This window comes from Cetorhinus maximus, chromosome 1 (assembly GCF_964194155.1).
Source record: "Cetorhinus maximus chromosome 1, sCetMax3.hap1.1, whole genome shotgun sequence".
NCBI classification, from domain to species: domain Eukaryota; kingdom Metazoa; phylum Chordata; class Chondrichthyes; order Lamniformes; family Cetorhinidae; genus Cetorhinus; species Cetorhinus maximus.
The window spans coordinates 146,488,821-146,632,999 of record NC_135879.1 but is presented as its reverse complement, the minus strand read 5'-3'; the positions used below and the strand labels follow the sequence as shown (position 1 = coordinate 146,632,999).

Here is a 144,179-nt window from a genome sequence, read left to right as displayed (position 1 = left end):
GGGCAAGTGGATGCACTTCTCCAAGTTGCGTGCCACTCTTTTGAGGGCTTCCAACAGCTCTGAGTGATGTTTCCCCGCCTTCTGCTGACTCTCCATGATGAGTTGGAAGGCCGAATCCAGAGGCTTGTCACATGACTCGGACCTCACAGATGTCTGATCCCCAGCTGTCCCCAAAGTGCAGGGGAGCTGGCTGAATCTGCCTCCTCCTGCAGCAGACCTGTATCCGTGTGGTGAACACCAGATTGTGAACCTGAGCTTGCTCTAGATCTAGGTCCCACCAAGGTGTGTGTCTCTGCACTGCTGGGGGATGTGGGTAAGTGCTGTGATGAGTCATCTAGACTGCTTATTTCTGGCTCTTCAATGGAGGAGGTGTTGAATTTGCTGGCAGTGAGGATGAAGCAGAGGGATTGGCTGGCTAAGGATGTCAGTCACTTGGCAGAGCTCCCTGTGAACCAAAGTAGAGATAATTAGTGCATGGCAGCAGAGTCAAAAGCAGGAGAGAGAGCACTTATGGTTGCATTGGGAGAGGGATGATGTGGTGCAGGATCCTCACATTGGTATTTGCCACCGACCTCACCATCGCAGCAGGCACGGTCCACGTCCTCACCAGTCAGCGCAATGATACACTCCTCAAAGTGAGTGAGGAGCCTAACGTGGGCCACTCCACCCCTGGTATGGGACCTCTCCCTGCTGATGTGAGCCAGCTTCTCCTGCATGAAAACAAATGGAGAGAGTGTGAGCAGGATACATAGCACTGCATGGAATGTTTGTGTGGTGAGCAGAGCCATGGACAGGATGAGGACACGAGCTCCAGAGGATATGAGTCTGATGGAGATGTGAGGGTGTGTGTGAGAGTTAGTGGTGTTGTCCTTTGAGGTGTGAGATCCCTGTGGATGTGTGATGGGTTTGGGAATGTGTGAGTTGAGAGTGATGAGGTGATTGACTTACGCTGGTGAAACGCATGAGAGCATTCATCCTTTTCATGCACTGGATGGCTGACTTCCTCTGTGCTCCAGTAGCTCTGACCACCGCTGCCACCACCTCCCAGGCCAGAATGGTGACTCTGGTGGGCCTCATGCAGCCACAGTGGGGGTAGAGGACATTGCGCTGGTCTTCCACTGCGTCCAGCATGTGCTCCAGAGAGGCGTCACTAAATTTTGGAACTGCTGCCTTCTTTGCTTTTGGGGCCATCTGTCACCTGGAGCAGTTCTGGTCTGCCGACATAAAATAGTGCTCTGGTGCACTTTACATATGGTACTCAGAGTGAGGAAGCACTAAGGCCAAGACATGGAGGGCAAACCCAAGCCTGCCCACCAGCGGTCTGGAGTTCCTGTGAATGCGGGAAAATACAGCGTGAAAATCCACCATTGCAGCCGGCAGGTATAGCGGCTTTTTTCACGCCTGCTACCAGACTTTGCGCGAATCTGGGATGATTCTGCCCAAAGTGTCATGTTATTAAGCTTACCTTCCAAAATATCAAGCTGTGAAATTAATATATATAACAAAAATTCAATTCTGTTGCAAGTCATTGTCCTCAGTTTAGCAAAAAGAAAGAAAAGTATTGATTCAATACAAATTTTGTTTTTAACTGACTGTGGGCAAAAATTGTGGGATGTTTCATAAAAGGGATAACATCATTTTGCTGTTACATTTTCCATAAGTTGGTCAGTGCATCAAATTAAGGAGTTAGCAGAAGTGACAATTTCTATTGTTAATAGGAAACAGTGTGGATTAACAATTTAGATGTTATTCTGTCTATCAAAATGTGACTGATGAAAAAATTCTGTGGAGCTTAACTATCTTGAATAACATGTGGGTGGATCACATGTCAGCATTTAAATTGGGTTTGGCTTTGATGCTGACCAATTTAAGAGCCAGCTACAGTAATTATTTAAGCTCAGGAAAGGTGTGGTAATTAGGCAAGGAGATGGACGTTATGGAGCTATAGTCCATCTTGAGTTAGCAATTTCAGAAGAAGAAAGGAAAACCTTTGGAGAGGGAATATACTTGTAACTTCATACGTAAACCATGAAGTGCATATTCCATTCGTAACAACAAGGTAATATTGATGTACTTGTACCATAGATTGTCCAACATAGTCACATCATGTTTAAATTATAGGACTGGATTGTACCCTAAGGGCGGGCTCCCTACATCCCAGTGCAAATGTCAGAGGTGAGCTCAGCCGGTTTGCCCACTTGGGCAACGGGCCTTCAATTGTTATGAGGCGGGACTTCTGCCACTCTCTAGTAGGAAGTCCCATCTCTTAAAGTTGCTGACCAATCAGAGACTGGCAGCTCTGCAGTACTCGCAGCACTACCAAGAGTGTTGGCCATTGTCGGTACTGCAGGAGATGCGGGAGGAAGAGCAACCATGGATGTTTCAAATCCCAGGTAAGTCTGGGATCTCACGTATATTATACTCCACCTGCCAAATTTTTGCCCACTCACTTAACCCCACTCATTTGTTGGCCCCACTTGCCGCTGGGATCGTCCAGTTCCGCCGACAGTCAATGGACTTTTGGCTGGGCTGCCGAATCTCCCATAGCGAAAATCGTGACCTTTGTATCAACCTCACAACTTGCTTTCTTTGCATTATCAGCAAATTTGGCTTCAATACAGCCGGCCCTTCATTCAAGTCATTGATTAGATCATAAGTCGTTGAGGTCCTAGCATTGATCCCTGCGGCATTCCACTAGTTAGAGTTTGCCTATCTGAAAATGATTCATTTGTTCCAGCTCTTTTATTAGTTTACCAGTCCTCTATCCATGCCACCTTTTATGTGGCATCCTATCAAATGTCTTTTTGGACAGGAAGTAGAGGTAACAGTGGCATCAGGGAAGGTAATGGTGACCATGGGGGAGCAGTGATTGTGGGGAGGGGGCATGTGGTGGAAGCATTGGCCAGCAACAGCCAGCTCCTTACATCTCCACATTCAGTTAAGTGTATTTTAAGATCTTACCTTGTGATAACAGACAGTACTTTTAAGGACTACATGCTAGGTCAAGTATAGACCTGGTTTTCCTGAGTTCAGCTGGCGTTCGCTAACTCAGGGCAAATCAGTCTTGCAGAGAGGATCTCAAGCAGGTATTAAGGCCTGTATTTGCATATGCAAAGGCCTAATGCCCATTTCAGGTGTGGGAACTGTGTGCTGATTTTTTGAGCTTTATATGGTGGGTGATGCACTTTCAGCACATAAATCGGGCACCGTGCTGTTGTCAGCACAGAATGGAAAAGCGGATGTTGAGGCTTAACTTGTCCGTGATGGAGCTTGCCTGATTTTCTTTCCATTTGGTATTTATTATGGGCTTGCGACCCGTCCCTACTTCCTACTGACAATTATTTACATCCAGACATAAATCAGTACCCAAAACACATGAATATATGGAATGTTCAAAGCGGTCCATCAATAATCACAAATGGAAACAAATAGTTACGTTGAGTTTTGTACATACAAGAACAACATTGATATAATTTTTTTTGTTTTGTGAATTAGTAGAATTGCTGCATTTAATTTTTAAAAATTCATTCTCAGGATGTGGGTGTTGCTGGCTAAGCCTGCAGTTATTGCCCATCCCTAATTGCCCTTGAAGGTGGTGGTGAGCTGCCTTCTTGAATTGCTGCCGTCCCTCTGGTGTAGGTACATCCACAGTGCTGTTAGGGAGGGAGTTCCAGGATTTTGACTCAGTGACAGTGAATGAATGGCGATATATTTCCAAGTCAGGGTGGTAAGTAAATTGGAGGGGATCTTCCAGGTGGTGGTGTTCCCATCTGTCTGCTGCCTTGTCCTTCAAGATGGTAGCGGTTGTGGGTTTGTGAGATGCTGTCGAAGAAGGCTTGGTGAGTTCTTGCAGTGCATCCTGCTCTTATAACCACAGTATTTATGTGGCTGGTCAATGTTAACCCCAAGGATGTTGACAGTGGAGGATTCAGTGGTTGTCTCTTGTTGGAGATGGTCACTGCCTGGCATGAATGTTACTTGCCAAGCCTAGATGTTGTTCAGGTTTTGCTACATCTGGATATGGACTGCTTCAGTATCTGAGGAGCCACAAATGATTGAGCAATCATCCCCACTTCTGACCGAGGTCATTGATGAAGTAGTTGAAGATGGTTGGGCATGGGGCACTACTCTGAGGAACTCCTGCAGATGCCCTAGAACTGAGATGATTGACCTCCAACAAACACAATCAGAGTATGACTTCAACCAGCAGAGAGTTTTCCCCCGATTCCCATTTTACTAGATGCCACACTCGGTCAAACTCTGCCTTGTGCTACCTCACAATATTACTGTCGGTAGGAAAGCTTGAAGCTGATTTTTTTTTCACCTGCACAGGCAGTGAAGTGGGCTTTGCTGGAAGATTCAGGTCCACCTTTTCATTCAGGGGATGCAGGCATCACTGATTAGGTCAGCATTTATTGCCCATGTTCAGTGGTTCCTCAGGGTAGTGCCCAGGCATCTTCAACTGCTTTAAGGTGGACCTAAAACTTGCAACAAAGCACCACCATTATTGTCGGTCTGGTGTCACATGTAGGTGAGACCAGGTAAGGACAGCAGTTTTCCTTCCTAAAGGGGCATTAGTGAACCAGATGGTTTCATGGTTACCATTAGACTTTTAATTCCAGATTTTTATTGAATTCAAATCCCACCATGGATTTGAACCCAGGTCTCCTGAGTATTACTCTGGGTCTCTGGATTACTAGTCTAGCAACAATACCAGTACACCATTGCCTCCTCAGGGATTTTTTGCAGTGTTGGTTACTCCCATGAACTGTCCGAGAACCTTACATTCATGAGCATCACATTAATGCCCAATATCTGATTCTACAAAGACGTAATCCTAGGTGTATCAACGACTCCACTGTGAACTGACATAGATATGATGTGTTTCATCCACACTTTCATATGCGGTTATCCAATCTTTCATTAGACGAATTGATAAACACTTTAGTAGGATGAGATCTAATGTGAACCATTAATCTGCTTTATTTTACAGACAGTAACAGAACATACAGATAGTGATACTTAAAATAAATCTTAATTCTTCACTCAATCCCTTGTCTCTTCAAAAAGTGAAAAAGAAATCAGTGGTGACATTTGCTGCTATGGAACTATAGAGTGACCCTGTAACATCCAGAGTGTGATGCACACAATCGTGTGCTAATCCCAAAGTTGCAGTCAGACAACCAAAGTTCAAATAGCAAGTACAGAATCAGCACTGATGCTGAATTAATTACACTTATAAATTTTACACCTGTAGTTTCAGGCATAAGGCCAGACTCCTCTCAATTCACAAATACTTAATGAGGAGGGCCGCACATTTTAAAAGTTAAATTGTATTGATATTTTTAACATAGCTTAACATGAACCTTTAAAAATCTGACCAATCTATGGCTTTTTAGCATGATTTATCAGGCTTTTTAAAGCTCACTTTTTTGAATGATTTAGAGTCATAGGGCAGATTTGTCCCAGATTTGGGCTAAGTGCGGTAGCGGGTGTGAAAAAAATAATCTAACCTGCTGGCTGCAATGGCGGGTTTTCACGCTGTATTGTCCCCTTCCTGACGCATACTGCCTCATTAATGATGCATTCATGGGAAACATGCCAGATTGCTAGAGGGCAGGCTCCAATTTGTATGCCATGCCATAACCTCAGCAGTTCCTCACTCTGGGTGTCATATGTAAAGCGCACCAGAGTGCAGCCTGCTTCCTGACTACAGACCAAGGCTGCTCCAGACAATAGATGGCCCCAAAAGCAAAGAAAATGGAAAGCCTCCAAATTTAGTGATGCCTCTCTGGGGCACCTGCTGGATGGAGTGGAAGGCCACTGCAATGTCCTCTACCCCCACTCTGGCCAAAGGAGAGCCACCAAAGTCACCAATCTGGCCTGGGAGGCTGTGGCGGCAGCAGTCAGTGCCACTGGGGCACAAAGGAGGTCGGCCATCCAGTGCAGGTAGAGGATGAATGTTCTCATCTGTTCCGCCAGCGTAAGTCAACTACCTCATCACTCTCAGCACATACTCTCAAACTCATGACACATCCACAAGGATTTCACACCTCGAGGGACAACACCACTAACTCACACACACACCCTTACATCTCCATCAAGCTCATATCCTCTGGAGCTTGTGTCCTCATCCCATCCATGGCTCCACTCACCACACAAACATTCCACTCAGAGCCATGCATCCTGCTCACACTCTCTCCATGTGTTGTCATGCAGGAGAAGTTGGCTCATATTAGCTGGGAGAGGCCCCAGACCGGGGGTGGAGTGGCCCACATTAGGCCCCTCACTCACTTTGAGGAACATGCCATCGCGCTGACTGGTGAGGACGTGGACTGTGCCTGTGGCAACGGTGAGGTCGGCGGTGAATACTCACGTAAGGATCCTGCACCACATCATCCCTCTCTCACCGCAGCTGTGAGTGATCTCTCCCCTGCTTTTGACTCTGCTGCCATGCACCAATTATCTCTACTTCGGTTCACAGGGAGCTCTGCCAAGCGACCAACACCCTCAGCCAGCCAGTCCCTCAGCTCCATCCATGTCCTCACCTCCAGCCAAGAAGACACCTCCTCCATTGAAGAGCTGGAAATAAGCAGCCAGGAAGACCTGTACATTCTTACGCAAACCCTGCACCAGCACAGAGACACACACCTCGGTGGGACCTCGATCAAGAGCAGGCTCGGGTTCACAACCTGGTGGTCATCACACTGACACTTGTCCGAAGCAGGAGAAGGCAGGTTTAGCCAAGCTCCCCAGCACTTGGAGGATTGCTGGGGATCAGGCATCTGTGAGGTCTGATGATGAGCCTTTGGATTCAGCCTTCTAACTCATTGTAGAGAGTCAGCAGAAGGTGGAGGAACATCACACAGAGCTGTTGGAGACCTTCAGCAGAGTGGCTCGCGACTCGGAGGAGTGCATCCACTTGCTCTCTGATGAAGTGGTGCCCATATGTGTGTGTATGGAGGTCTCCATGGGAAGGATGGCGGATGCCATGAAGACGTGGTCCAGCAGAAGGTGGATATGTGCGCAGACCTGCACTCCATCGCGGTAGCCATTGATGAGTTCCTGTGGTGGAAATGTGAGGGGAAAATGGGGCACCTCAACACCCCTCCAGGTGCTCCTTCCCCTCAAGGAGTCAGGCCGGGGCCCTTAGACACCCAAAGGGAGGAGAAGCAGCAGCTGAGCAACCCTTGGTAATCTAATTAGGGATCTCAGAGGCTGTCCATTCCCTCTGAGTCCCCTTTGCCTGTGACTCCCTCAGCCTCATCCTCTGACACCACAAAGGGAGCAGCTGGCCCAAAGGAGGACAGCCAGAGCAAGCTGGGGCCCCCAAAGCCTCGGCTCTCCAGAGGAGGCATGCTGAAGTCACCAGAGGTAACAGGGCCAACCATTGCACAGGCTGTCTCCACCTCTGCTGCAGATGTGAGGGCAGCACCTAGAAGAAGTGGTAGGCCTAGAAAAGTTAAGAAATTCTGATCACAAGTGATTGCACAGGTGAACACATTTTGTCACTTTACAATCTGAAAATATGTTCACTTTCACTGAATAATGTGTAATGTTGTCTTTTAGATTCATTGACAGACTTCATGCATCCTCGCACTGCATCCCCCTCACTAGCAGTTCAGATACACACAGCCGGGCCACGAGTGATTCTGGAGGGAGAAGTGTGTGTGTGGCAGGACCTTCCGGAGCCTCGTGCAAGCACTCTCCCACGCATGTGGAGCCTTCATCCAGCACACACATCTCACTGTCAGTGCTGCCTGCTGGGGTTCTCTTTCAGTTGTCCATCTGAGCTGAGCTGCATCTCCGCCCACCCACTGACTACATTCCCATGCTGCACCTGTGCCCGTCCAACACGAGGCTCACTTTCGATTTCGACAACCATGGTAGCAGTGAAGTATACTATCAGCTCCCCTGTCCCTTCCCCTCCCCCCAGTCACCAATGTCCTTTCTCCTATCACTGTCAACCTCCCAGCATCACCTTCCACCTCCCCACTGTCACCTACCAACCCGAACCTTTGTCTTTTCAGGATGTCCAGGCGAACATAAATGTTCCCTACTTTCCTGAAAATCCCACCTCCATCCACGTTGACCTCCCTGACCTCCTTCCTCCCACCTTCAGGGTCCGTGTCTGTCTCTGAGTCACCAACAGCCACCCTCGTCATCCCTTCTACTGCTACTGACGCACCCTCACCCTCCCACCCACTGGCTCCCCACCCCATCTCATACTCACCATTCCCTCCTACCACGTCCACCCTCAGTTTGCCCCCCAGGAGGCAGTCATTGACTACACAGACACCTCCCTTGCACATTCACCTGGACAACCCCTCCCCCGGACACCTTCCCCCCTCCGAACTCCCTCCTCCCTCCGGACATTTTCCCCTCCTCTGAACTCCCTCCTCCTCCGGGACACCTTCTCCCCTCTGAACTCCCTCCTCCCTCCGGACACCTTCCCCTCTCCGAACTCCCACTTCCCCCAGACACTTTCCCTCCTTCGAACTTCTTCCTTCCCCTGGACACATTCCCCTTCTCCAACTCCCTCCCTCACACCTTTTTCCCTGCTCACACCAACCTCCCCACTTGCTGCATTCTCCCCCGTTACACCCTCCTCTCCCCGTACTCCCCCCCCACAACCTCACCCCCACCCCCCAATCCCCAGTACACCTTCCTCTCTCTCTCTCTCTCTCTCTCTCAACTGGACCTCCCTCTCCCCCGTTACCCTCGCTGATAATCCATAGCAGCCCATGGCGAAGACCATGATGTTCTGAAGCAGACCCAAAGCATCAACGGAGACCTCCCATTTTCTGTGAGCTGCTCCGCGGCAGAGCCATGCATATGAAAATCCATCCAGCATGTGATGCACGTGTTCCTCCAAGGAATGGTAGCTGTAGGCCTCCGGCATCATCTTCTCCTTGGACTTCCACGATCTGAGCAAGGCCCTAACGATAGTCAGGGGCTCTGACCCAAATTTTTAATTCCTCTCTGGCCACGGGGGAGGTGCCAGAGAAATGGAGAACAGCTAATGTGGTTTTGCTATTTAAGAAGGGTTGTAGAGATAAGCCAGGGAACTACAGGCCAGTGAGTCTCACATCAGTGGTAGGGAAACTATTGGAGAAAGTTCTGAAAGAGAGTATCTATCTCCACTTGGAGAGGCAAGGTTTGATCAGGGATAGTCAGTATGGCTTTGCCAGAGGGAGGTCATGCCAAACAAATTTGAATGAATTTTTTGAGGAGGTGACCAGGTGTGTAGATGAGGGTGGTGCAGTCGATGTAGTTTATATGGATTTCAGCAAAGCCTTTGACAAGGTCCCACATGGGAGGCTTATAAAGAAGGCAAAGGCACATGGGATACAGGGTAATTTGATAAGGTGGATTCAAAATTAGCTTAGTTGTAGGAGGCAGAGGGTGATGACAGAAGGCTGCTTTAGTGACTGGAAGCCAGTGTCCAGTGGTATACCACAGGAATCTGTGCTGGGTCTCCTATTATTTGTCATTTATATAAACGACATAGATGACTATGTGGAGGTAGGATTAGTAAGATTGCGGATGACACAAAGAATGGCCGGGTGGTTAACAGTGAGGTTGAGTGTCTTGGGCTACAGGAAGATATAGACGGGATGGTCAAATGGGCAGATAAGTAGCAGATTGAATTTAATCCTGAAAAGTGTGAGGTGATACATTTTGGAAGGAGTAATTTGACAAGGAAGTATTCAATGAACGGCATGGCACTAGGAAGTTCTGAGGAACAAAGGGACCTTGGTGTGTGTGTCCATAGATCTCTGAAGGCAGAGGGGCATGTTAGTGGAGTGGTGAAAAAGGCATATGGGACACTTGCCTTTATCAATCAAGGCATAGATTACAAAAGTAGGGAGGTCATGTTGGAGTTGTATAGAACCTTGGTGAGGCCACAGCTGGAGTACTGTGTGCAGTTCTGGTTGCCACATTATAGGAAGGATGTGATTGCACTGGAGGGGGTGCAGAGGCGATTCACCAGGATGTTGCCTGGGATGAAACATTTAAGTTATGAAGAGAGGTTGGATAGACTTGGGTTGTTTTTGTTGGAGCAGAGAAGACTGAGGAGCGACCTGATCGAGGTGTACAAGATTATGAGGGGCATGGACAGGGTGGATAGGGAGCAGCTGTTCCCGTTAGTTGAAGGGTCAGTCACAAGGGGGCATAAGTTCAAGGTGAGGGGCAGGAGGTTTAGAGGGGATGTGAGGAAAAACTTTTTTACCCAGTGGGTGGTGACGGTCTGGAATGCACTGCCTGGGAGGGTGGTGGAGGTGGGTTGCCTCACATCCTTTAAAAAGTACCTGGATGAGCACTTGGCATGTCATAACATTCAAGGCTATGGGCCAAGTGCTGGTAAATGGGATTAGGTAGGTAGGTCAGGTGTTTCTCATGTGTTGGTGCAGACTTGATCGGCCGAAGGGCCTCTTCTGCACTGTGATTTTGTGATTTTGTGTGATTCTGTGATTAGTGGGATGCAAATCGGGTTCACGCTGGCCTCCAGTGGGATTCGTGTTCCACCATGCCGGACACCATCGAATGATCCCGCTGTGCTTTCACGCCAGTGTGAAACTGACTTCTGCCTCTCCCGCTGAATTTTGCCCCCCACCCCCCGCCTGCCATGACGGCCACGCCAATGGGACTGGACAATTTCGGCCATAGTGTCATAGCATCATTTACAGCACAGAAGAATGCCATTCGGCTCTCTTAATTACATCTTAACAATCCAGTGAGTCCCATTCCCCGGTAGCACTGCAAATTTATTTCCTTCAAATGTCCATCCAGTTTCCTTTTGCATAATTGATCATCACTGCTTCCACCACCCTCATGGGCAGCGATTTCCAGGTCATTACCGCTCACTGCATTAAAAAGTTTCCCCCCACATCCATCCCCCTGCAGCTTTTACCCAAAACCTTAAATCTATGCCCCCTTTAGCCCTGGTACCATCAGCTACTGGGAACAGCTTTTCCTTGTCTACCTTATTGATGTACTCACTCAAAATTATTTCACTTTTAAAAAATATTTTTACACTTTTAATTTTATAGAATTAAAATCTACTGAAAATACAATTTTCCAATGCCTTTTTATTGTGGCAGTCATTTTTTTTCAGATTTTGTGGTGCAGTGAGCCACAGCTGCATACTGTTTTTGCCCAACCCAGCTCTGCTGCTGGGTCTCACTGCAACCCACAGGGGAGGGAATCCTCCCTCAAAGCAGCTGAAATTATTGCTATCAGGATCGTACTATGTTTGTGGGGAGGTTTATTTGATGTCAATGGTGGGCACTGCCACAGCATTGCTGATCACAAAATCTGGGCCATTTATAAATCAAGGGCCCTGTGCCCTGTAAGGGCTAACTTACTTGTTTTTGGTATTCTTTCTAGCTCCAGGCATGCAACCTAGATCTTGCCACCTCCAGTTTTAAAATCTGAGTGCTGATATTTCTCTTTTCCAAATGCTTTGAGTAAAAAGGAATGACTTGTCTCTGCATAATACCTTTTATGAGCTCAGGATCTCCCAAAGCACTTCACAACTATTTAAGTAATTTTTGAAATGTAGTCACTGCACTAACGTAGGAAGCAGAGCTGCCAATTGGTGCACAACAAGACCCCACAAGCAGTAATGAGATAATGACCAGATAATCAGCTTTACTGATGTTGATAGCAGCAGAACTCTCTAATTGGCACTGTTTTAAAATTAGGGCTCACCCTTTTAGGACAGAGATGAGGAGAATTTTTTTCTCTCAGGTGGTTGTGTGACTTTGGAACTCTCAGCCTCAGAAGGTGGTAGAGGTAGTGTCATTGAATATTTTTAAGGCAGAGGTAGATAGATTTTTGTCAGGCAAGGGAATCAAAGGTTATCGGGGGTAGATGGCAATGTGAAACTCGAAACACAAGAAGATCAGCCATGATCTTATTGAATGGCGGAGCAGGCTCGAGGAGCTGGATGGTCTACTCCCGCTCCTGTTTCTTATGTTCTTCTTCAAAACAGTTCTATGGGACCTTTTACATCCACCTGAGCGGGCAGACCTGGTCTCATCCAAAAGATGCACTTCCAACAGTGCTGCACTAAGGTGCCAGCCTAGATTTTGTGTTCAAGTCTCTGGAGTGGGCCTTCAGCCTACAAACTTCTGATTCCAAAGTCAGCTACCTACCACTAAGTCACAACAAGTAGAAGTAAAAAGCTGCATTCAACTTAATGGTTGCATTTTTAACTTAAGTTACACTGAAATCCTTCTGTGGTGATACAACCATAATGGCAAAATGTGACGTGCTTCTACCTCTACCATAGCTGTGATCAGCTAACTGAAAACCAACAACCCAAGTTCAAACACCTTTAATTATGAAAGACATTTCTTAAAATGCACTTTTTGTCTATTGTGGAACAGCAAAAAAATTGGTCAGAGGCAATTAGAACAATGCCAGATATCACACAAAATATTTTCTGGTGGTTGCTGAGAGAATCCTCCTGGAATATTAGCTGCGCCCAACCATTATTGAAATTTTATTGCTGCAGGCTACAGAAAAATGACTGAACTAAAGTAAGCCACCATCCCAATGATACAAATAATAAAGACCCATCAGTTCAAGAAAGTTATAAATTAAATAATAGGAAACAAAACACAAACATAATAAAACCTGAAAATTCAGTGATCCAAACGGTTTGGGAGCAGCTGCAGCCATAACAATTAAAAAGCAGATGATGTATTAGGAATTAAACAACTTATTTAAATAAAGGATTCTTTGCTTAACTTCCAAACACTAAACCACTAGCTTCTTTATATATATGAATTTGATAATTTCATCATGTTCTACTTCTTAAAACAAGTTCTTTTGTGATTGTATTAAATTAGCATTTATTTCCTTGTAGTTTGCTCAAAATATATTTACAGTTTTCAGAGATAATGAGAATAATATGGTATGGTACATAAGTACTGAAGTTACCTGAACTGCAAAGGTAATACCTTTCATCTTCCTGGATAGCTGTCATTACTTCAATCACAGCAAATAAACGATCTCCATTTGGATGAAATATCTCCTTCTTTAGTGCTTTTCTGAGTAATGCTGCCATTTCCTTTACCAGACTTTCAGATGTGCAAATTTGGCAAACTTACTTCACTCACTGTACCTGAACACAAATCAGAAGCTATCATTGTATACAATCTGCATAACAAGAACAAAGTGATGTTTCTATGGATTTAAACACTATGACACACAAAACATGATTGGATTGCAGTTTCAATCAATATTCCAGCTGGATTGTTCCCCAGAGAAATGTCTAGTAGTCATTTGCAATCCATATAGATTCCATTATAGTCATTAGTTGAGACATTGATTTAATGTTATTTTCCATTAGGAAACTCGCTGTATAAGACAGAAATAAAATATATTTCAAAGTTAAAGTAGTGTCACAGTTCATGAAATTTGTCTTTGTCATTAGATTTGCTGTAACAATCATATGAAATATTAAATTTTTCTTGCACACTAATTTCTCTAATAAAGCAGCTTCAATGCTGAGTGACAAGTTTATTTTTTCTCCATTGTAGTAGCCATATCACTGATTCTTCAATTAGTGGGCCATGATGACATCGCTTTCAATATCTAGCCTCTTACTGCTTTTATGTAAATTTATGTTTTTATTTATGTGTCTAAACACCAATCAACCTATGTTCATGGTCAAATACCATCTATCCTGACAATGTTTTTTGAAAACTCTGCTGTTTTTTACATGTTGCTGGTTTAGGTCATGTGCAATTTATATTCACGTCTGTGAGTTTTATAATAAGTAAATTGAGAATTTATATACATGTACGAGAGAACTATTCTTTCTCTAGATTTCTCCCTTTCTGTACTAAAATTACTGACGTGCAGGGTGTATAGTTCCATACCAGCTGGTAATGATAAAGTACGTCCCGAAGTGGCCATTGTTCATGTGTGATATACATTAAATGTCAGTAGGCTATTTAATTATGGGGTGGGGGAAAGTATCTCAGCTAAATCCATCTTATTTTCACCTATCATGAGCACACACACACAGATACACACCCACACTACGGTAGATGGACTAAAAGGATAGAGAACCAACTAAAATAAGCACAGATGGTTTCTATCAGATATGGTAAGAAAGCAGGTAAATGGAACTGTATAAAGTCAGATTCCAAGGTGGCCCTAAATTTAATGCAGGTAAAATTATGTTGAGATGCCATTTCTAAACTCTGTTCAAGGTTTATTGTTACAATGTGACATTAGTTAAATTAAGACAAACTCAGAAAGGTATCATGTTATTCAATGTGTAGAATAAATGGTCCACTTAAAAGTTTTTGAGTTTTTCCGGGCTGAGAGAAGATCAATTGGCAGAACAAAACAGGGTAATGAAATCAGTAACACGAGTAACCAGCAGCTCACTTCTACCAGAGTAAAACGTAAAGGTTCGAAAGAAGTTCAGCATAACTTCCCTATTTTTCAATTCTATCACTCTAGAAATAACACCCAGCCTTTTTTATGGTCTTGTTAACCTGTGGTGCTAATTTTAGTGATTGATGTACTTGTACTCCGAGATCCCTTTGTTTCTGTAATTCAGTTAAATTCACACTTTCCAAATAATATGTTACCTACCTATTCTTCCTGCCAAAACGTACTACCTCACATTTATCTGTATTGAACTTCATTTGACAATTATTTTCCCATTCTGTAAGCTTATTAATGTCCTCCTCTAATTTGTTCTGTTTGGGGGTGAGATGAGTGGGTCTAAGGCTAGTGTTTTAAACTTAAATAAGGGCAATTATAAGGGTGGGAAGACAGAGCTGGCTAAAGTGAACTGGAAAATTAGGTTAAGGAATAGGTCAGTAGAAATACAGTGGCAGACATTTAAGGAGATATTTCGTAACACTCAGCAAAGATACATTCCAGTGAAAAAGAAAGATTTTAAGGGAAGGATGCACCATCCATGGCTAATTAAGGAAGTTAAAAATTGTAGTATCAGGGTCAGGCACATATAGGGTTAACATGGGACTGATTATGGTACCGCCCACACAGTGAGGCAAGAGAACACATGACCTGTACCTAGGGGTCAGTCTAATGTTGGACAGAGCTGTGTGCACAAGTAAGCATAGAAACAGTTCCTAGCTTGAACCCATTATGGTATATATGTACATAGTTCCTGTAGTTAATAAATACATACAGTTAAGCTACTTAAGACTATGAAAGCTTCATTAAGAACTACCGAATGGTATCCAAAACTCTATAACAAAAATAGTATCAAAATGAAAGAAAAAGCATACAATTCTGCGAAGATTAGTAGCAGGTCAGAAGATTGGATAGGAGATAAAAAAACAGCATAGAATGACTGAAAGAATAATGAGAGAGAAATTAGAGTATGAGCAAAAGCTAGCTAGCAATAAAAGTCAGATATTAAGAGTTTCTACAGGTACTTAAAGAGGAAAAGAATAGCTCAAGAAGCATTGGTCCTTTAGAGAGTGAGTCAGGGGAATTAAGAATGGAGAATAAAGAAATTGCAAATAAACTGAACATATATTTTGCATCTGTCTTCACTGTGGAGGATACAAATAACATACTATAAATAATTATGAATCACAAGGTGAAAGGTAGGGTGGAATTTAAAACAATTTAAATCAGCAGGGAAAGGGTACTGAGAAAATTATTAGAACTCAAAGCTGACAATTCCCCAGGTACTGATGGACTTCATCCTTGGGTCTTAAAAGAAATGCATTGGTTTTGATTTTCAAAATTCCCCAGATTCTGGAAAGGTCCCATCAAATTGGAAAATAGCAAATGTAACTCCTCTATTCGAAAGAAGGGAAACAGAAACCAGGGGTGGAATCATCCCAGATTCGCACAAAGTCAGGAGCAGGCGAGAAAAAGGACGTTTTATCCGCAGGCTGCAATGGCAGGTTTTCGCGCCGTGTTGTCCCATTTCCAGCGCGTCCCGCCTCATTAAGGATGCATTCCCAGGAAACACGCTGGATCGCTGATGGGTTGGCCTCTGATTCACCCGCCCAGCCATCACCTCAGGCCTTCAGTAATCCAAGCACCATATTTAAAGGGTGCTCCTGCATAGAGCTACCTCTCTCTAAGGGATTGGAAGCTGCTGCAAGGTCATGGCTGCCAAAGGGAGAAAACATGTTGCCTACAAATTTAGCAACACCACCCTTTGGTGCCCACTGGATGCAGTGGAGGCCTGCTGTGAAGTCGTCTATCCCCAGCCTGGGTGAAGACCAGCAAGCAAGGTAACCAATCTAGCATGGGAGGTGGTGGCAGAGGTGGTCAGCGCCAACACCCCACAAAAGAGAACAGCCACTCAGTGCTGAAAGATGATTAATGATCTCCTCTGTTCCGTCAGGGTAAGTCACTCTTCTCATCACTTTCAACTCACACACTCACAAACCCACCACACATCCACAGGGATCTCACTCACTGCCAGTTCAAGGGACATCACCATTCACTCTTTCACACATACCTTCATCTGCCCTCTGGATCATGTCCTCATCCCATCCATAGCACCACTCACCACCCTCACAAGCCAGGAATCCTTCTCATTTGGCCTGGCAGGCATCCTGCCTACACTCTTTCCATCTGTCTTCATGCAGGACAAGCTGGCACACAACAAAAGGGAGAGGTCTCAGACTGGTGGAGGAATGACTGAAATCAAGGCCCTCATGGACTTTGAAAATAGAGTCATCCAGCTGGCTGGCGAGGATCTGGACCGTTCCTGTGCTGACGGTGAGGTTAGCGCTGCTCAACCAAGTGAGGCTCCAGCAATGCAACATCCATCAGACACCATACTGTGAGCCGGAGCTGCAAAAGCAAGCTCGGGAACATCAGGAAGGGATGTCTGCTGCACTCCTCAAATTGCATGATGAAGGAGTCCGTCTGCCTTCAGTCTGAGGTGATAGCGCCGGCATGCCAATGCACCAAGGTCAACGCTGGTAGGATGGCAGCCGCCATAGAGACCTTGGCCCAGGACATCGATCCTGCACTGCTGCGCAGGCTGAACTCCATCGCTGATGCCATAATTGGCCTCCAACAATGTGTACGTGAGAGGGTTGCGGGGCAGCTCGATCTCACCAGCTTTCCCTTCTCCTTAAGGAGTCAGCCAGGGGCCCTCAGGCACCCGTAGGAAGGAGGATCAGTAGGTGCTCACCCTGGGGCCATCCACCCAGGTGACTCCGGGAGTGTCTGGCCCATCCGAATCCTGTCTTTCTCTGAACCCAGAAGCTCAAGCTCCACAGATCGAGGAGTATGCCACTGCCACACAGCAGGACCCCCGAAAGCAGGCAGGCGCCCTCCAGGTCTCAGCCCTACAGAAGACGCACACCAAGGTCATCATAGACCTTGCGGAGACAGTCAGCAGGCTGCCTCCACCTCCACTGTGGATGTCAAGGGGAGCACCAAGATGTAGCAGCAGGTTTAGGAAAGTTAAGAAGATGCAGTTTCACAGCCTGGCCATGGGTGTTAATCACTTATGCTTAATGTTCACTAATGTAAATAAACTCCCAAGAATGTCTCCTTGCCTATGGCTCCTTGTTCTGATGAGCAGTGTTCATGTCACTCAGATGTGAAACCTTGGTTCCTGCACAAGATAAAGGCAGGTGTCTCAGCCCAGGGCCTCTTCCCTGTGCAGTGTGTAAACTTCAGACCAATGTCTTCACACTCACTGGACACGTTACTGAGGCCTGCACCTCGATGGTGCTTGTCATTGCTGCCAGAACGTTGTAGGCAGGCGTCACAGAGTTCCGTCATTCTCTCTGTGTGCTCTCAGCACCTTTGAGTTGGGGCTGTCCCCCGATCTCTTCAGCATCTGTGACCGGTGACGCTGTGTTCCTGAAGGGGTCAGGTGCTGAAGGCTGACAAAGGATCAGCTGCAGTGGAAGTTTCATGGCTGCGTCTCCATGATATAACTCTGATCACAAAGCGCAAGTGATCTGACCTCAGCCAGACAGGAGTCAGACATTCACAGAGGCTATGTGATGATCTATGCAGTGTCCTCACTGCATGTCCTCATCATCTTCCTGGAATCTAGTGACTATTAGGGACTCCACTGTGTCTCCATGACTTGATCCTGAGCACTGAAGATATGTGCACTGCCATCAGCCACACAGGAGTCAAACATTCACAGATGCAAGATGAGGATGTCAGGAGTGCCCTCACTGCATTTCATCACCATCCTCCTCAAATCTTGCGGCTATGAGGGCCTCCCGTGAGCATTTGCCTCGTCCGGCCAGTGCAATGCATCGCTGGCATCATTGCCTTCGAGAATTGTATCACCGTCAAACCCTTTGACATCCTCCTCATCAGAGGATACATGCAACTCTTCCATCTCCTCTTCAGCCAGATCCACCTCCATTTGGAGTGCCGGGTTGCCGAGCATACAGCAAGCGTCGATGATGTGCAACACCCTCTGGGCACTATACTGCAGTGCTCCACCATACCTGCTGAGGCACCAGAACCTCATTTTCAAAATGCCTATCATTTGGTCCACCAAAGTCTGAGTTGTGACATGAGTCTCGACTGCTCTGCTGCTAGGGGCTATAGACGACTCCCACCCGTGACTTCTTCCCCTTGCTATTCCTTATTTCCACCCAAACTGATTCCACATCATTATCTATTGCACCTATATCACTACTCACCACCACACTGATACCTTCCTTTATTAACAAAGCCACCCCACCTCCTTTGCCTTTTTGCATGTTTTTCCGGAATGTCGAATACCCTTGAATATTGAGTTTCCAGTCTCGGTTACCCCGCAACCATGTCCCTGTAATAGCTATCAAGTCATATTCATTTATTTCTATTTGAGCCGTCAATTCATCTATCTTTTACAAATGCTGCGTGCATTCAGGTAAAGAGCCTTAAGCTTTGACATTTTACCAATATTATTCATTCTGGTTCTAATTTCTGCTGCACTCTTCTGCTTTTATTTTGTCCCTTCCTCTCACGCTTTGATTGTCATTCAACCTCTTCACTACCCCGCACATCTGCTCTCTTGTTTCTTTTTGATTTTCTAAACTTCCCTTCAATTGAACCCTCCCCTAACTAATTAGTTTAAAGCCCTATCTACAACCCTAGTTATACAATTCGCCAGGACACTGGTCCCAGCATGTTTCAAATGAAGCCCATCCCAACGGAACAGCTCTCTCCTTCCCCAGCACTGGTGCCAGTGCCCCATGAATCGGAACCCATTTCCCCCACACCAATCTTTGAGCCCCGCAATTACCTCTCGAATTTTTTTCACCCTACGCCAATTTGCACATGGCTTAGGTAGTCCAGAAATGATTACCTTTGTCATTCTGCTTTATAATTTAGCCCCGAGCTGCTCGTAGTCCCTCAGCAGAACATCTTTCCTAGTCCTACCTATGTCATTGGTACCTACGTGGACCATGGCAACTGGATCCTTTCCCTCCCACTCCAAGTTCCTCTCCAGCCCAGAAGAGATGCCCTTAACCTTGGCACCAGGTAGGCAACACAGCCTTCGGGACTCTCTGTCTTTGCTGCAGAGAACAGTATCTAACCTAACTCTTCTCCTAACTATGCTATCCCCATTACTACTACATTTCTCTTTTCTCTTCCAACTTGAATGGTGCTCTGTACCATGGTGCTGTGGTCAGCTCGCTCATCCTCCTTGCAGTCTGTGCCCTCGTCCACACCGGAAGCAAGAACCTCGTACCTATTGGACAAGGGCGCTGGCTGAGGCTCCTCCATCGCTAAATTCTGGGTCCCCATACCTGCCTCGCTCACAGTCACACCCTCCTGTCCCTGACCATGGACCAAATTTGATGTAATTAATCTAAGGGGTGTAACTGCCTCCTGAAACACAGCATCCAGGTAACTCTCCCCCTCCCTGATGTGTCACAGTGTCCACAGCTTGGACTCCAGCTCATTAACTCTGAGCCGAAGTTCTAGCAGTCAACATTTGCTGTAGATGTGGTTACCATGGATCACACCGGCATCCACCAGCTCCCACATATTACAGCTGTAATACATCGCCTGCCCCACCATCTCTATTCTATTTAATTAGTTAATTTGGATGTTAAATATTTTAAAAGTGAATTTCTTAACTGCACTCTTCAGCTGTAATAATGTCTCCTGATTTAAACCACTTGGCCAATGGAAGAGATACCCACCAATCACCTACCTGGTTTCGTTTGCCATCACACTTAGGCTCTCACAGGTAGAAACAGGCTGAAGGGGCTCTCTGCTGCTGATTTTTATCTCCCGCTGCTGCTGCCCTTCTCAGGCAGATCTGCTCTCTGTGTGCTCATGGCTCTCCTCTCACTGTTTTAAATTGTAAAACTCCCGGCTCTCCTCTCATTGTCTTAAACTGTAAAAATCTTGGCTCTCCTCCCGCTGTTATAAACTGTGAAAATCCTGGCTCTCCTCTCGCTGTTTTAAATTGTAAAAACCCCGGCTCTCCTCTCGCTGTTTTAAACTGTAAAACTCCCAGCTCTCCTCTTGCTGTCTTAAACTGTAAAAATCCTGGCTCTCCTCTTGTTGTTTTAAACTGTGAAAATCTGGCTCTCCTCTCGTTGTTTTAAACTGTGAAAATCCTGGCTCTCCTCTTGTTGTTTTAAACTGTGAAAATCCTGGCTCTCCTCTTGTTGTTTTAAACTGTGAAAATCTGGCTCTCCTCTCGTTGTTTTAAACTGTAAAAATCCCGGCTCTCCTCTTGCTGTTTTAAACTATAAAAATCCCGGCTCTCCTCTTGCTGTTTTAAAGGGATGTGGATAGGTTAAGTGGGTGTGGAAATATTTGGCAGATGGAGTATAATGTGGGAAAACGTGAACTTGTCCACTTTGGCAGGAAGAATAGAAAAGCAGCACATTATGCAAATGAAGAGCCATTGCAGAATTCTGAGGTGCAGAGGGATCTGGGTGTTCTGGTACATGAATCACAAAAGGTCGGTATGCAGGTACAACAAGTGATTAGGAATGCAAATGGAATGTTGTCATTTATTGCAAGGAGAATGGAATATTAAAGTAGGGATGTTTTGCAACAGTTGTACTGGACATTGGTGAGTCCACATCTAGAGTACTGAGGGCAGTTTTGATCACCTTATTTAAGAAAGGACATAATTGCATCAGGAGCAGTTCAGAGAATGTTCACTCAGCTGATTCCTGGGATGAGGGGGTTATCTTATAAGGAACAGTTAGACAGGTTGGGCCTATGTCCATTGGAATTTAGAAGCATGAGAGACAATCTTATAATTTACGAATTTAAGATCCTGAGGGGACTTAGAGTGGATGCTGGAAGGATGTTTCTCCTTGTGGGAGCGACCCAGTACTAGGGACAATTTAAGAATAAAGCATCTCCCATTTAAGACAGAGATGACAAGAATTTTTTCTCTCAAAGGGTCATGTGTCTGTGGAACTCTTCCCCAGAGAGTGGCAGAGGCAGGATCATTGAATATTTTTAAGGCACTCCACCCTGCTCTCATGCCCACATGTCCGTCCTTGGCCTGCTGCAATGTTCCAGTGAAGCTCAACGCAAACTGGATGAACAGCACCTCATCTTCCGACTAGGCACTTCACAGCCTTCCGGACTTATAATTGTGTTCAACAACTTCAGACCATGAACTCTCTCCTCCATCCGCACCCCCTTTCCGATCCCCCTTTTTTTCCCAATAATTTATATAGTTTTTTCTTTTCCCAACTATTTCCATTATTTTAAAATGTATTTCCATCCATTGTTTTATCTCTACCTTTTAGCCTAATTCGATCCCTTCCCCCCACCCCATCCCCACTAGGGCTATCTGTACCTTGCTTTCTACCCTTAATGTCACCTATTAGCACATTCCTTAGATAATATCACCACCGTCAACACCTCTTTGTCCTTTTGTCTATGACATCTTTTGGCAATCTCCACCTATCACTGGCCCTCTATCCAGCTCTACTTGTCCCACCCACCACTCCCCTTAAACCAGTTTATATTTCACCTCTCTTCTATTTTTCCTTAGTTCTATTGAAGAGTCATACGGACTCGAAATGTTAACTGTGTTCCTCTCCACAGATGCTGTCAGACCAGCTGAGTTTTTCCAGGTATTTTTATTTTTGTTTTTGTTTTGGATTTCCAGTATCCGCAGTTTTTTGCTTTTATCGTAGATAGATTCTTGACTAACAAAGGAGTAAAAGGGTGTTAGACGATAAGACCATAAGACATAGGAGCAGAAATTAGGCCATTCGGCCCCTCAAGTCTGCTCCGCCATTCAATCATGGCTGATAAGTTTCTCAACCCCATTCTCCCGCCTTCTCCCCGTAACCTTTGATCCCCTTACCAATCAAGAACCTATCTATCTCCGTCTTAAATACACTCTATGACCTGGCCTCCACAGCCTTCTGTGGCAATGAATTCCATTGATTCACCACTCTCTGGCTAAAGAAGTTTCTCCTCATCTAAAAGGTCTTCCTTTTACTCTGAGGCTGTGCCCTCGGGTCCTAGTCTCTCTTACTAATGGAAACATCTTCCCCACGTCCACTCTATCCAGGCCTTTCAGTAGTCTGTAAGTTTCAATCAGATCCCCCTCATCCTTCTAAACTCCATCGAGTATAGGCCCAGAGTCCTCAAATGTTCCTCATATGTTAAGCCTTTCATTCCTGGGATCGTTCTCGTGAACCTCCTCTGGACCCTCTCCAGGGCCAGAACATCCTTCTTGAGATATGGGGCCCAAAATTGCTCACAATATTCTAAATGTGGTCTGACCAGCGCCTTATAAAGCCTCAGCAGCACATCCCTGTTTTTATATTCTAGTCCTCTCGAAATAAATGCCAACATTGCATTTGCCTTCCTAACTACCGACTCAACCTGCAAGTTAACCTTAAGAGAATCCTGGACGAGGACTCCCAAGTCCCTTTGCACTCCAGATTTCTGAATTCTCTCCCCATTTGTTGGAGGTAGGTGGGCACATGGCATTGATTCCACAATTAGATCAGCTATGATCTTATTGAACAGTGGTGCTGAATGACCTACAGCTGCTCCCAGGTTTGTATGTTGCAGTCCTCCTCAGTATTGACTATTCCACCCCCCTCCAATTTGGTGTCATCTACAAATTTAGAAATCGTGTTTTTGATTCAAATTGTTAATGTAAATTGTGAACAGCAGTAGTTTATAAAAATTCATTCACGGGATGTGGGCTTCGCTGGCTAGGCCAGCATTTATTGCCATCCCTAGTTGCCCTTGGGAAGGTGGTGGGGAGCTGCCTTCCTGAACTGCTGTGCTCTATGTGGTGTAGGTACACCCACAGTGCTGTTAGGTAGGGAGTTCCAGGATTTTGACCCAGTGACAGTGAAGGAATGGTGATATATTTCCAAGTCAGGATGATGAGTGACTTGGAGGGGACTTCCAGGTGGTGTTCCCATCTATCTGCTGCCTTTGTCCTTCTAAGTAGTAGCGGCCGTGGGTTTGGAAGGTGCTGTCTAAGGAGCCTTGGTGAATTCCCGCAGTGCATCTTATAGATAGTACACACTGCTGCTATTGTGCGTCGGTGGTGGAGGGAGTGAATGTTTGTGGATGTGGTGCCAATCAATCAGACTGCTTTGCCCTGGATGGTATCCAGCTTCTTCAGTGTTGTAGGAGCTGCACTCATCCAGGCAAGTACTCCATCACATTCCTGACTTGTGCCTTGTAGATGGTGGACAGGCTTTGAGGAGTCAGGAGGTAAGTTACTCATTGCACGATTCCTAGCCTCTGACTTGCTGTTGTAGCCATAGTATTTATATGGCTAGTCCAATTCAGTTTCTGGTCAATGGTAACCCCCAGGATGTTGATAGTGGGGGGGTTCAGTGATGGTAATGTCATTGAACATCATGATTCTCATGAGAATCAATTGGGTTCTCTCTTGTTGGAACATTCCCACTTCTGACCTTATGATGGAAGAAAGGTCATTGATGAAGCAGCTGAAGATGGTTGTGTCTAGGACACTACCCTGAGGAACTCCTGCAGTGATGTCCTGGAGCTGAACGTCAGTGGGCAGGTTATTGCTATGCAAGTGCCACTTGATAGCATTGTTGATGACCCCTTCCATTACTTTACTGATGATCAAGAGTAGACTGATGGGGACGGTAATTGGCCAGGCTGGATTTGTCCTGCTTTTTGTGTACAGGACATACCTGGGCAATTTTCCACATAGCTGGGTAGATGCCAGTGTTGTAGCTGTACTGAAAAAGCTTGGCTAGGGGTGCTGTAAGCTCCAGAGCACAAGTCTTCAGTACTGTTGCTGGAATATTGTCAGGGCCAATAGCCTTTGCAGTATCCAGTGCCTTCAGCCATTTCTCGATATCACGTGGAGTGAATTGAATTGGCTAAAGACTGGCATCTGTGATGCTGGGCACCTCTGGAGGAGGCCGAGATGGATCATCCACTCGGCATTTCTGGCTGAAGATTGTTGCGAATGCTTCAGCCTTATCTTTTGCACTGCTGTGCTGGGATCCTCCATCATTGAGGATGGGGATATTTCTGGAGCCTCCTCCTCCAGTGAGTTGTTTAATTGTCCACCACCATTCACGACTTGATGTGGCAGAACTGCAGAGCTTAGATCTGATCCGTTGGTTGTGGGATCACTTAGCTCTGTCTATCACTTGCTGCTTATGCTGTTTGGCACGCAAGTTTTATAGCTTCACCAGGTAGACATCTCATTTTTAGGTATGCCTGGTGCTGCTCCTGGCATGCCCTCCTGCACTCTTCATTGAACCAGGGTTGATCCCCTTGCTTTATGATAATGGTAGTGTGGGGGATATGCTGGGCCATGAGGTTTCAGTTTGTGTTCGAGTACAATTTTGCTGCTGCTGATGGCCCACAGCGCCTCATGGATGTCCAGTCTTGAGTTGCTAGATCTGTTTGAAATCTATCCTATTTAGCATGGTGGTAGTGCCACATAACACAATGGAGGATATCCTCAATGTGAAGGTGGGACCTCATCTCCAAAATGACTGTGTGGTGGTCACTCCTACTGATACTGTCATGGACAGATGCATCTGTGGCAGGCAGGTTGGTGAGGATGAGCATTGATCCCTGCGGAACATCACTTCCCACCTTCTGCCATTCCGAATAACTACCCTTTACTACCACTTTCTTCTTTCTGGCTTGAAGGCAGCTGGAAATCTATTCTGCCACTTGTCCCCTGATTCTGCATTCTCTGACAATCATTAGTCTATTATGACACCAGATTAATTACATCTACTCCATTACCATTGACTAGTTTCTCAGTTACCTGTTCAAAAAGTTCAATAAGGTTAGTTAAGCAAGACTTTCCCTTTTGAAATCCATGCTGACTATTCATTATTGTATTTTTCTTTTCTGAATGTTCTTCTATTCTGTCCTTGAGTAGGGATTTCATTTTTTTCCTACCACTGATGTTAAGATGATTTATAATCCCATGGCCATGTTTTGTCCTCCTTCTTAAATATAGGAATTACATTTGCTATCTGCCAGTCCTCTGGCACTACACATTTTTCTAACAAATTATTAAAAATGAGTAGCAATGCCTCTGCCACCTCTTCATTAACTTCTCTCATTATTCATCTCATCATTCAATGTCATGTCCACCTGTTCTGTCTCCCTGGTAAATACTGAAGCAAAATAATTAATTAATATTTATGTCATCTCTCTATCATTACCTGTGGTGCTATCTTGTCTATCCCTTACTGGTCCTTCCAGTTCCTTCAGCTCCTCAACCTTGCCTTAGGCTTGCTTCACAGAGTATCCCTGTTCATCCAAACTGAAAGCTGTTTTAATTCTTTGTGTGCTGATCCCACAAAGAGCCCAAGACATTGCGAAACATGGCCAGCATGGGCTCACATTCCTGCACCCTCTACTCAACCTTGTCTCATGAAGGCAGCATCCCGTAGAAGTAACCTTTATAAAATGCTGTGCTGCTCTCTAACTAGTGTGACAAGCGTCACCAGATACTGCCTGGATGGATCTAGTTGCAAAAAATACGTGAATGAGGTGACTTTGATTGGTGCAAATAGCACTGTTCTCCTGGTGGAAGTGGGATGTAGATCAACAGCCTGTAGTTCACATATTTCCCTATTCACCTCCAGGAAGTCTTTGAAGCCTTGCATATCCTTTTGTAACATTTATGATGCATTTTGGAAGCAAAAATGAGGAGAAGCAATATAAAATAAATGCGGCAGGCCTAAATGGGGTTCAGGAACAGAGAGATGTGGGAATTCACATATATAAATATTATATTTATATATAGTTGATAAGTCCGTTAAAACAGCTTAGAGGATGCTTGGTTTTAGAGATAAAGGTATATAGTACAAAAGCAAGAGAGTTATGGTAAACCTTTATATATCATCGGTTAGGCTGTATCTAGAGTATTGTGTTCTATTCTAGGCACCATAGATTTAGAAGGTAATCAAGAAAGTAAAGTGCTGGAAGGAGTAATCAACAGTGCTATCAAGTGGCACTTGCATAGTGATAAATTGCCCCCTGACGTTCAGCTTGGGTTCTGCCAGGGCCACTCAGCTTCTGTCCTAATTACAGCCTTGGTTCAAACATGGACAAAAGAGCTAAACTCCAGAAGTGAGGTGAGAGTGACTGCCCTTGACATCAAGGCAGCATTTGACCGAGTGTGACACAAGGAGCCCTAGCAAAACTGGGGTCAATGGGAATCAGGGGGAAAACTCTCTGCTGTTTGGAGTCATATCTAGTACAAAGGAAGATGGTTGTAGGTGTTGGAGGTCAATCATCTCAGTTCCAGAACATCACTGCAGGAGTTCCTCAGTGTAGTGTCCTCGGCCCAACCGTCTTCAGCTGCTTCATCAATGACCATCCCTCCATCATAAGGTTAGAAGTGGAAATGTTTGCTGGTGATTGCTCAATATTCAGCACCATTCATGACTTCTCAGATACTGAAGCAGTTCATGTCCAAATGTAGCAAGACCTGGACAATAACGGGGCTTGGGGTCACAACTGACAAATAACATTTGCGCCACACAAGTGCCAGGCAATGACCATCTCCAACAAGAGAGAATCTAACTATTGCCCTTTGACATTCAATGATATTACCATTGCTGAATCACCCACTATCAACATCCTGGGGGTTACCATTGACCAGAAACTGAACTGGACTAGCCATATAAATATTATGGCTACAAGAGCAGGTCAGAGGCTAGCAATCTCATGACAAGTAACTCATCTCCTGACTCCCAAAGCCTGTCCACCATCTACAAGGCACAAGTCAGGAGTGTGATGGAATGCTCTCCACTTGCCTGGATGAGTGCAGCTCCCACAACGCTCAAGAATCTCAACACTATCCAGGACAAAACAGCCCACTTGATTGGCACCCCATCCACAAACATTCACTCCCTTCATCACCGATGAACAGTGGCAGTAGTGTGTATCATCTTCAAGATGCACTGCAGAAACTCAGCAAGGCTTCTTTGACAGCACCTTCCAAGCCCACGACCTCTACCATCTTGAAGGACAAGGGCAGCAGACACATGGGAACACCACCACTTCCAAATCATTCACCATCCTGACTTGGAATTATATTGTGGTTCCTTCACTATCGCTGAGTGAAAATCTTGGAACTTCCTCCCTTATAGGGAATAAGAGGGAAAACTCTCCACTAGTTGGAGTCATAGGTGCACAAAGGGAGATGATTATGGTTGTTGGAGGTCACTCATCTCAGCGCCAGGACATTGCTGCAGGAGTTCCTCAGGATAGTGTCCTAGGCCCAACCATCTTTAGCTGCTTCATTAATGACCTTCTTTCCATCATGAGGTCAGAAGTGGCGATGTTCGCTGATGATTGTGCAATGCTCAGCACCATTCATAATTCCTCAGATACTGAAGCCGTCTGTGATCATATGCAGCAAGACCTGGATGATATTCAGGTTTGGGCTGATAAATGGCAAGCAATATTAGCGCCACTCAAGTGCCAGGCAAAGACCATCTTCAACAAGAGAAAAGCTAACCATCTTGCTTAGACATTCAATGGCATTACCATCGCTAAATCCCCCACTATCAACATCCTGGGGGTTACCATTGACCAGAAACTGAGCTGGACCAGCCAGATAAATACTGTGGATACAAGAGCAGTTCAGAAGCTGGGAATTCTGTGAAGAGTAGCTCTTAATCTCCACTTACCTGGATGAATGCTGCTCCAAAACACTCAAAAACTCAACACCATCCAGGATAAAGCAGCCATTTGAGTCACACCCCTCCACCACAATAAACAATCATTCCCTCCACCACTGATGCATAGTGGCAACGGTATGTACTATTTACAAGATGCATTGCAGCAACTCATCAAGTCTCCTTCGAAAGCACCTTCCAAGCCTGGGGCCTCCACCACCTAGAAGGACAATGGCAGCAGATGCATGGGAACAATTCCACATGCAAGTTCACCTCCAAGTAACACACCATCCTGACTTGGAACTATATTGCTGTTTCTTCACTGTCGCTGGGTCAAAATCCTGGAACTCCCTTCCAAACTACACTGTGGGTGTTCCTACACCACAGGGACTGCAGTGGCTTAAGAAAGCAGCTCACCACCACCTTCTCAAGGGTAATTAGGGATGGGCAATAAATGCTGGCCTAGCCAGAAATACCCACATCACATGAATGAATAAAAAAAGGGTGTTAAGTCCTTAGAGGGTTAGAGGATTCACTGGAGAATCTGGGATTGTTTTCCTTAGAGCCAAGAAGGTTAGAGTAGATTTAATAGAGATATTCAAAATTATGAAAAATTTGATAGAGTAGATAGGGAGAAACTGTTTCCACTGGCTGGAGGGCTTACAACCAGAAGAGACAGGTTTATAAGGTCATTGGTTAAAAAAAGCCAGCTGGGAAATGAGTTTTTTTTTAAACACAGCGAGTTATTATGATCTGGAATACACTGGAGTGGAGGGTTTCACATTGGAAAGTCCATGTCTCCAGTCCAAAACTGTACTTTATTCAAAGTTGAATAAAAATAGCAGTAAAGGTGCCGACAGAATCTCTCCAGGGAAATAAAAATATAGTGGCAATATTAATTTGGGACAGGTTTAGGATGGCAACTGAAGACAAATATTGAGAGACAAAGACATAGGACAACAGAGAATTAAACCAGAGATCAATAGAATTCAGGATAAATATAACTCACTAAAAATAATAAGAAATTTGCCAAATGTGAGATGACATGGATAAATGAAGAGGTGAGGATAAAACTGAACTGAAAAGGGCATATGCAAAGTACACAAGCAACAAAACTGAGGTTGACACAGGGAGATACAATGAGCTTAGGAAGTAAATTAAAAAGACAAATAGGAAGGTAAAAAGAAAACAAGAAATGAAAATATCAAAGAATATAAAAAGAAACAGTATTGTATTCTATAGGCAGATAAGTATCAAAAGAAAGGTTATCATAGGGTTGGAGCCATTAAGGGATGAACAAGATTATTTTAGGAGATGACACTGAAATGGCAAGGATATTGAATAGAGACTTTGCTTCAGTTTGCACTGAAGAGAATAATAAAGAGTAAATTATGCCAATCGAAGATGTGAGAGGGATATTACATTAGTTATGGTAGAAAGAGAGGAGATAGTTGACAAACTAACAATACCTCAGGATGATAAAACACTGCACCTGGATGGATTGCACCCCTGGATACCAAAAGAAACTAGGGAGGAAATCACAGAGGCACTTGTGTATATATCTATCTATATATCGCCAGAAAAAGAATAGTGCCAGAGGACTAGTTCACAGCAAATGTGATTCTTGCTTTCAAAAAGCAGAATAAACTAAACCAGGGGATGATAGTTTAACAAAAATAAAAATACCTGGAAAAACTCAGCAGGCCTGGCAGCATCTGCGGAGAGGAACACAGTTAATGTTTCGAGTCCGTATGACTCTTCAACAGAACTAAGTAAAAATAGAAAAGAGGTGAAATATAAGCTGGTTTAGCCGGGGGTGGGGGGGGGGGGGGTGGTGGTCAGGTAGAGCTGGATAGAGGGCCAGTGATAGGTGGAGATAGCCAAAAGATGTCATAGACAAAGGAACAAAGAGGTGTTGAAGGTGTTTACTTAGTTCTGTTGAAGCGTCATATGGACTCGAAACGTTAACTGTGTTCCTCTCCGCAGATGCTGCCAGACCTGCTGAGTTTTTCCAGGTATTTTTCTTTTTATTTTGGATTTCCAGCATCCACAGTTTTTTGCTTTTATCTTTGATGATAGTTTAACATCAGTGGAAGGAAATATGCTATAATGTTTGCCAAGAGATGAAATACTAAAACATCTAGATTGGGAGAATCTAATAGTCAGTATGGATTTCTCAGAAGGCCACCTTATTGAATTCTTAAAAAAAATAACAGGACGAGCAATACGGACAACATAGTAGACCTGGTATACAGAAGGTCTTTGATAAGCTGCCATATATTTAACAGGCTTGTGACCAAGGTCAGGGCATATTGAATTGGGGCCAGGGCCAGTTAGCAGAATGGAGAGAAAATGGCTACAAAACGGAGAACTGAGAATAGTAGATAAGGAAAGTTTCTTGGGCGGAAAGCAATTGGGAAGCGATGACCTACAGGTTTTTGTGCTGGGGCCACTGTTGCCCGTCATACACAACATTATTTGGTTTAGAAATTTGTGGATGATACCTCAGAAGTTACCCATGAAAGATTGATGGAATCCAAACTCTGTGATCAAGGCAATATAAACAGGAAGTGCTGGGGAATAAAAAACTCAGCAGGTCTGGCAGCATCTGTGGAGAGAGAAATAGAGTTAACGTTTCGAGTCCGTATGACCCTTTCTCAGGACCCTATAGTGTATAACCCTGTTTCTGTCTGCGGGTGCTGCCAAACCTGCTGAGCTTTTCCAGCACTTTGTTTTTATTTCAGATTTTCAGCATCGACAGTATTTTGCTTTTACTTCCATGATCACGGTTGTCATCTTGGATCCAACTTGGGAACAAAGGCTTATCTTCTCCCTCCACAGGAAGGACAGTCACTAGCAAGTCACTGAGCTGACAAGTGGGTGTTAAAACCCTTGGTATTTGGATAACAGTTTGCTGCCTGGTTTTGCACTCCTGGGCAATTGTACTAACGGCTGTAAGATGGACGCACATCATGTCTTATACGGTTGGAGCAAGCAGCTGTTTGATATCAGAAATACGGCTATGGAAATGTTTTAAACAGAAGTTGAGAATTTACAATCCTAATGCTCTAGAATTCAAGCAGAAAATGCTGGAAATATACGGTTTGGCCAGCAATCGAGGGGAAATAAAATGAAGCGTTGGGGCTTGAATGCCTTATCAGAACTTGCAGTTTTCGTTTTAACTCTAGATGCCATGTATTGCTGTCAAATATCTGAAAGAATGCTCGTAAAATGAGTGAGCAAGCAGTTAAATGGGGCAAAAATAAAAACAAAAAGCTAAAAGCTACTGCGGATGCTGGAAATCCAAAACAAAAACAGAATTACCTGGAAAAACTCAGCAGGTTTGGCAGCATCGGTGGAGAAGAAATCAGTTAACGTTTCGAGCCTTCATGGCCCTTCGGCAGAACTGAAGCATAGTTAGGAGAAAGGAGAAATATAAGCTGGTTTAAGGTGGGGGGGGGGTGGAAGAGAGAAGTTGAGGGTGTGGTGATTGTGGAGATAAGCAAGCCGTTAAATGGGGCATGTGGTTAGTTGGCATTTGGCGAGATTCGAGTGTTCCAGCTCCCTCAGAAGCAGGCGCACCTTATGTTGTAACTGGCTTGGTCAGGCTGACATTGTTCCAAATGATACGCGCTGGAACACACGGCAGCATTTGAGAAACCGGACTCGTTAGATTGAATTACCCCAGCTTGAATGGTTTAAAATTATTAGACAGACGGTCGCACCAAAGGACTATTGTATTTCCACTTGCATGAAAAATGCGGAAGGGATGGATAGCAGCATATTCCACACCTTACTGACCGAGATTTGAGGAAAGTTGGTCTCCCAGGTCTTTGAAACATGTACCTGGACAGGAGTAAGGTTAGAACTGAATATCCGTCTTCTTCACACACTTAAATGCACTGCAGCGTTCGAGAAGTCAAACATTTGTTATAATTAATTCCGTGCCGTTTTGTTGCTTATAGCGAGGATACCAGGAGTTCCAACGAGTTGCCAAGATTGTGAAAACTATTTGCGGGATCAACCTGGTTTTAAAAGGGTGAGTCAGAAACGTTACTGATATATCCAACACCGAATAAAACTCCGTCTCCTGCTGTACTTAGCACCGACCGATGAAAACTGAAGGCTCCTCTGCAAATTAGAAATGGTGCTTCCCGATCCCACTGATCATTGGAGAAAACCAGCAGAATGTGATAGTTCCTGTGAAATATCCATGACATTATATAGTGGTTGGGGCAGAGTACATAGGATACCAAACGAAATGTAGATTAACGGAATGGCCTGGAGGGAGTGCCCTATCCCTGCGGCGAGTGAAGACTGGCTGACTAACTGTTGCCGTGTGTAAACGGAAAATACAGGAAGGCTATTTCGGAGCAAGGCGAACAGCAGTGCCTCTGTTAGCCCTTGTGTTTGAACCTGTGCAGGTAGATGTGAGCTTGTGTGTGCGGGAACTTGTGTGTCAGCGTGTGTGGGTTGATGTGAACTGGTATATTGATAGATGTGAGCTGCGTGTGGGTAGACGTGAGCCGGTAATTGATGAGCTTTTGTGTCTGTGTGTAAGCTTGTGAATGCGTGTGGGTGCACTTCTGTGTGTTGGTGAGAGTTTGGGTTTACGGATGAGGCTATCTGTATACACACACACACACACACACACAGAGGAATGTCAAAGTCAAAGCAAAATACTGCAGATGTTGGAGATCTGAAATAAAAACAAAGGGGGAGGGGGACTGTAAAGAACAAAAGGGGGCTGTAAAGAGCGAGACTTCGGTGAGCAGAGCAGGTCTTAAATTTAATGAAATAGCCTTTTAATTAAAAACAAACAAAAAGTATGGCAGGGGAGTTCAGTCCCGTGTGTAATTCTTAGACACTCCTTGTGGTCTGGATGACCACATGTGCAGGAAGTGCCACCGGCTTGACCAGCTTGAGCAATGGGTTCCGGAGCTTGAACATCAGCTGGAGACACAGCGGTGCATCCGCGAGGCTGAGCGTTACGTGGATAGTGCGTTTTTAGATGTGGTCACTCCGCAGCATAAGGAAATGCAGTCAGAGAGGGAATGGGTGGCCGAAGAAGGGAGGCAGGCAGGTAATCAGGAAAGCCCCAGAGTGTACCTCACTCAAGAACTGTTTCTCTGTGTTGGAAAATGGTGAGGGTGAATGTTCCTCTGGAGTGTGCAGCCAGAGCCAAGTTCATGGCACTGTGGGTGACTCAGCTGCACAAGGTGGGAGGCGTAAGAGTGCAAGAGCAATAGTGGTAGGAGTCTCAAAAGTGAGGGGTGCAGACAGTGCTTCTGAGGCTGTAGGCCTGACCCCAGGATGCTGTGTTGCCTCCCTGGTGCCAGGGCCAACAATGTCACAGAACAGCTGTAGGGCATTCTGAAAGGGGATGGCAAACAGTCAGAGGCCGTGGTTCGCATTGGTACCAACAACATAGGTAGAAAGAGGGATGAGGTCCTGCAATGAGAATTTAGGGAGCTAGGTAGCAGATTAAAAAGCAGGACCTCAAAGATGTAATCTCTGGATTACTCCCTGTGCCACGTGCTTGTGAGTATAGGAATAGGAGGATAGAGAGGGTGAATGTGTGGCTGAAGAGATGATGCAGGGGGGAGGGCTTTAGTTTCCTGGATCACTGGGTCTGTTTCTGGCAAAGGTGGGGCCTGTACAAGTTGGGCTGCACCTGAACCGGAATGGAACCAACATCCTTGTGGGGAGGTTTGCTAATGCTGTTGGCGGGGGAGGGGGTTTAAACTACTTTGGCAGGGGGATGGGATACAGTGGAGGTACAGTAAGGGGTGATGCACAACCAAATATAGAAGAGAAACTAAGTCAGTCTGGAAGGCAGAGCAAATATAGACCTGTTAAAGCACAAGGGAATAATGCAAGGCTGGATTGCATCTATTTTAACGCAAGGAGTCATACAAGTAAGGCAGATGAATTGAGGGCCTTGATTAACACATGGGAATATGATATTATTGCTATTACAGAGACATGGTTGAGGGAAGGGCAGGACTGGCAGCTAAATATTCCAGGGTACAGAATCTTCAGGTGTGACCAGGGGGGTTGGGGTTGGTGGTGTAAAACAGGAGGTGGCATTGCACTATTGATCAAGGAATCAATTACTGCAGTAAGGAGGGATGGTATCTTAGAACATTCCTCAAATGAGGTCATATGGGTAGAACTTAAAAACAAAAAGGGGGCAATCACTTTGCTGGGAGTGTACTATAGGCCTCCAATCAGGGGATTAATCAGGGATAGTCAGCATGGCTTTGTGAGGGGGAGATCATGTCTAACAAATCTGATTGAATTTTTCAAGGAGGTGACTAGTTGTGTACATGAGGGTAGTGCAGTTGATGTAAGCTACCTGGACTTCAGTAACGCTTTTGACATGGTCCCACATGGAAGAATGGTCAAGAGGGTAAGAGGCCATGGGATACAGGGCAATTTGGCAAATAGATTCAAAATTGGCTTAGTGGCAGGAGGCAGAGGGTGATGGTTTAAGATTGTTTTTGTGATTGGAAGCCTGTGACGAGTGGTGTACTGCAGGGATCAGTGCTGAGGCCCTTGGTGTTTGTAGTGTATATTAATGATTTAAATCTGAATATAGGAGGTATGATCAGTAGGTTGGCAGATGACACGAAAAGTGAGGAGGAAAGCCTTAGAATACAGGATGATATAGATGGGCTGGCAAGATGGGTAGAACAGTGGCAAATGGAATTTAATCCTGAGAAGTGTAAGGTGATGCATTTTGGGAGGACTAACACGGCAAGGGAAGACACAATGAATGGTAGGACCCTAGAAAGTACAGAGGTTCAGAGGGACCTTGGTGTACATGTCCATAAGTCCCTGAAGGCAGCAACACAGGTGGTTAAGAAGGCATATGGGATACTTGCTTTTATTAGCCAAGGCATGGAATATAAGAGCAAGGAGGTTATGTTGAAGCTGTATAAAATGCTAGTTAGGCCACAACTGGAGTACTGTATGCAGTTCTGGTCACCACATTATGGGAAGGATGTGATTGCACTGGAGAGGGTGCAGAGGAGATTCACCAGGATGTTGCCTGGGCTGGAGTGTTTCAGCTATGAAGCGAGACTGGATAGGCTAGGGTTCTTTTCCTTAGAGCAGAGAAGGCTGAGGGGGGACCTGATGGAGGTATACAAAATTATGTGGGGCATGGATAGGGTAGATAGGAAGAAACTTTTCTTCTTAGTGGAAGTGTCAATAACCAGGGGGCATAGATTTAAGGTAAGGGGCAGGAGGTTTAGAGGGGATTTGAGGAAAATTGTTTTCATCCAGAGGGTGGTTGGAATCTGGAACACACTGCTTGAGGGGATTGTAGAGGCAGGAACCCTCACAATATTTAAGAAGTATTTAGATGAGCACTTGAAATGCCATAGCATACATGGCTACAGGCCAAGTGCTGGAAAATGGGATGAGAATAGATGGGTGCTTGATGAATGGCATGGAAACAATGGGCCGAAGGGCCTGTTTCTGTGCTGTATAACTCTATGACTCAAAGTGCTGGAAAAACTCAGCAGGTCTGGCGGCATCTGTGGAGAGAGAAACAGAGTTAATCCTTTGTGTCCAATGTATGACTCTACTACAGGCTCCGAAATCTTTGTTTGTAAACCTGTGTGCATTTTTGAATCTCCACCGCTCCAAAAACTGTCACATTTTTCAGGAACATTTTCAATGACATCTCAAGACTATCCCTCTATTCTATTCTCTCTTATGTGCTTATCTAGTTTTCCCTTAAATGCATTTAAGCTATTTGCCTCAACTATTTTTTTTCCTTTATTCTTGCACGAGATGTGGGCATCACTGGCAAGACCAGCATTTGTTGCCCATCTAAATGCCCTTGAACTGAATGGCTTGCTAGGCCATTTCAAAGAGTTAAGAGTCAACTACATCGCTGCGGATCCGGAGTCATAAGTAGGCCAGACCAGGTAAGGGCAGCAGATTTTCTTCCCTAAAACTCAACAATTGATGTTTGGTAACCATGACTGAGCAAGCTTCAAATTCCAGATTTAGTAATCATGTTTAAATTCCACCAGTTCATGGTGGGATTTGAGCCCAAGCATCCAGAAGAATTAGCCTGGGCTACTGGATTACTAAGCCAGTAACATTACTACTACACCACTACCTCACTTGTGATAGCAAGTTCCACATTCTTACCTCTCTTTTGGTTAAGAAGTTTCTCCTAGCTTCGCTATTAGATTTATTGACCTGGTTTTGAATTCTCTCACTTGCACACATTAGTTCCTCATTTACTTTTTCAAATCACTTTATAATTTCAGGGACTGTCATTATGTTATCCCTCAACCTTCATTTTTCTGGAGAAAAGTGGCCCAACCTGTTCTGTCTTAATAGTTGCACCCGTTCAGTACTGGTAACGTTCTTATAAATCCTTTATGCACTTTCTCCAGTGCTAATAAATTATTTTTGTAATATGGAGACCAGGTCTGCATATAGTAGTCTAAGGTTTGATATGGATTTAATGTTACCATCCTACTTTTGGATTCCATTCCTCTCAAAATAAGCTGCAATAATTTGTTTCTGTGCAATGACATTTATTGGTGAGTTTTTTACATTTGTTCATGGGATGTGTGCATTGCTGGCCAGCCCAGCATTTATTCCCCATTGCTAGTTGCTCTTGAGAAAATGGTGGTGAGCCACATTCTTGCTGCAGTCCATGTCGTGTACGTACACCCTCAGTACTTTTGGGGAGGAATTATGATGCAGTGATTGAAGGAATGGTGAGATATTTCCAAGTCTCAGAGTAAAGGATCCCCTAGGAAACAGTGACCTAGTATGGTAAAATTTAGCGTTCAGTTTGAGAGTGAGAAACTTGGGTCAGAAAGAACTGTGCTAAACTTAAATAAGGGTAATTACAATGGAATGAGGGCAGAGTTGGCTGGAGTGCACTGAGAAAACAGTTTAGCAGAAAAGACAGTTGATGAACAATGGCAGACATTTAAGAAAATAGTTCATGACTCTCAATAAAGATATATCCCAATGAGGAAGAAGGCTTCAAGGAAGGGGATAAACAAACTCTGGTTAACCAAGTAAGTTAAGGATAGTATCAAATTGAGAGAAAAAACATACAATGTGGCAAAGATTAGTGGTAAGCTAGAGGATTGGGAAAGTTTTAAAAACCAATAGAAGATGACCAAAAAAATCATAAAGAGGGAGAAAATAAATGAACAGTAAGAGCTTCTTTAAATATATTAAAAGGAAGAGAGAGGCCAAAGTGAACATAAGCCCCTTAGATAATGAGGCAGGGGAAATAATATTGGGGAACCGGGAAATGGCAAAGGAGTTGAATAAATACTTTGCTTCAGTCTTCACAGTAGAAGATACTAACAGCATTCCAAAAATACGAAATAATCAAGGGGCAAAAGGTTGGGGGGGAGGAAATAAATACAATAGCTATCACTAGAGAAAAAGTACTAGGGAAACTAATGGGGCTAAAGGCCGATGGGTTGCATTCTAGGATATGAAAGGAAGTAGCTACAGAGATAGTGGACGCACAGGTAGTAAACTTCCAAGAATCCTTAGATTCTGGAAAAGTCCCAGAGGATTGGAGAAAGGCCAATGTAACCCCCTTATTCAAAAATGGAGAGAGACAAAAAACAGGTAACCAAAGGTCAGTTAGCTTAATATCTGTCATTGGGAAAATGTTGGAGTCTATTATAAAGGATGTAATAGCAGAGCATTTAGAAATGCATAATCTAATCAAGCAGAGTCAGCATGGCTTCATGAAGGGGAAATCATGCTCAACAAATTTATTAGAACTCTTTGAGGAGATAACAAGCAGGATAGATAAAGGGGAACCAGACTATGTAATATATTTGTATTTCCAAAAGACATTCAATAAAGTACCGCACATTAGGCTACTTAATAAGATAAGAGCCCATTGTGTTGGGGGTAGTATATTAGCATGGATAGAGGATTGGCTAACCAATAGAAGACAGAGATTAGGGATAAAGGGGGAATTTTTGTTTTTGGAATGGCAACCTGTAACTAGTGGAGTGCCACAGGGAACAGTGCTGGTGCCTCAATTGTTTACAATATATATAAATGACTTGGATGAGGGGAGTGAATGCACTATTGCCGAGTTGCGGATGACACAAAAATAGGTGGGAAGGCAAGTGGTGAGGATGACAAAAACAGCCTACAGGGGGAAATAGACAGGTTAAATGAATGGGCAAAAACTTGGCAGATGGAATATAATGTGGGAAAATGTGAGGTTATGCACTTTGGCAGGAAGAATAGAGGAGCCGAACATTATTTAAATGGAGAAAGACTGCAGAAGTCTGCAGCACAGAGGGATTTGGGATTCCTTCTGCATGAATCCCAAAAAGCTAACATCCAAGTTCAACAGGTAATAGGGAAGGCAAATGCAATGTTGGCCTTCATTTCAAAGAGAATGGAGTATAAAAATAGGGAAAGAAAGCAAAATACTGTGGATGCTGGAAATCTGAAACAAAAACAGGAAATGCTGGAAAAATTCAGCAGGTCTAACAGCATTTGTGGAGAGAAAAACGGAGTTAACGTTTTGAGTCCATATAACTCCTCTTTGGAGCTAAAGAGAAGTAAAATTGTGATGAAATTTATACTGTTTAAGCCGGGGGGAGCAGGTGAAGCTGGATAGAAGGCCAGTGATAGGTAGGGACAAAGGAGAGATTGACAAAGATGTCATGAACAAAAGGACAAAGTGGATGTTAATGGTAGTGGCATGGGCTAAAGGAGGTGCTGATAGTGGCATTAAGGTCAGAAAGCAGAACGTGATAATATCAGGACAAGGGTAAGCACTCTGGAAAGAACAACATGAACAAGTAACAGATGAGATGGTGCTTGTGGGGGCGGGGTAGGGGGAGGGGACGGTGGTGGGGAAAAAAGATCGAAAATAGGATAAAAGGTGGGGATAAAACAGTGAATAAAAATGAAAATAAATAGAAATACAAATAACTGGATAAAAAATAAAAAAATATAAATTAGTATGGAAAAAGGGATAAAAAAGGGGTGAGGATAGAATAAAGAGTTCATGATCTGAAGTTGTTGAACTCGATATTAAGTCCAGAAGACTGTAAAGTGCCTAATCGGAAGATGAGGTGCTGTTCCTCCAGTTTGCGTTGGACTTCACTGGAACATTGCAACAGGCTAAGGATGGACATGTGGGCATGAGAGCAGGATGGTGTGTTGGAATGGCAAGCGACAGGAAGTCTGGGTCATGCTTGCGGGCAGACCAAAGGTGTTCTGCAAAGTGATCACCCAGTCTGCGTTTGGTCTCTCCAATGTAGAGGAGACCGCATTGGGAGCAGCGAATGCAGTAGACCAAATTGAAGGAGGTGCAAGTGAAACACTGCTTCATCTGAAAAGAGTGTTTGGGCCCTTGGATGGTGAGGAGGGAGGAGGTAAAGGGGCAGGTGTTGCATCTTCTGCGATTGCATTGGAAGGTGGGAAGGGGATGAGGTGTTGGGGATGATGGAGGAGTGAACCATGGTGTCCTGGAGGGAACAGAGCCTGCAGAATGCCGACAGGGGGGTCAGGGGAAGATGTGTTTGGTGGTGGCATCATGCTGGAGTTGGCAGAAATGGCGGAGGATGATCCTTTGAATGCGGAGACTGGTGGGGTGAAAAGTGAGGACCTATCATGGTTCTGGGAGGGAGAGGAAGGTGTGAGGACAGAGGCGCGGGAGATGGGTTGGACAGGGTGGAGGGCCCTGTCAACTACAGTGGGTGGGAAACTTCGGTTAAGGAAGAAGGAAGACATGTCAGAAGCACTGTTTTGGAAAGTGGCATCATCGGAACAGATGCGACGGAGGCGAAGGAACTGAGAGAATGGGATGGAGTCCTTAGAGGAAGCAGGGTGTGAGGAGCTGTAGTCGAGGTAGCTGTGGGAGTCGGTGGGTTTGTAATGAATATTGGTGGACAGTCTATCACCAGAAATTGAGACAGAGAGGTCAAGGAAGGGAAGGGAATTGTTGGAGGTGGACCATGTAAAGGTGATGGAAGGGTGGAAATTGGAAGCAAAATTGATAAATTTTTCCAGGTCCAGATAAGAGCAAGAGGCGGTACTGAAACAGTCATTGATGTACTGAGAAAAGAATTGTGGGAAGGGGCTTGAGTAGGACTGGAACAAGGAATGTTCCACATACCCCATAAAGGGACAGGCATAACTGGGGCCCATGCGGGTACCCATAGCCACACCTTGGCCTCTCTGTCTCAATTTCTGGTGGTAGACTGTCCATCAATATTCATTACAAGCCCACTGACTCCCGCAGCTACCTTGGCTACAGCTCCTCACACCCCGCTTCCTGTAAGCACTCCATCCCTTTCTCTCAGTTTCTTTGCCTCCGTTGCATCTGTTCCGATGATGCTACTTTCCCAAATGGCACTTCTGACATATCTTCCTCCTTCCTTAACCGAGGTTTCCCACCCACTGTAGTTAACAGGGCCCTCAACTGTGTCCATCTCCCACGCCTCTGCCCTCACACCTTCCTCTCCCTCCCAGAACCATGATAGGGTCCCCCTTGTCCTCACATTGCACCTCACCAGCCTCTGTGTTCAAAGGATCATTGTCCGCCATTTCCATCAGCTCCAGCATGATGCCACCACCAAACACATCTTCCCCTCTCCCCCCTATCGGCATTACATAGGGACCATTTCCTCCGGGACACCCTGGCCCATTCCTCCATCACCCCCAACACCTCACCCCCCTCCCACCTTCCCATGCAATCACAGAAGGTGAAACAACTGCCCCTTTACTTCCTCCCTCCTCACTGTTTAAGGGCTCAAACACTCTTTTCAGGTAAAACAGTGCTTCATTTGCACCTCCTTCAATTGGTCTACTGCATTCGCTGCTCCCAATACAGTCTCCTCTACATTGGAGACACCAAACGCAGAATGGGTGGCCGCTTTGCAGAACACCTTCGGTCTGTCCGCAAGCATGACCCAGACCTCCCTGTCTCTTGCCATTTCAACACACCACCCTGCTCTCATGCCCACATGTCAGCCCTTGGCCTGCTGCAATGTTCCAGTGAAGCTCAACGCAAACTGGAGGAACAGCACCTCATCTTCTGATTAGGCACTTTACAGCCTTCCAGACTTAACATCGAGTTCAACAACTTCAGACCATCAACTCTCTCCTCTACTGCACCCCTTTTTTTAATCCCTTTTTCCATCTTCATTTTTATTTTTATTTTTTATCTGCTTATTTTTATTTTTATTTATTTTCATTTTTATTCATTTATTCATTGTTTTATCCCTGCCTTTTATCCCGTTTTCGATTCTTTTTCCCCACCACCGTCCCCTCCCCCTACCCCACCCCACAAGGGCCATCTCATCTGTCACTTGTTCATGTTGTTCTTTTCAGAGTGCTTACCCTTGTCCTGATATTATCACGTTCTGCTTTCTCACCTTAATGCCACTGTCAGCACCTCCTTTAGCCCTTACCATTACCAAGCCCCCTTTATGCTTTTGCTCATGACATCTTTGTCAATCTCTCCTTAGCCCCCACTTATTGCTGGCCTTCTATCCAGTTTCACCTGTTCCACCCCCCTTAAACAGTAAATACTTCATTACATTTTTACTCCTCTTTAGCTCTGAAAAAGAGCTCGAAGCGTTAACTCTGTTTTTCTCTCTACAGATGCTGTTAGACCTACTGAGTTTTTCCAGCATTTTCTGTTTTTGTTTGTGATAAAAATAGGAAAGTCTTCCTAATACTACACAAGGCACTAGTTAGACCACACCTAGAATACTGTGAACAGTTTTGGCCCCCTTATCTAAGGAAAGATATACTGGCATTGGAAGAATTCCAGAGAAGGTTCGCTAGGTTGATCCTGGGTATGGAGGGATTTTCTTATGAGGAGAGGTTGAGTAGGTTGGGCCTGTATTCATTGGAGTTTAGAGGAATGAGAGGCATCCTTACTGAAATATATAAGATTCTTAGGGGGCTTAACAGGGTAGATACTGAGAGATTGTTTCTCCTTGTGGGAGAGTCTAGGACCGGGGGCATAATCTCCGAATAAGGAGGCACCCATTTATAACAGAGATGAGGAGGAATTTCTTCTCTCAGAGGGTAGTTAATCTGTGGAATTCTTTACTGCAGAGGCCAGTAGAAGCTGGGTTGTTAATTATACTTAAGGCTGAGATAGACACATTTTTAATCAGTAAGGGAATCAAAGGTTATGGGGAAAAGGCAGGAAAGTGGAGTTGAGGATTATCAGATCAGCCATGATTTCATCGAATGGCGGAGCAGACTTGGTGGGTTGAATAGCCTACTTCTGCTCCTACGTCTTATAGTCTTATGGTGTCTCAGAGGGTGTTGGTGTTAACATGCATCTGCTGTCCTTGTCATTCTAGGTGGTAGAGGTTGTGGGTTTGGAAGGTGCTGTAGAAAGAACCATGGTGAGTTGCTGAAGTGGATCATGTATATGATACACACTGCAGTCACTGATGAAGAGAGTGAATGTTTAAGAGGTAAATGGGGTCGCAATCATGAAGGTTGATTTGTCCTGGATGGCATTGGGCTTCTTGAGTGTTGTTGGAGCTGCACATATCCAGGCAAGTGGAGAATATTCCATCACACACCTGACTTGTGCCTTTTAGATGGTGGACAGGCTTTGGGGAGTCAGGAGGTGAATTACTTGCCACAGATTTCCCAGTCCCTGACTTGCTGCTGTAGCCACAGTATTTATGTGCCTGCTCCAGTTAAGTTTCTGGTCAATGGTAACCCCCCACAGGATGCAGATGGTGGGGTTTTCCACATTGGCAATGTTGTTGAATGTCATGGGGAGATGTGTAGATTCTCACTTGTTGGAGATAGTCACGTGGCATGAATGTTACTTACCACTTATCAGCCCAAGCCTAAATGTTGTCCAGGTCTTGCTGCATGTGGTTACAGAATGCTTCAGTATCTGAAAAGTTGAGAATAGAAGTGAACATTGTACAATCATCAGGGAACATCCCCACTTCTGATCGTATGGTGGAGGGAATGTCATTGATAAAACTGTTCAAGATGATTGGACCTAGGGCACTACCTTGAGAAACTCTTGCCGTGATCTCCTGGGGCTGAGATAATTGGCCTCTAACAACCACAAGCATCTTCCTTTTGCTAGATATGACTCTAGCCAGTGAAGATTTTTTCACCTTATTTTCATTGACTTCAATTTTGCAAGTGCTCCTTGAGGCCACTGTCAGACAAATACTGCCTCGATGTCAAGGGCAGTCAGTCTCAGCTTCTCTCTGTAATTCAGCTCTTTTGTCCATGTTTGGACCAAGGCTGTAATATGGCCTGGAGCTGAGTGCTCCCGATGGAACACAAACTGAGCATCGATGAACAGGTTTTTGGTGAGTAGGTGTGGCATGATAGCATTGCTGAAGTTCTCTTCCATCACTTTGTTGATGAGAGAAGGCTTGTGTGGTGATAAGTTGCCAGCTTGGATTTGTCTTGCATATTTTGGACAGAACATACTGTTTTCCACAATGTCAGTTAGATGCCACCATTTTATTACTGACTGAAAGTACTTTTTATTAAAATATAAAATGAGTTTGAAGTTCAGAATATGATGTGACGGTGCTGGGCATGACACTGACTCAGAGGCTCCTTACTAGCATCTTATATGTTCCTATCCTTCTTTATAGCATAAGAATATAGGGATTCCCTTTGGAAATTCCTTTTTTCCAATACAATATAATACTTTACAACTGATATAAATGTGGCAAAATTACTTGGGAATGAGGTCAGCAATCTGACTCCTCAGTGCATTCAAACAAAACCAGTGAGACTCCTCACACCATTTAAACTTTACATTACTCATAGTATAACTCCAGCCAGTGCAAAGCAGAATTTTAAAAATGGCTGTTTGTTGGACCTCCTTGGCCTTTCTTAAGCTCACTTTTGACTCCTTCTAATGCTGTGTATTGTCTCTGCTCATACACTTTTAAAATTAAAAATAAGCTACCCAAGGAGTCTGTAAGTGTCCAAGCATGCCTTTACATGCCCTTTTGTTACTGAACTCAGTGTGATCCGGAACAAAGTGCAGTCAGCAGTATTACTCGAGTGTGCCAGCTGTGTTATATAGTATTCAGTTCCTGAATGAGACCAATATCTGTGGTATAGCCACAAAGTTCCTGTTGAGAAGCTAGAACAGGAGGACAGAATTTTTGTTAAGGATGTAGAGTCTTCTACCTCAATGACTACAAAATTCTTACCAGCCCAACAACACAGAGGTTGAATAAAATCCAACAAGCACAAAAAGCAGATTAAAAAATGTGTTAAAATTAGACAATACTGCCAATATGAATGGCCAGAATATATTCCAGTCTCATCTTGAAACAATACTTCGGGCAATGCAAACATCTCAGTGTCATGGATGACTTCCTAATTTATGATGAGAGGTTGTTCACACTAAGAGTCCTGACTTGAGATCCTTCAGGGCTGGGGTGGGTGCGGGGTGATGTAGGAGAATATAAACAATGTATTTATGGGAGTCAAAGACTTAGGGGGGGATGTAGTACAAAGGGTTAATGTTATATATGTAAATATATAGTCTACATCATCAGTGATGTAAGATCACATGACAACAGAGCATGGAGAGAGATTATTCTATGTGGAGCCTCGCGCTGTGTCTATATTGCATATAATTTGTATAATGTTCAATAAAAGGTGTTTACCAACAGTCTTGCCTCCAGCGTTATCTGCAAGTCTGGATGATGAACAACCCCATCTAAGACCCACAATGATGATCACAGATCAACTCAAGAAAACCTACAGATAATCTTCACCTTCAGGATGACACTGCTAGTGACAGTCACAGAATCACAGAATTTTAATGGCACAGAAGGAGGCCATTTGGCCCATCTTGTCTACACCAGCTCTCCAAATGAGCATTATGACCTAGTGCCATTGCTCTGCCTTTTCCTAATACCACTGCACATTGTTTCTATTCAAACAATCATCTAATGCCCCCTTGAATGCTCCAATTGAACCTGCCTTCACTACACTTCCAGGCAGTGTATTCCAGACCCAAACCACTTGTTATTTGAATAAGTTTTTTCTCATGTCACATTTGCTTCTTTTTCAAATCACTTTAAATCTGTGCCCTATCTTTCTTGATCCTTTTAAGAGCGGGAACAACTCCTCCCTACCTACTCTGTCCAGCTTCCTCATGATTTTGAACATCTCTATCAAATCTCTCAGCCCCCTTCTCTCCATGGAAACAGTCCCAACCTCTCCAATCTATCTTTGTAACTGAAGTTTCTTATCTCTGGAACCATTCTTGTAAATGTCTTCTGCACTCTCTCCAATGTGTTCACATCCTTCCTATAATGTGGTGTCCAGAACTGTACACAATACTCCAGCTGAGGTCTAACGAGTGTCTTATATAAATTCAGCAAAACCTCCTTGCTCTTGTACTCTATGCCCCTATTAATAATGCCCAGGATACTATATGCTTCATTAACTGCTCTCTGCACCTGGCCTGCGACCTTCAATGATCTATACACATATACACCCAGGGGCAGAATTTTGTCCTTGTTGGGCAGGCTCGGTGGGAGCAGGCGGGGACGATTGGGAAGCCGACCGCCACCTGCAATTGAGGCCGGAAGGCGATTTCATGCTGGTGGGCCAATTAAGGCCCGCCCAGCATGAAACAGAGCTGCCTGTGTGATTGGGGGGAAGAGGGCGAGCGGGACGAGTGCGAACTTTGTGCATCCGCATGAGTGCACGCTTAATAATCTCCCTGAGGCACAGAGTTGCCTCAGGGAGTTGAAGAGTTTTTAAAAAAAATAAAGAAATGAAAAATGTTATAAAATATGTCCCCGCTCATGTCCATGTTCTTCCTACCAGGATGCATCACTTCACACTTCTCCGCATTGAACTTCATCTGCCACCTATCTGCCCACTCCACCAACTTGTCTATGTCCTTTTGAAGTTCTACACTGTCCTCCTTGCAGTTTACAACATTCCCAAGCTTTGTAACATCCACAAACTTTGAAATTTTCCCCTGCACACCAAGATCTAGGTCATTAATATATATCAGGAAAAGCAAGGGTCCCAATACCGACCCCTGGGGAACTCCACTACATACCTTTCTGCAGCCCGAAAAATATCCATTGACCATTACTCTCTGCTTCCTATTTTTCAGCCAATTTTGTATGCACGTTGCTACTATCCCTTTTATTCCACGAGTAATAACTTTTCTCACAAGTCTGTTGTGTGGCACTGTGTCAAATACCTTTACTAAGTCCATGTACACCACATCAACAACATTACCCTCATCGACCTTTTCTGTTACCTCTTCAAAAAACTCCAGCAAGTTAGTTAATCATGATTTCCCCTTTAGATATCCATGCTGGCTCTTCCTTATCAACCCATATTTTTCCATGTGACTACTAATTTTATCCCGAATAATTGTTTGCAGAATCTTGTCCACTACTGAAGTGGCCCTCCAGCCAAGGGCACAACTTTTAAACCTCATTATCTTTCCAGGCTACTTAGCGAACATCGGCAATATTCTCAAACCTTTCTGTCCACAGATTTACTGAAAAGGTGTCTGATGCATTATTCAGGAAGATCAACGTTGTTTTTTCCTTTCTCATTCAATAGCAATGGCACAAAGAGAGACTGTCCAATTTTACCAAACAGCATGATAATCCTGACATTCATGTAGCCATCTAAGTCGCTAGGCACTAACCAGTGGCCACCACAAATAGAAAGGGATGTAACTTCATCATTATACAACTGCCAATAAATACAATCACACAAATCAATGGCAGTTTCTTAGGAAGGAGTCGCAATATTTTCATTTGAAGACAAGTATCTCTGTCAGGCTTACCTGAAGGCAATGGAGATTGGAAAGCAATGGAAGCAATCATCTTCAGCCTTGGATAATGATACTATTACAATATCCATAGATACAAAAAAAGCAGAGATAAAACCAGGCCAATGAAGCTATAAAGGAGCATCAGAGGTCCTATAGTTAGCATCTTCAACCAGCACTTCAGATGTCTCAAAGAAAATCAAGGATTTCTTACAATACATCACTGTTAGGATGTCAAAATTATCACTTGCTCTTTTCTCTTATTTAGAGTGACAAATGATCAAGCAGGATCACTGACCAAGAGGATGTAACTGCAGAAACATCAGTAATGGACATGTAGCCATCAAGATCCCATTCTGTGCAAATGGACATTCAACATGTAATGAGGTTGTCTTAGATGGATTTGCTTTATGAAACCCCTTTAAGAAATCAATATGGCAACAAATTCAAATATAAGATACAGTTTGTGTTGTGTTGCAATATGCATGGCGTAAGGTTTATAAATGCTTAGGATGCAGTAGCAGAAAAAGGAACGGATTATGAGGAAACACTTTACAACATGTATAGTTGGGGAAACTACTTGGCATAGAAAATGTTTCAGTAGCTTTACCGTGCTAGCTTTCTTCAGCTTTGACATCTTCTGCTTTTGGGCACTGCTGGCAGCATTCACCTGGCCACTATGTTAGTCTTGTTGCATTAGTTGTTTCTGCGCTCCTAAGTGTGAAAACGACCCCCTTCTCCTTCCTTCCTGCAGCTTGAGTTGCAGTGCACTATCACTAAATCCGCTGAAATGTAGTCAGGAATCCTCCAATGGTACAGGAATTTTCCAGCAAAACCGTTTCTCTTGTGTTGCAGGTGAGAATGTAAGAATAGTTTCTGGAGTCTTTTAAAATGAGCCTCAACTTTATACCTTGTGTATATAGGGATGAGGTACCTGCTGTGTGGATGGGAGATTACACTGAACAAACTAAATATGCTAATTCTGAATTATGAGGTAAATGGCCATATGAGTACTGTTTTGAGAAATAGTTACAACACACCATTTAGTCAACTTGCGCACAAATTTCCAGACTCTGGTATATTTGAGATTTTACATTTTCTTTGTGGTTTTTATAGATATTTAGCAACGAAGAGTTAACAAAGTGAGCGGTGGCCCTGTAGAAAGTGAGTCTGGGGAATTAATAATGGAAAATAAGAAGGCAGATGAATTGAACAGGTATTTTGCATTGGTCTTCACTATAGAGGACACAAGTAACATCCCAGAAATAGCTGTAAATCAGGAAATGGAAGGGAGGGAGGAGATCAGGAAAATTACAATCACCAGAGAGGCGGTACTGAGTAAATTGTTGGAGCTGTGGGCTGACAAGTCTCTAGATCCTGATGTACTTCATCCTAGGGTCTTAAAAGAAGTGGCTAGTGAGATAGTTGATGCATTGGTTTTAATTTTCTAAAATTCCCTAGATTCAGAGAAGGTTCCATTAGTTTGGAAAATAGTTAATGTAACTCCTTTATTCAAAAAGGAGGGAGACAGAAATCAGGAAACTACAGGCCAGTTAGCTTAACATTTGCCATAGGGAAAATATTAGAAGCTATTATTAAAAATGTTATGGCAGGGCGCTTGGAAAAATTCAAGGTAACCAAGCAGACGTGATTTTGTGAAAGGGTGATCATGTTTAACCAATTTATTTGAAGAAGTAACATATGTTGTGAATAAAGGGGAACCAGTGGATATACTGTATTTAAATTTCCAGCAGGCATTTAATAAGGTGCCACATCAAAGGTTATTAGAAAAATAAAAGCTCATGGTATAGGGGGTAACATATTGACATCAATAGAAGATTGGCTAGCTAACAGGAAACAGAAGGTAGGCATAAATGAGTCATTTTCTGGTTGGTAAGATGTAACAAGTGGTGTGCCACAGGGATCTCAACTCTTTACGATTTATATAAATGATTTGAATGAAGGGACTGAAGGCCTGGTTGCTAAATTTGCTGATGACATAAAGATAGGTAGGATAGTAAGATGTGAAGAGGACACATGGAGGCTACAAAGGGATATAGATAGGTTAAGTGAGTGGGCAAAGACCTGACAAATGGAATATAATGTGGGAAAGTGTGAAATTGTCCATTTTGGCAGGAAAAATAAAAAAGAAGCATATTATCTAAATGGTGAAAGATTGCAGAGCTCTGAGATTCAGAGGGATCTGGGTGTCCTAGTGCATGAATCACAGAAGGTTAGTAGGCAGGTACAGCAGGTAATTAGGAAAGCTAATAGAATGTTATCACTTATTGTGAGGGGAATTGAATACAAAAGTAGGGAGGTTATGTTTCAGTTGTACAGGGCATTGGTGAGACCACATCTGGAATACTATGTACAGTATTGGTCTCCTTATTTTTGGAACGATGTAAATGCATTGGAAGCACTTCAAAGAATGTTTACTAAACTAATGACACTTCTGCTTCTGAGGAAGAGTCATACGTACTTGAAACGTTAACTCTGTCTTTCTCTCCACAGATGCTGCCAGACCTGCTGAGTTTTTCCAGCAATTTTTGTTTTTGTTTACTAAACTAATGCCTGATTGGGTGGGGTGTCTTAGAAGAAAGGTTGGACAGGCTAGGCTTATATCCGTTGGAGTTTAGAAGAGTACGAGGAGACTTGTTTGAAACATAGAAGATCCTGAGGATCCTTGACAGGGTCGATGTGGAGAGGATGTTTCCTCTTGTGGGAGAATCTAGTATTGGGGCCACTGTTTAAAAATAAGGGGTCGCTCAATTAGGACAGAGATGAGGAGAAATTTTTCCTCTCAGGGTGTTGTGAGGCTTTGGAACTCTCTTCCTTAATGGTGGTGGAAGCAGAGTCTTTGAATATTTTTAAGGCAGAGGTAGATTTTTGATAAGCAAGGGGTGAAAGGTTATTGGGGGTAGGCGCGAATGTGGAGTTGAGGTTATAATCAGATCGGCCATGAACCTATTGAATGGCGGAGCAGGTTCAAAGGGCCGAGTGGCCTACTCCTACTCCTAATTAATATGTTTGTATGATAGTTCCCATAAATGGAACTTAAAACCCAGAAGTTGAACCTCCTTTGTAAAGGTGCTTGCATATGTGCACAACCGATAGGATTAAAAACACGACTATTTGCAGCAATCTGTATACTGGCTTGGCATTTCTTCAGTCAGAAGTGCAAATTATTAAGCGTTATATTCCAGAAAACAAGTTTGTGAAGGATACAACTGAAGCCAATCTTTACGCATTTTCATAAGCATTCATTTATATGGTTACAGATTACAAGCAAGCACCTTCTAACCCACCAACCACAGTTTAAGTCAATGCCTCTGACTAGGGGCACAAATGAATCCACAATTAATGCCCAGTACCTGTGTACAATTAAACACAATTATAAAATTAACAAATTGGAGGCACAAACTTGATATAAAAAGAACAGAAGCTGTATAGATCAATGTTAAAATTGACAGTTCTTCACCATTTACTTCAACTAAAACCAGAGGACCTAACTTTGCCTGTGCACATTCTGTCAAGCTGTTTAATTGCTTTTACACATTTCCAGTGAACTTGTTTTTTTGATTCTGTCACAGGATGTAGGCATCGCTGGCTAGACTATTATTTTTAATACCCATCCCTAATTGCTCTTTGGAAGATGTTGGTGAGCCATCTTCTTGAACTGCTGCAGTCCATGTGGTGCAGGTACACCCACAGTTCTGTTAGGGGGTTGGCTTAGGATTTTGACCCAGCCGCAGGAATGGCGATATATTTCCAAGTTAGGATGGTGAGTGGCTTGAAGGGGAATTTGCAGGTGGTGGGGTTCCCAAGCATTTGCTGCCCTTGTCCTTCAATGTGGTAGAGTTTGCGGGTTTGGAAGGAGCTGTCAAAGGAGCCTTGGTGAGTTGCTACAGTGCATCTTGTAGATGGTACACACTGCTGTCACTTTGCATCGGTGGTGGAGGGAATGAATGTTTAAGGTTGTGGGTGGGGTGCCAATCAAGCGGGCTGCTTTGCCCTGGGTGGTGTCAAGCTTCTTGTGTGTTGTTGGAGTTGCACTCATCCGGGCAAATGAAGAGTGTTCCATCACTCTCCTAACTTGAGCCTTGTAGATGGTGGAATCAGGCTTTGGGGAATCAAGACGTGAGTTACTTTCTGCAGGATTCTCAGCCTCTGATATGCTCTTATAGCCTCTGATATGCTCTTATAGCCACTGTATTTATATGGATGGTCCAGTTTAGCTTCTGGTGAATGATAATCCCCAGGATGTTGATTGTTCGGGATTCAGTGATGGTAATGCCATTGAATGCCGAGGGGAGATGGTTGATTCTTTCATGTTGAAGATGGTCATTGCATGTTACTTGCCACTTATCAGTCCAAGCCTGAATGTTGTCCAGGTCTTGCTGCATTTTCACATGGACTGCTGCAGTATCTGAGGAGTCATGAATGGTGCTGAACATTGTGCAATCATCAGCGAACATCCCCACTTATGACCTTATGATGAAGGGAAGGTAATTGATGAAACAGATGATGGCTGGGCCTAGGACATTACCCTGAGGAACTCCTACAGCGATGTCCCGGGGCTGAGACCTCCAACAACCACAACCATCTTCCTTTGTGCTAGGTATGACTCCAGCCAATGTAAAGTTTCCCTCCTGATTCCCATTGACTCCAGTTTTGCCACGGTTCCTTGATGCCACATTCAGTCAAATGCTGCCTTGAAGTCAAGGGCAGTCACTCTCACCTCACCTCTGGAGTTCAGCTTGTTTGTCCATGATTGGACTAAGGCTGTAATAACGTCAAGACTTGAGTGGCCCTGGTGGACCCCAAACTGAGCATTAGTGAGCATATTTTTGCTGAGTAAGTGCCGCTTGATAGCACTGTTGACAACCTCTTCCATCACTTCACTGACCATTGAGAGTAGACTGATGGGACGGTGATTGGCCAGGTTGGATTTCTCTGGCATTTTTTATCATGGACAGGACATACCTGGGCAATTTTCCACATTGCCGGGTAGATGCCAGTGTTGTAACTGGAAGAGCTTGGCTAGGAGAACGCCTAGTTATGGAGCATCATTTTAAAAATAATGTATTAGTAATCCATTAGAAATGGTAATCAGAATAGGTCTTTTTATTAGTCTTAGCAGTGGCTTAGTGGGTTTGTTCTTGTTTCCAAGTCAGAAAGTTGTGGGCTGCAGTCCCTCTCCAGCGACTTGAGCACATCATTCAGGCTGACTTTCAAGTGCATTACTGAGGGAGTTGCTGCATTGTCTGAGCTGCTGTCTTTTAGAAAGACTCCGACAACACAGAAGTAGGTAATTCATTCCAACATGACTGTGCCAGCCCTTTGTCAGAGTTATCCAATTTAGCTGGGGATGGTGTAGCATTTTCAAAGAGCTGGCACAGGTATGATGGGCTCCTTCTGTGCTGTATAATTCCAGGATTCCTATGTATAGTGTTGCTAACACACATCAGTCAGTGAAAAGATTTCCTCATGATGTATTTTTAAAGATTGAGGGATACAATTTCTGTCATAACTTTGGCGTATGATTAGTGGAAATCCTCCAGAAACAGCGTAAACGACTGATTTAACTATTTTTGTTGGGTTTACACCAACCTTCTGCTGAAGTTACAGTGAGATATTGTGAGATAAGTTGCAGAAATTCCGGTCAGTCATTGTAAAATACTTTGCCAACTTATGGAATGTTTTGTGAAATTGGATACAATTCTTAATCATGAACAGTTTGACCTTTTTTCACTGAAAATAATCTCTGATCATATCTGACGAAATGCAATCTTCTGTTTAACGAATGCTAATTTTTGGTGTGATCAGTGATTGTTTGCTATGCAGCCATTAATTTCTCCGAAGTGTTAACGTATGCTGGCACCATTAGTATTACAAGCCTTGGAGATATGTCCTGGTCATACCGCTAAATAATCCACATGTGCTGCTGACCGGATAACTTGTAAATATCCAAGCTGCTGAACAAGACAAAAATGTTAATATACACTTCAAATATTATTTTAACACTTCAACGATCAGAAGGTTCAGGGAAATTCCTATTTCTGTATGTTGACCTATTGGGGAGAATTTTGAATCAATCATGTCAGCTGAATTGGTGGGACTTTCTGTGGGTTGGGAACCCATTGGAATCTGCAGCAGGCTCTGTATCCTGAACATTTTAACAGCATCCCGCTTCTGGACTTCCCAACCAATCAGAGCACAGGCAGGATGACAGACCAAAACTGTCAAAAAAAGGATTTCTAGTCACTCCAACCTGGAGATAGTGCACCAAGAGGATCCAGGGCACAGGAGGCCAAGGCGGTGCTAATCCCAAATTCTGCCTTTCCCAGTGTTCTCCTGTACAGCATTCGTAAGGTCAACACCCCTTGCAGTCCTACTCATTCCTCTCTCCCCATCTGGACAGCCAAAACTTACCCTCATCCTTTTGCTCCCTAACATTCATGTCTCACAGTTACCCTTCACAAATATTGGGGGATGAGGGTGGCACTCCAGTGATGACTGCTGTAAATACATGCCCACCTAGTCCACTGGGAAGGAGGCCTCTGTTCCAGAGGCTGAAGATATCAGCAACAATCTGCCTTGAAAGCTAAAAACTTTTGAGACTCTGGTGCTCAAACATGTCAAGAGAGCTGATCCTCTGCCTGTAGACCATGTGTTGGGGGTGGGTGGGGGAGGGGAGGGGAGGGTCCTACCTCCTTGGAGCAGAATCACTGTGCCCCATCTTCTCTGCCCTGTGGAGCGGCATGTGAGTGAGGAGAAGGCAGCTGGTGCCACTGATTTTCGTGCTGCTGCTGGTGATGTTGGTGTTACTGTTCCTTTCGTTCCTTATCAGAGGTGTACGATGGAGTTGCATGAATTGCTCCCGTGCCACATCGAATGCTGGTGTCAGGGAAGTGCAGCTCAAGATAGCAATATAGAAGCATGGAAAATAGGAGCCGGAGTAGGCCATTTGGCCCTTTGAGCCTGCTCCGCCTTTCAATATGATCATGGCTGATTCTCTATCTTAATGCCATACTCCTGCTCTCTCCCCATAACTCTTGACACCTTAAGAGTCTAGAAATCTATTTTCTTCTTAAATATATTCAGTGATTTGGCATCCATAGCCCTCTGTAATGGAGAATTCCATAGGTTCACCACCCTCTGAGCAAAGAAATTTCTCCTCATCTCAGTCCTAAATGATGAGGGAGCCCAGCACATCAGTGCGAAAGATAAGGCTGAAGCACTTGCTAAAATCTTCAGCCAGAAATGCCAGAGGTCCCCAGCATCACAGATGCCTGTCTTCAGTCAATTCAATTCACTCCACGTGATACCAAGAAATGGCTGAAGGCACTGGATATTGCAAAGGCTGTGGGCCCTGACAATATTTTGGCAAGAGTACTGAAGGCTTGTGCTCCAGAACTTGCCACGCCCCTAGCCAAGCTGTTCCAGTACAGCTACAACACTGGCATCTACCTGGCTATGTGGAAAATTGCCCAGGTATGTCCTATACACAAAAAGCAGGACAAATCCAACCCAGCCAATTACCACCCCATCAGTAAAACTCTCCATCATCAGTAAAGTGACCAAAGTACTCATCAATAGTGCTATCTAGTGGCACTTGCTTAGCAATAACCTGCTCACCGACGCTCAGCTTGTGTTCGGCCAGGGCCACTCAGCTCCTGGCCTCATTACAGCCTTGGTTCAAACATGGACAAAGGAGCTGAGCTCCAGAGGTGAGGTGAGAGTGACTGCTCTTGACATCAAGGCCGCACTTGACCGAGTGTGGCATCAAGGAGCCCTAGTAAAATTGGAGTAAATGGGAATCAGGGGGAAAACACTCTGCTGGTTGGAGTCATACCTAGTACAAAGGAAGATGGTTGTGTTTGTTGAAGGTTGGTCATCTCAGCTCCAGGACATCACTGCTGGAGTTTGTCAAGGTAATGTCCTAGGCCCAACAATCTACAGCTGCTTCATCAATGACCTTCCTTCCATCATAAGGTCAGAAGGGGGGATATTTGCTGATGATTGCACAATGTTCAGCACAATTTGCAACTCCTCAGATACTGGAGCAGTCCATGTCCAAATGCAGCAAGACCTGAACAACATCCAGACTTGGGCTGACAAGTGGCAAGTAATATTCGCGCCACACAAGTGTGAGGCAATGACCTTCTCCAACAAGAGAAAATCTAACCATCGCCCCTTGGTGTTCAATGGCATTACCATCACTGAATCCCCCACTATCAACATCCTGGGGGTGACCATTGACTAGAAACTGAACTGGACTAGCCATATAAATGCTGTGGCTACAAGAGCAGTTCAGATGCTAGGATTCTTGCCGTGAGTAACTCGCCTCCTGATTCTCCAAAGCCTAACCACCATCTACAAGGCACAAATCAGGAGTGTGATGGAGAATGCTTCACTTGCCTGGATGAGTGCAGCTTCAACAGCACTGAAGAAGCCCGATACCATCCAGGACAAAGCAGCCTGCTTGATTGGCACCCCATCCACAAACATTCACTCCCTCTGCCACCAACACACAGTAGCAGCAGTGTGTACAATCTACAAGATGCATTGCAGGAATTCACCAAGGTTCCTGAGACAGCACCATCCAAACCCATGACCACTACCATCTAGAAGACAAGGGCAGCAGACACATGGGAACACCACCACCTGGAAGTTCCCCTCCAAGCCACTCACCATCCTGACTTGGAAATATATCGCCATTCCTTCACTGTTGCTGGGTCAAAATCCTGAACTTCTTCCTTAACAGCACTGTGGGTGTACCTACACCACATGGACTGTAGTGGTTCAAGAAGGCAGCTCACTACCACCTTCTCGAGAGCAATTAGGGATGGGCAATAAATGCTGGCCTAGCCAGAGAAGCCCGCATCCCATGAATGAATAATTTTTTAAAAATGGCCTACCCTGTATCCTGAGACTGTGACCCCTTTTCTAGACCCCCAGCCAGAGGAAACATCATCCCTGCACCCAGTCTGTCCAGCCCTATCACAATTTTATATGTTTCGATTGTAGGGGGTGGTGGTGTGTGTGTCAGCTTCACCTCTGACTTCTGAGCGGTTTGAATCGCTCCCACTCCCTGGGTTCTAGACCTTGAACTTATTTGAGGGTTGTGACAAAATGCAGCAGACAACTGGTTTTGGTGCAAAAAAAGGGCTGTGTTTATTGAAGTCACAAATGAACTTATAACATTAGGATTACACTGAGATTATACAGACCTGCAAAGTATACCTAGTTAAGAATGGGGAACACATGGCATAATAAAGGAAAATCACGCTACTAATCCCCTTACTCTTGTCCCACCCCCAAAACCTAACTAAATTGAACTAGGAGAGGTCAGGGATCATGCTCACCAACCAGGGTTCCTTGACAGTTCGAAATCCAGCCAGGTAAGCCGGTTGCAGTTTTGGAGTACGCTCTTTGTGTCCTCTGGGGCCTGCCGTCCCCACATGGTCCTGGTATGTGGAATCTGCAAAGCTTCTTCAGTTGGGTGGAGGGTGCGGTTGTGGGTGGTTGATCTTCGAGGAGGGCTGTGGTTGCGGCCTTGTTGTCTTCGGTTGAGTCTGCCACCCCGCCCCCACGCCGTGATGTTGCCTGCGGGCCTGAAAACTTCCAAATCTCCTTCCTCCGCTTGGCTCAGCTCCCTGCTTAAACTCGGCTTCAACCATTTCCAACTGCTCACTGCTCTGTGTCAGCTTTCAAAACTGCTCACTGCCCAAAAACTGCTCACTTCAGATCTCCTGGCCCAGTTATACTGTTTTTTTTTCGAATTTCTTATCTCAATCCAAATCAAGGTTAGTTCTTTGTTTGATTTTGGTGAGATTCCCAAGGTGATTGTTGTCTCATTGTTTTTAATGGGCTCGCATGATGTTCATCATTGTCTTTCTGCCCCCGTAACTAGTCCTGAACTGAAAGCCATTGTATGTGTGGAGTATTGATGGGTTCGCATAATTGCATTGAATGTGGTCTTCCTGCCCCCATAGTTAGTAGCGATTATTTATGCAAGATTTTGATGGGCTTTAGTTTTGTGTTGATTGTTTTAAAGGGAAGAATGCGTATTCTGTCTCCTCTCGTTGTCTGGTTTCAGGTAAAAGTCCAAAAGTCATATCCTTGTTGATGATATGAAAAATGTGGGAATTTTGAGAACCATCAGATGAGATCCCTGCTCATTCTTCTAAACTCCAGTGAATACAGGCCTAGTCGGCCCAATCTCTCTTCATGTGACAATCCTGCCATCCCAGGAATCAGTCGCTGCACTCCCCCTGTGGCAAGTATATCCTTTCTTAGGTAAGGAGACGAAAACTGGACACGATAGATGAGTGAAGTGCAAGACAGAACAGCTGGAAATCACCTGTTAAGCAGTGAAGGCATACACTCAGAAGAAGTGCCGTGAACAGCTATTCAGTTTCACCTACAAAGGCTTCCCAACCTGTCAGTTTCACTGAAGAAGCTCTTCTTGCTGCGTACTCGCCTGGTTGATATCGGTGGGTTACTGACAGCTCAGGAGTTGGTGTAAACCCAGAATGGTCCGTTAAAACAGCAGTCAATGACCTAGTTACATATTACAATTACTAACTTGACAGTTCTACTGGTAGGTTGGGATCCCCGCTCATTCGCAAACCTGCCCCAATGAAACACGGAAGTGTGCATGATAATTGTGACCCAATGTCACTTTCAGGGGATTTAAGTCCCTGCACATAACCAAACTCACCTTCCCTTGGCAATTAAGGTCCTCACCATTGTGTTTGTTTTGAGCTTATGGCCTAAATTTTTTGGATGGTGGGGTTTCCCTTCCAAGAGTGCCCTGCAGCCATTTCACGCTTGAATGAGCATCAAATGACTGCAGGTGGGACTTCCGCCCCTCACTCAGAAGGAAGCCCCATGTTAGAGAGCTACCGGTCAATCTGATTGGCCAGCAGCTCTCCAGCCCCTGCATCAACAAGAGCTGCATTGGGACTGAAAAGGAACTTCAGCAAGATGCCTGAACCTAGTTGAAAGTTCAGGGTAATGTGGCAAACTGGATGAAAGGTTGGCTTTGTAACAGGAAACAAAGGGTAATGGTCGATGGATGCCCTTGCAAATAGAAAGTTGTCTCAAATGGTGTTCCACAGGGCTCGGTGTTGGGACCCTTGCCGTTTGTGTTATATATTAATGATTTGGACGTGAACGGCGGGGGGACACGATTCGGAAATTTGCAGACGACTTAAAGATTGGCCGAGTAGTGGATAGTGTAGAGGATAGCCATAATCTCCAAAATGATATAGATGGGCTGGTGGAGTGGGCGGTAAAGTGGCAGATGGATTTTAAAATAGAGAAGTGTGAGGTCGTACATTTAGGGAGGTCAAACAGTTACAGGGATTACACAATAAATGGGAATATACTAAGAGGGGTAGCTGAATTGAGAGATCTTGGCGTACAAGTACACAGGTCCCTGAAGGCAGCAGTTCAAGTAGACAAGGGTGTAAAGAAGACATATGGAATGCTTTCCCTCGTTGGCAGAGGTATAGAATATAAAAGTAAGGATATAATGTTGGAATTGTATAAAACACTGATGAGGCCACAGCTGGAGTATTGTGTGCAGTTCTGGTCACCACATTACGGGAAGGATGTATTAGCTCTGGAGAGAGTGCAGAGGAGGTTTACAAGAATGTTGCCAGGGTTAGAAAAGTGTAGCCAAGAGGAGAGATTGGATAGGTTGGGGATATTTTCCTTAGAACAAAGAAGGCTGAGAGGTGACTTGGTTGAGGTGTACAAAATTATGAGGGGAATAGATATGGTGGACAAGATAAAATTGTTTCCCTTGGTGGAGAATTCTAGAACCAGGGGATATAGATTCAAGATAAGTGGCAGAAGGTGTAGGGGGGACATGAGGAAGAACTTTCTTACGCAGAGGGTAGTGGGTGTCTGGAATTTGCTGTCCAAGTTGGTGGTAGAGGCAGAAACTCTAAACTCTTTTAAAAAGTACCTGGATCTATACCTTAAGTGCTGTAAGCTGCAGGGCTATGGGCCAGGCGCAGGAAGGCAGGATTAGAAAGGGCACCTGGGTGTCCTTGGGCTGGCATGGACAAGATGGGCCGAATGATCTCCTTCTGTGCTGTAACTTTTCTATGGTTCTAAGTCCCGGGACCAGAGGTGAAGGTAGGTTTAAGGGGTCCCAGGGCGGGGAATGTAGGGAAGGCTTGGGGGGAGCGCAAAGGGGGCGATTGAGGTGTCGGGGGAGAGGTCAGGGAGTGGGAGTTGAAGGGAGGTCCAGCAGCCACTGGACCTTAAAGGGGTGGGTGCCCACTGTCAAACAGCCACTAAAAGGCCTCAATTGGGGCAAAGGCGGCTGTCCCGTCTGAGGCCTTGCTTGCCCCAGCGTAGAATCACTGTGAGGCCGGGGCAGGCGGGAACCCAGAGGGAATCCCGTTCCTTCAATTTCACACTCCGCCCCATGCCTAAAAACCTGCCCGTGGTGGGGAGTGTGAAATTCAGGCCTATGTACAGTGGCACTATAGTAAACATTGATATTACAACAATGGAGTTATTCAAAGATTAGCAATGGACCTAACACTGTAGCTATAACTGTAACCTGCTGCAACAAGAACTTCAAACTCAATTTTGTACAAAAATTTTAAAATACTTCACTTATACTCACTCTACTGAATTATTTTTTTGTTTTTCAGGTACGTTCAAAAAGCCAAGGTGATACGATGGGTGGCATATCACCTGACAAGACAATTAGATCTCAACAAGGAACTGTTGTTCAACATTCACAACTTTACAAAGAACAAAAATGTTAGTGGTATCATTTGTTTAACCTGCTCTTCAATACGATGTTTAAGTACAGATTACATGGTACAGGCTGAGACTTGCTAGGCAGAATTTTAACCCTCTCAGCTCAGTGGAAACCAGGTAACCAGAAACCAGGAAACAAGAGGTAAAATCCAATTTTAATGCCTCTGTGTTCTAGGATGCCTAACTCAATCAGGATGTTCATGAACAAATATAAATACTTGCACTGTAACACCATTAGGATGGCAATACAATTTTAACTATCTACTCAGTGGAACACCTGTCACAGTAAAACCTGGTGGACACCCAGCGGACGCCCTGCAAATTCAAAACCTATTTTTGTGGGGTCATGTGGAGCAGTGGCGCTCCTCTGGAACCCACAAGGAATATTTGGGCTGCTGCGCTGGTTGCACCACCATTATCACCCCAACCTTTGCCTCATTAAACCTTAAGGACAATCCTCATTGGAAATTTGTGTGTCCGGCAGGTTGATGTGATGCGTCTGGTGTGAGGGTGAAGAGAGTTAGCATGCTTTCTGCTTCTGTGTGCTAGCTTGCTTCTATTTTCAGTAGACAGCCTCTGCATTGGCAGGTCCTCAGCTGTGTCTCCTTGTGGCAATGCACAGAAACTGGATCCCTTGTGGCCCCAGGATAAAGCTTCAGAGGAACTCGGAGGAGGTTTGGTCCCCATACATGCAGCGTGCAGGCCCACGGGAATGAATGTGGACATGCTCCAGCACTCATCAAACTTCCAGCTATGGACGGATAGCTCCACTGCCTTATGATTACTGCAGGAGAGTTGAAGTTCTCAGGGAGTAAACCCTGGCGAGAAATTCTGGAGTGGATCCTAAAGGCAGACTGATGTCTAAAGATGTCATCTTTCCATCAACTTCCTCTGCAACCAAGCTGGTGCTAAACGTAATGCCTTGTATTCCTTAGTACTCAATCGGGGAGGTCAAGAGGGGGACCCTGATATTTTTGCAGCCCTGGGTCTCCTTAAACTTTGCTCAGACTTGTGCCTGAGAACATTCGGGTTTTGTTGCAGAGTGCTAACACAAATGGGAAACAGCAGTTACTGGTGATAAGCCTAACTCAATTGGCGTAAAGAACAGGTGTTACAGACTGTTTCTGATGGAGAGAGGGACCATTGTGTCCCACTGGTCAGCCACTGCCCACTTCAGGTTGGGCAGTGCCGGGCTAGTAAGATGCTGACCCACCATGGTCTATCTGCTTCAGTGGGTGCTTGGAACTTAGAGTGTATGCTCAACAAGTGGACTGAATCTATTGCACCGGTGAACAAACAAAGCAAAAGAAGGAAGATGCCAACTCTTGGATTGGCAAGCTAGAACATCAGGACCATGTCTATGTGATTGATAGATGACTTGCAGCTGGCCGATAAGGCATGTAAGACCGCTGTGATCAACGTGGATCTTGATAGGCTGAACATTGACATTGCTTCCCTACAGGAGACCAGGCTTGTCGAGAGCAGATCACTGAAAGGAAAACATTATGTATTCATCTTGCAGGGGAAGAGTTCAGAGGAAACACGTGAGCGAGGTGTGGGCTTCAGTGCTCTTGATGATAGAACTGCCCCACCTCCCACAAATGCTTCAGAATGTGTCCTCTCCATCTACTCATCAACTCAAACCAGTTAACCTCATGAGTATCTATGCTCCAATGCTGTACTCAACTAGAGAGCCAGAAGATCAACTTTATGTGGATCTCACCAAAGGCATTTGACCATGTGAACAGAGGTGGTCTCTTTAAGCTGCTGGACAAAGTTGGCTGTCTGCCAAAGCTGCTTCATGTGCTCTCCTTTACCATGACAATATGATGAGTAAGGTCAGCTATGACTGGGTAACATTGGAACCCGTTGAGATCCATAGTGGGCTCAAAAAGCTTGCATTTTGCGTCAACACTATTTGGCTTATTCTTCTCCTTGCTGCTGTCATATGCCTTCAAGCCATCTACAGAGAGTATCTATTACATACTGGAACTGATGGAAAGTTGTTCAACCTAAGATCCAAGACAAAGGTGCATTAAGTCCTCATCAGACATTGCTTTAAGCTGACAATGCCGCACCAGCATTCCATACTGAGGAACATCTTCAGTGACAAATGGAAAGACTCTCTCACACTTGTAAAGAGTTTGGTTTGAACTTCAGCATGAGGAAGACAAATGTCATGGTCCAGGATGTTGCCATACTGCCATCCATCAGCATGGATAATGTGGCTGTGAAGGTTGTTGATAGCTTCACAAATTTAGGCTCCAAAATCACCAGCAATTGTCACTTGATGCTGAAATCAACACATGCATCGCAAAAGCTGCAGCTGTTATATCCAAGCTGGGTAAGAGAGTGTAGAACAACAACAACCTGACTGAGAACACCAAACTGCAAGTCTACCAGGCCTGCATCATCAGTGCACTCCTCGGCAGTGGTGAGACCTGGACAACCTATGCTAGGCAGGAGAAAAGGTTAAACACTTTCCATCTTCGCTGTCTCAGATGTATCCTCGGCATCTCTTGTCAGGACAAGATCACCAACTCAGAGTGTGCTAACTCCATCATCGCTAAGCCAACAACGTATGGGCTGGCTAGACCTTGTTAATTGGATAAATGATGGCTGCATACCTAAGACCTTCCGTACGGTGAGCTGGTTACTGGGTCATGATCTCATGGACGTTCAAATTTCCGCTACAAGAACACATGCAAGTAGGATATGAAGATGCCAGACATTGACACTGACTATTGGGAGGCAGTCGCTGACGGCTGTGACCTCTGGAGGCTGACTGTTTTGAAGGGCTTTGGAAGAGGTGAGCAGAAATGAAAAGCTCAGCTGGTCAGGGAGAAGGCCCAGAGAAAACAGAGGCCAGTGAATCCTGCCCCTCCTCAGTCCACTGTCTTGCTATGCAGCAAATGCGGCAGAGAGTGATATTCCAGAGTGGGGCCCCTGAGCCACATCGGGTGATGCTTAACATAGAGTTGACCACCTTAGTGCAACTATCATCTTATGAGATGGAAGCCTGCCACTGCATTGGAAACTTGCCTGAATGCCAAGCAGGTATATTCTGGATGCCTTTATCTTCACAGGCTGGTGAGCTGGACTTTGTTGGCTGCTGGCTAGTAAATCACCAGGTATGATAGTGTAGTTGTTATGTTAGTATACTAAGAACCCAATTTGTGGACATGTAGACCCTGGTCTTTCTGTTCTTGCATCCACTTGAGAATTATACCCTGTATTTTATATTGCCTCTTCCTGTTCTTCCTTCCAAAATGAATCACTTCACATTTCTCTGCATTAAATTTTACCTGTCACTTGTCTGCACATTCCACCAGCCTATCTATGTCTTCTTGAAGTCTATCACTAGCCTCCTCAGTTTCCAAGTTTTGAAATTGTGCCTTGTACACACCCATTTAGGTAATTTTATTTTTATTATTCATTCATTGGATGTTAGCCTTTCTGGTTAGGCCAGCATTTATTGCCCATCCCTAGTTGTCCTTGAGAAGGTGGTGGTGAGTTGCCTTCTTGAACTGCTGCAGTCCATGTGGTATAGGTACACCCACAGTGCTGTTAGGAAGGGAGTTCCAGGATTTTGACCCAGCAACAGTGAAGGAACGGCGATATATTTCCAAGTCAGGATGGTAAGTGACTTGGAGGGGAACTTCTCGGTGATGGTGTTCCCATCTGTCTGCTGCCCTTGTCCTTCTAGATGGCAGTGGTTGTGGGTATGGAAGGTGCTATCTAAGGAGCCTTGGTGAATTCCTGCAGTGCATCTTGTAGATGGTATACACTGCTGCCACTGTGCATTGGTGGTGGAGGGAGTGAATGTTAGTGGATGTGGTGCTAATCAAGCGGGCTGCTTTGTTCTGGTCAGTATCAATCCTTTTGAGTATTGTGGGAGCTGCACTCATCCAGGGAAGTGGGGAGTATTCTATCACACTCCTGACTTGTGCCTTATAGTTGGTGGATAGGCTTTGGGGAGGTCAAGAGGTGAGTTACTCACCGCAGGATTCCTAGCTTCTGACCTGCTCTTGTGGCCACAGTAGTTATATGGCTAGTCCAGTTCAGTTTCTGGTCAATGGTAATCCCCAGGATGTTGATAGTGGGGAATTCAGTGATGGTAAAATCATTGAACATCAAGGGGCAATGGTTAGATTCTCTCTTGTTGGAGATGGTCATTGCCTGGCACTTGTGTGGCACGAATGTTACTTGCCACTTGTCATCCCAAGCCTGGATATTGTCCAGGTCTTGCTGCATTTGGACATGGGCTGCTTTAGTATCTGAGGAGTCGTGAATGGTACTGAACGTTGTGCAATTATCAGCGAACATCCCCACTTCTGACCTTATGATGGAAGGAAGATCATTGATGAAGCAGCTGAAGATGGTTGTGCCGAGGATGCTACCCTGAGGAACTCCTGTGGTGATGTCTTGGAGCTGAGATGACTGACCTCCAACAACCACAACCATCTTCCTTTGTGCTCGGTATGACTCCAACCAATGGAGAGTTTTGCCCTTATTCCCATTGATGCCAGTTTTGCTGGGGCTCCTTGATGTCACACTCGATCAAATGTGGCCTTGATGTCAAGGGCAGTCACTTTCACCTCACCTCAGGAAATCAGCCCTTTTGTCCATGTTTGAACCAAGGCTGTAATGAGGTCAGGAGCTGAGTGGCCTTGGCAAAACCCAAACTGGGCATCAGTGAGCAGGTTATTGCTAAGCAAGTGCCACTTGATAGCACTATTGATGAGCCCTTCCATTATTTTTGCGATGATCGAGAGTAGACTGTTCAGGTGGTACCAGTGTTGTAGCTGTACTGGAACACCTTGGCTAGGGGCGCAGCAAGTTCTGAAGCACATGTCTTCAGTACTATTGCTGGAATATTGTCAGGGCCCATAGCCTTTGCACTATTCAGTGCCTTCAGCCGTTTCTTGATATCATGTGGAATGAATTGAATTGGCTGAAAGACTGGCATCTTTGATGCTGGGGACCTCTGGAGGAGGCTGAGATGGATGATCCACTCGGCGCTTCTGGCTGAAGATTGTAACAAATGCTTCAGCCTTATATTTTGCGCTGATGTGCTGGGCTCCTCCGTCATTGAGGATGGGGATATATATACAATATAACATATCTAAAGAAAAATAGTGGTCCCAGTGTCAGCCTCTGGGGAACCCCACTGTATACCATCCTCCAGTCTGAGAAACAAACATTCACCACCATGTTCTGTTTCCTGTCATTCAGCCAATTTCGTATCCATGGTGCCACTTTCACTTTTGTTCCATGGGCTTCAACTTTGCTAACAAACCCATTATATGACTCTTAATCAAATGCCTTTTGGAAGTCCATGTACACCACATCAAATATGGTGGTGACTCTCATCAGCCTTCCCTACCTCATCAAAAAATTCAATCAAGCAGGTTGCCTTTAACAAATCCATTACGGTTTTCCTTAATTAACCACGTGTTTTCCAAGTGATTGTAATTTTGTCCCAGCTTATCGTTCGTAAAATATTTCCCACCATCAAATTTAAATTGATTGACATGTAATTGAGGGGTTTATCCTTACACTCTTTTTTTCAACAAGGTGCCATTTGTAATTATTCTCCAAAGAGGATTAGAAGTTTATGGTCAGTGCCTCTGCAATTTCCATCATTACTTCCCTGAGCATCCTCAGATGCATTCCATCTGGCCCTGGTCACTTATCAAATTTAAGTACAGACATCTTTCTAATACCTCCTCTTTATCAATTGCCAACTATCCAGTATCTTACCTCCTTCCTCTTTACTATGAATTTGATAGTATTTTTATCTCTGGTAAAGACAGATGCAAACTGTACATTTAATGCCTCAACCTGCATGCATCTGTTCCATTTTTAGTCCCTACTTGGCCCCAGTCCTCTTCTTACTACTCTTTTAGTATTTGTATGCCTATAGAAGACTTTTGGATTCTCTTTCATGTTAGCTCTCATGGTCTTCTCATACTTACTCTTTGCCTCTTTTATTTTCTTCTTCATTTTCCCCCTGACCTGCCTATATTCAGTCTGGTCCTCTTTAGTATTATCAACCTGACATCTATCATATGCCTCTGAGCTGTTAACTTAAAATAAAAAACAAACAATTCTTTGGGTCTCTAGGCTATAATCCTGCCCTGATCCTCCAGATGAGAGGCCCACTGCTCCCATTTGGTGACCTCCTACACCAGGCCCTCCTAGACATAACATCTTCTGAGCCTGCTCCTGTGACTGCAAGTTCAGAAAGGCAAGCATTTCCAATGAGAGTGGTCCCTGTCCCTGGACAAGGATGGGCTGAAATAAAAGCAAAATATTGCAGATACTGGAGATCTGAAATAAAAACAGAAAGTGTTGGAAAAACTCAGCCGGTCTGTCAGCATCTGTGGAGAGAGAAACGGAGTTAATATTTCAAGTCAAATATGAATCTTCTTCAGAATGGAACATTCATTTCCAATGGATAATTTTCTAAAACAAAAATCCTAAAATAATCAGGTAATGGGAAAAAATCTGATCAGTTGGGAAAAACAGTCACCAACATGCCCAGAGCTGCAGAGGCATTTGCATGTGTACAGAAATAAAAACAAGGGTTGTGTCTCAATAACTAACACGGGGCCCTTCTGTAGGTACAAAAATAGGTTTTGGTTTTTTTTTATTTGTTCTTTAACAGGATGTGAGCATCACTGGCCAGCCCAGCATTTATTGTCCACCCCTAGTTGCCCTTGAGAAGGTGGTGGTGAGCTGCATTCTTGAACCGCTGCAGTCCATGTGGTGTACCTATGTAGGTGCACCCACAGTGCTGTTAGGAAGGGAGTTCCAGGATTTTGACCCAGCAACAGTGAAGGAACGGCAATATATTTCCAAGTCAGGATAGTGTGTGACTTGGAGGGAAACTTCCAGGTGGTGGTCTTCCCATGCATCTGCTGCCGTTGTCCTTCTTGGTGGTCGAGGCCATAGGTTTGGAAGGTGCTGTTGAAGGAGCCTTGGTGAGTTGCTGCAATGCATCTTGTAGATGGTACATACTTTGCCATTGTGCATCCGTGGTGGTGGGAGTCAAGGTTTATTGTGGTGGGTGGGGTGCCAATCAAAATGAGCTACTTTGTCTTGGATGGTGTTGAGCTCTTTGAGTGTTGTTGGAGCAGCACTCACCCAGGCAAGTGGAGGTTAAGAGTTCATCTCCACAGAATTCCCAGCCTCTGACCTGCTATTGTATTCGCAGTATTTATATGGTTGATCCAGTTCAGTTTCTGGTCAGTATTGGTCTCCTGGCTTGATGGTAACCCCAGGATGTTGATAGTGGGGATTTAGTGATGGTAATGCCATTGAATGTCTAGGCAAGATGGTTAGATTCTCTCTTGTTAGAGATCGTCATTGCCTGATACTTAAGTGGTGTGAATGTTACTTGCCACTTATCAGTCCAAGCCTGAATATTGTCCAGGCTTGTTATATATGATCACAGACTGCTTCAGTATCTGAAGAATCATGAATGGTGCTGAACATTGTGCAATTATCAGTGAACATTCCCACTTCTGACGTTATGATGGAAGGAAGGTCATTGATAAAGCAACTGAAGATGGTTGGGCCGAGGACACGAACCTGAGGAACGACTGCAGCAATGTCCCGGGACTGAGATGAGTGACCACCAATAACCATAACCACAACAACCATCTTCCTTTGTGCTCATATGACTCCAACCAGTGGAGAGATTTCCCCCTGATTCCCATTGACTCCAATTTCACAATGGCTCCTTGGTCGAATGCTGCCTTGATGTAAGGGACCTTTGGAGAAGGCCGAGATGGATCACCCACTCGGCACTTCTGGCTGAAGATGGCTGCAAATGCTTCAGCGTTGCCTTTTGCAGAGATGTGTTGGGCTCCCCTGTGATTGAGGATGGGAATATTTGTGGAGACATCTCCTCCAGTGAGTTGTTTAACTGTCCACTACCATTCACAACTAGGTGTGGCAGGACTGCAGAGCTTAGATCTGACCTGTTGGTTGTGGGATCACGTAGCCCTGTTTAGCGTATGCTTCTTCCGCTGTTTAGCATGGAAGTAGTCCTGTGTTGTAGCTTCACCAGGTTGACACCTCATTTTTAGGTATGCCTGGTGCTGCTCCTGGCATGCCCTCCTGCACTCTTCATTGAGCCAGGGTTGGTCCCCCGGCTTGATGGTAATAGTAGAGTGGGGGATACGCCCGGCCATGAGATTCCAAAATTTGGTTGTATACAATTCTGCTGCTGCCAATGGTCCACAGTGCCTTTTGGGTGCTCAGTTTTGAATTGCTAGATCTGTTTGAAATTTAACCCATTTAGCATGTTTGTAGCACCACACAATATGATGCAGGGTATCCTCAATGTGAAGGTGAGACTTCATCTCCACAAGGACTGTGTGGTAGTCACTCTTACCACTATTGTCATGGGCAGATGCATCTGTGACAGGTAGATTAGTGAGGATGAGGTCAAGTGTGTTTTTCCCTCTTGTTGGTCTCCTCATCAGTGCTGCCGACCCCGTCTCGCAGCTATGTCCTTTAGGTCTCGGCCAGCCCGGTCAGTAGTGGTGCTACTGAGCCACTCTTGAGTACATTCTGTGCCTTTGCCACCCTTAGTGCTTCCAAATGGTATTCAACATGGAAAAGTACTGATACATCAGTTGAGGGGGGACGGTGGGTGGTAACCAGCAGGGGGTTTCCCTTGACCATGTTTGACCATGAGGCTTCATGGAGCCCGGCATCAATGTTGAGGATTCCCAAGGCAACTCCCTCCGATTGTATACCACTGTAGCACTACGTCTGTTGGGTCTGTCTTGAGGGTGGGACAGGACATTCCCAGGGATGGTGATGGTGTTGTCTGGGACATTGTCTGTAAGGTATGATTCCCTGAGTATGACTATGTCAGGTTGTAGCTTGACTAGTCTATGGGACAGCTCTCCCAATTTTGGCACAAGTCCCCAGATGTTATTAAGGGGAACTTTGCAGGGTCGACAGGGCTGGTTGCACCATTATCATTTCTGGTGAGTTCCATGCCAGTTGGTCCATCTGCTTTCATTGCTTTTAGGCTTTGTAGTGGTTTGATACGGTTGCTTGCACTAGCAAGATGGCAGTTAAGAGTTAATTGCATTGCTGTGGGCCTGGAGTTACATGTAGGCCAGGCCAGGTAAGGATGGCAGATTTCCTTCCCAAAAGGGGCATCAATGAACCAGATGGATTTTTACAACAATCTACAATTGTTACATGGTCATCATTAGACTAGCTTTTAATTCTATAATCATTAATTGCATTTAAATTCTACCAGCTGCCTTGGTGGGATTTGAACTTGTGTCCTCAGAGCATTAGCCTGGGCCTCTGGATTACTAGTCCAGTGACATTACCACCACCGCCACCCCATCATGCTAATTCTAGTGCTAATTGCAGACCAAATATTGTTTAGTGAAAGTGTGCTTATTTAATGTAGCTGTGCCTTCTGTTACAGGTTACAAATGTACCTTCAACATTTTGAGTTTGAGCTGATACACCTGTCCATCTTTCACTTTATTGTAGGAGAGAGATTCTGCAAAACTGAAGTGCCTGCTTTCTGTCCTTCCTCATTTACGAAGCACACATGAGACTGCAATGGTAATAGCACAACGTGACATTGACAGAATTCTAATTGCTAATGAACTATAAACCTATTGAGGTTCACATTTCAAACACTATGACTGAGATGAATATGAAAGTTTTGCAATTCTTAGCAAGTTCTTTCAATCTTTGTGTAAACTTAATATTCAGAGGGCACAAATGTTTAATAAGTGATTAATATTTGATGCCTGTGATTGAACGATGTGATGGGCCTTTGAGCTTTACTTAAAAATGAACTCCAAGTATAACTAAGCACTATATACCTCATATAATCCAGTAAACCTGAGTTATGGGTGCTTTCTGAATTTTTCTCAGTACGATTCAAAAAACACAAGTTGCCTCAGTGGATCAAAAAGTTTTGTTATTTTGGGATTGATGTGTAGACTGAGATTCTGTTAGGGAGCTCTGTTCTGGACGACCACATCACTGCATTGTGCCTTTTATGGTGTGAATATTGCGGCTTCACTAGAACTTGTTTTGGACACATCCACTGGAAAGGGAAAGAAATCTAGTGCAGAGAGGGAATACTGCATTGTTGGAGGTGCTGTCTTTTAGGTGGGACATTAAGCTGAGGCCCTGACTGCTCTGTCACATGCATATAGAAGACCCCATTGCACTATTTCAAAGAAGAATGGGGGAGTTATCCCCCATTGTCTTGTCCAATCCCTCGATCAACATCACAAAAACTGATCATTATCGCATTGCTGCTTGTGGGAGCTTGCATGTGCAAATTGGCTGCTGTGTTTCCTATAATAGAACAGTGACTGTGCTTCAAAAGTACTTGTAAAGTACTTTGGGATGTCCTGAGGCCATGAGAGGCACTATGCAAATACAAGTCTTTCTTGCATTTGGATTGCTCCAGCAAAGAGATGGCACAGACGTGATCAATGATCTCCTTCTGTGCTGTAAATTTTATGGTTCAATGGGTCATCTGACACTGGGAGGTGCTGCAACTCTTCTGTTTCACTTATTGGATTATAATGAAGCTTCCTGTTTTAAATTGATCATATAGCAAATTCAGAGGCTGCTTCTGGGATTGTGATTACCTGATGGCACAACCATTGTGAAAGCCGCAATGGAAGGCCATTTGCAGTTACCAAAGTTATGGACTAATTTGCTTGAACTATTTAGGCCATGGATTTACTTTCTATGATCACCAGCCCTAATGTTAAAATTTTCACAGTAATCAATTAGATTTGGCACCATAACATGGGATTTGAAGCATAGGGTAAGTAATGAAAAATATTTCCAGTAAGTTTGGCACTGCTATGACATTGCTGCAGTTAAGGGAACCTTAGTAATAATAGTGAAGTGTAATGTCTAGGAGAAGAAAGAATACAAGGCAAAGTAAAAACAAAAGCAACATACTGCAGATGTTGGAAATCTGAAATAAAAGCAGCAAATGTTGAAAACACTTAGTGCTCAAACAACATCTTGGAAAGAAAAACAATGGACATTTTAGGTCCATGACCTTTCATTAGAAGTAACAAAGTTTTAACATTGACTCTGTGAAGGTTCAGTCAAAAATTGCAGTGTAAGCAAACTACTGCACTTAAAATAGACACTGGAAAAATGAAAATTTGACAAAAAAGTTCAGGCCCAGTGGCACTTAAAGCTGACACACTGGCTGCTGGTATTACTGAAATGGATCATTTTAATTTGTTGAGTTCAGATCATTGCTGCCCTATAGCAGGTGGGAGTTTGTAGGTAGTTCTAGTTGTGTCCATACCTTAATACTCTTTCTTGGTGGAACAGTGTAAGTAGTGGAAGAATTTGAATCTGATAGGCTGCACTATGGCACTCCTTCCATGACTGTAACCATCTTTATACTAACAAATATGACAGTTCATTCTATATGGCAGGAGGTTTTTATGGGCTGCCACAAGCAATACGGTGTAGAGCTGGTGCAGTACCCACCTTATGTGAGTATTTTGCTAGGTGTCAACCCAAAATTTGGAGCCAGATCTCTGATCTACGTTTACTGCTGTCTGGAGTGGGGGTCAAGTCCTGTACCTTGTGACTTTTTAAAATTTGTTCTTAGGCTGCATGTGTTGCTGAGAATGCCAGCATTTATTGCCTATCCCTAATTGCTCTTGAGAAGCTGGTGGTGAGCCGCCTTCTTGAACCGCTGGGGGCCATGTGTTATAGGTACACCTATAGTGGTGTTAGGAGGGAGGTTCCAGGATTTTGACCCAGCGACAGTGAAGGAACGGCAATATAATTCCAAATCAGGATGTTGTGGAGCTTGCAGTGGAACTTGCAGTGCGAGAGTTTGCATGCACCTGCTGGCCTTGCCCTTCAAGATGGTATGTCAAGGTTTGGGAGGTGCTGTTGAAGGTGGAAATGCTACCACTAAGCCAAAGACTTGTAGTTTGTAGGTAACAATGACAACATGACAGAAGCAACTATTTGTGAAAGTGAGGATTTCACCCAAATATACTAGAATGAAGCAGACAAATGCTTGGGTGAAAAGACAGATTATGCTCAGGAGGAACATAATGAAGCATAAGATGAAAGGAAAGCAGTCAATGAAAGAATATATGAGACGAACACTGAGACCTTTTGCTGGGTTTGCAATATCAATGTAATTAAAAGTTTTCTATTTAGTACATTACACATTAAACCAGTATGTCATGCCTCAAATGTCCAATGAATGACAAGTGGTAGACAAGTGACAGATGGAATTTAATACAGAGGAGTGTAAGACAATGCATTTTGGCAGAAGGAATAGGAAGAGGCAACGTAGACTTAATGGCACAGTTCTAAAAACTCTGCCAGGTCATGGGGACCTGGAGGTGCATGTGCATAGATCATTGGAGGTGGCAGGACGTATTGAGGGAGTGGTTAGCAAAGCATATAGGATCTTGGGCTTCATAAAATAGAAGCATTGAGTATAAAAGCAGCGAATCTCTGCTAAACCGTCATGGGCCACAACTAGAGTATTGTGTCTAGTTCTGGTCACAGACTTTAGGGAGGATGTGGGAGTTCATGAGAGGGTGCAGAGGAGATTGATGAGAACGGTTCCAGGTATGAGGGATTTTAGCTACAGATTAGGTTGGAGAAGCTGGGGTTGTTCCCCTTAGAGTAAATGAGATTGATATCTATATGTCTTAGTTCTGATGAAGGGTCATACAGACTCGAAACGTCAACTGTATCCCTCTCCGCAGATGCTGTCAGGCCTGCTGAGTTTTTCCAGGTATTTTTGTTTTTGTTCTAGATTTCCAGCATCTGCAGTATTTTGCCTTTTTCTTAGAGATTGAGAGGAGATTTGATTGAGGTGTACAATATTGAGAGGAGATTGGATTGAGGTATACAATATTATGACGGGTTTGGAAAAGGTAGAAAGGAAAAACTGTTCCCATTGGCTGATAGTACAAGGACCAAGGGACACAGATTTAAGGTTTTGGGCAAGAGATGCAGGGGGAATGTGAGGAAGGAATTTTTAAAACAGTGACTGGTAATGACCTGGAACTCACTGCCCATGAGGGTGGTGGTAGCAGAGATATTTAATGACTTCAAAACGAATTTGGATGGATACAATAAACTGGGCTACGGGGATAGAGTGGAGAATGGGATTGACTGGTTGATGGGCTGAATAGCTTCTTTCTATGCTGAAAATGACTCCCAAGGGAATTCTCCCAAGGATCCTGGCCAATATGTATCCCTCAATCAATTTCACTAAAAAAGGAAATTAGATGGGCACTTGAAGGAAATAAACTTGGCGGACTGCTGGGATAGTGCAAAGGAATGGAACTAACTGGATTGCTTCACGGAGAGTCGGCATTGATTCAATGGGCTGAATGACTCCATGATAATAACTTGGAACCTGGAAAAGAGCAGGGTGAGAGATGGAAATTTTCAGACAGGAAATCCAGAAGCATGGGTTTCTGCAGATCCTGCTGAAATTAATGGCCAAAATCAAAAGATTCCCTTGATGAAAGCAAAATACTGCGGATGCTGGAAATCTGAAATAAAAACTAAAAATGCTGGAAAAGCTCAGCAGGTCTGGCAGCATCTGAGGAGAGAGAAACAGAGTTAACGTTTTGAGCTCTGAAGAAGAGTCAAAAGATTTCATGCCCGATAACCAACCAGATTGACAGGCTGCCTATCTGTCAGATGGAAAGCAACCATCGAGTGGATGTGAGGTGCATTCAACATCACTGGGTGGGAAAAGACAGTCAGACATCATGAGGAGGTGAATGAGACATCATTGGGGCTGTAGGGTGGTTGAGGAGGATCAGACATTGTGAACCCAGAGAGTGGTGAGGGAAAAATAATGGGATTCATTGCCCATTGAGCACTGGCCATTTCATTCATAAACCGCCATTTCCTGCAATTAAGCATTGTAAAGACAGAAACCATTGTCTTTGGCCCTGTCACAATTTCCATTTCTTTGACACTACCCCTCCCAAGACCATTTGGGCAGAACCATCACAACAACAGAATCCAACTTGACCCTTAGCTGAGCTTCCAATCCCACACCCTCTCCATCACAAAGGCTGCCTTCTTCCATCTCCATTAATATTATCTGGCTCCATCCCTACCTCAGTCCATCTGCTGATGATATGCTGGTTCACATCTTTCTCCAGATTCTATCCCAATGCTGTCCTGGGCTAGGCTGCTCATTCTTGACCATCAATAAACTTTATTTAATCCAAAACGCTGCTGCATATCCTTTCCTGCATTAAGTCTGCCTTCTATCAACCTACATTGTCTCCCAGTCTACCAATGCCTCTAATATATCCTCCCCAGCGGGGCCATTTACATCAAGAGAGTGTGAGAGAAGCGGGGTCATTTACAGTGAGACAGTGTGAGAGAAACAGTGTGGTCATTTACAGTGAGACAGTGTGAGAGAAACAGTGTGGTCATTTACAGTGAGAGAGTGTGAGAGAAACAGCATGGCTATTTACAAGGAGAGAGTGTGAGAGAAACAGCATGGTTATTTACAGGGAGAGAGTGTGAGAGAAACAGGGTGGTCATTTATAGGGAGCGAGTGCAGAGGAGCGGGGCCTTTAACAGTGAGAGAGTGAGAGAAGAGTGTGAGACCATTAAAGAGCGCGAGATGGAAAAGAGTGCGGAGAGCAACTGATTGGTGAGTAGGATTGGTGAGTATTTCTAGTCTTTAAAGTAAAAGTAAGGTCTTTAGCTTGTGTTTAGATTCTAGTCTTTTTTTCTCTTAAAGATAGCTTGTTAAGTAAAAGATCGATACTGGTGTGTAAAAAAATTATTATAATAAAGTGTAAAGAGTAGGGATACTAGCGTAATTAATTAATAAATTGAATAAAATATTATAGCAATGGCAGGACGGGTGATATGTTGTTGCTGCAGCACGTGGGAACTGCTGGACACCAATGTGATCCAGAGTGAACACATCTGCACCAAGTGTTTGCAGCTTGAGGAACTTCGGACCCAAGTTAAGAAGCTAGAGTCTGAGCTGCAGACATTGCGCCACATCAGGGAGGGGGAAAGTTACCTGGACACTTTGCTCCAGGAGGCGGTCACACCCCTCAGATTAGGTCATTCAAATTTGGTCTGTGATCAGGGACAGGAGGGTGTGACTGGAGGTGAAGCAGGTTTGGGGACCCTGGGGGCAACATTTGAGGAGCCTCATCCCCTGGAATTGTCCAACAGTTATGAGGTTCTTGCAAGCTGTGTAGATGAGAGCGGGGACAGCAGTGAGGATGAGCGAACTGACCATGGATGACCATGGGGGAAGGAAATAGGAACATAGTAGTGGTAGGGACAGTATAGTTGGGGAGATAGATACTGTTCTCTGCAACTGTGAGCTTGAATCCCAAAGGCTGTGTTGCCTGCCCAGTGTCAGGGTTAAGGGCATTGCCTCAGGGCTAGAGAGGAACTTGGAGTGGGAAGGGAGGGATCCAGTTGTCGTCGTCCATGTTGGTACCAACGACATTGATAGGATTAGGAAGGAGGTTCAGCTGAAAGAGTTTGAACAGTTATGAGCTAAATTAAAAAGCAGAACCTCCAAGGTAATAATCTCAGGATTACTATCTGAGCCACGGGCAAATTGGCATAGGCTAAATAAAGTCAAGGAGTTAAATGCATGGCTCAGAGATTGGTGTGGGAGGAATGAGTTTCAGTTCATGGGGCACTGGCACCAGTGCTGGGGTAGAAGGGAGCTTTTCCAGTGGGACAGGCTTCACTTGAACCATGCTGGGACCAGTGTCCTGCTGAATCAAATAACTAGAGGGATTTAAACTAAATAGAGGGGGGGAGGGTTCTGGAAAGGGGGTACATAGGCTTACAAAGCAAAAGGATATGGCAGCATTGCAGGGCAGCTGTTTAGTTAATGATAGCCAGAGTGTGACAGGAAGAGACAAAGTGTACAAACATAAAAAAAGCAGCAAATAGGGCCAAAAGGGGAAAAAATGGTAAAAAGGCAAAATTAATGGCTCTTTACTTAAATGCACGTAGTATTCGGAACAAAATAAATGAATTAACGGCACAAATAGAGGTTAATGGATATGACCTTACAGCCACAACAGAGACATGGTTATGAGGAGATCAAAGCTGGGAACTAAATATTCAGGGTTATGTGACTTTTCGAAAGGACAGGTAGGAAGGAAAGGGTGGTGAGGTAGCTTTGTTAGTATGAGATGGAATAAATACGATAGCAAGAAATGATCTTAGATCGGAAGATGTAGAATCCATATGGATGGAGGTAGGAAATAACAAAGGGAAGAAGACACTGGTGGGAATGGTCTATAGGCCCCCTGACAGTAGCTATCCAGTAGGACAGAGTGACTAAATCAGGAGATAATGAGGGCATGTAAAAAAGGCAGTACACTAATCATGGGTGACTTTAATCTTCTTGTAGATTGGGAAAATCAAATTGGCAAAGGTAGACATGAGCAAGAATTCATAGGGTGTATTCGGGACAGTTTCCAAGAACAATATGTTTGAATCCAAACAAGGATCAGACTATTTTGGATCTGGTAATGTGGAATGAGGCAGGTTTAATAAATGATCTCAGAGTAAAGGATCCCCTAGGAAACAGTGACCATAATATGGTAGAATTTAGCATTCAGTTTGAGAGTGAGAAACTTGGGTCAGAAACAGCTGTGTTAAACTTAAATAATGGTAATTACAATGGAATGAGGGCAGAGTTGGCTGGAGTGGACTGGGAAAGCAGTTTAGCAGAAAAAACGGTTGATGCACAACGGCAGGCGTTTGAGAAAATAGTTCATGACTCACAACAAAGATATATCCCAATGAGGAAGAAAGATTCAAGGAAGGGGATAAACCAACCATGGTTAACCAAGCAAGTTAAGGACAGTATCAAATTGAAAGAAAAATCATACAATGCGGCAAAGATTAATGGTAATCCAGAGGATTGGGAAAGTTTTAAAAACCATCAAAGGAATACCAAAAAAAAGAGGGAGAAAGTAAACTTTGAGGGTAAACCAACAAATAATATAAAAACAGACAGTGAGAGCTTCTTTAAACATATAAAAAGGAATAAAGAGGCCAAAGTGAACACAGGCACCTTAGAGAATGAGGCTGGGGAAATGATAATGCGGAACCAGGAAATGGCAGATGAGTTGAATAAATACTTTGCTTCAGTCTTCATAGTAGAAGATACTAAGAGCATTCCAAAAATACTGAATAATCAAGGGGCAAAAGTTGGTGGGGGGGGAGGAAATAAATATAACAACTATCACAGAGAAAAACTATGAGGGAAACTATTGGGGCTAAAGGCTGATAAGCCCCCTGGTCCTGATGGGTAATATCCTAGGATATTAAAGAAAGTAGCTACAGAGATAGTGGACACACTGGTAGTAATCTTCCAAGAGTCCTGAGATTCTGAAAAGTCCCAGAGGAATGGAGAACGACCAATGTAACACCCTTATTCAAAAAGGGAGGGGGACAAAAAACAGGTAACTATAGAACAGTTAGCTTAACATTTGTCATTGGGAAAGTGTTGGAGTCTATTATAAAGAATGTAATAGCAGAGCATTTAGCAATACATAATCCAATCAAGCAGAGTCAGCATGGCTTCATGAAGGTGAAATAATGCCTAACAAATTTATTAGAATTCTTTGAGGAGGTAACAAGCAGGGTGGATAAAGGGAAACCCGTAGATGTAATACATCTGTATTTCAAAAAGGCATTCCATAAGGCACCACACATAAGCTACTTAATAAGAGAAGAACCCATGGTGTTGGCGGTAGTATATTAGCATGGATAGAGGATTGGCTAACTAATAGAAGACAGAGAGTTGGGATAAGGGAGGCATTTTCATTTTTGGGATGGCAACCTGTAACTAGTGGAGTGCCACAGGGATCAGCGCTGGGGCCTCAATTAGTTACAATATATATTAATGACATGATAAGGGAAATGAATGTACTATCGGCAAATTTGAGGATGACACAAAAATAGGTGGGAAGGCAAGTGGTGATGACACAAGGAGTCTACAGAGAGATATAGACAGGTTAAGTGAGTGGGTAAAAACTTGGCAGATGGAATATAATGTGGGACAGTGTGAGGTTATGCACTTTGGCAGGAAGAATAGAGGAGCTGAATATTATTTAAATGGAGAAAGACTGCAGAAGGCTGCAGCACAGAGGGATTTGGGAGTCCTTCTGCATGAATCCCAAAAGGTTAACATACAAATTCAACGGGTAATAGGGAAGGCAAACGGAATGTTGGCCTTTATTTCAAAAGGAATGGAGTATAACAATAGGGAGTCTTGCTAAAACCAAAGAAGGCACTGGTTAGACCACACCTAGAATATTGTGAACAGTTTTGGTCTCCTTATGTAACGAAAGATGTACTGGCATTGGAGGCAGTCCAGAGAAGGTTCATTAAGTTGATCCTGGGTATGGAGGGATTTTCTTATGAGGAGAGTTTGAATAGGTTGGGCCTCTACTCATTGGAGTTTAGAAGAATGAGAGGCAACCTTATTGAAATATACAAGATTCTTAGGGGGCTTGACAGGGTAGATGCTGAGAGATTGTTTCTCCTTGTGGGAGAGTCTAAGACCAGAGGGCATAATCTCAGAATAAGGGGGCACCCATGTAAAACAGAGATGAGGAGGAATTTCTTCTCTCAGAGGATAGTCAATCTGTGAAATTCTTTACTGCAGAGGGCTGTAGAGGCTGGGTTGTTAAGTATATTCAAGGCTGAGATAAACAGATTTTTAATTAGTAAGGGAATCAAGGGTTATGGGGAAAAGGCAGGAAAGTGGAGTTGAGGATTATCAGATCAGCCATGATCTCATTGAATGGCGGAGCAGATTCGATGGACCGAGTGGCCTACTTCTGCTCCTACTTCTTTTGGTCTCCAGTCTATATCCCTCTTAGAACTCTGCATTTCTCCAAATTTGGCCTTTTGCATTTCCCACACTCATTTTGTCTCGACTGGCAGCTATGCCCTGGAATTACCTCACTAAACCTCTCTGCCTCTCCTCTACACATCCCTCTCCTCCTTAAAGACTCTCAAAACTGTTGCTTTGACAAGGCTTCTTGTTACAACCTTTGTTGAAGTTGACCTCCTGAAGGGCAATAGGCTCAGGGCCAATAGTGCAGCACAATAAAATGGAAAAGGTAAGCCAAAATAAATGTGGAAGAAAGAAAACACAAACTTGCATTGATAAAGCACCTTTCATGGCTTCAGGGTGTATGGTGGTGCTTTACAGCAGATGAAGTATTTTTGGAAGTGTAGTCACTGTTTTAATGTAGGAAATGCTACAGCTAATTTGCTCATGGAAAGATTCCATGAACAGCAATGAGATAATGGCCAGATAATCTGCCTCACGATGTTGATTGAAGGATAAGTGTTAGAATGCTGGGGGAACTCCCCCTCTCTTCAAATAGCATTATGGGATCTCTTACAGCCACCTGAGAGGGCAGATGGGGACCTCGGTTTAATGTCTCATCAAGACATTAGGAAGTGGCACTAATCCTACAAAAGAAAATAAAGAATTTATATTGCATATTTCACACCCTCATGAAATCCCAAATCAGTTTACGTCCAATAAATTATTTTTGTAATGTAGTAATTACTATAATTTAGGGAAATGCAACAGCCAATTTGTGCACAGAAAGCTCCCACAAATAGCAATGAGATAAATGACCAAATAACCTGTGGTTAGTAATGTTGGCTTGGGGAGAAATATTGCCAGGATATCAGAAGATTTTCCGCACTCTTCATTGAATAATGTTAAGAGATCTTTACATCCACTCGAGAAGGCAGATGGTGCTTTGTTTTAGTCTCATCCAAAGGATGTCAATTCCAACAGTGCAGTACTCCCTCAACACTGCACTGAAATGTCAGCCTAGATTATGAGCTCAACTGTCTGGGGTCGAGTTTGAAACCACGATGTACTGTTTCAGAGGTGAGGGTGCCACATTGAGCAAAGGTCTGTAACTGTAACAGAGGCTATTACTGGGATTCCACATTTGGTAAAAGAAGTTTAGTAATGTGAACAGTGTTCAAGAAGTGCAAAACATAGGAAATCATGAGTCAGAAGACTAGTCTGTAATTTCTTCGAGGACACAATTAGATTGTGAATTTAATGTTTAACATTCAAGTACAAAGCAGCTAAATGTCGATAGAGGGGGAAAGACAGGAGAGTATAAGCTGAGTGAGTAAGCCCAGATTCCTAAGGCAGAATTTTCTGCTCCTGCCAGCTGCAGGAATCGTGTTGGGCAGGGGCACTTAATTTGGTGGGAGGCAAAAAGATCTGTTTCCCAACGGCAGAATAAACAGTTGGAATTTTGTTCTCCTGACTTTAAAGGTGGGTTAAAAGTGAGTTGAGCTTCCCGGCTAAAACACTTACGGGGATTGTATTTGCATGCATTAGCATCTCGTGCATGCTTATTAAAATGCCACCTCACTGGAATTAAGTTCACCCTCCAAATTAAATTTCCCTGCCAGAGAATTCTGAGCAAGAATTTAGAATGTCCAGTTTTTTGACCGTATATAACTGGTGTGCACCTGGCACATTTCACCTCTTCCATGACTTTGAGGTCCATAGATGTTGCTTTCTCCTTCTTGGGGACCTCGCATAACTTCATTCATATCAAGTGCTGTTAGCTGGCAAACACTGCACCGAGGCTGGACAAGGGAGACAGGCAAAGGCCAGAAGGGGGACGTGGGTAGGGTGGAAGGGTGGAGCAAAGGCTGGTCGGGGAAGGCAGGCTTACAGGGGAAGGGTGGGGGAAGAGTGTCCAGGGAAATGGGATGGGGGGGAGTGTCTAAGAGGGCAAGGACAGTGGGGTCCTGGGGGGTGACCTCAGGGTACTGGTGATAGGAGGGTACAGTCACAGTCAGAGGAAGGAGTGGGTTGCCATAGTATGGCAGGTCCAGGGTGAGCGTCTGATAGGTGAGGGTCTCATTGGTTGGGTCACAGAGCGGGTCAAGACAGATGGCTTGGGTACGGGAGGGTCAGGGTTGGCATGGGGATGGTAATGGGTGCCAACTGTGCAGGGAGGAAAGGCATGTGGAGGTGAATCATGATAGGGTCTAGGGTAATGGGAGGAGGTTCAAGGGTGATGGAGGGGAGAGGAATGGTGATATTGGGTGGGTTTATGGTGATGGGGAGAAGTTGCTGGGCAACAGGGAGAGGGTAGAAGGTGGTGGAGCGGGTTTGAAAGGTGATGTGTGGCATTTTTCAAAACTGACCTTGACCACACAGTCAGTCAGGAAGTGAGATTCTTGGAGGTAGGAAGGGGGTCCTTTTGGGTGGGTGGAATTCAAGGTCAGCACAAGTGGCCGACTAAAGGGAGACCCTAATAATTATGAGACAACTGGCTGTCAAAGATGGTCAATGTGTTCTCCTCTTTATGGTGAAGCCCACACAGCAGCAGGTTTGTTCCCAATTCATGATTCTCATAACATCAAGATCCCAACAAGGTGTGGAGCTGTTGGTCATTCTGTGCCATTTTCCATTGGCTGCAGTCAGAGGCAGGAATGAAGGGAGGGAGGGAGTGGATGTATCCAAGGGGCACAGCTGGTGGAGGGCAATCTACTCATGACTCAACCTCCAACCTCCCGATGAATGGTCATGGCTGACAAGGGATCATGTGGCTAGTCTTTCTATGCTGCCATGGCAATGGTCGCTCTATAGAGTCTAGAGGGTGGTGGAGACAAATAGAAAAGTGTCCGCATGAGGCTTCTTCCACATGGCTCTCATGACTCTGGCCAAAGAGCAATGTCTCCATACGCATTCATGTATGAACGGGAGGAACACCCATCTCTGGTCCTCCAGGATTTCCTTTAACTGAAAGGGTTGAGGTGAGTGGGGATGTCAGATGGAGGCCAGGTGAAGGACATAGCACTGGCCTTCTGGCTTTGAGATGGAGGGAAACCTATAAAGGATATGTTCACTTAAAGTATTACTTCAATTTGTTCACACATCCACTGAGACGTCAATGATGCAGGCTGCAGGCAACCCTGTCTTGGTAATGCCTCTTATTCAGATGAGGAGAAGGAGGGTCCATTGCCAGTCAGCACAGGGCCATGAGGAGCAAGGGCCTGAGCAACAAGAGGCAACGGGGCCTCTATAAGGTCAAGATGCTGGTGAACATGGACCACTGCAACAGTGAGCTTTGGTCCAACCATGGGTGTATTGTCAGAGGCGCTCTTATCTAGAGATGAGCGAAAGGCATTGCTGGGGTGCCCTCATATGTCCCGGGATGTGGTTGCTCACATCTGTGAGCTTCTCCAGTATGAGCTGCAGCTGCAAGGACTCTGGAGGAGTAATGTGGATCTCCTGACCTGCAGTGAGTTAGTGTCTGTTCAGGTTTAAGGTGACCCCATAAGGTAATGGCGGGCGGGGGGCAGGGGGGGTTTGTCGGTGTGAGTGAATTCCTGCACCCCACCCTCCCCTCACCACAAGATTCACTGAGCTCCACGTGGATGCATAATTAATGAGCTGAAAGCAGAAGATCATGTCTGTTCACCTGCCCCGCTGCCCAGTGGGAATCACACTGACTTTCCCCCGCCGTCTCTGGACTTAGTCTCCAGAATGGAAAATTCACCCCAAATGGGAACCCTAATGCCACATAATTAGCTTATGAAGTTTTTGGGTCACTACTTGGGCTGCCAGCGGATTGGTCACCCCATACCTTTGCCATTCTGCAGTAAAATCAGAAGTATATTCACAAAGACCCTACTTTCTAACTCAGAGGGTTTTACTGAAAAACAATTCTGGCTGAAGGTCCCCCTTCAACCACCTTCACTAGAGAAAGCGATAAGAAATTGAAAAAGGGAAGGAAAAAAGAATTGTCATAAATAGTATCAATTGCATATATCATAGTGTTAATGAGATGGTACAATGTAAGTATAACATTGCACAATGTAATCAAAATATGACTTATTTTTTACATCATTTGGATTGAAGATACAATCGCTTCTACGTAAGAATCAAGCATTTCAAGTCATGCCCCACATTGTGCAATTGGAGGTTTGCCAAGCTGCAGTCTATCAACAGTAAGTGGCAAGTTTGTAGAGACACAACAGAACATATTTAATAATGTATTTATCAATTTTAATGATGTATTTACTCCTTTGTTATCAATTTTTTTGTGAGAGCGAAGTTTAAAAATGGGTATAACAGCCAAGAATGACATGTGACCAGTTGGCATTCTATGATGAGGCTTTCAACAAGCTTAAGGAGCGGAGAATTTCCTACTAATTACCTGCAAATTATTTGTCAAAAAATCTGCAACAATGATCTCAGAATTGTCAATTGTCCCTCTGATGGCTGAGGGATTTTATCCACTAGCTCAGCCATAGTGACTAGGAGAGTTCCAGCTATGTTTGGGATAAATTAGCTAACATCATTCAGGGTTTCAGTAAAGTGCTACAACTGGCTTGGGAGGGTGAGGTGGCCAGGCTCCCACTCCTGATGGCCATCCAATGAACCCAATTTGAAACTTGGTGTAGATAGTCTTAGCTGTTGCCCAATCCCCTAAACAAAGTTGAATAGATTGCCAATATTCGCACCCACAGTTATGCTAAATATTGACCATTTGAGTGAGGCACCAGAGGATGACTGATAGCTGTGGAGCAATTTCAAATCTATAATCCAATCACAGCTTCCAGATTGTAGTCATAAACTGTCCTTAATGTTCCACTATACATAACTGTAACATCTTTGCCACATATATATGGTCATATTATTATTATGAAAGGTTGAGTAATAATACTGGCGTAAACACACAAGGTCTTGGACCCTCTTCCTCCATCTATTTTATGGCTTTCCTTCATTAGAATATCTTGATTTATTGCAGATGGTAGTAAAGGGGTTATGGCTGGAAAAATCTATGCATTTGGCAAACCATCAATGTCAGAACCATGCTTCTGTACTACATCATGGCCTGTATGTACTTTAGTCACCATCTCCCTCCCACTGACGTTTATAGTTTCCTTTATCTGATGGAGTTTTAGAATGAATTATGCCCTGCTGAGGGTTTAAGTGGGTTGGGCTATTTGATGTTGGCTAAATCATGAGACTGGTCAAATTGCAGGGGTGGAAATTTCCCCCGTCGGCGGGTTATGCGGGGCTAGGCGGGGGTGGACGCGAACCTGAATGGCGCCCCCGATCGGAGCAGCGCCACCATTTTACGTAGGTGGGCCAATTAAGGCCCGCCCAGCATGACGCACACCTAGAAGTCTGAGCGCTCCCTGTGTGGGTGGCGGCGGGTGGGGTGGGGGGGGTGGGGGGGTGGTGGGGGTGGTGGGGGGGGGGGGGGGGCGGGATTCCCTGAGTTGGGGCTGCTTCAGGGAGATTAAGTTTGGAATGAAAGTTTTTATTAAGGACAGAGAAAAATTATTTAGACATGTCCCCTCATATGACAGCATCACATGAGCTGGGACATGTTTATCAAATGTTTGAAATTTTTTAATTTAATTACTAAACCCTTCATGGAACCTCATCCCGCCCATGAATGAGGTTTCATGAAAAATGTGAAGATCGCCTGGGCTCTTTGCCTGCCCGCCAACCTTAAGGTTGGACGGGCAGCATTCTTAACCACTTTAATTACTTTCTTAATGGCCTTAATAGGCCTTTGACAGTTTGGTGGGCATGCAGCTGACTCGTCTGTGCGCCCGACGCACTGAAAATCTAAATGACGTGCGGTGACATTGGGACTCCCGCCCGATATCACCGTGCGTCATTTTATGCTTCGGCAAGCAGGCCCCGCCCCCGCTCGCCAACCCGAAAATTCTTCTCCAGGTTTATTTTAGTGTCTATAGACACAGTAAAATGCTATGTTTTTCTTTATTGTTTCCAACCTATTCTTGGAGAGGCAAAGGGGCTGAGACTCAAACATGTAATTGAAGTATTCAACAAATGCTTTCTATTCTCTTTAGATATGAAGCCAAAACAATGGTAGTGCGTAAAGGCCACCATCCTGAAGCTTGCTATTTTGTACTCACTGGTAAACTAGTCGCTACATCGAGTGATAGCTGTTCAGAAAATCAAAATCACCTCACTGAAGTTCTGAATGAAATTCAGGAGGGCGATTTGTTTGGGGTAAGATTCTTTGCGCTGAACACCTACCTGTGTCTTATGAAAAATGGTATGTCTGCACTACTTCTATTGCCATGTTTTTGTCACACTTTCTGTGCCAATTCTTTCTCACTATAAATTTAAAAGTTCACACTTATAATAGATCTTGCCTGTGTAAACGTACTACTCAATTGCACAATCTGGTCACTAAGCTCTACCAAGTCAGTGTGAAGGTTTTCTGAAGGTATTTTCACACAACTGTTCTTCAGTAATTGGAATTAATCCAAAATAAAGGCCAAACAAATTGTAAAAGTCAAGGAAGTACATATTTAAAATAAATTGATGACATTAACTTACATTTATTTTGTGTATTTTAATGTTTAATTAAAGGTCTTAGTTGAAGACCTCAGTGCTTAGACTTGGTATTTTTGCTCTAAACTTGGATTTGCTAACTAAGCATGTACAACATAAATATCTTGCCAAAATGCAGCAAAACGTGTTTGTTAGTTGTACTACTAGGATATTGTTCTTTAACTTCTAACACTCAGGGGCTTTGCTTCGAATAATTTTGCAAAACCATAAGCTTCATTAATGTAAAATTTATAATGAGTATGCAATTACAATGGGAAAACTTGAAATGGGTAGTTTCCATTATAAATGTGGAATAGGAATTTATAAAAGGAACATTAAAAAGGGCAAAATACATGAATTTATAATGGACCCTGTGTTATTTCTGCATTGTCTGGTCCAATTATTCTTTGACCTCTAATCCCGCTTGAGGTGAAGTTTACACTTTGGGTGGAAGTTAATGCTTGTGGCAGTGAGCCCATTCATCGGCTGGAGAGCTAGTGGCAATCCTGCCACAGCTATTCCGCACCCCTGACCTAATTTAGTGCCACTAAGGCACTTTCCTGGTCAGAGTTGGAATCCTTGCTGGCCACAGGAGGATTTTCCCACCCCAAGAGCTGTTGGCCAATCAGAGGCAGCACTGGCAGTACTCTCCAGCACTTGCAGCACCACTGGGAGTGGTGGCCACTGTTGGCACTGCAGTAGGCGTGAGCAGAGGATTATTGTTGGAGCCCCAGGAGTAAGGTTAATGGGCTGGGTTTGTCAGGGCCTCCCTGTCTACCCCAGCAAGTTGGGGGAGGGGGAATGTATTTAGAGCAGGCAGGGGTCTTTATATGTGGGCTGCCCATACCTCTGGCGGGTATCTCAGTTGGACATGGGCTGACCAAGTAAAAGGGGCACACCTCCTGGACACACAGGCACCTGCCAGGATTTACCAGGTCAAAAAGCAGTAGTGGTGGGATGAGGCCCTTAAGTGGCCCTTAAGTGGAAAGATAATCCTTGAACCTTCCCGCCATGGTCTTAATCGGGGTGAGTTGAGAAGGTGATGGGGTGTCCACCCTGCATGTTCCTGCCAAATTAAACAGCCCCCCCCTGCCCCCCCTGCCCGTCTCTGGGGAAGAATGAAATTCCTTGCTTTGTCTTGAATCTCTACGTGCATTACCATGGAAAAATCAACTGCAGGTCGAGTACCCTTTATCCGAAACTCTCGGGGCTGATTGCATTTTGGATTTCAGAAAATTTTGGTTTTCGGACACTGTGTGTGCCAAGGCCTATTTACATCACAATGGCTTAAACCTAGGCTAGCTAGTGTCTAAAGTAAATAAAGTGGCTAGAAAATTAAGATGTACAACTGAAAAGAAAGGTTGGGTGTGATTTGCAAGGTTTGTGTCAGCTTGGGTCACAGACTTCCCCCACTAAAGGTCGATGAGGTCCAAAAACATTGAGGTTTTTGGATATGTTCAGTTTCTGGATTTACAGATAAAGGATACTCGACCTGTTGTGTTTTTTGTTAAAAACAAGAACATTTTAAAACTTATCAATGTCATAGCTGAAGGTTTAGGCCTTTTGTAAATTTTTTATTTTTCAGGATGCTGCACTTTTAACCAACACAAAACGGCCTGCTACTATTTTATGCAAGACTAATGCAGAACTCTTGCTGATAAACAAGGAGGTGTGTGCTAGAATTGGTGAGCTATAGTTACCAAGGCCTGGCAACGATGTAAAAACATTATATCACTGTCAGTATCCAATCTTATTGAGCTATTGAAGCATTTGCAACTAAAAATATACTCCATACCTGAAGCTGACCATAAAGATATCTGATGTTCTTGCAGCTCATTAGACAGGAGATATGTTCTGGTTTCTTGGAGACCTCTAACAACAAACGTAAATAATTACTGACTAAAAATAACACACACACCAGTCTTTAAAGAAACCTGTGTGTTATCCACAGCGTCTATTTTTATAAGGTATAATGACTGTGGAATTTTTCAGTGCCAACTACAAATTATTTCTCAATTAAACATGCACCAATGATCTTGCAAATAGTAATCCTTCAGTAAGAATGCCATGAAAAACAATAAATAGCTAACGTCGGAGGTGCAGGATTACAAGAAAATATTTTCCCATTCTATTTATGTAGATACATAAAGGATAACAATTCTCTGAGCTTTACCTGCTCCATGGCCATAACGTTGGTGGAAATACAATGGAAATTCCGTCTATGTACTGAAACAGGATTTGGGACACGCTTTTGATAAAATTGAGGTGGCAGCACAGGAGAAGGTCCATGGAAATCCTTCCTTAGCATATGATTCCAATAACTTGTACTCCAGATTGGCCAAATCATTAGAAAAGTGATAATCTAGCTTGGCGGCATATAATCACTGCCACAAAACCATCCTGTAACGCGGGGGCCATCTTCTTATACTTGCTTACTCTGGATTTCAAATTCCAAAGAAGGTGTGGCAGATCTAGTTTTCAATCTGATGAAAGTGATGCTTGGATTTGCTTGATTGGTCATTGATACTAATAGCTTACTATATTTGTACAATTTCCACTTTAGATTTGTGAGATTCTCTAAATGCAGCACATTTGAATCTATTATCAAAGCACATTAAGACACCATGATGTAGAATTGCAAATAACAGCCAAAAGTGAACAATCAAAGAAAAGTAAACAACAACCAAACAGACCGCATTAAGAATCATAAAGGACCACAGCTAGTCCATAAGACAACGAATGAGATTAATAGTACGAATAGAAGTTAAACCATATTAACATTTACTAAATACCCCTCTTTCATCATTCTTTATTTTCAATTCTCAGGATTTTGAATCTATATTGGCCAGATTTCTCCAGCAGCGCTATAGTGCAGTCACTGATTTAATGAGGTACTGTAAAATTTTAATTCAATAAAATGTTATACAATTGGGTCAGAAATGACAAATCTTGAGGTGAATGATAGTTATTAGACTTTTATGCTCATTCTACTATACTTGTGCCATAAACTGCTGGAATGTCAATAGGATAATGGTGCAGTGATGCTAACATTACAATTGGGACCTCATGGACATTGTTCCCAATGACTCATCTTCTTAACCAATTGAAGAGGAGATGTTACACTCTCCGATGCCGCAATGACCACAGAGACTCAGGCTTCCTTTTAACCAGTTTTATTCAAGAATATGCAAGGGAGCCGCAATCATTCCTAAGGATGAAGACCCAGCTCCCAGATTGATTACATTTCATTACTTTTGTACCTTTTCTTATCATAACACATCTGAGTACTTTTGAATACATCCAATCGGTAACCGACACATCAGTTCCATATTAATTTTATCCTATTGAGTACATAAACATGTGATTTTGCTAACCAATTATTCTAAAGGATGTATACATAATTATATTATCCAATCAGAATTCAAACACGTACACAATGACCTTGGTTCTTACAACTCAAGACTGTTTGTGTTTCATCAAAGCCCCCTCTTTGTCCATTGCTCATCTTCCCATATCTAAGCTAAAACCATCTGCCCCTTCCCCATCTGAGAGAGGAGTACACTTAACCTAATTTATGTCATACTTATGTCTCCAGTCTGACTTTCAAGGCTGTGCAATGTTCATCTGGTAATCTTCAACTCTTAATATGTTTAGCAGCCATGCTTGCCTGGAGATTTTAGGGGTTTTTCAGTAAATTCTTACTGTATTCTCTTTTAGCATTTTTAATTTCCCCCTAATACAATGAAAGACAGGATAGAGAAAGAAACGGAGGCCAGGATTTTGCCCTTGTAAGGAAGGCTCATCGGGTGCGAGTGGGAGTGTCCGGGAAGCTGCCCGCCGCTTGCAGTCAGGCGTCGATCGCGATTTCACGCAATCAGCCCGTGTGAAATGTGCGCTGCAGCGCTTAGCGCTGCCTGTGTGGGGGGGGGTGGGGAGGAGGGCGAGCGAGGAACTTTGCGCAGGTGCACGCAGGAAAAGCTCCCTGAGGCACAGAGCTGCCTCCGGGAGATGAAGATTTTGAAAAATAAAAAAGAAATAATTTAAAATGTTAAAAACATGTTCCCTCATGTGACTGTTGCATGAGCAGGGACATGTTAGAAAATGGTTTGAAAAATTTTTATTATTTTTTAATGATGGATCGAAACCTTATCCCCCCCTCTATCCGTGGATGAGGTTTCGCAAAAAATCCAAAGACTGCTTGGCCTTTTCGCCTGCCCGCCAACCGTAAGGATGGGCAGTGAAAAATTTAATTCAGTCACATATTTAATGGCCTTAATAGGCCTGTTAATTGTCGGCGGGCGCGCTGCCGACTCCCACTCACGCCCACCAACCTAAATATTGCGCAAGTGTGCGATGACTTCGGGACGCTTGCCCAACGTCATTGTGCATCATTTTATGCTTGTTTGGGTCGGGCTTGCGCCTGCCTGACAAGCAGAAAACTCTGCCCAGAGTAAATGATGGAGAAGGAAATAGGGTGTCGTCAAATTATAGACTAAAAGAAAAATAAAGAGAGGGGAAGAAAGAGAATGGATTAAGAGAGAAAAAAAGACAGAAAGGAAAAATAAGAGCATTTTTTAAAAAGCAGAAGAGGACATTGTAACTCAGTTGGATTTGGGAATTGTATTGGTTCTTGAAAAGTTACTGAATGAACAGGTCTGCAATGTCATTACATTCTTGATTCATGAAGTATCAAACCAACAAAGTCCATCAGGATCAGGAACAATAGAACACCCGGTGGTTACACCATTGCACTACTTTCATTGGGACATAGGAATTGCTAGATGTGAAAAGATGAGAAGAGATCTATCTACTTCACCTGATGCCATCCTAGCAGTTATGTAACACAATGAGCTGTTGTACGAATCAAACCTATTGATCTCTAGCAACTGATCTACAAAAGACAGTGACATGTGGAAAACCCAGTGGTGAAGAGCTTGGGGAAACAGAGGTCCAAGTTCATCTTTTTCCTCCTGCTACACTTACTATATCATGTCTCAAATTATTCATTACTGTACCTCAAAATGTTATTTTGTGAAAGAAATCTATCTAATTTGCATTCGTAAATGTCAGAACAGCTTTCTGTTCTGAAAATTATTGTTGATGATTGATGGCAAGAAACTGATGCAAAAGTGCTGCTAAGACAGATGAAATGTTTAAAAAGCTTCCAGGGACAATTCACTAACTGGAAGGACACTCCACCGCTTCATTGCTGTCTTCTGGATCCCCTAGGTTGAAGCTCATGTCAGGATCATAAGTCATAACAGGGTCCTTCAATTTTAACTAAATGTCTGCAGCAGGAATTACTTGTATTAACATCGTAAAAGGATTTTCATGATGCAAAGCTTGTGATTCTGTACAAGAACAAGGGTGACCACAGCGACTGCATCAAGGCATCTCCCTGCTGAATATCATGGGAAAAGTATTTGCTCGTGTTGCCCTTGCCAGGCTGCAGATCCTGACTGAACCCCGAATCCCTGCGTGGTTTCAGAACTGGAAGATCTGCAATTGACCTGATCTTCTTATCCAGCAACTACAAGAGAAATGCCGTGAACAAAGGAGACCACTACATACTCCCTTCATCAATCTCACCAAGGTATCTGACCTTGTAAGCAGAGGCTGTCTATTTAACCTGTGGGAGAAAATTGTCTGCCTGCTGAAGCTGCACAATGTGATCTATTTCCATGACACCATGATGAGTGAGGTCAGCTATGACGGGGCAACATTGGAACCCTTTGAGACCCACAGTGGAGTCAAACAGGGTTGTGTTCTGGCATCGACACTCTTTGGCTCTTCTCTTTGCTGCTGTCATATGCCTTCATGTCATCTACAGAGGGTGTCTACTTAAATACCGGACTTGATAGAAAGCTGCTCAGCCTTGCCCACCTGAGATCCAAGGCAAAGGAGCGCCAAGTCCTCATCGGAAGGTTGCTATATGCTGACGATGCTGCACTTACATTCCATACTGAGGAACACCTTCATCGGTGAATGGACAGACTCTTTCACCCTTGTAAAGAATTTGCTTTGACCATTAGCATCAGAAAGGCAATGTCATGTCTAGGATGTCTTCCTCTGCAGCAAATGTGGCAGAGATTGCCATGCCAGAGTGGGGCTCCTGAGCCACACCAGGGGATGCTTAACACAGAGTTGACCACCATGGCGCCAACTTTCAACTCATGAGAAAGAAGGCTGCCATCACTACCATCGTGAATCTAGCAATTTCGTAATACTGGGATTAACTTCAATTGGGAAGCTTATGGTGAAAAGGTAAATTTATTGACTTCAAGGTTAACAGCAGAGTGACATAAATTTCCAGCAGTTTGCGGAGAATTGGAACTCAAGGCACATCAGTCTGACATTAGAAATTGCTGGATGTTTTAATGAATGAATAATGGAGCACTTACTCTGAGTTCCTAGTTAATCATCTCATAGCTACATCATTACTAATATTAGGATAGACCCAGAAGAATGGCTCCTTGCTGCTTTCTTACTCCAAGAATAGCAGAAACAATGAGTGAAAGAACCATAGAATGCTTACAGTACCGAAGGGGGCCATTCAGCCCACTGTCTCTATGCTGGGCCTCTGCAAGAACAATTCAACTGGTCCCTCTCCCCTGTTCTTTTCCCATAGCCCTGAAACTTTTTTTCTCTTCAAGAGCTTATCTGAAGACTTTTGAATCTTCCACAAATGAAAATGGTTTCTCCCTATACACTCTGCCTACAGCTGTGGGAATTCTTAGAGACAATTCCTGGACTTCCAACACTGACCCTGGCAGAATTTGAGGGGTCAGTGGGAGGTGCCATAATTTAGGCACCTATGGCTGGTGTGTGTATGATGAGAGATGTGTCTCAGCTAACCATGAACCCTAAAAGTCAAGCACCTGTGGGGTGTGTGATGAGCAAGGATGGGGGTTTTTGTGGGGTTGTGGTGAGGATGGTGTCTATCCGGGAGGAAAGAGGAACTCATACCTGTTGACCCCCTCTGTACTGGGAACTGATAAAGCAGTTTGAAAGGAAATTTCTGCACCTGTATTTGGGCTACCCATCTCCTGAGTCAGTAAACATCCCCATTTTTGGCCTGCTGTCCTCTGAAGATGCCTGTTTTTGTGTGAGGCTAAGGCTGTTGGGATTCCTAGCAGTCAGGATCCTTCCTCCCTCCAAGACCAACTCTGACACCCCAGTGGCCCTGTTGAGAGTGCAGGCTGGGGCCTGGCATATCCAAGTTGCAGCTTTATTTAAAACCTTTCTTGGAGTTCTTATGGGAGTCTGCTGGAACAGCCATGGTATTTCAGCCACAGTATTCACAAGCCGATAGAGACGACAATTTATTTATCACCACTAGATGACACTCAAATACAATGTAATGCCAGTATTTTAAAACATTTGTTTTTGTTGAGTGATTTTGTTAAATTACTTTACATTGATATTATTGTAATGTTTCTATCAGTGTTCTGACCTTTTCACAGGAGATTTAAAGACCAATTCAATGATCTTAGGTGGAGAGGTTCCTGGAAGGTATCACTCCTTTGGGGTTTTGTGACATTACAATGGCCAGCAGGACTTACGCAACTGAGTGAGGTCAGCTTGTTTTCCCTCACGAGTAGAGGGAGTACTATGACTAGTGCAGATGGGATATCTGAGGATCAGTCACTCTTAAGGTGACATGCAACTTAAAGCAATTTCTGGCTGCAAGAAATCTCCAAGGTCAGAAATGGAAGGTGAGCATGGGAATCTAGTTGGCTGCCCCTTTGCATGATCTGTTGATTCCCAAGGGGAGACAACATTGATATGAACTTCTTAATCTGAATTATTTGGAGTGGGGTCAAATGAGGCTGTGGGCCAAGTAAGTATGGTGACTTTGTGCCAGCTTTGGAAAGCTATTGCCCTCTTTATTACAAACAAAAACAAAAATAAAAATACCTGGAAAAAGCAAGTCTGACAGCATCTGCGGAGAGGAACACAGTTAACGTTTCGAGTCCGTATAACTCTTCAATAGAACTAAGAAAAAATAGAAGAGAGGTGAAATATAAGCTGGTTTAAAGGGGGGTGGGACAAGTAGAGCTGGATAGAGGGCCAGTGATAGGTGGAGTTTGCCAAAAGATGTCATAGACAAAAGGACAAAGAGGTGTTGACGGTGGTGATATTAGCTAAGAAATGTGCTAATAGGTGACATTAAGGGTAGAAAGCAGGACGAGCAAGGTACAGATAGCCCTGGTGGGGGTGGAGTGGGGGGAAGGGATCGAAATAGGCTAAAAGGTAGAGATAAAACAATGGATGGAAGTACATTTAAAATAATGGAAATAGTTGGGAAAAGAAAAATCTATATAAATTATTGGAAAAAAGGGGGATCGGAAAGGGGGTGGGGATGAAGGAGAGAGTTCATGATCTAAAATTGTTGAACTCAATATTCAGCCTGGAAGGCTTTAAAGTGCCTAGTCGGAAGATGAGGTGCTGTTCCTCCATTGCAGCAGGCCAAGGATGGACATGTGGGCATGAGAGCAAGGTGGAGTGTTGAAATGGCAAGCGACAAGGAGGTCTGGGTCATGCTTGCGGACAGACCGAAGGTGTTCCGCAAAGCGGTCACCCAGTCTGCGTTTGGTCTCCCCAATGTAGAGGAAACCGCATTGGGAGCAGCGAATGCAGTAGACTAAATTGAGGGAAGTGCAAGTGAAACGCTGCTTCACTTGAAAGGAGTGTTTGGGCCCTTGGATGGTGAGGAGAGGGGAAGTAAAGGGGCAGGTGTTGCACCTTCTGCGGTTGCATGGGAAGGTGCCGTGGGAGGGGGTTGAGGTGTAGGGGGTGATGGAGGAGTGGACCAGGGTGTCCCGGAGGGAATGATCCGTGTGGAATGCCGCCAAGGGGGGTGAAGGGAAGAAGTATTTGGTTGTGGCATCATGCTGGAGTTGGCGGAAATGGCGGAGGATGATCCTTTGAATACAGAGGCTGGTGGGGTGATAAGTGAGGACAAGGGGGACCCTATCTTGGTTCTGGGAGGGAGAGGAAGGTGTGAGGGCGGATGCGCGGGAGATGGGCCGGACACGGTTGAGGGCCCTGTCAACCACCGTGGGTGGAAAACGTCGGTTAAAGAAGAAGGAAGACATGTCAGAGGAACTGTTTTTGAATGTGGCATCATCAAAACAGATGTGACGGAGGCGAAGGAACTGAGACAATGGGATGGAGTCCTTACAGGAAGCGGGGTGTGAGGAGCTGTAGTCAAGGTAGCTGCGGGAGTCGGTAGGCTTGTAATGATTATTGGTGGACAGTCTATCACCAGAAATTGAGACAGAGAGGTCAAGGAAGGGAAGGGAAGTGTCAGAGATGGACCATGTGAAAATGATGGAGGGGTGGAAATTGGAAGCAAAATTAATAAATCCTCTCCTCACTGTCCAAGGGCCCAAACACTCCTTTCAAGTGAAGCAGCATTTCACTTGCACTTCCCTCAATTTAGTCTACTGCATTCGCTGCTCCCAATGCGGTTTCCTCTACATTGGAAAGACCAAACACAGACTGGGTGAATGCTTTGCGGAACACCTTCGGTCTGTCCACAAGCATGACCTAGACCTCCCTGTCGCTTGCCATTTCAACACTCCACCCTGCTCTCATGCCCACATGTCCGTCCTTGGCTTGCTGCATTGTTCCAGTGAAGCTCAATGCAAACTGGAAGAACAGCGCCTCATCTTCCGACTAGGCACTTTACAGCCTTCCGGACTGAATATTGAGTTCAACAATTTTCGATCATGAACCTCTCCTCCATCCCCGCCCCTTTCCGATCCCCCTTTTTTCCAATAATTTATATAGATTTTTCTTTTCCCACCTATTTCCATTATTTTTAAATGTATTTCCAATAACTGTTTTATCTCTAACTTTTAGCCTATTTCGATCCCTTCCCCCCACTCCACCCCCACCAGGGCTATCTGTACCTTGCTCGTCCTGCTTTCTACCCTTAATGTCACCTATTAGCACATTTCTTAGCTAATATCACCACCGTCAACACCTCTTTGTCCTTTTGTCTATGACATCTTTTGGCAATCTCCACCTATCACTGGCCCTCTATCCAGCTCTACTTGTCCCACCCCCCCTTAAACCAGCTTATATTTCACCTCTCTTCTATTTTTCCTTAGTTCTATTGAAGAGTCATATGAACTCGAAACATTAACTGTGTTCCTCTCTGCAGATGCTGTCAGACCTGCTGAGTTTTTCCAGGTATTTTTGTTTTTGTTTTTGTTTTAGATTTCCAGCAGCCGCAGTTTTTTGCTTTTATCTTTGCCTTCTTTATTATATCATCTTACTTCTTCAAAAGTAACCCACTCTTCACAACAATAGCATGAAATGTGATGCATTTATGTTGAAAAATGTGTCATCAGTCTCATCTATTCAAGTACATGCTTCACTTACAGGTGTTGTCCAATGTTATATAGTTAATGTCAGTGATGGTGATGCTTATCTCTTAGGCACCCATCTCACACACATCCTGCCCACAGGCACCAGCTCAGATACATCTATATCAGGGGATTCAATATCAGGAGGCACAGCCTGGTAAAGCGCACAGCACCAACGAGGTGGAGCAAATGGAGGTGGCGGGAGAGGAGCAACAATTAATGGAATCTGCTCGAAAAAAAGGACATTTGCACTGAAAATATAACACATTGAGCAAGGACTATAGTTTACCAAAACTGTGTCACAAGAAGCAATAGGTGTAATCTGCTGGATTATTATCATAGAAAGTAATGGTTCACCTGAACTAATGTAACAAAGATGGTAATGAGCTAATAGAAATGGTGTCATTGTTGGTCAATAGCAAACTAACCCTTTCTTCAGAACCAATCAATGTTGCTTCCACTGAGAGGTTGGGCCTCAGAGGATTCACTCCAGGGAGCAGAGCGTTATTTACAGCAGGTGACCAATATGCATATATGTGGGTGTACCCGGTGTTGATAATGCCAATTATCACCTTTCAATGTCTATCATCATAACACGAACACATAGAAAATCATTCTATACGTCCATGCAACGACATGGAGTGTCACTCACTACCAGGGCAGATTGAAAATTTGGGTGATTTTCTGACCAGACTCGTAAAATTATCAAGATAGAGCAATTTAAATAAAACCAGAAAGTGTGGCTTAGTCATCAAGTGAAAGAAAAACACAAGCCAAAATGTTACAGCTAGTCTTTACTTGAACTCACAGTTTATAAGGTGGTTATGTTTTAAACTGTATCCCTTAAGATAAAACAGAATGTCCTGGAATGGGGGATGGAAAAAGCATATTGCACCCTGCCTTGTGAAAGGCCCTCGTGATTCGGTTGTCATGGGGAAAGAGGGCCAGGCTGAAACCCATAGAAACTCAAGTGCCAGTCTTCACACATTGACAAAAAAAGGTCTTTCTGGACACAGATTTTCAGACTCAAAGAGACATGAAGACAGAGAGAAACATCTGCTGCTGTACCAAGCAGAGGAAGAGACTGTTTAGTGTTAACCACCAAGCAGAATGCTGGTGAGAATAAGTTTCCTGTATTAAGAGATGGGACTGGTGGAGATTTAAGGACCAAGGAATTGCCAGTTGGTGCCTTGCTACTGTTAGGAACTAGAAATTGTTTAAGTAAGTTATATTTGTATTTGTGGGTGTTAGGAATGAGTTTTAGCTTTAGTTTTAAGTTTAATTTGTATTTCTATATTTGTGTGTTAAGGAGAACTTGAGTTTTAGTTTCACTTTAAAAGATGCCTGCATTTTAATGAGGTTTACAACTGTTGAAGGGTAGTTAAAACAAATACAAGGTAGAAAAAACTGCTGTTGCCTAGCAAGAGGGGTCCAGAGAGAGAAACCCCACAGACACAAAGAAACCAAAAGCAGTTTGAGTTCAGTTGGTCATTATCCTTGAAGGTAAAGGGAGCAGTTTAAGTCTATCTCTAGCTGACACACTAGCAGATTGCTGAGGAAAGTAAGTCTAAGAATCTTAGGTGAGTTGCGCTAAAATTGAACTAACAGTGAATTTCAAGTGAGTTCTGGATCTCAAGGGAGATACCAAGTTGTCAGCAATCTACTGGGAGAGTGTACTGCAAGGAGCAGTTCCTAAAGGAAAAAGGGAAAAGCCAAGAAGCCCTTTAAGTTAAGTCAAAGGACAAGGACAGGAATTTGGAACAAGATCCTGTTCAGCGGAAGTGAAAGTAAGGGGCAGAGGGAAAGGCTCCAAGCTTAAAGGAAGAAAGCTGTAGGATGCAGACTTAACATAAAATAGGCTTGCGAGAAGCCAGAAGATCAAGGAGACAGCCGAAGGTCTGTAACTGTTTACTATGGGCATGGAAGAGCAGTGGTGTTTGGTTGAGCATTTGAGAGAGAGTGTGTGGAAAGTAAAGCTTGAATGCACATGGCGATCCAGGGGAGAGGAACATTGGAAGGAGAGTTCAAAACCCTGAAGGTGGGCCCTTGTGGAAGGCACCTGAGAGAAAGCATCATTGGAGAGAAGATTCCGAAGCAAGATCTTTGAGAGTGGAGATTGGAAACCCTCATGTGAAAGGCGAAGTTCAGTGAGGCCGGCTGGCTCATGTGACAAGCGTTTGGGGAGGGAGTTGATGAGAGATCTATTGCATCTCTTTAGAGTGGCATCTGTCACTTGGTTTCAGAGTGTGGTGTGTCTGACCACAGGTCGCCTATTGGTTTACATGGACTATGTACTTACTGTGAACATGAGAGTATAAGATAGCTTTTGTAACTTGTGTTATCCTTACAAACCTGTATACATCTCTAAAGGTATAGGTGTGGGTGAAGGAGTATTGTAATATAGTTCATCTTTTCTTGTTTAATAAAGGTTTTATTCTTTTGTTAGAAGTTCATCAGCTGACTCCTATGACTCTCCATGTTTCTAAAGCATCTACCAAGTCGGGTTTCACCCTGGGATCTGACTTGTCCAGTGGTAACATCAGCTGGGATCATAACAGCTACTAAAATCATCTCAATGATATTCAGATGATTGAGTGGGGGGGCTTTCAAGGGGATACTGGGAGGTTCGCCTTGGTGTGGCAAAGAGAAGAGAGTTTGTTGAATAGCCGGGAGGAGTTTTTGACTTTATCTACAAGGCTACATACTTGCTAATAGTATGCCATAACCTATGTATGTGGCATGGGGTTTTTGGTTGTGTTAGTTGATTAATGGGGAAAATACCTTTTCTGTAGTTTGGTACATTAGTTGGTATAAAATTATGTTTAGTGTGTGTTGATTTTAATTTGTTTGTTAAAGTAAAAGCCTTAAAAGGTGAAATCTTATTGTGCGATTCTTTTCATCAGTCACTGGGAAATTCATATATCTTTTCTGAAAGTTATCGGTCTTTATGGGCTTGTAACAATGTGAACTTGTTCCTTTTCCTTTCAGACATTTCCACCATTTTCTATTTTTATCTTCAGATTTGCACAATTTGTGTTTCTTGTTTTTGATATGGCATTCCACATGCAGAATTCAGGAGTGGATGTCGGGAATTAAATCTGAGGTTAGCAATCCATGAGATTAAATACAGATTGAATGGCCGGACTTTTGAATTATTATCCTTTCAAGTGTTGAAATAAACAAATATATTTCTTTACATTCAAACTGGAAATTAAAAGTTATTTTCTGGCATGCACAGGAAAGGTTGACATAGCTTTAACAATCCACCAGATGGTGCTAAATACTTTCATGGCTGAAGACCAGTAGTGTTGTGGTAACATCATTGGTTCAGTAATGCAGAGACCTAAGATAATACTTTGGGGATGTGTGTTCAAATCCCACCATGGCAGCTGGCGGAATTTAAATTTGGTTAATGATATCTGGAATTAATACCAGGAAGCAATTGACATAAAAACTCATCTGGTTCACGAATGCCATTCAGGGAAGTAAATCAGCTTACCTGTGTGATGTGTGATTCTAGGCCCCCAACAATGTGGTTGACTCTGAAATAGTCTCAATTGCATTAAACTGCAACAGAAAAGTGTTGTGATATGGCAGGTGGTATTTGCCAAGCTGGCCCAATCCAAAAGGGAAACTTAGGCCATCACTGCAATTTGTATTTATTACAAGAAGGCTTGTGTGCTGAAGTCAGAAGTAAAGACTTCACTACCACTTTTGGAAATTTTAAAATATTAAATTAAAACATTTATTAACAAAAGAAGAGAAAATGTAAACGCATAAGATTACAGTTACACTGTTAAATTTAATTTTATAACATTTCCCAAAAGATTTTGACTTAGCTAGACTCACAAATAAACACCCTTTTCCTGGCAACAGTCCCCATAGACTCTTAATTTATAAAACATCCAGTAATATTACTGCAAGATGTCCACTGTTGCTATAAGGGAGGTATTTTATAAGCTTCTCTCTCCCTCTCACTTGACAATGGAAATCCAAGGCTTGTAACAAAGCTTTGCTTTCTGGTATAACCAGACACTTCTCTGTGGTGGCTAGAAGCTGCTTCCTTCACAAGACTGTGCTCACATAGCACACTCTTGAAGACCACATGGCCATACACCTCATACATATTTCAATCTTTCCTTAAGTACATTTTCCCCTTTCATCTTTAAAGCCATTGTTTTTAACTGTCTTTTGAAAGTTACCTTGCCCAGAATCTAAAATCTTTCATGCTGTCGTTATGGCCACCACTTTCGGGAAAAATAAACTGCCTTATTTATTTATGATATGTTCCAGTTGTAAAACTTCCTTTTATCTCCCTTTTTGAAATTCAATAACTAAAAATTCAACTCCTTATATATCTCCTAATGCAAATTCCTATACTTTTGTATCTGCTTGTATCCCATCTTAGCTTGTCCATTTCCACTTCAAAATGCCTGCTTTTACACCTAATTCCTTTGATGCTTTAAACCTTGTAGTCTGACTGTCTTCAGTTTAATTAAATTAGTACCCTCCAAACACACACACGCACATACACACACAACTCCAAATAAGCCTGCTCCACGGTATCCCACAGTAATGCTGGAAAAAACAATATTCTCTTTACAAAAGTCAATAATGACGGATCACCTGGCATTGACCTAGGCACCAGAAATGACAACAGCAAACCCAGCCCTGTCCCCCCTGCAAAGTCCTCCTTAATAATTTCTGGGGGCTTGTGCCAAAATTGGGAAAGCTGTCCCAGAGACTAGTCGAGCAACAATCTGACATGTTCATACTTACACAATCATACCTTGCAGATAATGTCCCTGACACCACCACCACCATCCCTGGGTAGATCTGGTCCCACTGATAGGACAGTCCCACCAGAGGTGGTCGCACAGTAATATACAGTCTGGAAGGAGTTGCTCTGGGAGTCCTCAACATTGACCCTGGACCCCATGAAGTATCATAGCTTCTGGCCAAACATTGGCAAGGGAAATTCCTGCTGATTAACACCTACTGCCCCTCCTGCCCCTCAGCTGATGAATCACTACTCCTCCATGTTGAACTTGGAGGAAACACCGAGTTTGGCAAGGGCACAGAATGTACTCTGGGTGGGGGACTAGCAAAACTGGAGTCAATGGGAATCGGGGGTAAACTCTGCACTGGTTGGAGTCATACCTAGAACAAAGGAAGATGGTTGTGGTTGTTGGAGGTCAGTCATCTCAGCTCCAGGACATCACTGCAGGAGTTCCTCAGGGTAATGTCATCGGCCCAACCATCTTCAGCTGCTTCATTCATGACCTTCCTTCCATCATAAGGTCAGAAGTGGGGATGTTCGCTGATGATTGCACAATGTTCAGCACCATTTGCAACTCCTCAGACACTGAAGTAGTCCAAGTCCAAATGTAGCAAGACCTGGACAATATCCTGGCTTGGGCTTACAAGTGGCAAGTGACATTAGTGCCACACAAGTGCCAGGCAATTACCACCTCCAACAAGAGAGAATCCAACCATCGCCCTTTGATGTTCAATAGCATTACCATCACTGAATCCCCCACTATCAACATCCTGGGGGTTACCATTGGCTAGAAACTGAACTGGACTAGCCATATAAATAACGTGGCTACAAGAGCAGGTTAGAGGCTTGGAGTAGTGCGACATGTAACTCACCTCCTGACTCCCCACCATCTACAAGGCACAAGTCAGGAGTGAGATGGAACACTCCCCACTTGATGAGTGCAGCTCCCACAACACTCAAGAAGCTTGACACCATCCAGGACAAAGCAGCCCGCTTGATTGGCACCACATCCACAAACACTCACTCCCTCTACCACCGTACAGTAGCAGCAGTGTGTACCATCTACAAGATGCACTGCAGGAATTCACCAAGGCTCCTTCAACAGCACCTTCCAAACCCACGACCACTACATCTAGAAGGACAAGGGCAGCAAATAGATGGGAACACCACCACCTGGAAGTTCCCCTCCAAGTCGCTCACAATCTTGATTTGGAAATATACCGCCGTTCCTTCACTGTTGCTGGGTCAAAATCCTAGAACTCCCTAACAGCACTGTGGGTGTACCTACACCACATGGGTTACAGCGGTTCGAGAAGGCAGCTCACCACTACCTTCTTAAGGGGTAATTATGGATGGGCAATAAATGCAGGCCAAACCAGCGAAGCCCACATCCCATGAATGAATAAAAAAAAACTTCTATGACCATCACCAAGAATGGCTCAGTAGCACCACTACTGACTGAGCTGGCAGAGTTCTAAAAGACATGGTTGTTAAACTGGGACTGCATCAGGTGGTGAAGGAACCGAAAAGAGGGAAATACATACTGGACATCGTCCTCACCAATCTAGTGCTCACAGATGCACCTGTGCATGGTAGTTTTTTTAGGAGTCACCACCGCATAGTCCTTGTGGAGATGAAGTCCTATCTTTGCATTGAGGATACTCACCATCGTGTTGTGTGCCACTACCACTGTGCTAAATGGGATAGGTTTTGAACAAATCTAGCAACTCAAAACTGGACATCCATGAGGCTCTGTGGGCCATCAGCAGCAGCAGAATTGCATACAATCACAATCTGTAACCTCATATCCCAGCATATCCCCCACTCCACCATTACCACCAAGCCAGGGGATCAACCCTGGTTCAATGAAGAGTGCAGGAGGGCATGCCAGGAGCAGCACCAGGCATATCTAAAAATGAAACAAAAACAAAAATTGCTGGAAAAATTCAGCAAGTCTGACAGCATCTGTGGAGAGAAAGTCCGCATGACTGGACTCAAAGCTTTGACTCTGTTTTTCTCTTCACAGAATTTTTCAGATTTCCAGCATCCGCATTATTTAGCTTTTACTTTTGTTTATATCTAAAAATGAGGTGTCAATCAGGTGAAGCTACAACACAGGGCTACTTGCATGTTAAACAGCAGAAGCAGCAAACGATATACAGGGCTAATAAGTCCCACAACCAACCAACGGATCAGACCTAAGCTCTGCCACATCTAGTTGTGAATGGTGGTGGACAATTAAACAACTCACTGAAGGAGGAGGCTCTACAAATATCCCCATCCTCAATGATGGGAGAGCCCAGCACATTAGCGCAAAAGGCAAGGCTGAAGCCTTTGCAAGCATCTTCAGCCAGAAATGCTGAGTGGATGATCTATCTCGACCTCCTCTGGAGGTTCCCAGCATCACAGATTCCAGTCGTCAGCCAATTGATTCACTCCATGTGATATCAAGAAGTGGATGAAGGCACTAGATACTGCAAAAGCTATGGACCCTGAAAACATTCTGAGAATAGTACTGAAGACATCTGGTCCAGAAGTAGCTGTGCCCTTAGCCAAACTGTCCCGGCACAGCTACAACACTGGCATCTACCTGGCAATGTGGAAAATTGCCCAATTAGACCTTGCACACATAAAGCAGGATAAATACAACCTGATCAATTACCACCCTATCAGTTGATTCTCGGTCATCAGCAAAGTGATGGGAGGTATTGCAACAGTGCAATCAAGTGGCATCCTTCAGTAATTCAGCGGCAGGCGGTATTATTCAGTAATAACCTGCTCACTGCTGCGCGATTTTGGTTCCGCCTGGGCCACTCAGCTCCTGATTTTATTACAGCTTTGGTTCAGGCATGGGCAAATGAGCTCAACTCAAGAGGTGAGGTGAGAGTGAATGCTCTTGACATCAAGGTCATATTTGATTGAGTGTGGCATCAAGGAGCCCTAGCAAAACTGGAGTCAATGGAAATCAGGGGGAAAACTCTCCACTGGTTGGAGTCATACCTTGCACAAAGGAAAATAGCTGTGGTTGTTGGGGGTCAGTCATCTCAGTCCCAGGACATCACTGCAGGAGTTTGTCAGGGTTCTGTCCTAGGCCCAACAATCTTCAGATGCCTCATTAATGACCTTCCCTCCATCATAAGTCCAGAAGTAGGATGTTCGCTCATGATTGCATTATGTTCAGCACCATTTGTGACTGTTTGGATACTGAATTAGTCCAAGCCCATATGCAGCAACAGCTGAACAACATTCAGCTTGGGCTGATAAGTGGCAAGTGACATTTGTGCTACATAAGTGCTAGGCAATGACCATCTCCAAAAAGAGAAAATCTAATGATCTCCCCTTGACATTCAATGGCATTACTCTTGCTGAATTCCCCTTTTTGACCAGAAACTGAACTGGACTAGCCATATAAGTTCTGTTGGCTACAAGAGCAGCTCAGGGGTTGGGAATTCTATGTTGAGTAACTCACCTTGACTCCCCAAAGTCTGTCCACCATCTAAAAGGCACAAGCCAGGAGTTCGATGGAATACTCTCCACTTTCCTGGATGAGTGCAGCTCCAACAACACTCAAGAAGCTTTACACCATCCAGGGCGAACCAGCCAGGTTGATTGGCACTCCATCCACCATCTTCAATATTCAGTCTCTCCACCACTTCATCGCAGAGTGTCAGCAATGTGCACCATCTGCAAGTTGCACTGCAACAACTCACCAAGGCTCCTTCGACAGCACCTTCCTGCAACCTCTACCAAAAGGACAAGGGCAGCAGACTCATGGGAACGTCACCACCTGGAAGTTCCCCTCCAAGCCACACACCATCCTGATTTGGAACTATATTGCTGTGCCTTCACTGTTGCTGGGTCAAAATCCTGAAATTCCCTCCCTCACAGTACTGTGCGTGAACTTATACCACATGGACTGCAAGGTCAAGAAGATGGCTCACCACCACCTCCTCAAGGATAATTAGGGATAAGTGCTGGCCTAGTTAGAGACGCCCACATTCCATGAACGAATAAATAAAGAAGAGCTGTTTAGAGTTTGTTCAAAAAGGTGCACCTGTCAATCATCTGCAGTGCAAAATAAAATCAATTGCAATTTACTTCTGGTGATTATCTTGCAATCAAACATAGAGAATTTTTCTTAGTGGTTTAATCAGCATGTGGGGGGAAGGAGAGGGTGTGTGACATATGTGCCTAATTGACCTAATGCTGACCCTGCCACTCTTTCTGAAGTCAGTCAATTTTGAAGAGTCAGGTCAGGCTTGTGGCTTTGTAAATTCAGTGATTCATACATTACCCATTTGGAGGTGGGAAATGGTTAACCGATTTAAACACCAGCGCACCTTAAAGGATTGAACATCATTACTGAATTAAAAGCAGCATTGCAAGTCATTGCAGAATGCCTGACAGGCCTGCTGGACTGCAGAGCCCCGGGCCTGATTTCCAAATGGGTCAGGACTGAGATCGGAAGTGGGCAGGTGCACAAATTTGGACCACCAGCCTCCGTGTTGGCTCCCTGCCACCATCCTGACCCTGAGCCCTTTTCAATAAGGACAAAATGGAATCGGGTTGGCTGCTCACTGATTCCTAGCAGGCAGTTAATTGAGGCCAATCCATGTTAATCACTGGGCTTATTAAGTCACTGTTCCCATGCTAACTGAGACTTTCAGTTGGCAGTGTGTGCGGCCCACGTTGAACTGGACCTGGCCAACATGGTGGACTCAGGGCAAGAGGTTGGGAGGATTCTGCATGATGATGGATCATGTGAGGGACACCTCCTGAACCATAACAGCTGCTGGGCCAGCGTTACAATTTTGGAACATGCCTTTAACGAGTTGCAGCATGATGTCACTAGAAGGGAAGTGTGTCATGTGAACCAGTTGTAGTTTCAGTTTTGCTTTTGAGCAAAGCACAAGACAGACAGATCTGATGCTGGTGTCTTCAAGCTTTCTGTCCATGTATATATCTGTTCTCATCTGCCTAATCTCAATAAATGAGCCAACAAGGTGTTTACCTAATCCTTTATGAATGATTGGTGCCTTTATATCATTATAAAAACATGATAGTGGCCACTGGCCATACTGTGGAGGGGTTGGCCCTCCAATATCAATGCCAGGCAGCAATGGCTACATTAAATTACAAAAAAATCCTAACCTCTTCTTCAGAGAGTGCCTCTATGTTGAGGCATTCTCTCTCTCTCCATTTGGAAACCATAGCTCACAACTGAGCCAGTGGGGTTGCCAATGTGTCAGTGCTGGATGGCCTCCCATTCACCATCAAACCTCAGGAGCCCAACCACCATCCTTAATTGGCATTAATTTTCTTGGCCCTTTAAAAATTTGGATGGGTATCTCTGGAGCACGCTGTGAGGGATCAAGACCCACAAGTAAACCAACGGCTGGTTCCAAACTCCGAATTGAAAATCCCAGCCCCCATGTTTTTACAGGTAGCATTGGAAATGCAGCTGTCAAAATATATCAGAGGAAGGAGCCATTATTTGTAACTGAATTGAGAACGCCTTTAAAACGTATTGACCAGGCATATAATCCAGGGAAGTCAGTGCCAAATGCACAATAACACAAACTGCACTTCAGAGTTGAAGCAAGTTTAAAGACCTCAGTAAGGAATGTAAGCTACGTAGCTCCAGCCACTTAGGTAACACTTAACGAGGAGCACTTGATTAGCTTTAAGAAGTCAAACATCACACACTTTCACCATTGGCAGGCTAGGAGGAAGGAAACTTTAGAGAGTTGATTCCATGGTCCTTCATAACCAGTGGGTAACAATATTCACAAGAAATAAATGGCAGGAAATGGTGGGTGTGCAACCTAGGATTTTTGATTGATTAATTTTTAACGGACAGCAGATCAATCTTCTACATCTGAGACTTCCTGCAATGTACTTCATTGCACCTAAGATATTGTGCATGCAGACGCTGGTTTTGTCAAAATTTGGCATGTACCTTTGATGTGATGGCAATCACAAGAACTGTGTGAATTGATGCACAGGTGACTGGCTAGATGATGGCATCTTTGTGGCAGGAAGTAGGAAGATATAGGCAAGACATTGCATGTGGTGAATTCTTGCATCAGATTGGCACGAATGCAACTGGTGACAGGCTGTCCTTTGAAGCTTCTTTTGACAAATCCAGCTATCCTGGGTAGCTTCCTCTTCTGTGGCCTTCATAAGGAGATGTTGCAGTAAGGTGAAACTGTGCAGCATTCAGCACCTCAGAGCCATGATCAGAGGTGTACCTCCAGAATTCCAATTGTGCTCTGTGACGACTGTGCTGGGAGTGTGGTCCCTATTATAGCAGGGCTCAATTTAGTGTCCAAGGAAAGGGAAATGTTTAGGAAAGAGCCAAGCTGAAAAGTCCTGGAATCTTGTTCTGTAGCCAAAACAGAACCTTACTGCAAATCCTCAAATAATTAAAAGCAAAGCTGTTTACTTTGAACACATTCAATGTATTTTAACTGGAAATTTCTCCAATTTGGGTTGACTATTTGATGCAGTAGTTATGTAATAGCTCTAACTATTCAGACTTTAGTGTAGATCATGATTTTGTCCCTTAAAAAGTGGATCCTACTGTAATCAGAATAATTTCTGTCACTTGTGTACACGAATACAAGGATGACTAGGCAGGCAGAGATAATTGCACTATAATCAATGGAACTAAAAATCATATATCCTGCAAAATATATTCTCAGCATCTAAAAGATTGCCTTTGTGTAAATATCAGTATTTAGTTATGTCTTGTTACTGTTTATATTTTTGGTAGGTCACTTCCAATATTCACATCTTGGACACCTGAAAAGCTGACACTGCTTTCCCACAGCTCCCTGCTACGATATTCCAGGTTGGAAACGTGTTTTGCTGCTTTGTTGTGAAAAAAAAAATACAAAAGCCTCTTTTAAAATCAGCATGAATGTTACTTTGTAATTTATTGGAAAACATGTGTATCGATAGATTGCTAACTTCATAAACAGTTGCACAGCAATGCCATTATTGGATAAATGAGTAATTAAATGGAATTCCTTGGTTATCCATCCCTTTGTTTTCCTTATTGAGAACAATATTATTTCCTTCTTGGTTTTCCTGCAGAATACGCTGTTCTTTTATTTTTACCTTCTTCCTGTTTGCCCCCTCCTTTCTGAGGGTTGTGTCACCTGCTGATGTGAGTCTCGACAGGCATTGTTAACCCTTCGATATTTCACCAACCTGCCTTCTCCTGACACGTGACCTTGGACAGTGGGCATTGTTATGCTGTTCCACCATAGTGAACTCAGCGAGGCCGGAACCTACCCTCACCAGGCACACACAAGTTCCAACAGGGATTACTGAACAGCACATACTTGCAATTCTTCAATGTTATGGGGTTAATTTTGAAGTTGCATGACTTAAATGGAAATTAAATTTAGGAGATCTGTATAAAGGAAGTTGAACTGGTACTACCTGTTTTACATCACTGCAAGAGTCAAAATTGACTCCTATGAGTGAAATAATTAATTGCTAGGTTATTTCTGCATGAAAGACAATCAAAGTAAATTTTGGTTTAAAAAAAGCATGTAAATTCTCAGGTGATCAATAGTCATGACTATAAGGTGAAGTGAATGACGCTTTTCTTTTAAATTTTTCTTATTGACATTGGGATGCTGGGATAAGACTGCTGGCAGCACCAAGTCTCTGGCACATCACCCAAGTCGCTCTCCTTTATCTGTGAATCCAAACAGTGAGTCTCCTGGACAATATTTATCCCTCAACCAACATCACTGAAACAGATGAGCTGGCCATTAAAAATTGCTGTTTGTGGGATGTTTTTGTGCTGAAATTGGCTGCTGTGTTTGCTACATTACAAGAGTGACTACACTTCAAAAATACTATATTGGCTGTAAATTACTTTGGGCCACCCTCAGGCTATGAAACATGTTATGTAATTGCAAGTCTGTTGATTTTATTTTCTTACTTTGCCTTAGGATCTGCTGGTGTCAGTTTGTGATCAACAGACTTCAATATTTAAGTTGGTAAAAATCCTTGGCCTGGTAATGAGAAATACTAGAACATTCTCAATATGGAGGGTATATCAGGGCAAAACAAGCATTTTTTTGAACAATTCTCTTTTTTTACCAAAATTATTTGTGGTGACTAAGGAGAATCCTCTTATAGTATTTAACACTCAATCTAAGTGGAGAAAATAAGACATTTTATATGAGTGAGTACCTCATATAAGTAAAGGCGCATGGGCGGAAATTTTAGCTTGGTGGATGGCGCATGCCCGAACTACTCAAGTGTTAAATAAAGCTTGTTGACGTCGGCCGAGCATGCCAACGTCAATGTGCACTCTCGCGATATTTCGCTAGGCGAGCGCGCGATGGAGACAGAGGTGCGCCCACCATTAATTAAGTGGCCAGTTAAGGCCCTTGAGACACCAATTGTCTTTACTTTATGCAGTCCGTGCGATTGTTAGGCCATCGCATGGGCAAAACGGGCAGGAGGGCAGGCCACAATTTGCAAAACCTCTTCCACGGGTGGGATAAGAGGGGTCAGTGGCCTTGTCAAAGTGATTAGTGAGGATACCACTTGCTGTTGGTTGCTTCTGTGAACAGGACAGCTTCACTTTGCTTCAGAGCTTCATTCATATATCTTAGAGGCTTAAGTTCCGGACTCAACTGTTGTTTTCCAGGCCCCCGGAGAGTTCACATCGTGTGGGGCCTTCCAGGTATCAGGCAGCCTTCCCTTACCCTGGGAATGGGGGTTGTGATCTCTGCTGGAGGCACCTCCTCTGAGGAGGAAGGGAGGGCCAGAGTGGGGGGGAGGCCAGGTGTCCCTAATCAGCCTCAAGGGGAGGGACCTGTGGGAGGAGAGGCGCAGGCACAAGGGCCGCAGGGCCAACAGGAAGTCCAAGGCAGAAGGGGCCACAGAAGATGCCACTATCCTGCTGCCAGGGTTTACAGGCGGTGATGCAGCTACTCAATATGTCTGAGATGCAATGCCGAAGGAGGTTCCACCTCTCATGGTAGACAGTGACCTCCATTTGTCAGGTGATCGGCCCTGAGATCAGCTCAGCTGTGTGGGTGGACACCCCATGCCAGTGGCGCTGAAGGTCACGGTTGCCATCAACTTCTATTCCTCCGGCTCTTTCAAGGTGATCTTTGTGGAGTCTCCCAATCAGCTGTCCATAGTTGCGTCAAACTGGTGACAGACGCTCTGTTCAGGCGTGCATTGACTTTCATTCATTACCGTACAGATGAGGCCAGCCAGGCAGAGCGAGGCAGAGACTTTGCATCAATCGCTGGGTTCCCCCACATCCAGGGTGCAATAGACTGCACACATGTGGCCATCAAGGCACCAGCGGGTCAGCCGGGTACCTTAGTCAACAGGAAGGGCTTCCACTCCATGAACGTGCAGATAGTGTGTGATCACAGGATGCTGATTCTACAAGTCTGTGCAAGGTACCCAGGCAGCTCCCACGACGCCTACATCCTCAGACACTCCCAGATGCCAAGGCTCTTCAGTGCTCCAGCCCCACTGGATGGATGGCTGCTGGGTGACAAGGGCTATCCCCTCAGAATGTGACTCATGACGCCTCTCCACCATCCAAGAACAGAAGCTGAGCAGCGCTACAATAGGAGACACGCCTCCACAAGGGCTGTGGTGGAGAGAACCATTGGTCTTCTCAAGATGTGCTTCCGATGCCTGGACCATTCAGGGGGTGCACTCCAGTACCCCCCAGATCATGTGTTGTGGTTGCATGCTGCGCTCTCCACAATCTGGCGCTGGAAAGGGGGGACACCGTGGAGGAAGAAAATCTTGACGCAGCTGCTCTGGCAACAGATGATGAGTCCAGTAGAGTCGGAGGACAAGCACGGTGAGGAGAACGCTGAGGGCATAGATGCAGAGCTGAGTAACCTACAGGGAGGCAGGGACACCTGGGAGGCTTTAATCCAACGCTCCTTCAGCTAGCCTACCAAATAAGAACCACCACCACATGCCAGGGCTGCAGGCTCCATACTCGATACCTGACAGGACCAGTTCCTTGGTCAACAACATAAACTATGTGCCTTTGCAATAAAGTTTCAGGAGACACATGCCCATCATAACACCATGGCCTACCCTGCACCTACAGAACAAATGAAGCAAATGTTGCACAAAATAACAAATTTACTTGTGAATGTTAAAAGTAGCAGAAATTAACATGAACCTGTGTTTTCCATCACACCATTAAAAAATGAAGAAAAATAGGGGAACTAAATATCACCCGTGATAAGCCAATGTTGTGCTGAAGGTGCTTTATGTTTACGCTTGCGAGTGCTACGTCTAGGTGCTCCCCTCTCGCTGGCACCAACATTGGAGACAGCCTGCTCACTCTGCTGTCCTGTTGTCCTTGATGACCTTGGTGGGTGTCCTCTGTCCCATGGAGCCTGTGCTGTCCAGTGCCACAGCTGGCATCTCCCCAGTCACCGCAGCCTCATCACTGGCAGAGAGGCAGAAGAGCTGCTGCCATCATCTGGAATGCCCTGTGAGGAGCCCACAGAGACGACAGGGAGCTTGTGCGCCAACGTGAGGTCGCTTTGAGCCTCCCTGCTCACCATTGATGGATGGGCACCTAGCTGGGATACTGGGTATCCAATCCATCTCTCACACTGACACTGACCAGCTGAGGTCATTGCTGGTGTGAGGGCTACAGGTCCGAGTGCATCCCCAGGAACCCCTGATTGATCTCCTGGAGGAGCCTCTCCATCAGATTTGCCACGTTCTCCATGGAGGAGGCAGTGTGCTTGGCCATGAGGGTCAACACAGTGGGCATGCTCTGCGTGGACTCCTCCACAACGGACACCATGGCACATATTCCCTTATGTACCTCCGACATATCCTCCTGCACATCCTGCTGCACTTCCAGCATCTGCTGCCTCAGTGACGAGTCCAGAGGCACATCATCAGCCACTGACTGAGCATGTTCCTGGTCCACAGCAGTCCTCTGACTGCTGGCACCCTGGGCTCTCTCTGCCTCTGCCTGCACCTTGAGCAAGTTTGAAGTGCCCTCACCATTGTGCACCGATTGACTACACGGTGATGTTATGCCCATCGAGGTGCTGGTATCTGCGCTAGTACCCGCTTGACAGAGAGGATGTGACGCAGGCGCGTGTTGAGCATGGTGGTGGTCCTCAGGGGTCAGGGATGGGCCTTCAGGCTCCTCATAACAAACTGCTGGTGAGCCTAAAAGGGAGAAGGAGGACATGTCATTAGTTTAAGTCATGAAACTGTCACTGTGCATGCCTGGCACCTTGATGAGGCAGAGATATGCATCATGGTGCCCTCATCTTTTGATTATCAATGGGGGTTCCAGGCTCACATCGATATAGAGATAACACTGGAGCGCTAGCAATAACCAACCTTCTCACCTCAGTACACTGCACTTTTACCCTTCCTCTGGCACCCCACCCTCACTACGGCCACTTGACCGAGGTGCATGGCGCCTTTCCAGCTCCAGGACCTCCTGCTCGTATCACAAGAGGATTTGGAGGTGTGGGGGTCCCCCGCCAGTCCACGACCTCTGCATTGTTATGGGATGTTTTCTCCTGGAAGGATGGAGGAGCATTGATTAGTCTACTCTCTCCCTGCAGCGCCACTGCAGCCCAGCCAATTCCACCTGAGGAGCATCTCACAGGGCTCAGCCGATTCATGACCCTGGAGCCGCAAGGCACTCAGTCCATGCAGCCAGAGCTCACCCCCTGGGCCAGCTCCTCCCTCATTGACATTTGGCACTCACACTCTAACACCTCTGAGGTCCACGGGGGGGATGGGAAGCTCTTAACTGTCCTGCAGAGTGACCTATGCCAACACGGTACTCACCCTTCCCGATCACAGCAGATTGTTGAAGCGCTTATGGCACTGGACCCATGTGCGCCTCACCATGTTGTGGCTGCTGACCCTGGATGCCACCTCCTCCCAGGCCTTTTTGGTGAGGTGGAGTGGCCTCTTCCTCCCGTCCCTGGGGACAAGGGTTTCTGCCCTCGCTGCCACTTCCTCCAGGAGGGCTGCCAGTCACCCGTCCGAAATACGCGGGGCCGACTGCCCCGCTGACTTGCCCTCCCGCCTGTGGTGTCCACCCGCTATGGTCTCCATTGGCAGCACTCCCACGTCCCTCGGTGGCAGCCTTCCAGGGGATGCATTTGAATCGGCTGCCGGGTTGCCATTGGACCCGGCAGACATCATGCCCCTGCTCCCGCCCGCTGCTTCGCGCACATCCAAGGCCGTATATCATGTTGGGTGGGCCTTAATTGGCCCGCCCACGTAAAATCGTGGAGTGCTGCCGATTGGATTCCCGACCGCCCCCGCCTGCCCCCGCCGATCCCGCACGCCAAGGGTAAAAGTCTGCCCCATAAAACAGTGGGATTTGAGATCGTGATGCGATAATGCAGGAGTGTTCCAGTAGATTTATGTGGGGGACTCATCTTTCGCAGAGCTGATATTACAGAAGCAATGGTCACTAGCAACAATTTTGCTTGTAGGATATTTGAAAATTAAGTCTCTATTTTTTGCATGGCTCGTGCAATGACATTTCCGGTTTTTGTCACAGGTCAGGAGCCGCAGTCGTTCCAGAAAGTTGCAGCTCTTCTTTTATAGTGGTTGTCAAATCAGTGAGTATGTTATTTTTTACAATCTTTTAGCATTATATATTATGTAATCGATGATGTCACATCAGGCAAAATTATTAGGTTTTGAAGATAACCAAAATTGTTTGATATGTATTGTTTTATCCATAAATTAAAATATGGCTTTGCCTTTTTATTGACAGTTGTATTTTACTGTGTGACACTTTCTGATCGGGACTCAAGTTTGTTTATACCATTAAAGTTTTGCATTATAAGTTTGAAGTGATGCAATTGTAAGGTGGATCAATGCTCTACCTCAATGTGCATGGACAAAGATGGATCACAAAAGCTGACAATGAATGTCGATCCGATGTTACCCTTTCACCGAGAAAAAAACACCTTTGACTTAATTACATTTCTTAATAGAGGCCACATTGCACATTTGGGGAGACATGTGAGCATTGATGTTGTGATCCCTGGTTTTGTGACCCCAACTTTTTGAATCAGGGGTAAAAGGGGTTATCCTGTGGTACAGGTTCACCTGTGTTGGCAGCTCATGGAGCGGACTTAACCGAATTTTGTAATAAACCCCTCCTCCTAATAGGTAGGTTTCTTGCATGAGGAAACATTGCCCTGAGAGCTTGGCCTATGGAACAATTGGCTGGGGAACTCAGATCCAGTGAGGTAACCAGTCTTGACGGTGCTATTCTGGGAGTGGCAGAAAAGTTTGCTAATTGATCACAATGACAACACTGCTCCCTTTTCTGCTGATTGTTTGTAGGTCCTGCAGGGTTTGCCTCAAGGAAGAATGGCTCAAATTGGGGCTTAAGCCTACCCTCCAGGAAAAGGCCTTGTGCCAGTTGAATGAAGGAATGTCACTGAGTCAATACAGTCAATCAGTCAGCTCATATCTGCCTGCAATAGGGAATAGGAGCAGGGGGAAGGTAAATATGCTTTGCTGTTCTGCATACATTTCTTCTAGGGATCGCTGACTGTGACACAAACCTAGGGCAGAATTTTCCATGCCCGCTGGCATCAGGCGTGTTGGCTGGCATAAGCAGACAATATGGTGAGAAGGCCAAAAACTGGTTTCACAACGTCGTGAAACCAGTTTGCGATCATCTGCTCAGCCCATCAATGGCAGCAAGCTTTTCCCGCCATTAGACGTCGGGAACCTCATTGTAATACATCTACACATCATTATAAGCCCAACCCACCAAAATCATCCCCCACGCTGGATCATCCAAGAACGGCGATGTGATTGCATGCCCACGTGTTTCAGAACATCATATTAAAGGCCTGCACTTGGCAGGCTGCACTTCAAGGGGAACCTGGAGGTGAGTACACAATAGCATTGCGCAGCACTTGCGAGGGTCACCTGTTGGACTTCAAGGTTGAGGTGGGGAGGCAGGGGCTGCCCTGCGGTTGAGGCAAGCTTGGGGGGGGGTGGCGGCAACGGCTACACTGCGGCTGATGGTGGTGCACAGCACATGTGGGGTCAATGGGGAGGGAAGCAGCCATACATTAAGGAAACGCTGCATAAAGTGACCATTCCTCTGCAGTTGAGACAGTCCATGCACAGCCACATTGATATGATTGGAGTTGGGCCTCTAGCTTATCTGCCCACTCAAGCAACGCAGAGACCTGAAAGTGCCACCAAGTGTTCCAGAGCTTTTCACCCTTTGGGCACAGACTGCAAACAAATGAGCATTTTAGTGGACTGCAAAACAGTTGGGCAACCGGGCACGCTGTACAATCTCCTTGCTAAAGCTGGCCATGGAGCAGTCACTGGTGGAGACGCTCACAGCCCCTTGTAATGTCATCATTCAGGTTTGGACCAGTTTCACCCATGTTATCAGCACAGCCTTGCAGTGCGGGTTAGGAAAATGCCTGCACCTGAACTGGGAGCACAGTATGAAATCCAGTGGGCAAAGCTGCTGCCAATCGGTCGGGCGGAGCGGGGCAGAAGTGGGTGGGGTTTCAGTCAGCCATGCAGCGCACTAAACTCTGGCCATCCAAGTTGTGGCCAGCACTCGCCAGGATGTGTTAAGAGGCCTTCAGACTTAAACAAGACATCTTCTTAGTACACCCATGCTGACCCACACGTCTCTCTCTCTCTCATTCTGCAGGAATCATCAGGATCATGGAGCCTGGTGAACCAGCTGTATGCTTCGTGGTGAAGATGACGGAGAAGAGAGCGACTGAGGTGCCTGGCTGCGCAAAGGGAGGAACAGCGCCCTCCAGAAGAAGGGGCAGCTGGGGCTCCAGCATATGCCGCTGAAGAATCACAGCGAGCCGTTGCTGGTTGGCGTATAGCTAGACCCAGGGTCTATAGGTGCTGCCTTTCATTCCTGTAGATGAACAAGAACCAGTGTCACTAAAGACTGCACATGTCTAGGGAACTGGTTGGTCACATCTGCCGCCTGCTGCAGGATTTGACGTCACGGGGACATGGAGGGCATCCTCTGCCAGTGGCTGTGAAAGTGACCGAGGCACTCAATTTCTACACCAGTGGCTCCTTTCAGGGCTCCACAGGTGACCTCTGTAGGATATCACAAGCCTCAACCCACAAATGCATCCATGAGGTCACGGATGCCATCTTTGCAAGGGCACACAGCTTTGTATAATTCGCCCGGGGCAAGGAGAGCCAGGAAAGGAGAGCAATTGGATTTGCCCAGATCATGGATTTCCCACAGGTGCAGGGTGCCATCGGCTACACTCATGTGGCGCTCAGATCTCCGTCTACATCAACCGCAAGGGGTCCTATTCGCTGAATGTGCAGCTGGTGTGCGATCACCACAAACACAACCTGCAGGCGTGCGCATGATTTCCAGGGAGTATGCGTGATTCCTACATTCTCAGTCAGTCACAGATCCATGATATCTTCCAGGCTCCACAGAAGCTGCAGAGATGGCTCCTCAGGGACAAGGGGTACCCACAGATGTCGTGAGTGATGACACCTGTGGGGCGGCCTCAGACTGCAGCAGAGCAAAGGTAAAACGAGGCTCATGCTGCAACTCGCTACTTGGTGGAGCAAACTATCGAGATGCTGAAAATGAGGTTCCGGTGCCTGGACCAGTCTGGTGGAGCCCTGAAATACAGTCCACAGAGGGTGTCATGCATTGTTGTTGCCTGATGTGCCCTTTATAACCTTCTGCTGCAACGGGGAGAGGGGTTGGCTGAGGAAGAGATGCAGGAGTTGGAAGTCTCCTCCGATGAGGTGCCCAAAGGTGACGATGACAGTGATGAGGCCCTTGCACTGGCCTGACGAGGTGGGCGGGCTCGGGTGGCCCTCATAGCTGCTGGATGGGTGGAGGATGATGACGACATGCAGTGAGGAGATGCCATAAGTACCTCACGTCGCATCTATGAACGTTTGACTCCAGCCTGGCTTATGGCAGCACACATAACCTCTGTGATAATGCTACTGTCATGGAGATGTAGTGGAGACCCTATCGCTAGATTCCTGGAGGATGATGATGACATGCAGAGCGGACACTTCATAGATCTTTACATTGCCTCTGAGAGTGTCTGACTTCTGTCTGGCCGAGGGGAGCTTGCTTGCGTTCTGTGATCAGGATCATATCATGGAGACGCAGCCATGAAACTTTAAAAGCACCTGATCCTTTGTCCACATTCAGCACCTGTCCCCTTCAGGAGCACAGTGTCACTGGTCACAGATGCTGAAGAGATGGGGCCAGCCCCACCTCAAAGGTGCTGAGAGCACAGAGAGAATGATGGAACTCTGTGATGCCTGCCCACAACGTTCTGGCAGCAATGGCAAGCACCGTCGAGGCATCACAATTGTGTCTAAGAAGTGTGAGGCCAGATCACCACTTTGGTCTGAAGGCTGAAAAAGCACAGGGAAGAGGCCTTGGACTGAGACACCTGCCTTTAGGCAAGTGTCATAGGCAAGGTGACATTCTTGGGAGTTTATTGACAATAGTGAACAGTATGTACAAGTGATTAACACCTGTGCCCAGGCTGTGCAACTACATCTTCTTAAGCCGTGGATCATGCTTATATAGGGTGTGGTAGGCTGCACCCCCTTTTCAGTTATTTAAAAAACCTTTTGTTACTGTTTTGTTTGCACTTCAGTCCTACGCTCCTGATCTACGGACACCCGGTGCGGAAGGGGGTCGGGAAGGAGGAGGACCTCCTCGTGAACCTGCTCCTGGGCCTGGCCAAGTTGGCCATTAACAGGTCCAGGCAGCGGGCGATCGAGGGGGGAGTCTGCCCGATTGTTTGTCCCTCTTCCGCGGCTACGTTCGTGGCCGGGTGTCCCTGGAGAGGGAGCACGCGGTGTCTGCCGGCACTCTCGAGGCCTTCCGTGCCCGGTGGGCATCGCGGGGACTGGGGTGTTTTGTTGACCCCTTTAATCACATTTTGGTTTAATGTTTGTAAGTTTCCTTTAAACTTTGTCCTTGGTTTTACAGCTGACCTGACTTAGGGGCTGTGCTTGATTTACCCTTATTTTGTTAATTTAGTTTAATTGTTTTAACTCAAAAGAGTTACATCTTCTAAAGGTCCAGGCAGCGGGTGATCGAGGGGGTCGTCCCACCCGAATGTTTGGCCCTCTTCTGTGGCTACGTTCATGGCCGGGTATCCCTGGAGTGGGAGCACGCGGTGTCTGTCGGCACCGTCGAGGCCTTCCATGCCCGGTGGGCACAGCGGGGACTGGGGTGTTTTATCAACCCCTTTAATCACATTTTGATTTGATGTTAGTAAGTTTCCTTTAAACTTTGTCTTTGGTTTTACAGCTAACCTAACTTAGGGGCTGTGTTTACTTTATCCCTCATTTTGTTAATTTAGTTTAATTATTTGACTCTGAAAGAGTTACATCTTCCTAAGGTCCAGGCAGCGGGTGATCGAGGGGGTCATCCAACCCGACTGTCTGCCTCTTTTCCGCAGCTCTGTTCGCGGCCGAGTGTCTCTGGAGAGGGAGCACGCGGTGTCTGCTGACACTGTCGAGGCCTTCCATGCTCGGTGGGCACTGCGGGGTCTGGGATGTTTTAATGACCCTCTTAATCACATTTTGGTTTAATGTTTGTAAATTTCCTTTAAATTTTTGTTTTTGCAGTTTCCCTTTAAGGGGCTGCTTTTTAAATTTGTCCCTAATTTTGTTAATTTAGTATATTTGGTTGACTCAAAAGAGTTACATCTTCTTAAGGTCCAGGCAGTGGGCGATCGAGGGGATTGTCCAACCTGACTGCCCTCCATTTTGCTGTGGCTATGTTCACAGCTGGGTGTACCTGGAGAGGGAGCGTGGGGTGTCCGCAGGCCTTCTGTGCTCGGTGGGCATCGCAGGGACTGGGGAGTTTTATCAAGCGCTTTAATCACATTTTGGTTTAATGTTGGTAAGTTTCCTTCACATTTTGTCTTTTGCTTTTGCAGTTCCCCTTTAAGGGGCTGCCTTTTGCTTTGTACCTGATTCTGTTAGTTTATTTGGTTGACTCACCAGATTGTGATCCCGAGGCTACTCTAAAGCTAGGTCCCACCGAGGGGTGTGTCTCTGCGCTGGTGGAGGGTGTGGCTGAGCGCTGTGACAGGCCTTCAGGGAGCGTTTCAGTGGATTCCTCTTCTGAGCTTAGTTCAGGGTTTGATTGGTGGCCCTGGGTCATGAACTCCCTTGGCAGTTTCCCAGATGTACCTGCAAAAGCAAGAAGAGATAATTAGTGGATGACAGTGGCCTGTGAAATCACTTACAGCCTGGTTGACTGATGGATTTTGCACTGCTGGACCCTCACTTGATAGAGCAGCGCCAACCTCACCGTCAGTACAGGAATGGTCCAGATCCTCGCTGGCCAGCTGGATGGCTCTATTTTCAAAGTCCTTGAGCACCTTGATTTCCGGCATTCCTCCACCAGTCTGCAGCCTCTCCCTCTTGTGTGCCAGCTTGTCCTGCATGAATAGAGATGGAGAAAGTATAAGCAGGCCAGATGATAAGTATGCCTGGCATGTCTGTGTGGTGAGTGGTCCTACAGATGGGATGAGGACAATGAAGGTGTGTGTGAGAGAGTGAACGATGATGTCCCTTGAACTGGCAGTGAGTGAGATTCCTGTGGATGTGTGATGGGTCTGTGAGGGTGTAAGTTGAGAATGATGAGAAGAGTGACTTATCCTGGTGGAATGGAGGAGATCATTCATCCTTTATTGGCACTGGGTGGCTGTCCTCTTTTGTAGGCCATTGACGTTGACCCCTGCTGCCACCACCTCCCATGCCAGGTTGGTGATGTTGCTGTCCATCCAGCAGCCAGAGCGGGGGTACAGGACACCATGCAGGCCACCGCATCATCCAAAAGGCACTGGAGGGATGCGTCATTAAACCAGAAGGCTGCAGTCTTCTTGCCTTTGGGGGCCATGCCTTCTTTGCAGCAGTCATTGTCTAAAAGCACTGAGAGGTGTGCGCGCAGCTGCACTTTAACTATGGCACCTAGCATGATGAAGCGGCAAGATGATAGCGTGACAGGTGAAGGAGACCCCGCCCACCATTGAAATGGCACATTTCCTGGGAATGCATAATTAATGAGGTGTGAAAGGCTGCCATTGCGGGCAGCGGGTAAAACATTCTTTTCCTGTCTGCAAACGTACTTAATGCAAATCTGGGTTGATTCTGCCCCTTGTCTGGAAATACACAAACCCACTGGGAGATACAATTTACAACAATTATTGTCCCCTTTGCATACTCATTCATTCTGCTTAAGCCGGATGATACATTTTTCTTTAAGGTGGAATTGGGCAGGTGAGGAACAGCAAATGGTGGCAGGTTCAGACTGAGGCAGTTCTCTGCTGTTGGGACTCCTCAGTGGGGGGCAGAGGGCAGCAGCAAAAGTTGCATCGAGGACAGCTCCAAATTGTTATTCACTCAACGTTCCTTTGAATAATATGGTGCACTGAGGAAGCTCCTTTCCGAGAGCTCCTTGTTCCAAGTTTTACCTAAGCAGGGGTGATTTTTTTTGTTGAAAAAATACTTTATTCATAAAATACCTGGAAGAACATTACAAAACATTTCTAAATTGCCCTCACAAAAGTACAATCAGATTCAACTTTTACACATGGATCACAGGTGCATCAATACAATCAATGAATATTACAATCATTTCAATATGGTCATTACAGACAATCAGACAATGGTATTGGGGTTATCAACATACATCATGTTGCACTCTGAGGTGCTTCAATACAGTTATAATACAATTAGTATTCACTGCATATATTCATTTTGAGCTGTACAGCCCGAGGGGCTCTCAACTGTTCCCAGCCACTCGGTGCACTGTGGCAGAAAGGTATTAGACAGCGACCTTTCCCCATTGCGCCTTTGTGGTGGCTGCCCCAAGCTTTAGTGCGTCCCTCAGCACGTAGTCCTGCACCTTGGAATGTGCCAGCCTGCAACACTCGGTTGGGGACAACTCTTTGCACTGGAAGGCCAACAAATTTCGGGCAGACCAAAGAGCGTCTTTCACCGAGTTGATGATCCTCCAGGTGCAGCTGATGTTTGTCTCGGTGTGTGTCCCTGGGAGCAGCCCGTAGAGCACAGAGTCCTGTGTCACAGAACTGCTCGGGATGAACCTCGACAGAAACCACCGCATCTCTCTCCAGACATTCTTTGCACAGGCACAATCCACAAGGAGGTGAACAACGGTCTCGTCCCCACCACAGCCACCTCAAGGGCAACGAGCAGAGGAGGTGAGACTCCTGGCGTGTTGGAAGGATCTGATGGGGAGGGCCTTTCTCACCACCAGCCAAGCTACATCTTGGTGCTTGTTGGAAAGTTCTGACGATGAGGCATTCTGCCAAATGACTTTGACAGTCTGCTCGGGGAACCATCCCACAGGATCCACCCTCTCCTTTTCCCACAGTGCCTCTAAGACGTTACGTGCCAACCACTGCCTGATGGACTTGTGGTCAAAGGTGTTTCTCTGCATAAATTTTTCCACGAGGGACAGGTGGTACGGCACGGTCCAACTACTTGGAGTGTTCCGCGGCAGCGTGGCCAGGCCTGTCCTTCGCAACACCGGGGACAGGTAGAACCTCAGCACATAGTGACACTTGGTGTTTGCGTACCGAGGTTCCAAGCACACCTTGATGCAGCAGCACGCAAAGGTGGCCATCAGTATGAGGGCGATGTTGGGCACGTTTTTTCCCCCTTTATCTAGAGGCTTGTACATCGCGTCCCTGCGAACACAATCCATTTTCGAACTCCAGATAAAGCGAAAGATGGCTCAGGTGATCGCCATTGCGCAGGAGTCTGGAATGGGCCAGACCTGTGCCACGTACAGCAACAGCGAGAGTGCCTCACACCTGATGACTAGGTTCTTACCTGCAATGGAGAGGGAGTGTCGCTCCCACATACCCAGTTTTCTTTTCACCATAGACACTCGCTCCTTCCAGTTTCTAACGCATGGTCTAGTCCCTCCGAACCATATCCCCAGCACCTTCAGGCCGTCAGCCCTGATGGTGAAGGGGACAAAGGATCGGTCAGCCCAGTTCCCAAAGAACATGGCCTTGCTCTTCCCACGATTTACCTTGGCTCCCGAGGCCAGTTCGAACTGGTCGCTGATGTGGATCAGTCTGCGCACCAACAGCGGATCCGAGCAGAAGTTGGCGACATCGTCCATGTGCAGGGAGGCTTTGACCTGAGTGCCCTCACTGCCTGGGATTGTCACTCCTCTTATGCCCAGATCCTTCCTGATGGACTCAGCAAAGTGTTCTAAACAACACACAAACAGGACAGGGGAGAGAGTGCAGCCCTGCCTGACTCCAGATTTAATAGGAAAGCTATCTGATTCCCACCCATTGATTGAGACTGCACTACTGATGTTAGTGTAGAGCAGTTGGATCCAATTGCGAATGCTCTCCCCAAACCCCATTTTGGAGAGCACATCCACAATGTAGGTGTGCGATATTCTGTCAAAGGCCTTTTCCTGATCCAGGCTGATGAGGCAGGTGTCCACACCCCTGTCCTGCACATAGGCAATTGTATCCCTGAGCAGCGCGAGGCTGTCAGAGATCTTCCTGCCCAGCACAGTGCAGGTCTGGTCAGGGTGAATCACCAATTCCAGAGAGGACTTGACCCGATTGGCGATGACCTTGGACAGAATCTTATTGTCCACATTCAACAGTGAAATAGGTCGCCAATTTCTAATTTCCTCCCTTTCCCCCTTGTGCTTGTAGATGAGGGTGATGATGCCTTGCCTCATGGATTCTGACATGCTGCCGGCCAGAAGCATACTCTCGTACACTTCTAGCAGGGGCAACTCTACAACTTCAAGATCTTCAATTCAGACAACACAACATCTCAGCTTCAAAACATACCAGGCCTGCACTGAATACAGACTGAATTGTTCCCATTTTTAGGAGTATTGTTTTTATCTTCCTCTGAAACTAATCTTTGTGTTTATGTGTTAGTAACTATCTTAGGTAACTCCCAGAACAATAGTATGAAATAAGCTAACCTTTACTGTAATGACTCAACATACCGGACAGGTTTCAACAAGAAACAGATAAACTTTATTAGAGAGTATTTTAGATGCTACATATTTGAACAGGATCCTCGACAGGAAGCCCCACCCCCTCACCCCCCCGGATTACCCGTGCTTAGGGCTCATTGGTCAGCGCCTCCAAGAATGATCACCTGACACCTTAGACAGCCAGAGAGGCGATACCTTCAGTTACTACGTTTCCTCCCCCTTTGGTTTTTTTACACTTTGTATTTACAGAGAACATTTGAATACCCAACAACACATGTACAGCTCAGCCGATTAAAGATTAAGGATGGAATCATCCCAGATTTGCACTAAGTGCGGAAGTGTGCGGGAAAAACGACTTTTGCCTGCCAGAGCCGATGGTGGGTTTTCAAGCCGTATTGTCCCAAACCCGCCACATTACTTATGCATTCCCAGGAAATGCACCGTTTCAATAGTGGGCGGGGTCTCATTCACCTACCCACCATCATCTCGCCACTTCATCACGTCAAGCGCCGTATTAAAAGTTCAGCCTCGCGCGCACTTCCAACCAGGACTTCTGCAGGGAAGATGTCCATAAAAGGCAAAAAGAATGCAGCCCCCAGGTTCAGCCAAGCATCATTGGAATGCCTTTTGGATGCTGTGGACGCCCGCAGGGATGTCCTCTACTCCCTCTTTGGCTGTAGGATGGGCAGCGACCTGACCCGCCAGGCTTGGGAGGTGGAGACAGCGTGGTTACCACCAGTGCCCTTCAAAAGAGGACAGCCACCCAGTGCCGCAAGACGATGAATGATCTCCTCCGCTCCATCAGGATGAGTCACTGTCCTCATCACTCTCAACTTACAGACTCACAAACCCATCACGCATCCACAGGGACCTCACTCACTGCCAGTTCAAGGGACATCACCATTCACTCTCTCACACTCGCCGTCATTGTCCTCATCCCGTCCATGGGACCACTCACCACCAACACAGGCCAGGCATACTTATTCATCTGGCCCAGCAGGCGTCCTGCTTACACTCTCTCCATGTATATTCATGCAGGACAAGCTGACACACAACAATAGGGAGAGGTCACAGGCCGGTGGAGGAATTGCTGAAATCAAGATCTTCACGTTCTTTTAAAACAGAGCCATCCAGCTGGCCAGTGAGGATCTGGACCGTTCTCGTGCTGACGGTGAGGTCAGTCGTGCTCAACCAAGTGAGGATCCAGCAGTGCAACATCCATCAGACAACCACGCCGTGAGTGATGTGTCCTCTTTCACAGGCCACTGCCATACACTAATTATCTCCCCTGGCTTCAGAAGGCACATCTGGGGAACAGCTGATGGAGTCCATGACCCAGGGACTCCTTTCAAGCCCCAAAGAAACCCCTGAAGAGGAATCTGGAGGCACCCTCCTTGAAATCCCGTCACAGTGCTCACCCACACCCTCCACCAGGTGGAGACACACATTTAGGTGGGACCGAGCTTTATAATAGCCTTGGGATCACAATCTGGTGAGCACATCGCACTTTTTGATCCACAGCAGGTGGCGGCAGGGACTTCCCAGGTCCCCGGCACTCGGAGGATTGCTGGAGGCCAGAAATCTGCTGAGTCCGAGTCAGAAGATGAGCCTCTGGACTCGGTCATGTCACAGTTGCTGGAGCTGCAAAGGGAAGCTCGGGAACATCAGGAAGGGATGTCCTCTGCACTCCTCAGATTGCAAGGCATGATGGAGAAGCCCGTCCGTCTTCAGGCTGAGGTGATAGCATCAGCATACTGATGCACCGAAGGCAACACTGGTAGGATGGCAACTGCCATGGAGACCTTGGTTCAGGACACCGGTCCTGCACTGCTGCGCGGGCTCAACTCCATCGCTGATGCCATAATTGGCCTCCAACAGTGTGTACATGAGACAGGTGTCAGGCAGCTCGATCTCACTCCTTCTCCTCAAGGAGTCAGCCAGGGGCCCTCGGGCACCCATAGTGAGGAGGATCAGCAGGTGCACACCCCAGGACCATCCACCCTGCTGACTCCGAGAGTGTGTGGCCCATCCGAATCCCCTCTTCTGTGACCTCAGCAGCTCCAGCTTCACAGGCCGAGGAGGGTGCCACTGCCACACAGCAGGACCCCAAAAGTAGATCAGCGCCCTCCAGGTCTCGGCCCTCCAGACGATTCCCGCCAAGGTCATCACAGACAGGGCGTCACAGTCAGCAGGCTGCCTCCACCTCGCGGTGGATGTCCGGGGACCAACAAAATGTAGTGGCAGGGTTAGAAAAGTTAAGAAGAATTAGTTGCATAGCCTGAGCACGGGTGTTAATCACTTGTACTACCATTGTACATACTATTGTCAATAAACTCTCAAGAATGTCTCCCTGCCTGTGGCTCCTTGTTCCAATGAGCAGTGTTCTTGTCACTCAGAAGTGAAACCTTTCTGCACAAGATAAGGGCAGGTGTCTCAGTCCAGGGCCTCTTCCTTTTGCTTTGTGCAGCCTTCAGACCAAAGTGATGGTTCAGCCTCACACTTCCTGGACACGTTACTGATGCCTGCATCTCAACGGTGCTTGTCATTGCTGCCAGAATGTCGTGGGCAGGGTTCACAGAGTTCCGTCATTCTCTCTGTGTGCTCTCAGCACCTTTAAGGTGGGGCTGGTCTCCATCTCTTCAACACCTGTGACCAGTGATGCTGTGCTCCTCAAGGGCTCAGCTGCTGAAGGCGGACAAAGGATCAGGGGCTTTTAAAGTTTCATGGCTGAGTCTCTATGGCATGACCCTGATCACAGAGCGCAAGAGAGCTGCCCTCGGCAGACAGGAATGAGACATTCTCAAAGGCTATGTGAAGATCTATGGAGTGTCCTCACTGCATCATCCTCCTGCAATCGAACAGCTATTAGGGCCTCCACTACATCTCCATGACAGGAGCATTATCACAGAGGGTATGTGCACTGCCATAAGCCAGATGGGAGACAAACGTTCACACATGCAATGTGAGGATCTATGGGGTCACCTCACTGCATGTTGTCATCATCCTCCACAAATCTAGCAGCTGTGAGGGCCTCCAGAGCGCACCCGCCTCATCTAGCCAGTGCGAGGATCTCATCTCCATCATCGTCGCCTTCGAGGACCTCCTCACCCTCATCCTCATCGGCATCCTCCTCATTGGAGGAGACCTCCAGCTCCTCCATCTCCTCCTCAGCCAGCTCATCTCCCCATTGCAGCGCCAGATTTTAAAGAGCACAGCAGATGACGACAATATGCAACGCCCTCTGTGGACTGTATTGCAGGGCTCCATCAGACCGGTCCAGTCACCGGAACCTTATCTTCAGCATTCCGATGATCTGCTCCACTAAGTTGCAAGCTGCAGCATGAGCCTCATTATACCTTTGCTCTGCTGCAGTCTGAGGCTGCCGCACAGGTGTAAATAGCCACAGCCTCTGCAGATAGCCCCTGTCCCCAAGGAGCCATCCTGCAGCCTCTATGGACCGACTGAGAATGCAAGAGTTGTGGATACTCCCTGGGAACTTGATCCCCACAACAAGATTCCATCTTGACAGCTTAACTCTGTTTTTCAGGCATGGAATGGTTTCATCTCTTCAGACATTGGTGAATTTGACCACCCTTGTAAAACAAGATCTCTGACTTTCGACAAAATTGGATCTCTGTTTGTCCAATTTCTAATTTGTTTCATACACACAGGCAAAGAATACAAGAAATTCAGTACAAGCACAACTTCTTGTGGCACTGGAGCATTGGACATACTACTGGTAACGGGAGACGACTGAGTGCGTCCACATTTGCAATATGTAAGCCAGAACGGTGTGTAAAGGTACACTCATATGCAGGAAATATCAAAGGCCACCGTTGAATTCTTGCTGTTGCTATTGGCGGAATGGCCTTACCCTCACTGAATAAACCCATTAATGGTTTATGGTCGGACACAATGGTGAAATGTTATCCATGAAGGTACTGGTGGAATTTCTTCACTCTGAACATCACTGATAAACCTTCCTTTTCTAGCTGGGAATAATCCTTCTATGCTGTGGAGAGTGTTCTAGAGACATAGCCAATGGGCCTTTCTGATCCATTTTCCATTCTATATGATAACACAGCTCCCACACCATAAGGAGAAGCATCACATGTTAATACCAATTCTTTCGATGGGTCGTTATGTTACAATAAACACAACGAATACAGTAGTTTTACATTCACAAAGGCTTCTTCCTGTTGTGAACTCCATGACCAACGATGATTCTTTTTTAACAGCAAGTGTAATGGCTAACACAGTTGATAAGTTTGGCAAGAAGCAGCTATAGTAGTTGATCATATCCAGGAAAGACTTGACTTCAGTTACACTGGACGGAGAGGGTGCATCTTTTACTGCCCTAACTTTTTCTTCTACTGGATGCAAACCCATGGCATCCACCCTGTGACCCAGGTAAGTAACTTCTGGCGCTTCGAATAGGCATTTATCTTTCTTTAATCGTATGCTGGCTTCCAAAATTCTTCTTAGCAGATTGGCCAAGTGTTCGGCTTCAGTTGACCCTGTGATCAGAACATCATCCAGGTACACTACCACTTGGGGAAGTCCTTGCAAAAGACTCTCCATTGTCCTTTGGAAGATTGCACATGCAGACGGTACTCCAAAGGGTAGGCGAGTATATTGATAAAGACCCTCGTGTGTGTTGATGGTTACGTATACTCTAGACGTGATGTCCAGCTCTAATTGTTGGTAAGCATTGCCCATATCCAGTTTTGCATAGGATTTGCCTCCAGCTAGCTTTGCATATAAATCATCTATCCTTGGGATAGTTTAGCTGCCTTGTTCACGGTCAATTTATAGTCCCCGCAAATGCATAGATTTTTGTCAGGCTTAACCACTGGAACTATGGCCGGAATTTTACGGCCCCCTTGCAGCGGGGAAGGGGTCGCGAAATGCGGTGAGCCATTCTAAACTCCATTCACTCCGGCGAGACCATAATATCCCGCTGCTGTAAAATTCTGCTGTATGGATGCTGCCCATTCCAAGAATTGGAGTGGTTGGGTGATGCCCAGCTTTTCTAACTGGCGCAATTCTGCATCCATCTTCTCCTTTAACGCATAAGGCACAGGTCTGGCCTTAAAGAAGCCGGGTGTTGCCTGAGAATCCACATATATTTTTGCTTGCAAGCCTTTTAACTTTCCTAATTTTTCATGAAGTGCACTGTTGTATTTCCTTTGCAGTTCAGGAACTCCTTTTGTTTTCATGTGAAATATTTCAGACCAGCTAAGCTTGAGTTTTTGTAACCAGTCTCAGCCCAGAAGACCAGGTCCTTCACCTATCACTGTGATCACTGGAAGCTGGACTGTCTGTTGCCTATAAGACACAGGTACTGTGGTGATGTCCTTTACCTGTAAGATTCTCCAGTGTATGTCTTCAATTTAGCAGTTGTCTGCTCCAGATTCAGTGGCTGGGTACCTTTGTTTAGGTATTTAAATGTGTGCTTGCCCACTACTGTGGCTGAAGCTCCAATGTCGACCTCCATTATTAGTGGCTTCCCATTCACTTGGATTGTGACAGTGTTAGGTTCAGTTTTTACAGCGGCAACGTTATACAGTGAATAGGTGTCGGTGTCGGCAGCTTCAGGTTCTGCTGTATTTTCCAATTAATCATGTTGGTTTGCTGCTTTGTGGGCTGTTTCAACTTTGCCCTGCATTGCCTTACTATGTGACCTTTCTTATGGCAGTAATGGCATTCTGCCTCCTTGAATCTGCAGGTGTCTGGTCCATGGTCACCCCCACATCTATAACAAATTAACCTTGGAGTCGCTGCTGAAGTGTTTCTACTAGGCCTTTTCGTTTCTCTAACAGCGGACATTGCCTCTCACTTCGTTGCTGTGTCTCTGGTTTTCACACCATGCCCGGCGGTCAGTTTCTGCCCCACATAAAGCGCTATGTTGTACGTGCTGTAAAGCCAGAGAGTCTCTCGCAGCACTTTCCATGGCTAGTGCTATTTCCAGGGCGTGCCTCAAAGCGCTGTCGACTTCTGCGAAAAAACGGCACTGAATGGCGTCATCGTGAGCTCCACAAACTAATCGGTCCCGCAGCATATCATTGAGTGTGTCTCCGAAGTCGCAGTGTTCTGTCAACTGCTTCAACTTCGCTATATTGTTGCGATGAACTCTCCTGGGGTCCTAACTCTGGAATTAAACTTAAACCTCTGTAGTATTACTGATATCTTCAGCTGGTAATGCATTTTCACGAGGTCCACTAATTCATTAAAGGACTTAGAATTGGGCACGTTCGGGGCTATCAGGCTGCAGATGAGATTGTATGTCTTGCTCTCAAAAGGATTGCTTTTTGCTTTTCCTCCGCGGTAATTTTGTTCGCTACGAAGTAAAAACCAAGACGCTTTGCATACTGGCTCCAGTCTTCTATAGTTGCATCATAAGGATCGATTCTGCCGAAGAGTGGCATGACTGGTGAGTAGTCTTTTCTTTTTTCTTAAGATTTGATTTACTCATGTTAACAAGGCGAGGTGCAGCGTCAGAGATATTTTATCCTTGTTGTTACATGTAATGACTTAACGTATCGGACAAATCTCAACAAGAAACAGGTAAACTTTATTACAGAGAACTTTTCAGATGCTATGTGCTTGAACAGGGTCCTTGGCAGGAAGCCCAGCCCCCCCCAGATTACCCGCGCTTAGGAACCCCTGATAGACAGTAGGAGAGGCTATACCTTCAGTTACTACACATCCTTTTAATGAAGTGGCTCGCTGCTGTGTTACTTATAAATTGAATTACTCACTCCAAGGGTAATATATACATGTTCATAAACAAAAACATTGTTCACAGGCAGCTTTGGAGAAACACCTTTTAAAGTGTCTATGACATGATGGGCTTTCTTTAATCCATTGTCTTTAATCTGCCTGACAATAGCAGGTGTCTGATCCATTAGGGGTGTATCTGACTGAAAGCTTGACTGAAGAGTGTCAGGATCCAAGCTCCAACTCCAATCTGGACCCCAGGTGGGCCTCACATCTATCTCTCAGAGGGTAGGGATGCCTTGGTTGACTTCCAGCAACCATCTCCTAGACCGAGTCCTCAGAGGTCTCAGTACATGGAGTGCTCTGACCATGCTCCTCATCCCCTATGATTGACAACAGCTACACCACCAAAAATTCAGAAAGTTCAACAAAGGTCAAGACCCAACATAACCAGATCCCGGCTTATTTTCAGGCCTTTCTGGTAGACACACACCCGGTTGGGCCCGGAATACAGATTTTCAGTCCATACATGACTTACATGGCTAACAAAGGGCCAAACAATCAAGCAGTTTAATTTCCTCTGTGTGTTATTTTAGAACTGGTTAATGAGTTTGTGTTAAAACAGGAAATCAGTGTGAACTTGATCAGCAGTGCACTAAAATAATTGGACATACGAAGTTTAAACAACTCCAATTTTTATAATGAGAATGATTTAATTAACAAACCAGTTCCTCTGGCACCTATAAATCATGAGGAATTTGCCACCAATAGCTTTCACCGTAATGCTCCTATAACGTTTAATATTCCCACTATTCATCGATTTGCTGTTTATATTTTATCAGGGCCGATGTGATGTGGTGACAAATCTCAGAATGGATCGACATGGAACTGCACTGTCCCAGAGTTTACAGCAAAAGAAACGCACTATGATCCAGAAAGACTTACCCATACAAAGCTTGTTGGAAGGAAAAACAAAGCGCTCAGAAAAATCACCACAGAGTAAGAGGCTCTCTGTATGGTTTTTTAAATTCTTTCACAGGATGTGGATGACTTTGGCTAGGCCAGCATTTATTGCCCATCCCAAATTGCCCTTGAGAAAGTGGTGGTGAGTTCTTGAACCACTGCATTACACGTGGTGTAAGTACACCCACAGTGCTGCTAGGGAGGGAGTTCCAGGATTTTGACTAGGTGACAGTGAAGGAACGGTGATATATTTCCAAGTCAGGATGGTGTGTGACTTGGAGGGGAACTTCCACATGGTGTTCCCATGCATCTGCTGCCCTTGTCCTTCTAGGTGGTAGAGGTCGTGGGTTTGGAAGGTGCTGTCGAAGGAGCCTTGGTGAGTAGATGTAGGTGGTACACACTTCTGCCGCTACACATTGATGGTGAAGGTAGTGAATGTTTATTGTGGTGGATGCGTGCCAGTCAAGCGGGCTGCTTTGTCTTGGATAGTGTCAAGCTTCTTGAGCGTAGTTGGAGCTGCACTCATCCAGACAAGTGGAAAGTATTTCATCACACTCCTGACTTGTGCCTTGTTGATGGTGGACAGGCTTTGGGGAGCCAGGAGGTGAGTTACTCGCCAAATAATTCACAGCCTCTGACCTGCTCTTGTAGCCACAGTATTTATTTGGCTAGTCCAGTTCAGTTTCTGGTCAATGGTTGGTAAGATTATTTTAGAGCATTCTCCCACTAACTGGTTAACCCATGGTTAACCCATTGAGCAACTAAGTTGTATATGCCAAGAAAGTGCTAACACTGATCCTTGGTCTGTGATGAATTGGTCTGATCCAAACCATGACAACAGTAGTACAATTGCCTTTAGAACAACTGGGTTAGGTAAGAGACAATTAACCACGGTTTCCAAACCTTATTCTTGTTCAGTGATCCTCACTGTAATTACATGTAAATGCCAAGTGAGAAAGTGTTCTAGCTCAACTGTGTTGCATCCTTTTGTGGAATAGCTTGACAATGCTTACTGTTCAACAGTAGATGTGGATAATGGTCATTCGGGTAACCAGCACCTATTAAAACATATTCCAGCAAGAAATTAAAAGCTACAGGAGGGGAGAGCAAAATAAATAAGTATTTAAATAACATGCTCTTGGATGATCCAGCAGTGGAGTATACATGAGGATGGAATTTTGCATCCTTCAGTATCTTCTTGTTCAGTTGACTTGAATTGGTTACCCTTTTTCAAAGCAAAGAAAAATCAGCCAGCGCTTAAGAGAATAACAAAACAGGATGTGTCTGTTTAACCTTTGTGATTAAAGGATGGTGAATGGCTTGCAGGATATAAAATGAGAGGCCTGAGGGATCTGCAAGGTCCGAATTTGCAATGATGTGTGGGAACAAAGCTAAGTTGTGGTTGATTGGAAGCTAAGCAAGAGCGTGAGTGAGCATTGCATCCTAAATACACTATTTGAAACTGTAATTGTTTTTCTTGGGTTCAGGGTCTAGATGGGGTTTCTTTAGAGTTTGCTTGTTACCCTAAGAATGCTATTATAGACTGTTATTTGTAAAAAAACAATTTTGTTTATTTACAAATCTATGTACATCTCAGCACCCTACACGAGCTTCCCACCAGATCACAGTTACTTAATCATGTGACATTGCATCATACTTATATCAGCAGTTACATCAGTATGGGGTGCTCCTGATGTTAACTCTTTATTCTACATCTCCCCCAAAGTCTTTTTCCCAACCACATACATCCTCCCACATCTCCCCACAAAGTCTCAGACTTCACAGGGTTAGTATTTGAGGTACTTTAATCAATCTCCCTGCTCGGGTCCTGATTTCATTTTGAGGTTGAGGATGAACTGAGGATGACTCTGTCATCATGTGATAGGAGTATCTTCCACCTGTGTGGTTGGAGAGCTCCTACTTGTTTCTGGTTCCTTGTCTCCATCCAGATCTAAATAGTATGTCCAAGGTTCTATTGGATTCCCTCCCAATGATATCAAGGCTATTCGGTTCCTTCTGATATTTCCCTGGTCCATCTCAATTCTGTTAGATCACGGTTGTGGAGCTTTCTCCATTACAATGCCTTCTTTCTGTTGGTCTCGTATCCACACACACTACCCGGGTTGTAGCACTTTCAAATCTCGTGCTCTGTGCCTGAAGTTGAAATTATGAGCTTAACTGTCTCTTTGTTACCCTTCATGCTGCCTAACTTCCTCATGATCTTCTGAGGTAACGTGAGGTTGTACTGTTTGTTGTAGAGCTGGTATTTGTGTTGTACCCATCAGCCCATCAATAGTTCTGATGGCGGGAACCCGTTTTTTTAGTGGTGCTGTTCTATTGTTAAGAAGGACTAAGTTAATATCTTAATTCTTTTTAACCAATTCATTGATTGTTTGAACTCATCTTTCTGTTTCTCCATTTGACTGAGGATATCTAGGTAAACTAGTCACGTGCACGAAACCATATTCCTGTGCGAAGTTATGGAACAGCTCATTCGCAAACTGAGGACCAATGTCTGACACCACAATGTCCGGGATGCCATGTGTCATGAAGACTCTTTTCAGTGATGTAATGATGCCTCCGCCGTGCTGCTGTGCAGTCTGCTCACTTCAAACCATCTGGCACCGTAATCAATGATGATGAAAACTTTGCCTTTAAACTCAAATAAGTCCATTTCCCAGGTGCTGCCCTGGCCTCGAAGGAAAAGTGGAGGGTGCCAGTGGTTTGCTCTGCTGTTGGCTATGTTTTTTTTATTCATTCACAGAATGTGGGCTTCGCTGGCTAGGCCAGCATTTATTGCCCATCCCTAGTGGCCCTTGAGAAGATGCTTTCTTGAACTGCTGCAGTCCATTTGCCACACACGTAAAGCAATTTGTGATTAACTCTTCAACGGAGTGACTGGTGCCTGGCCACCAGACTGACTGCTGAGCTCTAACTTGGCATTTCACTATTCCCAACTGACCATGGTGGATTTTCTGGGGAATTTCGAGTTGAATTGATTTAGGGATGAATAGCCTGTTTTTAAAAACTAAGAAATCATCAATGATTATGAAATGCTTTCTCTGTTCGAAGTATTGGTGAAGGACTATGTTGTTACGAGTGTAATCTGGTCATTTGTTCTTGCAATACTCTTTTATTTTGATGCATTTGTCATCTTGTTGTTGTGCTTGCCTAATCTCTTATAATCTCTTTTCTGTAGCTGGCAAGTGTTTAGTAATAAATGATGTTTATATATCCACTTCCTCAACAAAATTTAAGTCTTGCAGTTTGACTCCTTCCACTGATATTTTGATAGTGCACCTGCTGACGTCTGGTGCTTCCCTTGAACGTACTCAGTAACTGAATCGTATCGCATGATTCTCAGTCCAAAACCATGAATTCTAGGTGGAATTTTGCAATGTCCTTTAGGTTAAGGACAGTAACCAAAGGTTTGTGGTCGGTTTCAATTTTAGACCTCAATCCATGATTAGAGAGCTTCTCGCAGGCCATATGACTGCTAATGTTTCTTTCTCTGTGTCCTTGAGAGATATTGAGGCATAATAAACTACCTTCTTTGTCCATCTTTTTGAACCTGAAACAGCACTGCATCCAAGTCTATAGATGATGTGTCCGCTGCTACAATTGTTGGCAATTCTGGATAGTAGTGCACTAGAATTTCTGGTGAAGTAGGAGATTTTTGATCTTGTCAAAAGTGCTGTCATAATGGCTCATTGATTGCTGCCAGCTTTGGTAGGAACTTGCCTACTTGGTTGACCATCTCAAAGAATCTATGTAATTCTGTGATGGTCCTAGGCCATGGGAACTCTCAAATCACCTTGGTTTTCTGCGGGTTGGCAGTAATTCCTGAAGCTTACACAATCTGCCCCAAGAAATTTATCATAGGCTTTGCAAATTCACATTTGTCATTCAATGTCAAGCCTGCTTCTTGTAGAACCTTGAGGACTGCTCTCACTCAATGGTCATATTCTTGCCTCAATGAATCACGTGTGAGAATGTCATCCATATGGCATATTACTCCTTCCATGCCTTCCAGGGTCTGAGACATCGTTCTTTTGAATATATCAGGTGCAGAAGCAATTCCAAATGATAACCTGTTTAAACAATAATGTTTAATAATAATTAAGGTTCGACAGACAGGGCCTTTAATTGGTTTAACTACCCTGTCAATGGCCTCAATTGGCCATTGACAGGTCAGCGGGTGGACAGCTGATCGCGCTGACCGCCCGCCTTCCTTAATATTTAAATAGGGCGGGGTGACATTGGGGGTTTCCCCCGACGTCATCCCATGTCATTTTCGCATCGGCGAGCAGGCCCCACCCCCAGCTCGCCAACGGAAAAATTCTGCCCAATGAATCTGTGGAATTCCTTACCGCAGAGGGCTGTAGAGGCTTGGTTGTTAAGTATATTCAAGGCTGAGATAGACAAATTGTTAATTAGTAATGGAATGATGGGTTATGGGGAAAAAGCAGGAAAGTGGTGTTGCGGATTATCAGATCAGCCATGATCTCATTGGATGGTGGAGCATACTCAATGGGCTGAATGGCCAACTTCTGCTCCTACACCTTATGACCTTATGTTCCTATGGTGTTATTCCTGCCTTTATCATGGGGTTTTGTTGATAACTTAATATTCCACATTCCAATAATATAAAATATTTTAATTTCCTCAGGGGCTTCTACTTCTCCAGCTTTGACATTTATGGATGCACAGGTCGCTGTAAAGACTCAACAAAGAAGAAAATCCAGATGTACAGTAGGAAAATTGAATTTTACAAGACTTTATCAAAGAAAGACAGGAGTAACAATCAGTTTACGAAGGGAAAAGCAGCAAGGGGTAATTTTTTTGTTTCCAGCATCTTGATAGTAATCTTGCAGAGCAGATCACCTACATATGCTAGAACCTGCCAGATTTGCACTGTATTGAATTTAATGGATGATAATTGCCTGGCTTCTACAATGTGTGACAAGACCAACTTACATTTATATGGTGTCTTTAATGTGGTAAAATGTCTCAAGGAACTTCACAGCATGATAAATCAAAATTAGAAGCCAAGCCACATAAGGAGATATTATAGTAAAAGGCAAAACTCTTGGTCCAAGTGGCAGGCTTAAAGAAGCATCATGCAGGAAGATCGGATTTGGTGCAAGTTAAGAAACGGGCGACAGAGTTTTATGACCTCAAGTTTATGGAGGATAAAATGTGGATGACCAGCCAGGAGCAAATTGAAACAGTCAAGTCTGGAGGTAAAAAAGACACAAATGAGGGTTTGAGCATGAGTTGAGTCAGGGTGAAATCGGGCGATGTTATGAAATTTGAAATAGGCAGTTTTAATGGCACAGGTATGTAGTCGGAAGCTCATGTCAGGGTCTAATACAACACCAAGATTTCGAACAGTCTGGTTTGGTCTCAGGCAGTTGCCAGAAAGAGGGAAGGAGTTGATAACTGGGGAAAGCAGCTTAGAGCAGGGACATAGGACAATGTTTTCAATCTTCCCAATATTCAGCTGGAAGATTTTCTGATCATCCAATTCTGATATCAAATAAACAGTCTAAAAATTTATTTATTCAGGAATTAACAGAGTTGATGGTCAGATAGAGCTAGGTGTCATCAGCATACATTTGAAATAGCACTGTGCTTTTGGGTGATGTTGCTGAAGGGTAGCATGTAGATAAGAAATAGGAAGGGTCCGAGTATAGATCCTTGTGGGACACCAGAGGTAACTGCGGGAGTGGGAAGAGAAATCATTGCAAGTGATTCTCTGGCTACAATTAGATAAATAAGAATGGGACCAGTAGACTACAGTCCCACCCAGCTGAACAACAGTGGAAAGACATTGGAGGAGGATGGTGTGGTCATCCATGTCAAAGGCTGTAAACAGGTTGAGAAGGATGAGAGGGAAAGTTTGCCTTTGTCACATTCATATAGAATGTCATTGTGACTTTGCTAAGAGTCATTTCAGAACTGTGGCAGGGCATAGATCTGAATGGAGGAATTCAGAGTTCTGGGAAAGACAGGAAAGGATTTTGGAGGCAACAGCACTTTCATGGACTTTGGAGAGGAAAAGGGAGGTTGGAGATGGGATGATAGCTACAATGGTGGGCTTAAGGGTTAGATTTTTGAGGGGAGAGGTGATGATAGAGGACTTAAATGTTTAAAGAGAGGAGCAAGACCTGAAGAGAGGGAACTATTTACAATATCGGCTAACATGGGGATCAAGAAGAGAATTGGGTGGTCAGCAGTTTAGTATAAATAGGATTGGGGGAACTGGAGGTGGATTTCATGGACAAGATGAGCTCAGAGAGGACATGAGGAGAGATAGGAGGGGGACTAGAGAAATATGTGAGTTCAGCGCTGGGGCAGTGGGCTCGTTAGAGGAAGTTTGGCCAGATGAAAGGGAAGGATGTGGCTGAGGCAGCTGATTGAATGGTCTTGATCTTTGATCTTTGTGGAAAGAAGTCCATGATCTCCTCACACTCATTGTTGGAGGTGAGGGTGGAGGAGAAAGGGAAAAGAGGTTTAAGAAGACATTTCCCAATAGAGAAAAGAGACCAGGGGTTATCTTTGCATCCCAGGATGATCCTGGGAGCTGTTTTAGCAGACGAGAGCAGGACCCGATAGTGCTATATCTGGCAGTGAATGGATAAACATTTGTCCACCAAATCGATTCAAGTCTACGTCCATTAGAGGGCAGTACTAGGGGAATGGCCAGGGCGAGGGAGAGAGTAAGTGTTTTTTTAATGGTGACTGTGGAATTAAAGGTGGAGGTGATGATGTGATTGAGCACTTCAGTAGCTGCAGAAATGTGTCGAACAAGTCCATTGATCTAGTCTGTCTGATTACTACCAGGTATTGTAAATTAAACTTTATTTCCAAGTGTTCAAGGATAAATCTTGGTCCCTGTAGTCTCAACCAGGGAAAACACCCAAAAGCTCTGAAGAAGAGTCATATGGAGTCAAAACGTTAACTCTGTTTCTCTCTCTACAGGTGCTGCCAGACCTGCTGAGATTTTCCAGCATTTTCTGATTTTTTTAGCGCGGACTTGAGTTCAAGACCTAAAAGTACCCGGGAACCATGTTGAGACTATCAATTATGTGCAGCTCATTAAATAGGTTAATGAAGGGAAAATGATAGAAATTAAGCATGTGAGATCCAACAGGAAATAGGAGGGATGCTATGACCGATGCAGTTGGTAAAGCTGGGTTATTTTTAAAAAGTCCCAGAGGGAAATTTTAAATGTTAAAATTACTGATTTTCCAATTAGGCACTTAACAGCCCTCCGGACTTAACATTGAGTTCAACAACTTCAGACCATGAGCTCTCTCCTCTATCTCCACCCCTTCTTGATCCCCCTTTTTTCTATGCTCATTTTTATTTTTTAAATTTTTATTTATTTTTTCCACTTATTTTCATTGTTATTATTTTTTAAACTTATTTCCATTTTTATTTATTGTTTTATCCCCGGCTTTTAGCTTATTTTCGATCTTTTTTCCCACCACCATCCACTCCCCCCAACCCACCCCCACTAGGGCCACCTGTCACTTGCCAGAGTGCTTAACCTGGGTCTGGCCATTATCACATTCTGCTTTCCACTCTTAATGTCATCATTAGCATCTCCTTTAGCCAGTACCACCGCTATTAACAACCCTTTGACCTTTTGTTTATGACATCTTTTGCAATCTCTCCTTTGCCTCCACCTATCACTGGCCTTCTATCCAGCTTCACCTGTCCTATCCCCCTTAAACAGTATATATTTCACCACATTTTTCCTTCTCTTTAGCTCTGAAGAAGAGTCATACGGACTCTTATGTTAACTCTGTCTTTCTCTCACAGTTGCTGTCAGGCCTGCAGCATTTTTTGTTTTGTTTCAGATATCCAGCATCTGCAATATTTTGCCTTAATTTTAAGTGTTATGTTTGAGTTGCGACTCTAAACTCAGAAAGCAGACTAGTTGTCAAGATTTTATATTAAAATAAATGGAACATTTTATTAATTTACACAGGTTAAAATATACGTACACATGGCTACAAATTACTACTATCATGACTTTTAAACAAATTCCCAAACTAATCCCCATTAAGGCAACAGCAACCCATAGACTTAACCAAACACCAGGCAAAGCATTTTCACCTTACAAATTCAAAATTAGGTTCTTTTCACTGTGGAGCCATTTGGAGGCTTACAGCCGCCTTTTGATCTTACATTGCCTCTGCCTGCACGGCCGAAAACTACTGAAGTTATACCTACCACCACTGATTGAATTCAAATTCTCATTGTCTCACCAGCCTCTTAGAACTTTACCTTTTAACAATGAAACACCTTTCATTGTACCAATATTGCTTGGTATCTGTTAGAAAGGCATCAAGTTTTCACCCCACTTCTTGAATACTCTATTCAAAAAATGCAAATGTACGCTATCTCTCTTACATATCAAAACTAGTACATATCAAAGTACCCAGACTAGCTGGCTTTAATCCAATTAAGACATACCCGCAAACTAAACCTCTATTTTAAAAGAAAAATATTTTCCAAAATATTATACACATTAATAGCTTCATGACAGGGGAGGAAAGAAGAGCTCTTTAACAATGAGACACAGAGCAACTCTCGAAACCGATGTTTTGTTGTATTTGTTAATTTTTTGCTTACCTACTGGACTTGCTCACTTGTTATTTCATATCAACTTTTTCCTACCATTTTCCTGGGAAATTTCACATTTGTCTTTCCTGTGTCTTTAAGCAGTTTGTTTTCTGTATTTAAACAAGTTTATTTGCCATGTGCCAAGATACTAACAGCAAAACACTGACGAAGTCAGTAAGCAGCAACAGGACACAGGATATCATTCATCAATGTACCTTAAATTACACAAGTATAATGTAGGATGGTACAGATGTGGGATGGAATATGAAGATAGTAGATTCATCTCTATTTGTGCTCTCTATTTGTTATTTGCTTCTTTTTAACAAGAAAATAAGAAACTTGAACGTTAAATTCTCAGTATGGGCTAGTAGGGCATAAATACTCGATGAGTTGTATGAAATTCCTTTCAAAGAGGGAGGAATTTCATATGAACCTGTTGGGTGATCAGGTTGTATTATCACAAAAGGCAGAATCTTCTGTTCGGCGTGCAGGGCTTGCCCCCGCACGCAAATGCGTAAAATGATGCGCGGTGACGTCGGGCATGCGTCTCGACATCACCGCACATCATTTTGATCTTCCGTTCGGCGAGCACGCAGCGGAGTTGGCTGCACACCCGCCGAACTGTCAAAGGCCTATTAAGGCCATTAACGAACTAATTAAGGCTATTGAGAAAGCTGTCAGTCCAAACTTAAGTTTGGTGAGCAGGTGAAGAGCCCGGGCGACTTTCACAATTATCCACGGGCGGGATGAGGTTTCATGAAGGTTTTATTAATTAAATATAAATTTTTATGAAAATTCATAAACATGTCCCAGCTCATGTGACACTGTCACATGATGGGACATGTCTGAATAATTTAAAAAATTTTCTTTTTCCACGTTTAAAGCTTAAGTTAATCTCCTTGAGACAGCTCTGTGCCTCAGGGAGATTTCTGTGCTCTTAAAGAGTGCAGGCCCCGACTCTCCCCCCCTTCCCCTGCCTGCACAGGTAGCGCTGAGCGCTTCCAGGTGCACGTCACGCTGGGCGGGCCTTAATTGGCCTGCCCACATAAAATGGCGGCCCGCAGCCGATTGCGGGTGGTGATCGGCTCCGCGCCCGCCTGCACCCGCTCCCAATCGGCCTGCCCGACAGAGAGAAAATTCTTCCCATAGTTTAAAAGGCCTTGCAGAGAAACACATTTTTTTATTATCGATATACTAAAAAAGTTCAATGTTTAAAACATTTTCCATTATGCAGCAATATTTCATTTGTTCCTTACAAAATCCTCAGCTAATTTGTGGCAGCCTGCAGATCTATACTCAACCAAAGAAAATCCTTTGAATATGAGGCATCAGAAATTAAAGGAAAGCATAATATATCATTGAGATCATAGCTGGATTAAATTACAGCCAGGATATGAATCAGCTCCTAACATAACATTTTAATTACTTTTTATTTGGCTCGATTACATTTTGGAAAACTCAATGTACTTCATAACTTTCAAAATGCACCCATTTCTATCAGTCAATAGCTGCAAAAACTATCTTCTATAAATATTTAATTACTGAGGGATGATAAAAAGATTAAAATGCAAGTAAATCCTGAATGAATGGAATGTTCACTGCACCACCTCCAAAACCCAACCTGGTGAATTACTGCTGAATAAAATATGGTCATAATTCATTTGTTAATTGTGATTAACATGCCTCCAAAGGCAGTGTAGGATGTATTTCCAATTAGAAATGTCCCAATGGAAATAAAAGATAGCACTATGCATCACTGCTATGACTCTGACATTGTAAATATGAGAATAAGGAACTCCTGTGACCTCAGAAAGCATTAACTATATTGGTCAGGTGGAGCGAGTGAGACTCCATCAGATCACTCTTCCCAGAAACTTTGTGAAAGCATTCAGAAACAACATAAGAGCATAAGAACATAAAATATAGGAGGAGTAGGCCATTCAGCCCTTTGAGGCTGCTCCGGCACTCAAAAAGATTATAGGCCATCTTCTACCTCAACTCTTCTTACTTGCCTATCCACATATCCTGTAATCCTCTTTGTATCCAAAAATCTATTGTGCTCTGTGTTGGATATATTCAATGACTGAGCATCCACGGCCTCTCTGGGGTAGAGAATTTCAAAGATTCACAAACCCAGCGAGGGACAGATGCCGTCAATGATTCAATGCTGTAACTGCACTCAGAGTTGGACGGGTGGGGGTGCTGGGGGGAAAGCCTACCTGCTGTGTAAAGTGACCTCTACCAACATGGTACTCACCCTTCCCGAGCGCATTGAGGTCATTGAATCGTTTGCGGCACTGGACCCACATGCGTCGCACCACATCATGGGAGCTGACTATGTCCGCCACCTCCTCCCAGGCATGTTTGGTCAGGTGGGGGTGTCCCCTCCTCCCATCCCTAGGAATGAGGACCTCCTGCCGTGCTGCCACCTCCTCCAGGAGGGCAGCCAGGCACTCGTCAGAAAAGCGAGGGGCACAGTGTGCCGCTGCCCTACCCACCTGCCTGGCCTGCTCACCAGCAGCGCTCTGGGGAGCCCTCCTGTTTGCCATGATGCAGTTTACACAACTGACCTATGGCAAAATCCTGCTGAGGTGGCCAAGCAAGCTACTCTGTTCTACAAATAAGGGTTGAAGAAGAAGGCACACTAGCAACTTAGGGCAACTAGAGTAGTAATTGTGGCCTTCCCAGAATTATCCATCACCTGAGAACAAATAAATAAACTTTTATAAATTTGCTTGCTAATTATAATCTAGATGGCACAAAAGAAACCAGACAAGCCAGCCTTAGCCTCACACATTAGAGTGTTGGATGTATTGACTGCCGGGATTGCAAGCACACCTCCAACAGGACTTTGAGGGGGAACAAAGGTCACAAGTGTTTTGGATTAACTAGATTTTTAAAAGATGGAGGAGGGGAACCCAACTAGGGGAGTATTAGAATATCTTCTGAAGTGAGCAATACCTGATAAAGGAACCCTTTGAGTACTGTATTGTGTCATAGATTAGCAGGGCAAACGTTGAGTCTGCCCTGCTCAGGATTTTTCAGTGCCCTCCTGGGCTGCCAACACAATCTAAATGCTTAAAATTTTGTTTATTATAAGGAAAACCTTCTTGTTAAGTCGTAATCCCCTCCCCACCCCATAACCTGCCCCACTCACCAATCCTCTCACAGAACTTTCTAAAGGTTGCTGCCAAGGCAGGCGAATGGAAATTAATGTTCCCATTGGGTGAGCTGCCACTTGGAGTAGAACCAACACACTCACCATACCCCAATCTTTCAGATGAGGTTCATAGAACTCTGGCCTCTTGCTTTGGGTGAGCGCTGACTTTAATTGCTTAACTTTGGGGTGCATATTGCCCATCTGGAGACTGATGCACCTCACCTCCTTCAGTATGACCTCTAGGAAGACACTGGCCTTTCTGAGCCAGGGAAGTGTTAATATCTAGCATAGATGGTTGTTCCGCCACTTACAAAGCTGATCAGGAAGATCCGGATGCAGTGTGTGTCCTCAAGGAAATTAGGGGAGGATTTGTTTATTTTATGGTTTATTATGGTAGTGAAATACTACAAAACAATCAATGAACATTTCAATATTTGGCAGTATTGATGCTTGAATACAAGTTCACTTTGGAATTGTAAGATCATATTTCAGGATGAGGAGGGTTAATTTTCCCAAGTTAGTTAATTGAGAATATTGATTTTGGAATCTTGGAATTTTGTTTCTTTTCTAAAACAAGATAAAATATGCACTTTTCCTAACTGATGCAAAGCAATATCAGATTGCTTCGCTGCACTGTACAGTCAGTAAAATGATTATACATCTATATTTAGTTTTGAATGATTTTTTAAAAATTTCTAAAATCTATTAATTAATCCACAGAAAATGGCTACTTCATTGCGCTCTGTGCTAAAAGAAGGCAACTTTGAGGAACTGGAACAAACAGGTAATAAAGACGAGTGTCTGTGATGTTGCTTGAGGGCTTTAAAGTAAAAAGTGGGGGCAAGGAATCAAGTTTGAGAAGATGTGATGAATTAAATAGGGAAGACAAGGCAAGGGAACAAGGTAGGAATAAGGAAAATGATGATCAGAACATGGACCTAATTTCCCACTTCACTTTAGCCAGCTCTGTCTTCGTGCCCTCATAATTGCCCCTATTTAAGTATAAAACACTAATCTTAGCTAACTCCTCTCTCCCTCAAACTGAATGTGAAATTCAATCATTTAATGATCACTGCTACTTTGGGGTACCTTCACTATGAGGTTATTAACTAATCCTGTCTCAGATCTAGTATAGCCTACTCTTGGGTTAGTGATAAAACGTGCTGCTCTCAGAAACTGTCCTGAAAACACTCTATGAACTCATCATCCAGGCTGCCTTTACCAATCTGATCATCCAATCTATATGTAGATTAAAATTACCCATGATTATCGGCATGCCTTTCTCACAAGCCCCATTATTTCTCCCTGTATACCTCATCCTATAGTGTGGTCACTATTAGGGGGCCTATAATCCACTCCTACAAGTGACTTCTCACCTCTACTATTTCTCATCTCTTCCCAAACTGATTCTATATATCTTGATCTCCAGCACTAAGGTCATCTCAAGGTATCAATGTCATCCCTAATTAACAGAGCTACCCCTCCACCTTTTCCTAGCTTCCTGTCTTCCCTAAATGTCATGTACCCTTGAATATTCAGGTCCCAGTCTTTGTCAGCCTCCAGCCTTATCTCTGGAATGGCCATCAGATCATACATATTTATTTCTATTTGTGCTGCCAATTCATCTGTTTTGTTACAAATGCTACATACATTCAGATACAGAGTCTTTAGTTCTGTCTTTTTATGATTTTTGTGACCTCTAGCCTTATTTTCTGGTGCACTCTTAGGTTTGTACACTGTCCCTTTCTGCCATGCTAGAAATATAAAAGCTAGCTAGCTTTCTCTTGTACTCTAATTTCTCTTTTCTTATTGATCTTTTAGTCATTCTTTGCTGTTCTTTCTATTCTGTCCAATTTTCTGACCAGCCACTCACCTTTTTGGAATTATATGCTTTATTTTTCAATAATAAGGTTTGAATTTCCATTTATGAGACTAAGTGTGGCGGTGGGCGGTTTCTGCCATGTTGGCCGGAATGGCACCTGATTCCGCGCTTGGAGGATCATTAATTACGCACAGGCGACTATCGGGCCAAATCACCTGGCGGCTCAGGAGCTGATTCGTCCGCCCACTGTCAGCTGGCGAGGTCGAAGGTCCTGGCACCATATTTAAAGTCCAGTCTAACGTATAATCTCACTATCTCCAGCCCACCTATCTCCCAGATACATGCAGGGATGTATTGCAGCCAGAAGAAGAAGGCTGAGAGCCTCAAGAAGAAGGCAGCACCCCGCTTCACCCACCAGGCCTTCCAGACCCTGATCAGAGGAGTGCAGGCACACAGGCAAGTCCTGTATCCCAGGGATGGCTGCAGGAAGCACAGCAGCCTCACC

The 144,179-nt window shown here is 44.7% G+C and overlaps 2 protein-coding genes across 2 annotated transcripts in view; one reads left to right on the top strand and one right to left on the bottom strand.

The window, feature by feature from the left end:
- Nucleotides 1–13,078, bottom strand: part of exoc1l (exocyst complex component 1 like) — a 17,570-nt gene extending 4,492 nt beyond the window's left edge. Inside the window, exon 1 of the mRNA XM_078570564.1 lies at nucleotides 12,952–13,078. Within this exon, the coding sequence (XP_078426690.1) occupies nucleotides 12,952–13,078 (127 nt within the window). The remainder of the gene's footprint in view (nucleotides 1–12,951) is intronic.
- An 18,687-nt stretch (nucleotides 13,079–31,765) lies between these two features.
- On the top strand, nucleotides 31,766–86,852 carry LOC144697813 (uncharacterized). The gene is made up of 7 exons (XM_078570067.1): nucleotides 31,766–31,961; nucleotides 32,066–32,139; nucleotides 59,604–59,715; nucleotides 69,250–69,324; nucleotides 82,694–82,782; nucleotides 84,667–84,829; nucleotides 86,742–86,852. The coding sequence occupies exons 1-7, from the start codon at nucleotides 31,941–31,943 to the stop codon at nucleotides 86,850–86,852; spliced, it is 645 nt and encodes a 214-aa protein (XP_078426193.1). The 5' UTR covers nucleotides 31,766–31,940.
- Nucleotides 86,853–144,179: the final 57,327 nt, after the last annotated feature.

Excerpts from the sequence above, each read along its gene's own strand:
- LOC144697813 (XM_078570067.1), top strand. The coding sequence starts at position 31,941 with ATGTACCTGGACAGGAGTAAG. Across the intron at positions 82,783-84,666 it reads CAAGCTGCAGTCTATCAACA|ATATGAAGCCAAAACAATGG; the intron begins GTAAGTGGCAAG and ends TATTCTCTTTAG. Across the intron at positions 84,830-86,741 it reads AGGAGGGCGATTTGTTTGGG|GATGCTGCACTTTTAACCAA; the intron begins GTAAGATTCTTT and ends TTTATTTTTCAG.